The sequence below is a fragment of the Pogona vitticeps genome, chromosome 5, assembly GCF_051106095.1.
Source record: "Pogona vitticeps strain Pit_001003342236 chromosome 5, PviZW2.1, whole genome shotgun sequence".
Classification (NCBI taxonomy): domain Eukaryota; kingdom Metazoa; phylum Chordata; class Lepidosauria; order Squamata; family Agamidae; genus Pogona; species Pogona vitticeps.
Window position 1 is genome coordinate 105,307,728 of NC_135787.1, and position 104,474 is coordinate 105,412,201.

General features: G+C 40.9%; 1 protein-coding gene and 1 long non-coding RNA gene across 13 annotated transcripts; both read left to right on the forward strand.

The window, feature by feature from the left end:
- The first annotated feature begins 7,968 nt into the window (after positions 1 to 7,968).
- PACSIN2 (protein kinase C and casein kinase substrate in neurons 2) lies at positions 7,969 to 91,092 on the forward strand. Of its 12 annotated transcripts, XM_073000823.2 has the most exons (12): positions 8,077 to 8,120; positions 11,274 to 11,445; positions 44,979 to 45,090; positions 58,563 to 58,719; positions 62,233 to 62,468; positions 64,389 to 64,544; positions 66,047 to 66,222; positions 75,058 to 75,178; positions 82,945 to 83,066; positions 86,248 to 86,364; positions 86,885 to 87,075; positions 88,949 to 91,092. In XM_073000823.2, the coding sequence occupies exons 3-12, from the start codon at positions 45,031 to 45,033 to the stop codon at positions 89,059 to 89,061; spliced, it is 1,449 nt and encodes a 482-aa protein (XP_072856924.1). In that variant the 5' UTR covers positions 8,077 to 8,120; positions 11,274 to 11,445; positions 44,979 to 45,030; the 3' UTR covers positions 89,062 to 91,092. The 12 variants fall into 12 exon arrangements, with proteins under 12 accessions (XP_020664292.2, XP_078250343.1, XP_020664290.2 ...); XM_020808631.3 differs by lacking the exon at positions 11,274 to 11,445 and having other exon boundaries at positions 7,981 to 8,120; XM_073000822.2 differs by lacking the exon at positions 11,274 to 11,445 and having other exon boundaries at positions 7,985 to 8,120; positions 44,976 to 45,090.
- Positions 55,832 to 56,021, forward strand: LOC144589486 (uncharacterized). The gene is made up of 2 exons (XR_013545627.1): positions 55,832 to 55,950; positions 55,983 to 56,021. It is a non-coding gene; the product is annotated as an uncharacterized LOC144589486 (long non-coding RNA).
- Positions 91,093 to 104,474: the final 13,382 nt, after the last annotated feature.

Below are 104,474 nucleotides of genomic sequence, written 5' to 3' on the forward strand. Positions count from 1 at the left end.
GTCCACAGCTGAGCATCCTTTTGGCTTTGGCCCAACCACTTCATTAGCTCTGGAGTTACTTGTACTTGTCCTCCGCTCTTCCTCAGTAGCATGTTGGACGCCTTCCGACCTGAGGGGCCCATCTTCCAGCATCATATCTTTTGGCCTTTTGTTTCTGTTCATAGGGTTTTCTTGGCAAAGATACTGGAGTGGCTTGCCAATGCCTATTCTAGGTGTATTGCATTTAGTCAGAACCCTTCACTATGACCTGTCCGTCTTGGGTGTTCCTGCACGGCATAGCCCATAGCTTCCCTGAATTACTCAAGCCCCTTCGCCATGACAAGGCAGCAACCCATGACAAGGCAGAGATTCCTAAAGAGATGTGGTTTCATGATATAAGTGCATATCAATGAAGTCCACACTCCTTTGTGACCAAGCAGACTCATTTGGAAGAGGCATTTGTTTCTTGTTTTAGCATACAGGACCAATATTGGATTATCTTCTGTCTTCTGTACAACACACTTTTGGTACTGTGATACAGTGGCAGTGGTATGCCTCCTCTCAAGAAATGTTTATTTACCGATATGATAATTATATTCTGCCTTTCTCCAGTAAGAGCAGTACAACATTTATCTGTATTAAAATGTAGTGGTCATTTAAGAATTAAATTTGTTAAAGGAGGATACTGTTGCATTCCCATCCTGTATGTGGGCTCCCCGTAGTAAATTGATTGGTCGCTGTGTAAACAGAATGCTGGATTAGATAACCCTTTCAGACTGACCCAGCATGGCTTTTCCTATTTTTTATACTTTACTAAATTTGTGAGGCATTTTAAGTTGAAAAAATAGTTTAGCTTAAGGTCACAGGAATACTTCAGTATGCTGTGAGTTATTCCTAGCACTATTAAAAGGCATTCTATTCTGTTCTAAATAGGACAAAAACAATATATTTATTAGATTTAAATTCTGTATTTCTCAATAATGTCAGTAGTTTATCAAATCAAGGCAAGAAAAATACTCATTTGTATGAGCACCCCATATGCAAGAAAGAATGAGCCTTTGGTGGAAGAGTATACTAGACCCAGGTAAGTGGGTATAGGATCACAGCATTAATTTGTTCTAGCAAGTCTCATATTCAGCAAGCAATTTTGTAAAGATTGAAGCATTGGCATCAGCTAGATTTGATCCTCACTAGACGTTCTAGCCTTTCCAGTATTACAATCAGACACAGTTGCCAGAGTGCTGATTGTAATACTGATCACTCCCTGTTGTGTAGTAGAGTAAAACTGCGAACAAAGATTGTATCACACGAAAAAGGAAAGAAGACCACGCATTGACATCAACAAGACTTACGATCAAAGAAAAGTGGAGGAATTTGCCCAAGCGCTTGAGGAAACCCTTCCGGGCCCAGCTGATGCAAATGCACCTGAACGATGGGAACATTTCAAGAATGTTGTTTATAACACCACCTTGTCCAGATGGCAGACTGGTTCTAAGCCCATTTGGAGGAGTTCCTGCCAGCCATCGAGGATAGGAGGAGAGCTCTAGAAGCATACAAAGCCTGTCCTAGTGACTACAACTTGCACACTCTTCAAGTTGCTCATAGCAAAGTCCAACAGACTGCCAGGAGATGTTCTAACGATTATTGGCTGCAGCACGGGTCTCAGATACAGATAGCAGTGGACAGAGGTAACATCAAAGGAATGTATGACGGTATCAAGCAGGCTTTAAGTCCAATACAGAAGAAATCTGCTCCCTTGAAGTCTGCTACAGGCGTGATCATCCAGGACCGAGCACAGCAGATGGAACGCTGGGTGCAGCACTACTCTGAGCTATATTCCAGAGAGAATGTAGTAACTGAAGAGGCATTAAATAACATCAAGTGCCTGCCTGTCTTGGAAGAGCTGGGCAGTGAACCAGCTTTAGCAAAAATAAAAGCGGTCTTGGACTCCCTTGCCTCTGGCAAGGCCCCTGCGAAGGATAACATCCCAACTGAAGTGCTGAAGTGCTGTAAAGAGATAATCACCACTGAGCTGTATGAAGTCTTTCTTCTCCACTTTGGACTCTTCTCACATCATGACCAATTTAACCCTCACCTCGGCTCTACAAACTCTTAACAAATCTTTGACTACTGACATGGAACCACCTGTTTCTAAACTTACTCTCTCTTCCTTTCAAACCTCTCGAGAGGTGATCTCTATCGTCTCCTGGAATATAGCAGGATGGACCTCAAAACCTTTGGATTCTGACTTCATCAAATTTTGCTCTAGTTCTCTTCCAAGAGACATGGTCAATCAAACCCACACTCCCTTTTCTCCCTGGCTACACCTCTCTCACTAACCCAGCTACTAAAGTTTCAGCAAACGGACGTGCCAGGGGGAGCCTGGCTACTCTGATCTCAAACAATAAATTCCACAAATACGAGGTCTTAGATATCTCCAACAGTTCAAATCTTATGGTTTCATGTGTAACACACACATCTTCTTTTAAATTTCTCTTGCTTAATATATACTGTCCTCCTTCGGATCCTCTTCGTCTAGGATCGCCAATGTTCCTGGAATTAAATCAAGCCCTGTCAATTTTGTATGAGAAATATCCGGACACTAGAATACTGATTGCCGGCGATATGAATGCCAGACTGGGACCAAACAACACCAATATCGGAAACTCTCTGGGCCTGTCGTCTGAAGATCTTCTATTTCTCCCTAATAGAGTCTCTCCTGATTTGGTTGTGAATCCTGCGGGTAGAGCCCTTTTCAGCCTGATTTTTAAATTTCATTTATTTATTTGTAATGGATCAACCACTGACTTGGATGTCTCCTCATTTACATTTTACGGTCCAAGGGGCAACAGTGTCATAGATTTCATGCTTCTTTCTTTCCCCCTCTCGACCTATTTTCGATCCTTTAAAGTCTTATGCAGACCCGATAGCGACCACATGCCAATTTCTTTGACTCTTTGCTTACCTCCAGGCCACAACCCAATAGCTAATAAACAATGTGTTCCCACCCCACCCTACTGCCTAAGAAGACTTCCATGGAATGAGAAAATTCAAAACCAGGTTCTACTTCTACTTGACTCTCCTAATATGCTCGCCTTAAGAGATTCTGTTTCCGATACTTTAAACCCCTTGGATACCTTTAATGAAATTACAGCAGCAATTAAGCCTCTCCTTGTCTCTTCTAAACCCCCTAAATATGACTCTTCTACAGCAGGCGGCTGGTTTGACAAAGACTGTCTAATCCAGAAGCGCGTACTTTTAACAGCCCTCAGAAGACTCCACAAGTGGGGTTCTACTGCCAACTATTATGCCTTCACTCGATTGAGGAGGGACTACAAAAACCTGCTCAGAAGGAAGAAAGACGAACACACTTAAAAGACATGGCAGGCCTTATCCTCGGCCGCCCTACACAAGGAACCCGCCAAGTTCTGGGCCCTGGTCAACAGAGGTATGAAGTCTTCATTTGAGCCCTTGGACCATCAGATTTCTTCTTCCCAATGGCACCAGCACTTTTCCGCCATCTACCGGGAAAAGGATTATACCAACTCGCTCACTCACTTACTCGAGCTGAATGTCCCCTCACTTCACCTGCTACCTGAATGGGACCCAGTTTCTAAGGAAGAATTAAACGAACTTATTACCGCCATTGCTAACAACAAAGCTCCTGGACCTGACATGCTGCCAGGTGAACTCTTCAAATGTAACCCAGACTGGTGGTCTGATGTTTTATCCAAAGTGTTCTCCTTCATTAACCACTCAGGTGAATTTCCCCCGGTGTGGTTAGACAGTATCGTCTCCCCCATTCACAAAAAAGAATCCAAATTGGACCCAAAAAACTACCGTCCCATAAGTCTTCTTTGTGTGGTTTCCAAACTATACACGAAGTTCCTGCTCCTTAAGCTGGAGAAATTGGCATCAGAGAATTCTATTATTGCTAAAGAACAGGCTGGCTTTCAAAAAGGGAAATCAACGCTGGATCATTCCTTTGTTATCCACCATTTGGTCCGTAAATACACCCAGGTGGGGAGGAAAAAATTGTACGCTGCCTTTGTCGACCTATCCTCGGCCTTTGATACAATAAATAGATCCCGTCTATGGCGGAAACTTGCAGAAACCAACATTGACAAAAGACTCCTCCTTCTTCTTATAAAGCTTCACACAAACACCAATTTCAGAGTCAGACTCGGCTCACATGGTATGCTTTCAGAGGAAATTATTACCGAAAAGGGGGTCCGCCAAGGTTGCTTATTGGCTCCGTTTCTTTTCAACTTCTACATAAACAACATTGTACCTGAGCTCCAAGGCCTTGATTTCTTTCCGCCGACAATTGGGGACATAAAACTTTCAATATTATTATATGCCGATGACATTGCCCTTTTTTCACTCACCCCGGTTGGGCTACGTAGACTACTGGCCAAATTAAGTACCTACTGCAGCCATGAAAAACTAACAATAAATCACGCAAAAACCAAAGTGATGACTTTTGGGAACCATCGCAGAAAACATACCTGGAGGCTTGGGGACTCCCCAATCGAGCAAGTGTCAGCCTTTCGTTACTTGGGCATTATTTTTGGCCCTCATCTTTCCTGGTCAAAACACCTGGACTCAGCAAGGCTTAAAGCCGCCCATGCCATCCAAGCCCTCCTACACTTTACTAGGTCTAAAGGAGGCAACCTGGTTCCCCCTGCTACTGAAATTTTTGCCAAAAAACTGATTCCCCAAATGACCTTTGGGGCCGAAATCTGGGGATACACAAACATTTCGACCTTAGACGCTGCACAGAACACCTTCATTCGTTCCATCTTGTGTGTCCCACGGAGTACTCCAGCCTCCTTACTTAGGGCAGAAGTAGGCCTTATCTCTGTAGCTGCCACTTGCCATTCAGCACTAGTCCGGTACTGGCATAAATTGTCCCAAATGAATGATACCAGTTTACCTAAGATCTGCCTCAGAGAACAACTGGCCAACCCCTCTCTTAAATCCTGGGTGAGTGCTGTGAAACAAATAACTGACTCCTATGGCATCGACTTAGATTCTTTAACCGCTCTTCCGCTCAAATGTGTGAAAGCTAGTCTCAAGGACACAATTCGCCTTTTTCATATCAGAAGTGACCTTTGTACCATCTCTAGCTCGCCTTATTCCTCTTCACTCCCACTCTATAAGTCAACTTTTGTCATGGAAAACTATTTGACCTGGATAACTACATTTGCCCTTCGCAAGGCCTTTACCGCTCTACGTTTTCAATGTATGCCTTCAAGAGTGTTAGAGGGCAGACACGAGAATCTGCCCTATCATCTAAGAATTTGTCCTTGCCACCTGGGAGAAGTCGAAGACATCACTCACTACCTTTTGAGATGTCCATATTACCACTCCCCTAGATCAAGGTTTTTGGCAAGTTCTCTGACTTCCATCCAAGACAGACCTAATCTCGCCCAGGTCTGTTGGCTCCTGGCTGAGATTAACGCCAATAACACCTTAAACGTGGCAAACTTTGCCTTGGCTGCAATCAACATCCGAGCTCGCTCATTCCCTGTACATTTGTCTCTTTGATTCCTATTTACGCCTTATTGTATTTTCTTTTAATTAATTATCTCACCTGCTGCTTTTATTTTATTTTAACGTATTTTAATGACTTATAGTTGATAAATAAACTCTTCTCTCACATGAAGTCTTTTGTCTTTGCTGGAGGGAAGGTGAATACCACAGGACATGAAGGATGCAAACATCATCACATGGTATAAGAACAAAGGACACGGAACAACTGCAATAACTACCGTGGTATCTCTCTTCTCAGCATTGTAGGGAAGCTGCTTGCCCGTGTTGTGCTGAAGAGACTCCAGGTGCTTGCAGACAGAGTCTATCCAGAATCACAGTGTGGATTTCGAGCTAATAGATCTACCACCGACATGGTGTTTTCCCTTAGACAGTTGCAGGAGAAATAGGGGACTACAACAGCCACTCTTTGTGGCCTTCATAGATCTCACAAAGGCCTTTGATTTGGTTAGCAGGGATGGTCTTTTTAAAATCCTTCCCAAGATTGGAGGTCCACCTTGACTCGTTAACATCATCAGGTCCTTTAATGAGAGTAGTCCTAGAACGGGCTGGAATGTTTAGCATGTATACTTTACTGAAACAGTGTCATCCACGTTGGGTTGGGCATGTTGTGAGAATGCCTGATGGTTGGATTCCAAAAGATCTCCTGTATGGAGAATTAGTGCAGGGAAATCGCCTCAGAGGGAGACCACAGCTGCGATACAAGGATATCTGCAAGCGGGATCTGAAGGCCTTAGGAATGGACCTCAACAGATGAGAAACCTTGACGTCTGAGCATTCAGCCTGGAGGCAGGCAGTTCATCATGGCCTCTTCCAATTTGAAGAGACACTTGTACAGCAGGCTGAGGCAAAGAGGAAGTCCTGAAACTGGCAAAACCAGGGGACTGGACAGGGGACAGATCGTATTGCAGTGGTTAAACTGCTGTACTGCAGCCAAAACTGTGCTCACGACCTGGGGTTCAATCCCAGGTAGCTGGCTCAAGGTTGATTCAGCCTTCTATCCTTCCGAGGTCGGTAAAATAAGTACCCAGCTCACTGGGGGGGCAATGTGTAGCCTGCATAATTAACTTGTAAACCTCCCAGAGAGTGCTTGAAGCGCTATGGGGCGGTATATAAGCAGCACGCTTTGCTTTATTTGTCTTCAGTGTGGGAAGAGATTGTCACTTTCTAATTGGCCTTCTCAGCCACACTAGATGCTGTTCCAAGACCTCCATACAGAGTACATTACCCTAGTCTCTCGAGACTGAAGGATGCCTGCAAAAGGCAATTTTGAAAAGAAAGAAAAATAACTTGCAGGCTGAAATGCTGTGCAGCCCAGTGGTGTAAATGGCATTCTTCATTCCTAAAGGCGGCTAAGTACATTTTTCTGTCTGAGGCAGAATATTCAATTGGCATTTTCAAGTATTGTAAACAAAGGAGGTAATTCAATGGTATCAATACGCCAGTTTAAGTGGCTGCCTATGACGTGGCAAATCCTGTCTCCTTGCTCCGAAGTCTCTCAGCTGTCAGGGCTGTTTGGGACTTCAAAAGCTCTGAAGTCTTTTCAGTGGACCGATTTGTCTTCGTGACAATCCTCCGTTCTTCTCGTGACGACGACTAGTGACCTGCATCTCCTAACTCTTGCACTCAAGAAGGTGGTTAATAGTTGACAGAATGTGTGTGCAGTTAACACTTCGCCCTCAGTCCCACAGGGCAGGGAGCCTGTCCTTTGCAGCACTCCTAGGCACTGGAGGGATGCCAGTTACGAACGATCCTGTTCGGCAAATATTTGGTGGCAAATTATTTTAAGATTCTGGATGAGGTATCTCATGGCTATCACTGCCTTTTGGAATGACCGGTTGAACTTACATTAAAACGGCACTAATTTTACGATGTGATTTAAATTGCGTGTTGAGGAGTTTTCGTTAAAAAGGAAATGGAAATATTTACAAGAAATACTGAAATTAAAATGATCCTGCCACCTTCAGACCTAGAAGTCCTCATAAAAATCTTTCATGCATTAGGAAGAGTACACATGTCCGGACATTATTGATTCACATATTTCCAAGGTATGTTTCCTCTTTCCAATTCCGGGGTGGGTGCAAGCGGAAAAAGAACTACAGCGAAACACCTCCTCTCCCCCTTGCAGCTGCCAGCTTTCTCAATGTCACCCTCTTCATCTCAACACAAAACCGATCTCCCTCTTTTTTTCTTTTTTAAGCTTTCGTTATGTACCAGGAAGTTACGTTGATTGGCAGCCTAGAAAGAGCACGAGGGAAGCCAATAAGATTCAATCTTGGGTCAAAAAACCCTTAAAGACGGGGAAAGTGAAGCAGATGGGAAGTCCCGGCAATTTTGGGGTGGTCCAATCAGGAGGCACGTCCCAGAGGTGACCAATCAGGTCTCAGAAGAGGGACTGCGGGCGCAATCTCACGGGATGGAAGGAGGGAGGGGGGTGGGTCTGGCGAAGGGAGTGCCGCGGGTCTGAGGTTCGGCAGTCACTCCGACGCGGCGGGCAGGAGAAGGACGGGGAAGGGAGGGGCTGTGGTGGGAGTTGCCTGCCCGCTCGGTTTTTCCCGGAGAGGCTCGTCAGCGCAGGGACTCCTGAGGTGAGAGGGGCGCGCGAGGGAGCGCGCCAACAGGCGGAGACCCCACCCCCACCTCCTTGAGAGGGCGGGGGCTGGTGCTGAGGCGAGCGGGGTGAGACGGGGCTTGCGGGTGCCTCGCCTCTTCGCCCTCCGTTTGCGGGCGAGAGGGCGAAAAGTGGCGACTCTCCCCCACCCCGAGAAAGGGAGAAGCGGCCCCCGGGGAGGGGAGGGGAAGGGCGGGCGACGAGGGGCGCCTGAGGAGACTGGAGCCGCTTGGTTTTCGTTTTTCGTTTGGGTGGCCGCTGGGGAAGACGCGACCAGCCCCGCGGTAGACTCGGAAGTAGGGCTGGGTCCTTGTGGAGTTCAAGCGGCGGGAGGGGAGAGGATTCATTAATTCATTGATGGAAATCTACGTCGCGCCTTTTCTCCGGGGGTTGTCTGTATGTAGTGCCTCCTCCGTGAACAGAGTGAGTGCCCGCCGGTTTTCTCTGTGGCATTTGCTTTAGCTTAAAACACGACTTCGCCGAGTGCTTGCAAGGACTGTCAGTCGTGGCGAAAAGAACAACCCACGGCTGTCTGTTTCATCCTCCCAGTGCCTCTTGAGATAGTTCGAAGGAGAGAGTACAGTAATTGCCTCAAGGTCATCCCCCAGTGAGTCTAGGGAAAGGCTAGAGATAGTAGGCATTCCTTTGATCTCCATCCGGTACACGTCGCGGATGATGCCTGCATTTTTCCCCTCAGCTTCCTTCAGAAGGGGTTATAAGTGGGATGCCTCTTCTATGACACTTCCCCTCTCCTTGAAAACGTGGTTTCTCTAGATAAGGACGGGCTGCTTGTAAGGCAGAGAAAATTGCTTGGACGGATCAGTCTCAGAACAGTTATTATAGGTGACTGTTTAATCGTATGCAGTACGATTATCACGCACTGTGAAATTTTTCTTTCCATTTGGAATCTGTTCGCCTCAGACAGCTGACCTACCCTATGATGCAATCATCACCTGCCTTCTGGCACCATTTGCCACTTACTGCTGGTGCAGGACATATGAACCTGGAATGTCCTGTTGTTTTTGAAGGTGCTAGCTGGTGTATTCTTCTTTCTCAGAATTTTGTTTATATCTTGTTTCTGGACAAGTATCTTCACATCTGCTAAGCAAAGCTGTAGACATGGAAATGATTGAGAATTCTTTATCTGGGTGTGGGTGTTTGAGAAGCCTTTGAGCCATAACACAAACATTACAGGTGATTGTCTGGGTTCCAGAAGCAATACCTTACTTATTCCTTGGGTATGTTTTTCTTTAGTGGTATAACTATTAACAGTAGTGGATCTATTTGCCTTTGAAATGGGACTCATGTGCAGCCTAGCTGGTGTCCATTGTCTTTTCTTTTAAAAGCAGCAACATTCTGTTGGACTAAACCTAGCTGGTAGGCCCAGTTAGTGTAGAACAATGAAATCAATAGGACTTAGGTTAGTGTTCACAGACCAAATCCCATTCATTCAGTGTAGAGATGTAAAATTTCCAAAAAAGATTTTTCTGGGAAAAAAATAGAAAAACATTTTTTTCTGGAAAAAATGGAAATTTGGAGAAATCATATATCTCTAATTCAGTGGGGCTGCTCTGAGTGGGATGAATAATTTGCTTTAGTCCTATGTATAGTGTTACATCATTTGTATTGCATCCAGTATATTTATATTATGAACCTTTAAGCTATCTTGAGAACCTTGATATTTGTTGGAACAGGTAACTGAGACTTTCATCCACAAATGTGGGACTTGTCTTCCCTCCCTTTTCTTTTTTTGGGAAGCAAACTTAATATATAGGAAATAATGATTGTAATCTTCTCTTTGTCTTTTTCTGTTTTACTAATTAGCAAGACATTTGTATTTTCCCCCATAGTACTCATAACATGGGAATGGATACACTTTTTAAATTGGGAAGATCAGATATGGGGCCAAATTAGTCTCTGTATTACTACCATGGTCTTCAAAACAATCATGTTGGTATTTAAAATATATTTTAAAAGTTAATTTCCCCCGTTTAAAACTAATCCTTCCAATCACACATCATGTTTAGCTTGGCCTTAAAATACTATACTTTGAAGAAGTTTTCCATTTGGGCCATTTGAAACAGGAAGATGGCATTCAGCAGAGAGAAAGTAATGGAAAGGGGATGGTTAATCTGGGTTGTGACAAACGGATTGAAGGACAACGAAGGTGGATATTTGAAGCTGCAAAGCAAAGAGGGAATGGTTGCATTTTTAGTGATTCTGCTGAAATTAGTGGGTTCTATATTACTGGGATGTCGTGGCGCTGTGGATTAAACCGCAGAAGCCTCTGTGCTGCAAGGTCAGAAGACCAGCAGTCGTAAGTTTGAATCCACGTGATGGAGTGAGCTCCCGTTGCTTGTCCCACCTCCTGCCAACCTAGCAGTAGATAAATAGGTACCACCTCAGTGGGAAGGTAACAGCGTTCCATGTCTAGTCGTGCTGGCCACATGACCATGGAAACTGTTTTCAGACAAACGCTGGCTTTATGGCTTGGAAACAGGAATGAGCACGCGCCCTAGAGTCGGACAGGACTGGAATAAATGTCAAGGAAAACCTTTACCTTATCTATGTTACTGGACATTTTTCTACAGTTCTCTTATTGCTCAGGTGATTGAGAATAGTTAAGCATGGTTTTAATTACACTGCAACTCTGGAAAGAGTTTAATCTAATGTAAAATCGGTGGTAGTAGGTAGTTGTTTTGATCCTGAGAAATGTCTGTTATTTAACTGGTCGAAGGATAATAAATTAGGTTCTTGCTAATCCTCTTGTATCTCCTTGCTGCTTTTATGGGTTTGCAGTGAGATTTCATCTTAGAATAAATAAGAACTTTTGAGAAGCAATGGGAATACATTAATGATGTCCAGGAATATTCTGGTACTTTTTAGGGCAGTGTTTCCCAACCTGGGGGGTTGCAACCCCCAAGGAGGTTTCAGAGTGTTTTCTGGGGGTTGTGGTTGTTATATGCCTTGCAGCCAATGTTAAACAATTTCTTCCTTGACCTTTTGGAGCCGGATATTAAAGCTAACATGTTTGTATATGCATGAGAAACAGGCCTTTTGGGGAAGAAAGGAGAAGGGATTTTACTACATTAAAATGCCCTTTTATGGAAATGTGTGTATTGGTTTGCAGGTTACTTGGCTATTATAAAAGGAGCTCATGACTCAAAAAAGGTTGGGAACCATTTTCCTAAGGAATGCACAGTTATGTGATCCCAGGAGAGAAGTGTGGAAGAATGCTATCTTGGGGATGATTTACCTGAAAGTTGGATCAACAAATCAAACAGGACTTTTAAAACTTTACAGTGAGTGTAATAGTGTTTGCTGTGTCGGGCTACATCTCCTGAACTCTAGTTGGCTGCCTCACTTGTAATGTCAGATGCTTTTCTGGTAGGCTTATTCTTTCCATCCACCTCCGTAGAAGGGACCTGCTACAGAAGGCGATCACTTCATTTACTCATGTAACTAGCTGCATGATAATCAGTTTCCTTTGCGATTCTGACTGAAATCATAGTCTGTTAATTCTGGATGTTTACATTTTTCTGTAATCACATAAATCAGTTTGATTATTTTCATGTCATTCAACAAAAAAGCTCTGAAGTTAAATGTTGTTCCTTAGGAACCTTAGACTAACATGTCTTATGTGGTGTTAAGATTTTGTGGACTGCAGATACTGTACAGTACTACTTTAGATGCATCTGAAGAAGGCCATTGCTCACAAATATGTCCCCTCCCCAGTTTTGTTTATCTTTGAGATGCTATTAAACTATTTTACATTGCTTATTCATTTTATTGTATTTTAGCATAATCTTTGGTTTTCAGATTTAGATTAGACAGTTCTGCAATATTTGCTATTTTAGAGCAGGGGCTTGGCAATTTGCTAAATTTAGTCTAGCAATAGAAAACTAAGAAGCAATATAAAAGACTCCTTGATAAAAAGAATCTCAACAATTTCCAGACAGGAAATGTTAGGGGGCTGGTGGTAATGACTCACAATACATTGCTACAACTTAGTCTCCCCACCCATCGAATCTTGCCTGCTACTTTACACAGGAACACAGCGCCCTGGTTTAAGTAGCAACTGTGAGCTATGAAGCAGAATAGGAGAAAGCTAGAGTGCAAATGGAGATACTGTAGGTCCTGGCGGATCATAATCAGATAGCTGTCAGGATCATGACTAACCATTACCTTACTAAGGTGAGGGCTGCCAGTCAAGCTCACTTCATTGTCCAGATAAACAAAGTTTCTAATCAGCAGGCGGAACTTTTCCGTATAGTCCACGATCTATCCGGAGTTGGTCACAGTGATTGGCCTCCCACTAACATATCACCTGACCAATTTACGGCATTTTAAAAATCTAAAGTGGAGGTCATCCGCCGGGATCTCATCCTCTATTTGAAAACAGTAGAGACGTCCAGTGCTCCGCCTTGACCAATGAAATGTAATCATTTTCCGCCTATGATGTCAGATATGGTGGACAAGGTTGTTTATCACTGTCATGCCACCACCACATTGACCCTTGACTGGCCTGGCTAATCAAAGCAGCCAGGCCTGTAACAACTGAATGGGGCAGTGCAGTAATTAATGGATCTCTCCAGGGAAACCTTGCCCTCAAGGAGACACTCATTAGGCCCATAAGGAAGAAATCAAGTTTGGCGGCAGGCAACATTGGCAAATGTAACCCTGTTGCCAAGCCACCCAGAGACCTTTGGGTAGTGTGGGTGGCATATAAGTTAAATAAATAAATAAATAAATAAATAAATAAATAAATAAAATGAATGTTTCCTTCCTTAGCAAAGTGGTGGTAGAGAGGGTGGTGGCCGACCAGCTCCAGGCTACTTTTGGATGAAACCAATGTTCCAGTCAGGCTTCAAGCTGCACCACGGCACGGAAACGACATTGGTTGCCCTGTTGGATGACCTGTTGAGGGAGCCCGACAGGCAAAACATCTCTGTTGGTCCTCTTCGATATTTCAGCCGTCTTCGATACCATTGACCACGGTATCCTCCTGGGGAGGCTCTCCGAGTTGGGAATCGGTGGTCTGGCATTTGACTGGCTCCGATCCTTCTTGGAGGACCATCCTCAGAGAGTGCAGCTAGTGGAGAGTGTATTGGCCTCGTGGAGTCTCAATTGTGGGATTCTACAGGGCTTGATTATTTCCCCAATGCTGTTTAATATCTATATGAGGCCACTGGATGGGGTCACTAGGGATTGTGGGGCTTCAAGTCATCAGTACGCTGATGACACCCAGCTCTACATTTCCTCTTTTCCAACAACAGTGGATGCCGTTCTGTTCCTTCAGTGCTGTCTGGAGGCTGTACTGCAATGGATGCAGGAGAATAGACTGAGGCTTAACCAGGACAAAATGGAGGTCCTGAGGGTGGGTGGCCCTGCCATCGGTGGTTTGGGAAACTTCCTCTCTTTGAGGGGGAGTGACTCTCATGGCGAAGAGTGAGGTTCACAGCTTGGGGGGTTCATCTGGATCCGGCGCGCACCATGGAAATCCAGGCAGCGTCAGTGCTCCGTTCTGCCTATTTCCATCTGTGACGGATTGCCCAGCTGTCTCCTTTTCTTGATGTTGGGGCAGTCACCACTCTGGTCCATGCACTTGTAGTCTCGAGAGTAGACTTCTGTAATGCGCTCTATGTGGGGCTACCTTTCAGACTGATGCGGAAGCTTCAAATGGTGCAGAATGTGGCAGCCAGACTTCTCACTGGGGTGAGAAAATATCACATATTTCCCCCACTCTGGCTGCCCTGCATTGACTGCCTGTTCGTTTCCGCACTGATTTCAAATTGTTAATGATGACATATAAAACCTTAAATGGTTTAGGACCTAGAGACCTGGCAGAATGCCTCCTCCCACCTAGATCTACCCAAATCATTTGTTCTAGCCAAGATGGGTGGTTGAGGGGCCTAATGCCGAGGGAGGCCTGGAAGGAAGAACAAGAAACCAGGCCTTCTCGGCAGTGGCCCCTCGTCTGCCAGCAGATCCCTCGCTGGGTATTTTTAAAGAGCAAACTTAAGACCTGGCTCTTTAGGCAGGCTTTCCCTCCTGTCATCACCTAATTAGTTTTGCCATCTTGAATTACATTATTACAGTTTATTTTATTACATTGTTTTTACTTTTATGAATGATTGTTAGCTGCCCAGAATAGACTTCGGTCTAGATGGGCAGGGTATAAATAAAATAAATAAATAGTGGGCAGATTAGATTGACCTGAAACCCTCCTTACCTTCATCCAAGCAGGTTTTATTACACATTCTTCTTCTAAAGAATTCTAGAAAAGCTGAGAAACTAGAATTTATTTTAACAAGATGCAATGAAGAGTGTTAAAACCCTACTAGCCATGTCCTTTGCTGAATTACTTTAGGTGGTATTTTGAGACTGAGCATTCTTCTCTAGGTTTTCTCCTGTGGCATCCATTAGTCAGTATTTAATATTTAAGCTTCCACATTTGGGACACATACTTCATTGTGTTTTTGCTAGTTAGTATGAAGTTGATTTGTGAGGGGTTTAAAGAAAATGATCATGGATTGACAGATAACTACTGGTAAATTTTTGATGTGCTGGAACCTTTGTAAGGCTAAAGGAATTACTAATCTGTCTATTCAGATAATTGATTGAATTGATTAATTCAGTAATTGTTTTAATTGGTTAATGAAATCTTGAACCTTCTGGGACATTTTCTGTCCACTGGACCTGATAGTCATGTTAAAGACTCTCCCACTTGGGTCCAGCCTATTTGAAGGAATATATCACCACATATGAACCTTCTTGGGTTTTAAAATCTTCTGGGAAGGCCCTTCTCTCAGTTCCACCAGCTTCCCAAGCTCGTTTGGTGTTGACACGAGAGGGCCTTCTCAATGGCTGCCCCTGGTTGGCTCGCTCCCTTTCTGGCAAAGACTTTCCTTTTCAGGCAGGCTTTTTAGTTGATCCAATTTAGATATTTTTTGGTTTTATTAAATGCTTTTAAAATTATTGTTTATCTTGTTTTTAATCTTAATTAATGTTTAATTGTTTTATACAATTTTTGTACAAAGTCTATTTGAATCAATGGAGCTTATGGAGGAGTTGACTTGATAATTTCCTATTGATTCAGTGGGCCTACTCTGGTGCAATTTTCTGTCGTAAGCAACGGGATTTGGGCCTCTCAAGCATTAAGACTTTTTGGTTTTCTGAAGGATTTAGGGTAATAAAGCACTTTGGAAGGTATTCAGAGTGATGGTGGTAGAAAATTCAGGCTGAATCTGATTGAGCACAGATTGGAATTGTGGGACATATTTTGTGGTAGTCAGGAGAGTGACGTTGTCTGTCATCTCGGCCTCTGTTTTCTTAGCACAAAGTTTTCCAGTGGACTTAACTTTGTGTAATTGAATGGTTGTTACATTTTGACTGTGAGAGTAGTCTGCAAATACCTTCTGAAACTTACTATGAGCAGTCTGGCGGTTCACTCACGGTTTGGCTGCTGCTACGGGCGCAGCAGCAGCTTCCTATTGTGCTGTGCTCTGCAATGGATTAGCCACTCTGCGGCCTAGCAGAGAGACTTATCATCCCACCTCCAGGCGGGAGTGGCTAAACCATTGCAGAGCACATCGCGATAGAAAGGTGCGGATGTGCCCACGGCAGCTGCTGAACTGTGAGTGGACGTTTCGGCTCCATGGGGCCAGACCCTTGTTATTTCCACCTGCCGGGGGGGGGGAATATTCATATTCATCTACAAATACGAATACCCCCATCTCTAGTTCTAATCATCATCTGGGTGCAGTGAGTGACCAGATGTGAATAAACAAACTGAGGTTCACTGTAAATAACCTATCTGGTATAATAGGTAATCCACTCTGGCTCAGGTGGTACAGCATATCCTTTATGGCAATATTTCCTGCAAAGGAACTGATACACAGCTTTTGTTAGATCACTTGTCACTGGTGAACTGGAGTAAATTTGCTAAATGCTAGCAAATGTGTTATCTGCATCTCTTCCTGGGTAAGGAAACGTTGGCTATAGTGAGAAATGCTTTAATCACCTCATAGAGACAAGTAATCTAACCATGTTGTATTGCCATGGAAAGATATTTAGAAAACTATAGTCAGCACAACATACAATGGCTAAGCTGGTATTTGGCATGCATTTTACAGGCTGTATAAGCCTCACCTTGGAAGAGCAGTAGTAGGTTCTGAGCACAATTCGGAGTGCTAATTCATATTTATAAAGCCCTTTATGGTTTAGGCCAGAATATCTTGAATGGGGCTTCTCATGAGTCTATCTATAGTATCTGAAACTCTGTTAAGTTTCCCATAGGATGTCTTCTTGCACCTGGACTGTGCAATTGTAGTTCAAGGGAGGTAAAATTAAAAATCAGTTAAAACTATACAGTATTATTCTGCAAATAATTTAATGGTTAAAATGGTGAGCATAATAGAGTTCTCAGATTTTAGTACTGCTGTTTAATTTTATTCCTCGCAAGACAGGTACCAAAAATGGCCGCCCTATGTAGGATCTTCGCTGGACGGTGAGTTTCCAGCCCATTGGAACGCATTGAAGGGGTTTCAATGCATTTCAATGGGCTTTTTATTTTCGCATTATGACGTTTTCTTTCTACAGCAATTTTGCTGGAATGAATTAATGTCATAATGTGAGGCACCACTATACACTAAAGATACTTAATAAACTGAAGTCTTAGACTTGGCCCAAGATGTTATAGAAATGTCAGTTGTATTGGGGCTTAATGTCTGCTGAACTACAAAATAGGCTGCTAGTTCTAAGTGAGCTTCAAGTCATTCGTTCTTGATGTGGTCTGTGGGGAACATACATGCCACAATATCACTGAGTGGTTTGGTTCTTTGCTGTTCCTTACCTGTTGAATCTGACAATCTTGCAAAATATGCACATTGTCCAAATATGTGGATAATTTACATTTGAAAAGGATTGTGTCAAGACTGAGAATTTATTTATTTATTTATTTATTTATTTATTTATTTATTTATTTATTTATTTATTTATTTATTTATTTATTTAATAAATAAATACCAAAGTCTACTCTGGTCGGCTATTGAAAACTATTGAAACTTTTAGGTGCAATTGAGGAACAGCCAATGAAGACTATTTCTATTATGTCTATACCTGGAAAGAATTTCACTAGTACGTCAAGTTTGTCTGAATGCCCACTCAAATGTTACTTTGGGAATGTAAATATAATAAGAGAAATATAATACAGTTTTGCTTAAGGATGAAGGCATGTCGCTTTCCATTCGATATTGTGCAGCAAAATGCTTCAGAGTATAGCAGTGATGTCACAAACTGGACATAAGCTATGTATATTTTGGGGTTATGTTTCTGTGTATTCATGTTATGTGTAATGAAAGTGTGGCCCTTTGTCTTTCAGGTAAACACTTGCTATAGATCCAAGGTGAGCAACCTATGGTTCTCCAGATCTTGTTCTGCAGCTCCCATAGTCCTCACTATTGGCTGTTTTGATTAGAGCTGATGGGAGCTGTAGCCCAAAAATATTTGGAAGGACATAAGTTTCTCATCTCGCCTCTAGAGGCAATTGAATATGGAGCCTCATGCTAACTTCATAGTGCAGGACGGGCAGTTTAGTATACTGGCTGTTGCAAGAATTTGAGAAGTTAAGTAATGCTGAGTAAATGAACTTTGGGCGTTATTTTAATGATTTATCATCACTTCCTTTAACAGCAAAAATTGGTAGTGAGGATTGATAGAAATGGAACCAGAATGGAGAAAGGAGAAGAGTCATCTTGGTGTGTTTGGATTTTGCTGAGATGCACAGAAAAATGTTTTTATAATTTTGAAAGATGCAAAGGTAGTCTATCAAGGACTGCACAAGCTCTGTAGTCACTGGATGTGGAATGTCAGTTGAATAAGAGACCTGGGAGATAGGAATGTAATCAAGTATGCTGCACGAATGCATAGATGGTTGAAAACCTGAAATGAGGAAATGCTCTGGGGTATGCTCTGGCATCTTGTTCTTACTTAACAATGAACCATCAAATTGATTCTGATTTATGGTGACCCTTCTCAGAGTTCTTTCGGTATGAAGTACAGTACAGTACTGAGAAGTGCTTCTGGGGCACTCTGGGACTATGTAGCTTGCTCAGGGCTATACAGGCTTGCTTTTCCCCTGGGAGGTACATTGGGAAACCAAACTCCTAGTTCTTGTTTTCTTGCTCACTGAGCAGTCCAGACAGCTTCACTTGATTCCTCTGATAGTGAACATGGGTGGTCAAGACATTGTTGAGTTGAAAGTAAAATGGGTCCTTGTTCTTTGAGAAATGTGTTGTTACAGATTTCCTCTTTGAAGAAACAATATTGTAAACAGGGAATTTAGAAAATTAGGTAGGTAACAAAGAGAAGCTGAAAAAGCTATCAGTGTTCAATTTTTGGAAAAAAATATTGAGAAAAGTTTGATGACAGTTTGCAGGTGATTAGGATGCAGCCTTAACAATTTCAATTCCATTGGATAGTTTATGGCATTTTAAAAATTTCTTTTTTTTATCTCTCCATGACTTATTTAACATTTCTTCATTCATACAATTTTATACCAGCTAAAAATGTTCCTAAAACATCTCAAACGCAGAAATATAGATATTTTTGTTCATTTAAAAAGCACTATGGTAAAATGGAATGTATGGTAGAGGCTAACTTGGAGATGGCTTTTTGGCTGTTTAAAGTGCTAAAGATTAGAAGAATCTTATTTAAATATTTTCCATTATTTGCTTAGAACCATGGAATGTGAGATTTGACACCTTGCTTCATTACATGTTCAAATAAGATCAGTTTAGGATTGGAGATGGAGAAGGAGTTGAGATAGAAGATGATGACTCACTTACACGACAAGAATCTGTGTAGTTTTGTAGCTCTGCTTCCAGGAACATTTAATTTTTAAAAGCAGTCATGTAGGAATGAGTGTATATAGAAATATTGCTGTGAAATAGTCTTTGAAGATACAGCAAGTGCATCTCCTTCCTCAAGTGGACCTCAAGCTGTTAGGGTGGTGATTTTCACTTGTGTAATAGCAACCCAGAAATTACTACATTGGTGGAGCATTTGATTCTCCCCAGAGCTTAGTAAGATTCTGGCACCAGTAATTGTGGATAAGATCGTGCAGCAAAGCTGCTGTTATAGATGTTGATGCTATTACAGCCTGTATTTAATTTTTCCATTAGTGATGTGCTGTATAGAGAAGGGGGTTGCTAAGGAGATTATGAATGTGGTGTTTACTGTTTGCCTTATGACTTTTCCTCCCTGACCAAATTTTATTTGCACTTGCCAGTCAAAAAACTTCCAGTATTTTGAGGTTGTCTGTTTTTTGCTAGACATAAATTAGAGGAAATTAGAATTAGACGGCGTGGGGATATCCTATTATAGACTGAAAGCCTAGACATTGGTTAGTAAGGCTCATGTTCCTTGAGTACTCAGTAAACAAACTTAATCTAGGATGTTTATTAGAAATTGCTTGTTTTGAGACTCCTACAAGGTACTGTTCTCTTCTCGGTAAGCAATGCCCTTTCTTGCAGGATGTGTGATGGAATGTGTGCAGCAACAGGAATGGAGCGAATGGCCAGTCATAAATTGCAATAAAGAAATGCATACTGTTAAGTCATTCCAATTTACAACAACCCTTTCCAAGGTTTTCTAGGTGCAGAGTACTCAAACAGTTTACTGCTCCCTTCTGGGGATGCACTAGGACCATGTAGTTTGCCCAAGATCACATAGGTTGGTACTTGGGGGCACAGTGGAGAATTGAACCCCCAACCCACTGAGATATCCAGCTGGATGCAATTTTCAGCTGAAAAAGGAGTGAGGAAAATATATGGTTTTGGAAACACAGTTTGCAATTCAACTGGAAATACAGGTTAGGGGTTCTTCAATCTTGATAATGATGCAAAGTCCATGTCACTGAAGGTTAAACAAACAAGAGACTTAATTTCTACTGTTATAGCAGAACTGAAACGGAACTGTTGTGTTCCTTAGAATCTATGGTGTAAATCTGACAGTAATATTTAATTTATCTCAGAAGCAGCAAGAATTAAGAATTCTATTAGTATTTGCTGTTCAGTAGCAATAATATATAGTATTTTCTTCCTTCTGGAAAAGTATGCTGATTTCTAAATATGTCAGGAAAGAGTGCTGGATAGAAATGCTTAAATGAATCACTGCATCCTGTCATTTATACATGGGTCAGGTTATACTGGCAATCAATTCTGGCGCCTACTTGGTTTGCTGCTTCATTTTAAGGTAATCACTAATTTTTAGTTTAGCATACACTGGTTTAACATACTAACTATACAAACTAGACATTATTTATATAAAAAAGTTGAAAGCCTAGAGAAGTAGATGATATCAGTAGCAAACATGAATTTACAAATAAGTCATGTGAAACTAAGTTTTGGAAAGTACTGTAAAAAATAACTTTATAGAGCGAAGAAGTACAAAGGTACTGCTTTTATTAAGAATATTGAAGTAATTTCTTGTGATTTGGTGAAGTTAGTGGGATCTGCGGTGAAACCTTGTAGCATGGGCTGCTTCTTTTGATATTTCAACCACTACCCTGTATATCTAATTATTTTATGGTCACTAAGTATGCCATGCCCTTGCCTGTCTCTTTCAAAGTCTTTCTTGACCTTTTTTGTTTTTGCAGTTAAGCAGATATTGAGGCTCCTGTGAATGCTGATAACTCATTCTTTATAAGTACAGTGGTGCCTCGCATAGCGACGATAATCCATGCAGCAAAAATTGCTGCAAAGCGATTTTGTCGCTATGCGAAAATAAAAGCCCATAGGAATTCATTAAAACCCGTTTAATGCGTTCCTATGGGCAAAAAACTCACCTTTAAGCGAAAATCCTCCATATGGCGGCCATTTTCGCTGCCCGGTAAGCGAGGAATCCGGGCGAAAACACAGCGGGCAGCCATTTTTTTTACCCAGCGGCCATTTTGGAACCGCCGATCAGCTGTTGGGAAATCATCGCTATGTGAAAATCGGTAAGCGAAACAGCTTACCGATCATCAGAAAGCGATTTTTTCCCATTAAAAACATCACAATGCGATCGCTTTTGCGATTGCAAAATCTTCGTCACTGTGCGGATTCGTCATTAAATGAAGCGCTCGTTAAGCGAGGCACCACTGTAGATGATGGTGTTAATTTAGATTTTTAGTAACGTATTTGTATGAATATGAGTTGATACATTTAATTGTCAGTTTTGGATACCATATGTCAGCGATGGCGAACCTATGGCATGTGTGCCACAGCTGGCCCACTCTTTGTGGGCATGCAGACCACAAACTGCCATCGAGAAATACTTAACTCTCCTCTAATCCCGGATTTTGGCACTCCCCTATGCTGGTGCAGTGGTCCAGTGGAGAGGTCCAATGGCAGCCATTACCTGTGTAGCCCGACGGGGGATTGGAGGACCAGTAAGTATTTCTTTGTTAATGTTGCCCCTAGAAAAAATACAAGCATTTAACCCTTGCTGTGCAGGGACAGTTTTTTTTCTTAACTAAAACCTCAGTATCCAGATTTAATTGTAGTATTGGCACTTTGAAATAAATAAATTGGTTTTGTGTTGCAGTTTGGGCACTCAGTCTCAAAAAGGTTCGCCATCACTTCCCTAGGTACTGCTAGTAATTGATGCTTGCAGCTGAAAATCATGTGGAGATAGCTTGTTTGATGTTTTATGGGAGACATGAGATGCCACAGCTTGGGTTATGGTAGAGGGACTGATTCTCAACTCCTCTGGGTACCTTCAATCTCTTCATTGTGGTCTGCAACATGGTAGTATTTCTAGTCTGTATGTGGTCTGCTTACAATGCTAGTTTTCACTTTACTCAGGCAGACTGTTACATCATCAGACAAAGATGCTGGAAGAGAAATCTTATAGCTGATGTAAATTTTGGGAGGAAAATCCTGGAATATCTCTAAAAGAATTTAAAGAGTATCAGAGCTATCTAAATGTGTGTATGTACATGTGTGAAACACTTATCGCCCTTAGTTTAATGCACAAAAACTTTCAAGCTCTCAGAACAGGCAGTGGAATTGTACCCTCTCTTTAATAAATTAATTAATAAATTAAATAAAATTCTATTATAGCCATCCAAATATTAGCCAATACATTTGTATATTTTAAAATTATATTGTTTCTTATTGTAAGCCGCCTAGAGTGGGCTAATATGTCCAGATAGGCGGGATAGAAATAAAATAAATAAATAAATAAATAAATAAAATTTTGTTTTTTGTTTTTTAATTTACAGCATTCCTTTAAAAGTGTGCTGCTCTTAAACGTAAAACAATTTTGTTTTTTGCCATGGAGAACCTGATATAATGTGCTTCCTAAATGTGAATATTAGTATTTGTCAGTGTGATTTGTATTTCTGGCAAGTTTTCTAAACTGCTGAATAGATTAATAAAAATACAGGAGCCATATTTTTATTTTATTTTATTTATTTTTATTTATTTATTATTGGATTTTTATCCCGCCCTTCTAGACAGGAATAACATATATGTTAATTTTGTGAATTTTCAGATGTTGACTGCAGCTTAAGTAATTGATCTAGTTATGCTCAGTCAGTAATAACTGCTTCAAAACTGAGGCTCAATTGTTTATATGTAATATAAAAACAAAGGTGCGAGGGGGAAAAGGTGCATGGAGGAAGGATGCTAGATTTACACAGACTGCATCTGAAATAAAAATGTTAGGGAGGGCAGATGGAGGAAGACACTTTGAAAGTGAGTGTGAACACGAAGCTACCTCTTCTTACTTAAAAAAAATCAGACTACACTCCACTTTGTACCTGATAGAGACAGGCTTACATGTATCATATAGGTTCTACTACTATCATATAATAGCTTGAGCTCAAACCTGGGGTGAAAACCAAACTGCATTTTCAATGAATTACTAAAAGTAAAAGTGCTGCCTATTTGTTGAGATACTCTTCTAAATCCTAGGCCTGTCAAAGTTGTCCAGCCCCTGTTTTGAAATTCTGCTCTGAGGTGTTGCTACCATTTGAAGCCAAGATTTGTCCTTGGGTATTTACTTGGTGCTTTTTGTTGTTCAACTTGTTGTTTGGCTCCCAAATCAATCCTATCCTCTTAAGTAATTCATGATTGCTTTGTTGCTCTCCAGTTACTACTTCCAAGTGTCAGATTTATAAATAGACTGTATAGTTTATAATTATGAATGTCTTTGTTTTTATTATTTGAAAACTCTTTTTGATTTTGGTAATTAGAAAGGTGAGGTAAAATTTGAATAAATAAATCTATCAAGCCATCAACCAAAACAAAGGCAAATCTATTACAGCATGTTTAAGACTTAACACATATCTTTACTGTGAGTTTTTGTAGATTGCAACCCATTTCTTCACACATGTGTAATCTGTTAATCTTGAAGGTGGCATAATACGATTACAGTATTTTTGTTGTTGCCGAAACAGACTGACATGGCTGCCTTTTTGAAAATTACCTATCCAAGTGTTTAAATCTTTATTTAGTAGCAGTTAAACAAACTACTGTATATCAAATATATAAATATATGATCAGTGGGGAATACAGAGTGTAGTTGGTTGATATATGTTCAATATTAACGGTTGATCTACTTTTTAAAACCATTTTGCAAATATCAGTTTCACTTGCTGAATTGCAGTTTGGTTCTTAGAGAAAGTTAACACAAGAGTAATATTTCCTAACACAAACCAAGAGACCAACTCTCAAAATAGAGATCCAGTATCATTTGCTGAAAATCCTTTTAGAAAGAATAACGTCCGCTAATTAGAAGTCACTTACAGTCTTCAAAGCTTCGAAAATTGCCTACCTAAGGTTTATGTAACCTTGAACTGCTGCAGACTTTGTGTTCTTAAGGCAATATTGCATCATATTCATTTACATAAAATTTATAAAGCAGACATATGGCTTGAGCTCATTATTTATGGCATGTGTGTTACTGCATCTAAGGAATCTATCACAGCACAGGAAATAAGGCAAGCTCTGATCCCTCCTTAGCATTTTGTACAGGCAGATAATGGCTGAAATCCTATCGGTGTTAAGTTACACTGTACAAACTGGATGATGTCATCATCTGGTGAAGGGAATATTTAATTTAATATTTAATCGAAAGCTTCCTATTCCCTCCCTCCAGTTCCCAAGGCTTCCCAGGGCTCCCTTTTACCCTGGGAAAGCCTTTGTGACCCGTGGGATGGGGCAGCTGTTTTAAGAGCCAAAAATTGCTGTCATGCTGTTGCTGTCTGGATGAGAACTGCTGGTGGTGATCCAGTGGTGGTTTTTGGCTGTTGAAGGCTTCCCTGAGGCTCACAAAAGCTTCTGCGAGGCAAAAGGGAGCCCTAGAGAGCCTTGGAATCTGAAGTGGGGGATAGGAAACTATATAATTGTGATATAGTCTTGTAATGTTGTGGGGGCAGGGTGGATTTGATTTAAATCAGAATGTAAATTAAAAATTTATTTTTTGATGATTTGAATCAATTTGATTTTTTATTTTTAAAAATTTTTATCCATTCTGATTGGATATGTGTCTATTTTGGTGCTGTAGGCACTTGGGACATGATGATCAGGACTGGGTGAAAATGTCTTTCCCCTTATTGCCTTCTACTTTTTTTAATGTTTTAAAATTTTGTTACATATATGAGATTAGCACTAGATCACTGGGTCCTCATTAGACATGGAGACGAATATAAAAATGAATTCATCAGATATTCGTTGCTTGTCCAGAGACCCCAAGAAATATGAAGCAACGAGTATAACCCTTTTATATTCATTCCTTTGTTCCTTATCTGTTTATGTCCCTGCGGATCAGCTGTTCCTTGGGGGCATAAGCAGAGATGGGTTTTCCATTTGGGGGGTTAGCAAGAGGAGGTGAAAAGGGATCAAAGCAATCTCACAGCCACAGCTGTGCAATTGCTTTGATCCCTGCTTTCCCTCATAACAAGAGGAGGGACAGCAAAATAGTAATACTAATAATAACCCGACGAATGACGAATTGATTAGTTGTTCGTTAGGTCACTGGGGGGCAGTTTGTGGTTCATCAAGTTTGACAACCCATGGACCAAGATGAAGCCCCTTTTTGGTGCTTCTTCCCCATCTCTAGTCCTCGTTACTTTTATTTCTTGCATTTATGTTCCATAAAAGAGTTGGCAGAGTCAGGGCCAGAGAAGGAAGGAAGAAACAGACAAAGGAAGGAAAGAAGGGGGATGGCTAGGCTATAATGTGAATCACATCACATCCAATATGAAGAGTGAACTTCTGAGACAATCCAAACTTCCTGTATGAGCACTGAATTTTGTTTTACAGTATATGTAATACACACTGTGAATCAAATTGTATAGTTACATCCTAACTACAGTAGTTGTGAATAACTCAGCTGGTGCTTTGTCTTGCTTTCCAATTGACATAGTTTCTGTTAATGCTGACTGCCAGCAGTGGCTGTTTGTCCTCGTTTCTGTCAGACTCAACAGATTTTGACTTTAGGCTAGACAAATGACCTAGTTACTTTCACTAATTGGATGAAAATAAAGGCTCTACTTAATAATGATGATGTGTAGAGATCCACTAGAAAACCTAGGCCTGCCTTAATACTGTATGAAGCAGCAAATACAGTGTTACAGCACTGGGTGTGTCTGATTATTTTGTAAAAGAGTGGCAAGCAGATGGTGGGTGCTGTATCCTCCACCTCTTGTGGCTTATTTTCACCCACTCTAGCTTATTTGTTATCAGACCTTAAGAATATTAAAAGGACTTTCACTCTCTCCACATCTTGCCCTATGTATTTTCTGAGGCAGCTCTGCTGTGAGTTTCCATACCATCCGAAATATAGCAAATGACTCACTCCATGTACACAGTTGTATCGGGATGGTGCAGAGTTATTGATCAGGGCATTTGCCTGACCTTCCTTAGAGAGGGGTGAAAGTCTGTTTTCAGAAGGACTTTTCCTCCCTTGTAAACTGATTAAATGGATACTGCATGGATTTTTTAATGGGCTAATTGAATTTGTAAATGGTTTGGAAGCATTTGTTCTTTGGATTTTGTAATATGTTCAGTTGTTGAGTCTAGTTAAAATTTAAAAGTTTGTGAGTTGCCTGGGGATTAGATGCTGGGAAGTGGGATATAAATAAAAACATGCTTTTAAAGTACAGTATATATGTACATATAAATAGCATGAGATTGTTGGTTTCTGCCCAAGCTGATCTTAAGTCTTTGAAACATTTTAGCTAACCTTTTAGTCTCAGAGATAAAGCTTGGGGAAGGAAGGCTAGTGCAGAAGCAGCAGTACATAACATTTTTAAAAAAAATTGGGGAAGAAAAAAGATCTGAGTACAGTACTGCAGTATGAAATAATGACCTTCTCTAGAGCTACAAGGATTTTAGTAGCCACCAGGAAATGACAGAATGTGCTGAGTATACAGTATTCTATTTGTATAACACTGGAGGTGATACACAGTTGTGTTAAGAAAGGATACGTACCAGCACAGATCTGCATAGTTATGTAAGTATGCGTATGACATTTTGAAGAATGTGAGATGTGTAAGGTATGCATGAAAAGATGAAAAGATAAACTTTATTTGAAATTGTTATTCTAATATAAAATCATGGTAAGGATGATGGATAAGCACAAATTGGTTCTGGTGTGACTGGAAGTGGGTTGGCAGAGCCTTTAATATGGAAGGGTAAGAGGAAAAAATTGAGAAGTACACGTGTAGCGCTTTATGGATTGACTTACTCTGCTTGTGGTATGCTTATAAAGTTTTTATTGGAATATATTTTAAGTTTCAGGTATTGCCTGAATGTCTGTTGATGCCTTAGAAACAGTCTTGGTGCTGTTGTATGTTTAGCCACATCATGTTTTGAATCATTTGCATGACTGGATTTTTTTTCTCCAGCTAAGGAAGCAAATAGGATTTTCCAGGGTTACTGTGAATGCCTCCAGTATGGTATAGAGAGCAAATAATAATGGCTTTGGAAAGTAGTAACTTTTTAAAAAATGGCTGTCTACTGCAAAATTTTCACATTAGATTAGATTAGGCATCCATCAGTCTCGAGAGACTATGGTAACGTGCTCTGTATGGAGCAGTGTCTAGTGTGGCTGAGAAGGCCAATTCGAGAGTGACAGTCCCTTCCACACTGAAGACAAATACAATCTGTCCCCTATCCAGCTGTCTGATTTTGCTGCTTTCGGGACTGCCTCTTTGCCTTGGTCTGCTGGACAAATGCCTCTTCAAATTGGGAGAGGCCATGATGCACTGCCTGCCTCCAGGCTGAACAATCAGATGTCAAGGTTTCCCATTTGTTGAGGTCCATTCTTAAAGCCATCAGATCCTGCTTGCAGATATCCTTGCATTGCAGCTGTGGTCTCCCTCTGGGGCGATTTCCCTGCACTAATTCTCCATACAGGAGATCCTTTGGAATCCGACCATCACCCATTCTCACAACATGCCCAAGCCAACGTAGACATCGCTGTTTCAGTAATGTATAATGCTAAAAATTCCAGCTCGTTTTAGGACTACTCTGTCTGGGACTTTGTCCTGCCAGGTGATACCAAAGATGGGCCTGAGACAACGCATATGGAATGTGTTCAGCTTCCTCTCCTGCCGTGCACAAAGGGTCCAGGACTCACTGCAGTACAGGAGTGTGCTCAGGACAGAGGCTCTATAAGCCTAGATCTTGGTATATGCGGACAGCTTCTTATTGAGCCATACTCTGTTTGTGAGTCTAGAGAACATGGCAGCTGTTTTGCCAATGCGTTTATCCAGCAGCAGATTATCAGCACCTGCAGGTTCCCATATGTATTGGTGTGTTTAAAAAAGAGTTCTGAATTAAATTCACACTTTGCTTTCCTGGGCTGTGAGTAGAGAATAACACAGCTAGAAAAATACAGATAATTTTAACTGTGAAACAGAAATTTTGGATTAATAATGGATTAAGAAGTTTGTACATTTCTTTTTCTCAAGGATTGATAAGAAATTAAAAGATTTTACTTGGTTTATCAATATGTTGTGCTGGTGTTAGTGATAATTTCAGGGCAGAAGATTGTACATTTCAGCAGAATGCAGTCTCTTAAAAGACTTGTGACATACTGAAGCTCCTTTTATAGGATGTTGCTGTTAATGCAGAATGCGTAAGCTTTTTTCTTTCCATGAACTAGGAATTCAAGTGAGATTCTACTTGGCTACTGTTGAAGGACAATAAGCTGGAATGAAGGGACAGAATAGTTTTATAATAAGGTGTTCTCAGGACATTAATTGCTAGTTTAGCTGTACCAGCTAACACTTCAAGGAAGAAAGGGTGTGGTTCATTAAAGTACGTTGAAATAGGTAAGCTTTGGACTTGTATTAAATTAGAAAGCAAGGATTCTTTGTGAATAGCTGATGAGCAAATGATATTACAAGTGTAGTATTTGTGCAGTTTTGCGCTGTTTTAATATAGATTATTTTTACAGAGAATCACAACTGAGTCACAACTATTAATATTAACTGCAGAATGTTTATTTTTTGACGTTCAGTGGCCAAAATCCTATTTTGTAGTTGACACCTATTGAAGGCAAATCGCATGACATGCAGTGGCTTCTTGCTTTAATTAACAAGCCCTCATTTGGATTTTCTGACATACATCACTCCAGTGGGTTGACATGTGCCTGAAAGTCCAAGTGGGAACTCCTGGTGAGAAGCCACAGCAAGTAATGCCATTTCCAGTTCCAAATAGCTCTGTTGCAACAGCATCTCGTCCTGATTTCTAGATTGCAGTTTACTGATCTCTTCATTTGTAGCTTACAAGTTGTCTCAGAATTTCATGTTATGACATATGGCGTTGCCTAATAGTAGTAAGTCTTTCTGTTGTTTCCTTATCCCTTCTGACAGTTAGCACAACATAATTGTGTGGCACAATGTCTTGACATCTCAGTTTTTCCCTACCTGTCCTTGCTTCATTTGCTCCACTTGCAAAAAAAGGGGAAATTGTAGATGTAGTGACATATCACACATATTGTTTTGCTAAATTTTAATAACCAGGATTAAAAAGGACACAAGACTGTTACTTATGGTGGCAGTTTTAATGTGTAACTTGAGACAGGTTCGTTGATTTACAGAGACCTAATACACTTCTCTCAGTTTGTACTTTTCTGTATATGAGACTATACTTTTGTCTAAAATCTTCAGACAAAAATTTAAGGGTTGTCTTATACACAGAAGTAAGCTGAAGAGAGAACAAAAACAAGTGGAGGGGAAAGCAGGGATCAAAGTGATCCTGCAGAGCTTTGATCCCCGCTTTCCCCTCCACTTGCTAAATCTTAGCAAAAGGAAAGCAGGGATCAAAGTGCTGCAGGATTGCTTTGATCCCCTGCTTTCTCCTCTGCTTGCTAAGTCCCATGGGGCTTAGCAAAAAGATGGAGGAAAGGATCAAAGCAATCCCGTGACTGTATAAGGGGGAAAGGGATCAAAACTATTGTGCAGTCGTGGGATTGCTTTGATCCCTTTCCCTCTCCTTTTGGGGCTTAAAACAAAGGTAGAAAGCAGCAATCTTGCAGCACTTTGATCCTTTTCCCCTTACATTTGCTAAGCCGCACTTAGATTTCTTAATTTTGGGTTAGAAAAGGGGGGGGTCTTATACATGGGGGCATCTTATACATGGAAAAATGCAGGTATTTTAAATAAGGATCTTTTGCAAACTGCAGTTAACCCACTTTTTTTGGCTATTCTCTGTTGGGAGGGAGCTGTGCACTACCCAAATTCCAGTACTTTATTACATCTGCATCTAGCAGGCCAAATGACTAAAAAGTGCCTAGCCGTATTAGGGCCATATTAGAATGAACATATTCATATAAGTTATGCCCAAAATTTACTATGGAGAGTTTTGATGTTATCCTTGTAAAGAAGGGAAAAGGAAGTCAAATGGAAAATAAAGGCCCTGTAAAGAGCCTCATTGTCAAGTTATGATGGTGGTTTATAACTATACATTTTGGTTATACACAGTTTTCATGAACAAATAGTCCATGAAATAATGAATACACTTTTGTAAGTGGGAATCCATTTTTCTTTTTATGTCATGAGTTCATCAAATAACAGCAGTTAAACATTTTTCTACTAGAGCCTTCAAAAGTAAGGTTTCCAAACCTCATATAGAACCTTATTATACACCAATTTGGAAGGCTTCCCAGTTACAGTGGCGCCTTGACTTACAAACGTCCCTACTTATAACCATTTCGAGTTACGACCAGCTGTGGCTGCAAAATTTTGCTTCTACTTGCGACTGGAGCTTCGAGTTATGAACAGAAACAGGCAGGGAAAAAGGTGGGAAATTCAAATTGCTAAATGTAGGTAGCAATGAGGCTGCTTCTTTGTAGCCCTTTCGCACCAGCAGTTAGAGAGTGTGCAATTGGAGGAGGCTGCCTAGTAAGGTAAGGTGCTGTTTTCTGCTTTTTAAAAACTGTTCTGGGTGGTTTTGCAGCTTGGTTTTGGGCTGGGAGGGTTATGTTTCTGTGCTGTGATGGGTCTTGGGGGGTTTGTTTTTTTATTCCCTCCCATTTCCGATGGTTCTTGGGGAGTTTGGTTGCTTTTTGGAGTTCCCCCCCCCCATTTCCGATGGGTCTTGGGGGGTTTGTTTGTTGGTGCTTTGCTTATTCCCTATTACCGATCTGTGTTTCATGCGCCACTTGCTTTTTGCATTGCTTCCCCCCTTTCTGATCTGTCTTGCATGGTTTTTGCATTGCTTTTTCCCCATTTCCATCTGTCTTGCATGCTCTGCTTGCTTTTCTTTTCTCCCCCCCCCCCTTTTCGGCCGGAAGGGATTAATCGCGTTTCCGATGGGTGATTTTTTTTGGTGATTTTTTTCCTTTGGCCGAAATGGATTAATTGCATTTCAATGCATTTCAATGGGAAATAGTGCTTTGACTTACGGCCATTTCGACTTACGCCTATCTTCCGGAACGGATTAAGTTTATAAGTTGAGGCACCACTGTATATCTTTATCTAAGGCAGTGGTTCTTAACCTTTGTTACTTGGATGTTTTTGAACTGCAACTCCCAGAAACCCCAGCCAGCACAGTTGGTGGTGAAGGCTTCTGGGAGTTGCAGTCCAAAACTCCTGAGTAACCCAAGGTTAAGAACCAGTGATCTAAGGAACTCTCTTTCTCCCTGTTGCATGGCTACTGACTGAAATTGAGTTGCTTAGCATAAGAAAATGTGTTACATTCAGTAACTCCTAGCTAGCACAGAAATAGTCCTTGCTGCAATCCTCAGGTGCATTCTTTTCCCTCCAAATCATGGTGGGGCTAGGAACAGACTGAATTTTACTGATTTTGTTACGTCAGTCAGTCGGATTCCAGGCATTGTGTGGAGGGAGTAATTTGCGGAGAGTTGCTGAAAATATAGCATGGGAGGGGTAACATTATTTAAACTCAAGATGGACAAAAATCAGTGATTAAAAAAAAGATTTAAATCACAATTTAAGTGATTTTTTACAAATTTAAATTGTGATTTAAATCAATTAGATTTAAATCAAATCCACCCTGTTTAAAATGATGTCTGGAGTCAAGCCATTTGGCTTAACTGCCTTTACTTTCTGTTTTTTTTTTTTTAACTGGGGTGTATATACAAGATTAAAGAAGTAGACTCATACAAACAGTAACTACACTAGGTCACAACTGACCAGGACAACCACTTCCTAAATTGGTTTTGTTCGCAGGGACGAGGCACCTCCACATGATCCCTCTTGGTTGTCTGAAACGATCTGAGGGAGACTGGGTTCAGGAGAGACCAAATCTGAAATGAGTATGACTTGCTGTTCTAAGCCAAGTTAGTGCTTAGATACTGTATTTTAAAAATGTTTGATCAAGTGGTGTTTGTTTGTTTTTTTGGTCAGTCAGATGGTAATAATAGTTTAATAACTCTTAACTGCAATACTTCAGAGTAAACTGTATTAATTTTTAATGAGTTCTTTGATCATTGTGTAGTTTCATCATTCAAAGGAATAGTCAGAAGCTCAAAGCACTCAGTTAGCCCTAGTTCTGTAGATCATTTCAAAAAAGCAATGTTCTGTCAGTGTATCCAGTTATTCCTGTCAGTTTAACAAAGCTGAGATTCACTATACTCTGGCTAGCTCCATCTGACCACTTAAATGCATAATCTGTGGAGGAAAAAGTGCCTCATTGACAGGCAAGGGATACAGTGGACCCTCGACTTACAGACGGCTCGACTTACAGACTTTTCGAGTTACAGACTTCTCTGGCTGCAAAATTTAGATTCGACTTGCAGCCGGAGAATCGACTTACAGACCAGAAAAAAACCCAAAATGGAACAAAAATAGAATAAAAACCGCTGGTTATGGGATTAATCGGTTTTCAATGCATTGTAGGTCAATGGAGATTCGACCTACAGACTTTTCGACTTGCAGACACCATTCCAATATGGATTAATTCCGTAAGTAGAGGGTCCACTGTACCTTCTCTAATAGTGCAGCACTTGCTGCTGTTTTACCAAAATCAGTCTTTGAAATAAGCTTGCACCTTTGGGAAATAGTCATTAAGGCAGCTGCTCTGTTGCTGATGTTAATGTGCTATCGGGTAGTTTCTGACATACTGTCTCTTTGAATTAGAGATTTCCAAAGGTCTTGTTGGTAACCCCACTCAGTTCCTGCAAAATCAAAGTAGTGGCCTCATTATTGAGTAAAACCATTTCATGGTAGGATTTTGTCTTCAACTTTTCTTAGCATTAATGTCTTTTTCAGTGTGTCTTTATTCACATTATGAGTTAAAAATGCTATAGGCCCACTTTAGTAAATTTTTTACTCCTCGGGAGAGTTTAGGCTTTATTTGATCCAGAACCCACTTACAGTGGTTCCTCGCTTAGCGATGTTAATCTGTGCAGCAAAAATCACTGCTAAGTGATTTTGTCACTAAGCGGCCATTTTCGCTGCCTCTTAAGCGAGGAATCCGTGCAAAAACACAGCGGGTGGCCATTTTGTTTACCCAGCGGCCATTTTGGAATCGCTGATCAGCTGTTGAAAAATCATCACTTTGCGATGATCGGTAAGCGAAACAGGGAACTGATCATCGCAAAGCAAAAAAAAAAACCCTTAGGAAACATCGCAAAGCGATCGCAAAAAGTTCGTCGCTATGCAGTTTCATTGCTAAACGGAGCGTCCGTTAAGCGAGGCACCACTGTATTTGTATCTGTTATCCTCCAATGCTGCATTTCAGATAAATCACTTTTTTCCTGTCACTTTTCTTCACAGTCCACCTTTTGCATCTGTGTATAGTAGTGGTGGCAAACCTGTGGCACATGTGCTACAGCTGGCACACAGAGCCCTTTGTGGGCACGCGAACCATAAGTTGCCATTGAGAAATACTTACCGATCCTCCAGTCCCAGATTTCGGCACCTCCCTCTGCTGGTGCAGTGGTCCAGCGGAGGGGTGCAATGGGGGCCATTACCGGTCTAACCCGATGGGGGATTGCAGGACTGGTATTTCTCTGTTAATACTGCCCCTAGGGGAAAAAAAACACAAAGCATTTAAACGTTGCAGTCAGTGGCAGTTTTTTTTTTCTAAACTAAAAACTCAGTATTCAGGTTTAATTGCAGTGTTGGCACTTTGAAATAAATAAGTCAGTTTTATGTTACAGTTTGGGCACTCGGGCTCAAAATGGTTCACCATCACTGATATATAGTAATCAGGAATGCCATAGTGTAGATAATCTTCACCTTAGTCGCCTGTAATACATCCTTGCACTTGAGGATACTTTATATCCCCTTCATAACTGTTCTTATGGATTTTTTGCCTGTAGTCTCCATTTGGATTGGTGATTGAATTGAGATACAGAAAATCATTAACAATTTCCATTTTTTCGTTATCAAAATTGCAATTATGTAATACCACTGCAGACATGATTTTTGTCTTGCTAATACCCAACTGTAGACATGGGGGTTTCATATACAAATATGAAGCCTGCTGGCACAGGTGGTCGAACCAATTATCACCCCCCCAAGAACCCGCCAGACTACTTACATCAGCTGAGCGGGTTGACTCATCCTCCTCCCCCTTTTCTGGAGTGGCTGGGCAAACAGGAAGGCGGGGCTGCAGCAGGCTGGCTACTGCCACGATTGGGGAACAGGGGATGATGCCAGCCCCTCGCACTGCGCAGTAAGTGGTCTGGCGGGTTCTGCGGGTGGGTGGTAATCAGGCTGGCCACCTGTGCCAGTGGCCTTTATATTCATGTCTCTACTGTGCAAGTGTGGCCCTGATCTCTTCAGTCCTTTCTTGTCTCCTGCTGCGATGACACACGAAAGACTGCTCTGGAGCCTCGTCTTTACTTATCTGTGTTTTTTCTTTGATTAGTTTTATTGTCTCCAGTCTTTACCTAGAATAGACAAAATTTTCTTTATTTGGGTGTGAAAGGGGATTTCTTTACTTCATATATTTCCTCCCCCCTCCCTCTAGCTTTGGCTGCCTCCTTTTTTGGCAGTTTATGGTCTCCTCTGCCCTGATGAAAAACTGTGCGTCTTGTGGCAAGAAGATCCCACAATCTGATGGGCACAATACCTGCCTTTTTTGTCTAGGAGCAGGCCCATCTAGTGAAATCCTGTCAAATTTGTAAGAGTTTAATGATTCTTACTCTCAAGAACTGTCAGTCGTGTCTGCGCTCTTTCCTTTGGGAAAAATCCCTCAGGGCAGTCGGACCCTCTCCTAGCACTGTTTGCATTCCTTGGTGACAGAGCAAAGGGACCAGCGAGAACCTTTGGAAAAATCCTCAGTATTGGACCCTGAGGTCCCCTCCAAGCCTCTTTCAAAATCTACAATGGAATTGGACTGCTGAAAAGAACCATTACCCCGATACTGAAGCTGAAAAGTAGAAAAAGAAGTGGGAACCTGATAATGTGGTGCCTTCTGTTCTTCTGAATTCACAAGTGCCTGTCTGGGAACTGGATTCCACTTACATTACTGATAAACAACAATTTTGGCATTGAAGGGAGAATGCCTGAGTCCTTCTGTTCAGAGCAGCATCCTTATTTCTCTGTGGCAACAGTCACCTCACTCGTGACCGCTCCTTGCCTCTTGCTGTCGAGGATGACCAACAGTCAATACTGTAATCTACCTCCCTTTTCTCTCGCCTTTCTTGACCTCATGCCCCTTTGAGACAATGAAAAGTGGAGGGAAGGAGATCGAGATCTGACTCCACCACACGATCGCCAAGACACTGGCCTCCAAGACGCTGCCATTGACCTTGTTACTCACGGTCTCCATCCATGGGGTCCCGATATTGTGAAGACCAATATTATGCCCCCTTCTTCTGTCCTCCGCATTTTATGTGTGGTGCAGTTGGATAGCCCTCACCTCTACCCACAGGTTGCGCCAAGGCTCTCAAGATCAAAATAGACCCTGATCTCATACTCCTGCCTGCCCACATTCATGAGATTGACACAGCTCGGAATTGGCAAACAGATTCTCTCTATCGTGACACATGTGATGACTTGGAGCCAAATCACGGCACTTGATATTTTATTTATTTTATTTATTTATTATTAGATTTTTATCCCGCCCTTCTAGGCTGTATCTACTCAAGGCGGCTCACATCAGAATCATACATAAAACAGTTAAAACAATAATTCTAGACCAAAGTCTACTCTGGGCAGCTAATAATAATAGGTACAATAGAAACAATATAATAAAATAAAAAACAACAGTAGTAATATAGTTTAGGATGGGAAAAATATTCAGGTGATGACAAGAGGGAAAGCTTGCCTAAAGAGCCAGGTCTTACTTTTGCTCTTAAGAACACTCACTGAGGGAGCCAGACAGATCTCTGGGGCAGACTGTTCCAAACGCATGGGGCCACTGCCGAGAAGGTCTGGTTTCTTGTTCTTTCTTTCCAGGCCTCCCTCAGCGTTAGGCCCCTCAGCTGCCCTTCCCAGCTAGAACGAGTGATTCAGGTCTAGTTGGGAGGAGGCATTCCGCTAGATATTATTGTTGCTTGAGGTCTATTTGTTATGATGTTCCTGAAGGGAATTCGTCAGTACTTGCTGTAATAACTACTATGTATCTCCTCGAGACTGTGCCTCTTCATAATGACATATTCCAAGGTATTAAAACTGACTGTCTCTGCTTTCATCTTGAGGAGGTTTCTGGAACTAGTGACTTTAGTCATTTGAGGTATTCTACTCTGTATTGGAGCTCTTCTCTGACATAAAAGCATTAAAGGGGTCACTCTTATATTGCCTAAACATAACCACAGTTTATGATCTCAAAATTGCTGCCTAACCACTTCATCCATCTCCACATTTTCTTTACAGTATAATCTCACAGTATACAGTGGGGTCTTGACTTATGAACGGCCCGAGTTACGAACATTTTGACTTACGAACTGTTCTCATAGGAAAATATTGACTTGACTTACGTACTTAGATTTGAGTTACAAACTGAAAAAAACCCTGAAAAAAACCACGTGGGAGGCGGGGAAAGTGCAAAATTTGAACTTTCAGTTAACTGTTGGCCAGTGAAAAGGGTGCCTGTCTGCTTCCTCACTCCTCCCAGCGTTTAGAGAGTGGATTGGGAGACAGTCTTCAGACTGGCTGGTACTGCCTGGACTGTATTTTCCCTGCCTTCCCTGAACCTTTCTTGACCTAAGAAAAAAAGAAACAAAATGTCCCCCTCTAGTGGTCGAAGGCGGAATAGCAGCTTCCCATTAGTTTCTATGGACGGAAAAGAGCAGATACGGATCAAATGGTTTTCAGTGCATTCCTATGGGAAATGCAGATTTGACCTGCGAACTTTTTGACTTGAGAACCGCCTTCCAATACGGATTAAGTTCTCAAGTCAAGACCCACTGTAATCAGTGATTTGTTCTGTCAGGACAACTGCTGTACCTCTGCAGCCTTCAATGTCAATGTTACTTGTCTACCAGTTTGTGTTCCTATCAACACAAGCTTGTTGTGTTGCTTCCACTGTTGATATTGATTCTTTCAACATTGTTCCCTTTTGTCTTGGGCATCCATTCTCAGTATTGAAATGGATTGAACAAGTCTACACCAATGGCCTTACATAGACTGCAGAAAATTACTCTATTGCAGAAGATCTTGATTCATACTGCAAAACAGGATCACATCATCACCACTGGCATCTCCCTCACTGCTGGCCTGTTCACCGGAACAGTATCGCGGGTGCAACCCTTCTTTTTGATTAAACTCAGTCCTTTACTGAATTGATGCTCTTGAGTAGCCAAATCACTGCAGTCAGAAATGGGGGCATCATCACCTTCAACTGCAAATCTAGTTTTTAGCAGGGTTCTGTGCAGTTCAGCCCCCACTTCCACCAGCCCTGTCAGAACTTGTTTAGCAGTTTTTTGGAACATTTTCTGCTGTGCCTCCTATTTCCCATCACATAAAAAAATCTCTAAGGTGCAAGATGATGATGCAGGTTTCGTCTTCTGTCACCTAGCTCCTAATTCTAAACCATTGAAGCAACTGAAGCAAAAGGGGAAAATAAATAAACATTGGTTCTCTCCATCACAGCTTATGGATGCACCATTGAATTCACAATCCTTCTGCCTGTGTCATCAGTGCAAAAGATTGTATCATCCATCCAAATGGAATGTTGTTGGGACAGTTCAACTTTATTTGGAGCATGCTGGCTTCTTGTCCCAAAACTTCATATTTACAAAGAAGAATGGAGGTTTTCATTGTGTTTTGAACCACAGAGGAATATGCAGATATCATTGTGGAAATAGAATAGTAAGTTGCAACTAGAGTAGACCTGTTGAATCAGAGGGGATGTGGTGAGTCAACTCCTCTGTTGTTCAGTGGGCCTGCTCTAACTATGACTTGCTACCGGATTTTGGCCATTAATAGTGAAAGATTTTTCATGGTGTTGACAACGAATTTGATACTTCTCTGCTATGTGAAGGCACATAGTAGTCAATCTAATTATGAATACTGTACTTTCATATAACAGGCTACTTCATCATGTTTGTTTTGCATGCACTGCCATGCTCTTCTATTTCAAATCACTTGCGTTGGGAACAAACTGCTCCCAGAGTCTTTTCAAAGTGTTTGGCATTATTAGCCATTTACCAGTGAAGTAAAGGTGATCACATTTTTCTTCTGTGTCAGTGATTAGTAGTTGCTCATTATGACAGACTACCGGTAAACTTCAAAACAATCTGGCCTTCATCCACATGATCTCGGTCTAATATAATATTTAATACTCTAATAGTTAATATTTTAACAAGTTTGTGTGCTTTTAATATTTTAGCTTAAGGTATTACCCATTCTTGGACTGTAGTATATGTTAATGTTTTGGCATAGAGTCTATAAACCATTTCTGAACTTTCAGTTGCAGAAGAAAAAGATGGATTTATCGGTCTTAGCTTTCAGGCAATAATGATCCTACTATACCATTTTAAAAGAGCATTCATGAATATTATTCAGAAGAGCAACTGGCTTTGCTCGGTTTCAGCAGTTTAGAGGGTTATTTAATAATGGACTTTTTCTCCCCCTTCTTGAGATTTCTGCATTTGGATATAATCGAATGCTCTGGAAGTCTGTGCTTGGTCTCTTCTTGGCACTCAGGTGTATGATTAAGCAGGACCTGTGTTTACACATTGGAGCTCCTGGTAACAGAACATGCCTCAGAATTGGTCAGCTTGGCCAGGAACCAAGGAGTTCCTTTAGGTGTGGTGAATGGAATTTTTTATTCCTCTTTTAGCACAGGACACTGAAATTGGAAGCAGCCATTTTGAAGCAGCAAAATAAAGGTATGTGTGTGAGGTTGAAGATTTACATTGTGAAATTTGTAAATGTGGTTGTGATTGTTTGAGAAAAATAAGTTGAAAGTTAGTATTCAAAAGTAGTTAAATTGTGCTTTCTAATGTAGGTCACTATGGGTGGTGTAGTAAGTCCATGTGTAAGAAGAACACCTCTTAACGAGGCTCTTTATTATCATGGGTAGGTTTGGACAACAGGGATTTTTTTCATGATAGCTTATTATAGTATTCAGTTAGAATGCAATTCTAATGCTTTCAGAATGTCAGATGGAGCAAGTTGCATGACTTGCTCTTCTCAAACTTCATTCATTAAGGGGTGGAAAACCTCCAGAATTCTGAAAGCTGCATATGTGTATTCCTGGACTAGGAGGACCCTATTTGCTCCCAGGACCCCCATTGGTAAAGTGTGCCCTCTAGTGGCTTTTCTAATTAAAAGTTTGTTGATGGTATAGAGGTGCCAGGTGTCCTGAAAACATGGTAAGATTACTTCCTTACCCGAGAGGGCAGAGGGTTTTTTTAATAGAGAGATTTAGGGGCTACCTCTATTTAGAGGAATATATTAATACCAAACATTTTTCTCGTGCACGTTGTGAAGTGCCATAGACTAACAGCCTATGAAGCCGTTCTGTCTATTCTTGAAATGAGATAAATAAAATAAGATAAAGCTAAGGAGTAAAGGGTTTTGAATGTCTGCAGAAAAGCATTATCTCATATGAAGTTCTCCTAAGTGTTGAATTTTGCTTAAAAATTAACTAGAACATTTCAGATTATCTACAGTATAACCTCTGCTCAATTGTGTTATAAAATAGCACTAGATTTGCATGACAGATCACTATGTAATAAGGCCGTGTGAACTGTGAGGTAGAGAAATGCTTTCCTGAAAAGTAATTCTGTATTATGTAGTCCTCAGGGCCTTGCAGTCAGAGGGTGACTACTGGAATATTATAATTATGTGTGCACAGTAGATATGTTTAGAGATCAAGAGGGCTTAATCTTAACTGGCAGGTAACTTACCAACAGATTTTTGATAGCTTTAACTGGAATTAGGTGTGATCCAGATGACTGGTAATTTTTGTTCGCCAGCTTATCGTCTTTTGCAGCTAGCTGTTTAATACATTTATTTGGATAAAGATTTCCCCAGTTCTCCATTAGCATTATTTATGAAATAATTATTTCAAATAATGAGGATTTGTCATTTATTTATTGATATTCACTGTATAATATATCCTATGACATCAGATATTTTATTTCAAGCACTTATTCTTTCCTTGTTTTGACTCCTTCAGTGAGACTTTGTCCAGTCATCTACTCTCTTATTCCTATATTAATATGTCTAGCATCCTTTTGATACCGTTGGGGGGATATGTGTGTATTCATAAGTGAAGTGCGTTTTTCTTGACAGTAAATTTCTGCTGAATTATAGCCCTAATGAAAAAGTGTTATAAATTAATCTTTATTATTTGTTCATACTAACATTTTTATTCTGATCCTCAGTTGGAAAGCCTCCTAGAACAACTTGCATGCAACAGTAAAAACAAGACAGTCCTTTCCCACAGGCTTGTATTCTAAAAATACATGACAAAAATGGTACAAATGTGTGTTGGGGGGGAGGGAGAAAAGAGCAAACAAATATTTTAGCAGGACTGTGTGATCCTGTTTCTCATCATATCTTCCTCTCTTACATCCTATTGGAAGAGCTGATGATGATGACAGTTGGGGATCTTTCAGCAGCACAATAGAATAGCCTAGTTTCTCTTCTCATCCCATCTCCTTTGCTTAAACTCTTGTAAGAGAGGGTCACTGTAAGTGGTGGAGAATACAGTATGTAGGCATGAATATGGGATGTGGGAAGTTCTGTTATGTCTTTGACCTTTTGTGAGTTCTTTACTACAGTTCTTAGGAATGGCCATTTCATTAATGAGAGACAACTAGTGATGTTGCAATTTTATCTTTCTCACCACCCAAACTCCTTCGGGATAATGCTAAAAATCTATTGTCTACATCAGCCATTCTCAGTGGGGGGCATGTGGTCCCCTGGAGGTCCCTGGCACATTTGAAGGGGACTAGAAATGATTTCACACACCACTTTATAAGGTTCATTATAGGTCTTATACAATCCTGATTCAACCTGTTTTTCTTTTATATTGTGTTTATGACCGACCAAGAAAAGGTTAAGAATGGCTGGTATACATGATGAGCAGCATGATGTTCTGAAGGGAAAAGTGAAGTTAACTGAAAGAGAGAGCACTACCACTCCTAAAGCAAACCCCTGAAACTCTTGCCCATCTCCCCTGCCTCACTTTTTAGTTAGCTTTATTTCAATGCAGCCCTCCACCAGTCTGAAAGTCACACTACTTTCCAGCCCTTTTTCTTTGCCAGCTTCTTGCCCTGATAGCCTTTCATGGTTTGTGCATCCAACTGTATCACAGCAACTTCATAGTTTTGACTGAGATGGTAAGCCACTAGTTTTAAAGAGGAAGAAAATTTGCTTGTTGTTTGAAACATATAGCCTGGGATTTAAAAGGCAGAGGGCTTAGCTGCACTTTGTCATAAACACTCAGGGTCATGCTTTAAGTCTACATGTATTTCTTAAATATGGTTCTCTTTTGTGAAATAGAATCTGATGTTCTGTGGCTCTTACATCTTCAGAATAGTCAGACCTGATTGGATGAAATGCAAATTAGGATAGATGCCAAGGTAATCTTTCTGGAGCAAAATAGATGAAGTGAAATCTTGAAATCAGATGTGTATTCCTTTAATCATTTCACAGTACTATGAATCATTGCTAGATTAATTTTGGTATCTGGTTTATTTTTTCTAAGTCCTGTAGAAGTAGAGTTTCTTCTGGTGTATCTGTCTGTTGCTGTGACTTCACAGCATTTTCCTATGTCTGTTTGTACTTTTAAGCAGCATTGGTGCTGTGATTAAGACATAAGACATAAGAAATTTATTTCTCATTGCACTCACAAGTGGGTGCAACGAAATGAGGTGCTCTTCCCTAAGGTAAAACTGGACAACACCACTACAAAAAAAGTTAAAATATACACAACACTCACCATACAAATATAGATACCCCTTTTCTCCCAGCAATTAAAATTCCACCAAAAACTTATGACCCCGCATTTAAACTCAATACTGCACTTGGGTAGAAGCTGTTCTTGAATCTGCTTGTCCTTGCTTTCAATACCCTGAATCTCCTTCTCGATGGTAATAGTTTAAAGAGCTGATGTCCCAGATGAGAGGAGTCTTTCAGTATGTTAGATATCTTCCTCTTACATCTGTTCTTATACAATTCTTCCAAAGAGAGGAGTGAACAGCCAATGATGTTTTGGGCCGTCTTAATCACCCTTTGAATTGCCTTTTTCTCTGCCACTGTGCAGCTTGTGAACCATACACAGAGGCAGTAGGATAATATGCTCTCAGTCGAACTCCGATAGAAGGTGGTTAACAAACTCTCAGTCAATTGTTGTTTTCTAAGAATCCTTAGAAAATACAACCGTTGGTGCGCCTTCCTGATTAACGCAGTGGTGTTTGCACTCCAAGTCAGGTCATTTGTTGTGATGGTCCCAAGAAACTTACATTCAACCACCTGTTCCACACAAACTCCATCTATATACAGTGGCTGAATGTCTGCTCTTTTTTTCCTATAGTCCACTATAAATTCCTTGGTTTTTTGGATGTTAAATAAAAGATTGTTTTTTTTGCACTGACGGGATAGCTGTAATACCTCATCCCGATACGCAGACTCATCATCCCCGGAAATAAGTCCTACTAGTGTAGTGTCGTCTGCAAATTTGATAATCCTATTACTGGGATGGTTATTGGTGCAATCCGATGAATAAATGGAGAACAGTAGTGGACTGAGGACACAACCTTGTGGAGTGCCAGTGCTGAGTATCTTGTCAGTAGAGATGTAGTCATTCAGTTTAACCCTTTGTGGACGATTTGTTAAAAAATCCAAAATCCACAGACAGATAGAATCTGGAAAACTTAAAATTAATATTTTGAATAACCCTATATATCTATAACAAAGCAGTTTGTTAATAAAAATGCTTTGTATACATCACAGTCATAATTTACTTCGTAATGTAAATACTACATATTGAGACTTTTATATGGAGTTCATGTTTTCGCACTTTGGTGTATTAAACTTTAAAAGTATTAAATGAGTAGAGTGTGTGGAAGCTGAAATAACTATTTTTAACACAGATACAATTTTTCGGATATTAGAATTGTAAGAAGAGCTGATATATAACTGTAGCGTTCAGCCCTGCCCTCACCTGTCCGTCACAGCTGAGCAGTGGAAAAGCAGCCAATGAGGGGATGGAAGGTGGTGCTAAAGGAGGAGGAGCTGGAATATAAATAGGGGTGTGTGGAGTATGAGAGGGAGATTTTTGAGTGATTTGAGATTTGTGAGAGAGATTTAGTGAGTCTGTGGGCCTGTGAGCCAAAAAGTCAGTGAGAGTAGAGTTCTGTGTGTCAGTGAGTTCAGTGAGTGAGAGATATTGATTATCAACTTGTGATTTACCTATTTTATTTTGTTAATCGAATAAGCACGTTTTTAGTTTCAAAGCAACACTTGTCTCCTTAAATAATTGATACTGAACTGAAGTATTGGTGGCAGCAACTGAGTGAAAGAGTGAGCATCTCCTGGAGGCCTGAGATAATAGAGGCTTCATCGTGCTCGCAGCAATAACTTTGAGTTAAATGATAACTGATTGAATTGAGTGGAACAGTGCTTCCCAACCTTGAACCCTCGGATGTTCTTGGACTACAGGTTCCAGGAATTCTAGCCAGCCCAGCTTGTGGAGAAAGCTTCTGGGATTTTTACTCCAAGAGCATCTGGGGATCCAAGATTAGGAACCATTGAAATACAAAACTAGACTTCTTCACTGTCTTTTATTTTTTGTATTCCTCATCGCATTTAAACAAGTGAACAGTGGGCCTTCTGTTTTGAATGCTGTCACACAGGTCTATATTGCTGCTGAACTGTGGTTGTTTTTTTGTACTGTTTCGATAAACTTTATGATTTGTATTCCATTTTGAGTGATTTGTTGGGGAACAGAAGAATGTTACATATGTGAAAACGTATTGTCAAAATCTTGTTTATTTAATCCTTCTGTACTGTGATAATGGATGCTCTTTAGTTCCCTTGAACTCTTTTGGCTAATTTTTGCAGAATACGCTTGTTTGCTTCTTTAAATATGTCAGAAAATACTTCACCTTTGGCAGTAGGAACTTTTTGTCATACGAGCTTTCCCCAGGTGAAGTGCATCAGATGAATGGAGTATTAGGAGGGTATGGGATCCAGATTGCCACTCCTGAACCAGACTGAATCCCACTTGGGAGTAGGTGCCACTTTATATTCTTCCAGTGATATTATCTGGACCGTCTCTGACAGCCAATTTCTTCATGGCTTTCTTGTATATGATAAGGGGACAAGAAGTGACCTGCTCCTTACCTTTAATTGTTGGTTGTAAATAATGGGGAAATTTCTCCCAAATTTCTCTCAAGATGTCCCTATCTTGAGGTCACAGTATTAGTGACCTCAAGATAGGGACATAACTTGAGGTCACTAATACTCTTGATGCCTTCAATTTAAAAAGTTTTGTGTATGTGTGTGGTTGTGGGAATGGAGTTTAACCCATTATTTCATGTAAAGAAGAGGAAGAGAAACTACATCTGAAAAGACAAATAATTCGATCATATCCATGGTCAAATGTAGTATTTTCAAAAACAGATGGAAACTAACTCTTGCCAAACTAATTCAAATCATAGAAAACATACTTCTCTGAAAAAGCCCTGTTTTTCTGGCAGCCTAATATAACTGATACAACACAATTCCCCCAGGATATCACAGATTAAAGACATGTCCCTAACAAGTGATTGTGATACTAAATGTATCTTATGTATGTTTATCCTAAATATTTTATTACTTGATGACATTGGAGCTTTATCAATCTGTTTTTGTGCAATTTGAAGCCTAAAATAAACACTGTAAATATATGATTATCTTGATTTTTAAAGAGTTAAGTTCAGTTCTTGCTTCAACCAGTCTTTCTTTTTTCCTTAGCAGACATTGAAGAACCAGTATTTAGAAGACACTGGTTTGCAACTGGCGTCTTGAGATGTCTGGCTCGTACGATGATTCTGTTGGAGTAGAGGTTTCTAGTGATAGCTTCTGGGAGGTAATGTGAAAAAAAGAAGTCGATATGTTTTAATATACTTTGAATTTGATGACTGTGACATGCTCATTGGCTGTCCTGGCAGCCATGTGTTCTAGGTGTTTTGGATTTTAGCTCTTGGCACACCAGCTGATTAGCCATGCAAGTGGGATCTCATGTGCAAAACATCTGGATGGAATCAGGTTGAGGAGGCTTCTACATATATTTCAGTGGTTAAGACTGAAAAATTATAAAGTATGTCTTCTTATCTATTTTGGGAGATCTATTAATTCTACGCTTGAATTCTGAAATTTAAAGGGTATACTTTGTAGCAGTAACTTCCTCTGAAACTACTCCTTAAATATCTCACTTACCTTGAAAGCTCTATAAATTGGTTCCAACTTGATGGCACATAACAGAATTGTTTTGGCTGGTTGGGGTAGAAAAAGCTATCAAAATGACCCAGGGGCTTCAACATCGTTCTTACAATGAAAGACTGAACAATTGAGGGGCTTTCACTTTAAAACTAAGGCTGCTAATGGTGGGTACAAGATGTTCCACATACTGAGAAGTTCCACATACCCATCATGTTATTAAACACATTGCTTTTCCAGTGAAACTGAAAATGATATAGAAAAGATAAGTGGGAGTAATTATTTGCAGTGTATATTTTCTAGAATCAACCACACAATATTTAGTGTTGGCATGTGACTTAGATTACTTTAGATTACTTTAGAAAGTGGTTGCTATTCAGAATCACAATTTTTGTATTGTTTGCATCTGGCTGTCCTCTGGGGACCTACAATCTATTAGAGGTCTGGTTAAAGGTTCTTTGGAAGCATCTGGCTGGTCACCATGGAGAAATGGAGTGCTAGATTACATGGTTGTTTAGTCTGATCCAAGAGTGCTTCTCTTACTTTAGGCACTTACAGTGATAACCAAGTGTTGTGTACCTCAGGTAAGGGCATGAGACAGAAGAAAAGAAAACCTAAACAAGTACTTTTTAAAGTCACTTAAAAAGAAAGGAGGCGTAAAAATATTTTAAATACATAAATTAAATAATACTTGTGCTTATTAGTTCCTCTTCGTGGCCTCTGTGAATCACACCCTGGGTAAGCCGTGCCTGGGCGGACCCTCATCGGAAAGTTCAGGAGCTTCTGCAGTAGCAAAAAACACATTAGAATAAGGCACTTCCCCCCTCGTATCAATACCTTGGCATCAAGGCTCCCCTTTCAGTTTTTCTTTCAACTGCTGCGTTGAGAGCCTCATAGTTTCTGCTTCTGTGAGTAAAAGACAAAAAGAGCTTATTCTTGATTCCTTCTTCTTATCGATCTTTTTTCTTTTAAACTTTAGTTCAAATTCATTATCATCAAAGACTTTTTCCTTTTTGCTTTGCTCAGCCTCTGGCCTCAGCACCCCCCATCATCGTTTTTCTCCTTAAATTATTTTTCTCCTATTCATGGCCCCTTTGGGCCTGTTTAAATACTGTATAGTCTGTGATAACAAAATACCATTTTCCAATGGCGACGCCAAGTGTCTTTTTTGCTTGGAAGAGATACACACCAGACGTCCTCCTGCCAGCACTGCAAGAACTTTGAGCATGGAGTCATCCGATCTTGCTTATCCAGATTAAAACTCCGTCTTTGGGAGCAATCCCTTCAACCAACCAAAATGGCCCAACCTCCTTGTAAGGCCACTGTGACATTTACCACGTGGCCCCTGCTTGTTTCCCCAAACAAAGGGCTCACACTATGTCATCCCACCAGCAGATACCAATTATGACATTCCCTCTTTTTCTCACTGTCACCAATAGATTTCCTTTATCCACAATACAGTCGTGCCCCGCTGGACAATTACCCCGCTCTACGATGAATCCACATTATGTTGACGTTTTTGCAATTGCAAAAGCGATTGCAAAATGATGGTTTAAATGGGGGAATTTCCCTTAGCGATGATTGGTTCCCTGCTTCGGGAACCGATTTATTGCTTTACGACGATCAGGAAACAGCTGATCGTTGGGTTTCAAAATGGCCACCGGCTTTCAAAACGGCCCCCTGCTGTTTTCTAGGACGGATTCCTCGCTTTACAGGCACCGAAAATGGCTGCCGTATGTAGGATCTTCACTGGATGGTGAGTTTTTCAGCCCATTGGAACACATTGAACGGGTTTTCAATGCATTTCAATGGGATTTTTTCATTTTGTTTGACAATGTTTTCGCTCTACAGTGATTTCACTGGAATGAATTAACATTGTGAAGCGAGGCACCACTGTATATAAAGAACTTTAGTCAGACACTTGTCTGGTTACTTACTGCCAACAGAACTTATTTATTGAAGTGTATTAACTTTAATCAAATCACAGATGTTCTTTATTCAGTGCATACAACCAAATCAGTAAAATATCATATATCTTGCCACATACTTAATCACCACCTGCTGTATCTATTAATCTTGACCATCTTATCTCTATTAGTATCTCTTCTCATTATCTTCCTAACTATCTCTATATATCTCTCTGCAAATTTTATCTCTTCGAATTCTATATCTCCTCCTCCATCACTTCTGCCAAACCTTCTTATATCCGCTGGCTCCGCCCCTCCACTCCTCTCATAGGCTCATGCAAATGAGATCCTGAATCTGATTGACAGGAGTGACATGGGGCAATCGTCACAGCCACCTCACAAACCAAAGCAATGAAAAAGGCTCTTTCTGAAGCCTCAAAACAACGTCCATCTTTTATACTACACAATCATGTGTAATGCTTGGTGACATGACCATTTCTTTTTGGTGCACCATTTAAACCAACCTCTGATTGCAACAAAAAGTAAATACTAAAATGGACAAGCTACAATGGCCAAGCTAAAATGGCCAGTCCAACTGCTGAAGTGGTTTAGTTAACTTTTTCCGAACTGTAGATCTAAATCTTTATTCTTGAAATTTCTGTCTTTGTCATCCCTTATAAAGAAGCTGCCTTTTGTGAGCTTGGCAGCATGCCAGCAATCTTGAATAGTTTTTTAAAAGGGATTACTTGAAAATTGGGGGTCCTGGCAGATCAGTTAAATATTTTCCATTCTGCAAATCAAAGCATATAGTTCATATTTTGGTCATGCATATGGCTTTCTAATGTGAACTATGTGCCAAGATTATAAAGAGTGGGAGTCTCCAGTTAGGGTTTATCCTGTTCCTATAATACATTTATCTTCATATAGTTACAGATCCACAACTAAGAAATAACAGCTTTTAACAGTGGTTTACTATGGTTAAGGCACAGCATTCCTTTCCTAAGAGCAGTAGATTTTGGAAATGTTTATTTTTGGTTAGATAGAGATCTCTCTTTATTTCTGAAGTCCTGTAAGATTCCTTCTGTGTTGTTGTCTTTGTGTTTCTCACATTTGGGTTCTGTGCTTGCAGGAACACTTTCCATGGCTACCTTCCAGAGCTTTAGCCTAGAGTCTTTCCCTCCCTTGTTTTTATTGCACATGCTCTGCCCTCTTTCCTCAGTCCCTTTTCGTCTTCTGTAGCAAGAACATTCTCCAATGGCTCCAGAGCTCAAAAAGTGAAATTTCTTGTAAATAGCCTCTAAAATACTTCTTTATCCACCTTGTCCCTTTGTGCTGTCTTATTTACTTAAAAATTAAAAAAAAGATTTAGTTGTTACCTCCCTCTTCACCCCCTCCCCCTTCTCTCTTTTTCTAATGGTTAAATTTGGTAGTTTATGGCCTCCATAGCTTTAATTAAATACTGTTTCGGCCGTGGAACAAAAATACCTCAGACAAAGGGGCATGACCACTGTTTATTTTGCTTAAGAAAAGCTCATTTATTTAAATGTTTTACAATCTGCAGAGGATTTACTAAACCGACTCTGAAAAGTTGCCAGTTACATCTAAAATCATGAGAGAAATCTTAGGAAAAAAATTCAACTCAAAAAATTGTAGAAAACTGAAAGTACAGTGGTGCCCCGCATAGCGACGTTAATCCATTCCGGATTAATCATCGCTATGCAGAAACATCGCTAAACAGAACTTAAAAACCCATAGGAAAAGTTTAATGCGTTCCTATGGGGCCCAAACTCACCGTTCAGTGAAGATCCTCCATAGCGCCACCATTTTCACGCCCTCGATAAGCGAGGAAATCACGCAAAAATGGTTGCGGCGGCCATTTTGGGCACCTGGCGGCCATTTTGGAACCACCAATCAGCTGTTTTAGAAACATCGCAATGCGAAGATCGGTAAGCAAAATGCTTACCGATCATCGCAATGCGATGTTTTGCCCATTAAAACATCGCAATGCGATCGCATTAGCGATCTAAAAAAATAGATCACTATGCGGATTCGTCATTAAACGGTGCGCTCGTTATGCGAGGCACCACTGTAATGGAAACTACCTAAATTTTTACTAACTCAGAGGCAGACAACTATAGCAAAGGACACTGCTGGTTCTTGAGCCTAAAAGTGTTTTCAAAAATCATTGCAAAAAATCAGACCCACATAATAGAAAATGTAAAGGCTTATCTGATATTGACCCAGACAAATTGAAAAACGCTAAGTAAAAGTATAAGCCTTTAACACCTCAGGTGCAGACAGTGGTGGCACTGCAAACATTGGAACTTTCAGGTAACCAAGATGAAACCCAAAATATTGGCTCCATTTCAGAAGATGAGCTGCATAGCCTATCATTAGAAAGCTCCTAGAGCTTTGCCTGTGAGAGACTTCTCCAAAGACAGCAACAGGAGAGATTTGAAATTGAGGACAGGATTGCGGTCTCTTCAACAAGATCTCCTCCAAAAAATACATGATGGAGGAGAGACCTGAGATTGACATTGTGATCAATGTAGATATTGTGCTAACAGTTACTACGTACTCTCAACAGTCTTCACCAGTGGATTCTTGATATTATGCAGATTCTTATTTTGTACCTTTTTTATGTTCACCACCATATAAAAATATCAGTTGATCATCTCCAGTATTTTGTAAAGATACTAGATCACACTTCAAGGAGAAATCGTTATGGGAGGGTGATCAGAGAAGTCCATCTTGAAACAATCAATCAGGAAAATAGTTGAAATCATGGTTTCCTTCATTTTGCAAACAACACCAAGATACAAGAAAGTCAGGCAGTTCATTATCACTGCATTCAACTATTAGTTCTTTATTGGTGTCGAGATCCCTTCCAAAACCTACACTGTCTGAAAAGCAGGCTAGCATGATATTGACAACAGTCCTAGAAACAACAGCATTAAACACAGTTACCTTAACACTGCTGGATCAAAATTTTATACCAGTTCTGATGCAATGTCAAGACTTGGTGTCATAATAGCCGCCTAAAGTGGTCGAAATGACTAGATAGGTGGGGTATAAATAAATAAAATAAAATAAAATAAATAAATAAATAAATAAATAGATAGATAAATAGATAAATAGATAAATAGATAAATAGATAGATAATTGAGTACATTACCAATGTCAGGGGAATCACAACCATCAGAAACACCTGTAGAAAACAAAGAAACAGATAATTGGATTTCACATTCAGATAATGAACAGAATAATTCAGAATCACCTTTTGTGCCATTACCTGATTCAGAAGTACAAGGTAATGTACCACTCTCCCCATCTGAAGTTCTTACATCATACAGTGACTGGGCTGAAAGAATGGCAAAGTCATTACGGTTACAGATATCTAAACCTGCACAATCAGCAAAGGATTCTGTGTTTGCAAGAGTGCAGGAAGAAAAAAATCAAATATTCCTGTGATAATGGCAGTGTTGGAAACACTAATAAACCTAAGAACCCAATCATGGCAAAACAATCAACAATACCCCTGACTTCAAGACCCATTGACAACCTATATAAAGTACAAGAGGAAAGTATAAATTTTCTAAGCATCTGTTGTCAAATTCAGTTATAGTAGAGACCACTAAAGGAAAGAACAGAGGAAGATTGCAGACAACACCAAATAATACAGAAGGAAGAAAATGAGATCTCTTAGGCAGAACAATTTATTCATCAGCAGCTCTACTGATCAGAAGCTCAAACTGTCAAGCAGTTATGAGGGCATATCATAAATTTATTTGGGGGGGGGGAAATCAGCCAATAATAGCTAATTGACCTGAAGATTTTTTTTAAATGATGTCTTTTTTCAACAAGAGGCCTGCTCGTTAGTAGCACATCGTTTGGTGGATTGGCAGCAGCTGTGACGGAGACATACATGGCTCACATCAGCAGGAATGCTGGAGGAGTCTAGATGGTGCATAGAGGGGCTCTTTTCAATGGACAGTTTCATGGAGGATCTTCATAAAAAGAAGACAAGAGGGGGGAAAGCGGGCCTGAATACACAGCATCAGTCAACACAACAGGATAAGCTATATTGGAGAAGAAATTACCAATACCAAAGAAAGAAATCACCACGTGACAGATCAAAAAATGTGATCATTCAACACAATGGTATAATCCACAAAGCAAATACAAGTAGTCATCTTATACAAAGAAATTGATTTAATAACTCAGTAGCATCTTTGACTTAATAGACACTCAGACCGATAGCACTCACTCCCTAATCTGAACTATGTTAACACAATACATTATAACATTAGCACCATATATAAACATTTGACACTCCATTAACTCTGATAGACTATCATAACTCCTATAGTGACAGACACCCTCCTAGATGGCATATTTGTGTCACCAAGCCCAGATATTCTCAATGAAGAGGAAGCAACATTACTAGAAAAGGATGCTATAATGGCACAAAGAAGATACAAGGACAATGGAAATTGCTCCCAGTATTTTATGGCACCCAAAAAAAGAATGTTGGCCTGAAAGGAGTCAACAAGTATATACCACCAAAAAAAATTCAAATGGTTACCTTGCATACAATCCTACCATTGTTATAGCAATGGGATTGGTTTGCAACAACATACTTGAAGGATGCATATTTTCACACTTCAGTAAGATCAGAACATCATTGTTTCCTTTGTTTTGCCGTAAGTCAGACGATTTGTTCAGAACCTTTGTTGATGCAAAAGGCTGTAGCTCACTACCATTCATACTTGTTGAAAAACAGCCCTGACAGTTGTGTTTGGGTGAGAAGTGGTTAACTGATGAAAAAAAGAGCTGATTCTAGGATTTTCCCATGCATGGTGTCACTTTGTGAATGGTAATGAGCAGAAGAGGGTATCCTGTAGACCAGTGATGGTGAACCTATGGCACGCGTGCCACAGGTGGCACACAGAGCCCTTTTTGTAGGCACGTGAGCCATAAGTCGCCAGATCGCTATCCCCCCCCCCCCACATAGCCAAACCTGAGAAGATGGCTGCAGGCGTGGTGCTGGCGCTTCGACAGGCAGACCTGGAGCAGCCGGTGCTGGCAGCGGATCCAGAGTGGGGTCTCAAGGCACATCCATGCCCGGGATTTCCCCTTCCGCCGCCACTTCCGATTCTGCCGCAGCATGCCGCCTGCTGGGGTTTGTTTGTTTTCAGTTTGGGCACGCAAGGCCAAAAAGGTTCGCCGCCACTGCTATAGACCATTTTGACCACTGCCATTATTTGTTGTCAACATTCAGGCTGTCGTTTGCTATGTAAAACTTGGCATCCTTTTTCCTGCTGGCAACGCGGGCATGATACTGTGCAGCAGTATCGGGCCATTTCCCAGATTTTTGAATTGTGATTTCAGAACCACAATATCCCACATTCATAATTCAGACCTTTTTGAAGAATTGAATACTTATAAAGCTAAGAGTCCAGGTGTGGCATGGACAGGATTGTTTTATGTGCTTATGTAAGACTAACCTTGCAAACCAGTTATGGAGGGGCCTTACCATTAACTGATCATTTGTACATGTACTGTACTTCTTCTGCACTGTCACTTTTGCTGTCACTGTTGCTGAAATTATTTATTGGCCTTAAATTGAGAGAGGTATGTGGGATAGTGTAGGGTTGCACTTTGCAACCAGAGGAGAGCAGCACAGTGCTGTTATCTTGATTAACCAAAGAGAGATACGTAAAACTACAGTACAATATTGCTAGGTGCTCCTGATCATTTTTATTTTTGCAATTTGTGCTTGTGTTTAAAATACAGAGAAAGATAGCCAATGAAAAACTGATAATAAATGCATGAAATCACATATTTACTACATAAACAGTAAGATGGCATCCTGAAATTTAAAAATAATGGTAGTTAAGGAAGATTTTGCTGACAGAAATTCTAAAAAAGACAGATGGAAACTTGTAGGGAAAAATGATTTAAACTTGAGTTTTCATGAGCTGAGATGTGCTATAAAAATACAGAAAACCCTTTTGTGTGTGATACTTTTATTCATTATAAAATTCAGTATGAAAAAGAGTAGACCTTTGGTCTAGATGGGCGGGATAGAAATCCAAATAAATAAATAAAAGCTATTTGCTACTCCATTGTTTCACAGCAAAAAAAAATCTTAAATATATATTTTATTTATAAGGTTTATAAGGTTGAACAATTTTTTCTGCCTTGTGACAAATAAGTAGCAAGATGTGAAGTACTGCCTCAGATATTGGTAAATGGGGAAAAAATGAAAGGAAGACACCAGAACTATTAAATTTGCCGATTGAAGCATATTTTGTGTTTTGTTTGCAGCCAATTGTAGCTGGCAGACATGATCTCTCTGTTCTCAAAGAGGGATAAATCTGCTTTCCTCTTGCTAGTTAAGTATGGTTGACACTAATAGCTATTTGCCAAGAAGCTTGTAATCCTGATTTTTTTAAAAACTAAATTTGATTAGTGTAAGTGGAAAGTGTAATGCTTCACCATAGTTGATGTAGAGGGAGCAGAGGGCCTTAATGCTCCTTGATTACATTTTTATGGTTGGGAGATGGCTAACATTATGTCTCTTCTAGGCTGTAATTTCTACAGGAAGAATCTGAAAAACTACAAGTAATTCTACATGTTAAATGAACTTTGAGTTTGTGTTTCTTAACAGTAGATCTTTCTGTATGGTACCTTGTGTTTGAAATTAAAGAGACTTTTAAAAGGATTTTGTAGTTTGTAAACTCATTGTGTGAGTCTTAATTCCTTATCCATGCTAAAAATAACTCATTTGATCCTTGATCCTCCCTAAGCCAATCAACAGCCCTAATACTAATTATTTTACAAAATTCCTAAAAGGAGACATCTTATTGTTCAAACATGGTGTTATTTTGAATTTGAATTTCCTTTTTGTTGCATGGATGGATAATTTGGAAAGCCGAAGCTTCCACCTTTCTGCATTATTTATGGAGTTTTTTAAGGAAAATGCCATCCTTCCTTATACTCATATATATATTGCAGTTAAGTTCAGTTTAAACTTACATGATCTCCTGTCTGAGGAAAAATGTGAAAATGCTGAAGTATTGAAACATTAAATTAGCCAAAGCATTTGATGCCTGGATATAGAACGGGTTTTGAGAGTATGCCATCAGGTATCTTTTTTCATATCATGTTTGAAGCACAAGAAGCAAATTCTTTCTGTTTAGCAAATAGGAGGAATAACAAGATTTCCAGTCTAAGTGGTGTTTTGTTTCAGATGTGTTTGTTAAACAGTAAAAACTGCAAAACATTTATAAAAGTTCTTTTTTGTCTGAAATTTGCACTAAAAGCAAATGACAGATTATTTGCAGCAGCCAAGTAGAACAAATAACGGCAAATGACTAACCAATTCCTGTGCTCCAAATGGAACACACACTCAATTCACACATAATTGAGTGTTAAGAATTAACTAGAGCAGGGCAGAGGTGGGATTCAGCAGGTTCGCACCTATTCTGTAGAACCGATTCCTAAATGTACTATTGGTTCTTAGAACCGTTTGCTGGCCTGAGATGAATGAAGGAGGAGGGGCTAGGTGACCAGCTACAAGCGGGGGGGAGGGGGTGCAATTAGCTGCCTCCCTTCCTGCGCCACACTGAGCCGTCTGAGGTGGGATATGGGTGAGAGAGATAAAGCCCTGGAGAGAGCAGAGGCGTCAATGGGGGAAAGGGGGGAGGATGAGTCCTTTATGTCACTGGAGGAAAGCTCATGGCCTCGAGGCAGAGAGGGGGGGTGATTGACAAGGCATGAGGGCAGGACACAGAGGGAAAAAGTTTTGGGGTGAGACCGCTTCAGTCAAACACCCAACCGTCCTCATTTTACTATGATTTTTTTCAAGTTAAAGGTACCACATAAGTCTGTTGCTTATGTAGTACCTTTTTAAAAAATGTCCTGGGCATTCATTCATTCATTCATTCATTCATTCATTCATTCATTCATTTACTTACTTACTTACTTACTTACTTACTTACTTACTTACTTACTTACTTACTTACTTACTTACTTACTTACTTACTTACTTACTTACTTACTTATCATTAGGACATAGAACCTGTTGTTAATTTATTTGAATCCCACCACTGGAGCAGGGGTGTCAAACTCAAATTCATCGGGGGCCGCATCAGCAGTTTGGTCCCCATCAAAGGGCCGGTTGTATCTGTACTGATGGCCTTGCAAGGACCCCATCCGGCTTAGTGGGAAAAGGAAGGAAGAGAAAGTGTGTGTGTGTGTGTGTGTGTGTGTGTGTGTGTGTGTGTGTGAGAAAGAGAGATACAGGAAGATAACGTGTCTCTGTGTGTGTGTGTGTGTGTGTGTGTGTGTGTGTGTGTGTGTGTGTGTGTGTGTGTGTGTGTGTGTGTGTGAAGGAAGAGAAAGTGCCTGTGTGTGTCTGTGTGAGAAAGAGAGATACAGGAAGAGAATGTGTGTGTGTGTGTGTGTTTGTGTGTGTGTGTGAAGGAAGAGAAAGTGCCAGGGTCTGAGTGTGTGTGTGTGTTTCTGTGTGTGAGAGAGATACAGGAAGGAAGAGAACGTGTGTGTGTGTGTGTGTGTGTGTGTGTGTGTGTGTGTGTGTGTGTGTGTGTGTGTGTGTGTGTGTGTGAAGGAAGAGAAAGTGACGGGTTCTGTGTGTGTGAGAGAGAAAGAGAGAGAGACAGAGTTACAGGAAGGAAGAGAACGCGTATGTGTGTGTGAAGGAAGGGAAAGTGCCGGGGTCTCTGTGTGTGTGTGTGTGTGTGTGTGTGTGAGAGAGAGAGAGAGAGAGAGAGATTCCCACCCCACTTCCCTTCAACCTCCCTACAGGGGCGGAAAAGCTGCTGCCAAGGAATGTCGTCCGCTGGCCCCTCACAGAAATCAGGTCTTTTTCGAGCAAGAGAGAGAACGGAACGTCCGGGAAGGGAAGGGAAGGGAAGCGAGCAACCAGCCAGCCCTCCCTCCCTTCTCTCCGCGGCTGGGTCGAATGGCCGCCTCCGACGTTACCCAACCGGGCCGGCGCATCGCTCCGCGTTCCCTCTTCTCTCCCTCTCCTCAGGGCTGCGCTGGCCGCTGCCTCCCGCGTCCCTCCAGCATCTCCTCCCTCCGCCTCAGAGCCCGGCCAGGAACTCCCACCGCTCCCCTTCCCTTCCCTTCCCCTCGGGGGCGACAGAGGCGGCGCGGAGCCCCCTCCTCGCGCGGCCTTGGGAACGGCTCTCTCCTCAGGCCGAGAGCGAGCGAGGAACAGGCATGGGAGGGAGGGAGGGGGAGCGGGGGTCGGAGGGAGAGGAAAGGAGTGACAGCGCCACAGCCAATCGGAAGGAGGACGTAGCCTTGTTAACTTGAGCCATTTTTTCAATGAATTTACTCCGTGCAGGCACGGAGTAAATTCACTGAAAAAAAAGGGGGGGGAGGCTGCAAGGCTGGCGGCGGCTCCGCGGGCCATCAGACGAGGTCTGGCGGGCCGGATTTGGCCCGCGGGCCTTGTTTTTGACACCTGTGAACTAGAGAATCAGAACCAGATATCAGAAATAGTAACCTGAAATTGAGTTTCAGCCATGATTCACAAGCCTTATAAGGTTTAAATGACAGGTCATAGTTACCACTGTTCCTCTCCCTCCAGTAGCTACTTACTCATGATAACAGGAGTGGAAGTTGCAGAACCAAACATGAAGAGGAAAGAAGAAAAAAGCAGATTAAATGTATACTGCTTGTTACATACTTACAAGTTCAAACTAAGTCTTCATATGATGTATACATTGAGCAATAGACTTACCTAAGGGGAACCATTCCTCTTAAAAATTCAAGAGCTTTTGCCTTTACAGAGGAGACATAGTTTTAGAAGTGTGCCTTATGCCTTCCTCCAAAGCATCACTACTTTTTATCCTGGAGGACCAATTTGAACATTGTAGCTGTAATCATAGGAAAAAAAGGCAGATTGTAAGTCAAATATTAGCCCTTATCAAGAAGGAAGCCAAGCTAGCAGGGTCCTCATTTTTTCCTAAGAAGCTTCTATGTTCCTAATCAATCCTACTGATGAAAGCATAAAACTATAGTGTAGTTAGCTATTTATACAATGTTACAGTGTTAGTGCATAGTACCTATATATTAGCATTCCCCAAGCTCTGGAAATGGGCTTTCTACCACTTTTACTGTCAGATTTTGATGGATACACAATGACAGGGGTGCTTTAACAAGTGGTATGTCCCGGGTGGTGGCAGGTTCTCCCCCCTAACCAGTAAAAAGATCTTAGTTACGTGCTGTCAAGTTGGAACTGACTTATAGATATTGCGACAGGACTTTTCAAGGCAAGTGAGATAATTAAGAAATGATTTTATGCATTCCTCTCCCAGTGGGTTTCCATAGTGAAGTGGGAATTCAAGCCTGTCCTCCAGAGTCCTAGTCCAGTTCTCTATCCAATATGCCACATAGGCTATCCCTGAAAATGTAGATTATGATATGTTAGGAGTTCTAAATTTTGTTCTATTGATTTTATGCTTGCTTGGCTTCATAAAGAAATTTTATACAGTATATTTGAATTTCAGTAGAAGAAATAAAGCAGAATGTGATGGAAGAGATGATTGTGTTGTTTCCTATGTGAATTTCTTAAATGATGTTTGGGTACTGTTGATAAGATGACAAAGTTGTAATGTCTTAATATTAGCAAGAATGCTTATAGATGTAAATGTGAGTTATTTCAAAACTCTGTCTTTGGATGAATGGCATCAGAAAATTTAGTATATGATTCGAAGTAAGATTACTGATATCATGGAAGAAGTAAGGATAACGTTAAGGATAACTATGAATCAGGTATCAAATACTTGATTCATAGTATTTAAACAGCCCACATCCTGTTGGGTGAAGGCTGCCTTTGCAGTGGACAAGACATTATAGGGAGCGAGAGTACCCCTGATTAAAGGCTTTTTGCGACTTTGGACAGCATGTGACTTTGTTGCATGGTGTGCGAGTCATGTGCACCCTGAAATCGCAAAAGGAAGCCTCCAATCAACAGAATTCAGCCAGTAACGTCTAGCAGCCATCTGAAATCTTGTTAGAATAAAAGAAAGGTAATAGGTATATGCTATCCTTTTAAGATACGAATATAATTGGCACCTAATTTAAACGTATTTTGTTGACTGCTCCAAAAATGGAGTCCAATTTTATCACTCCTTTCTTCACTCTAATGATGTGTATATAAATGCTTGCTTTTTAGGTTGGAAACTATAAGCGGACTGTGAAACGCATTGATGATGGTCACAGACTTTGCGGTGATCTTATGAACTGTATTCATGAACGTGCAAGGATAGAGAAGGTCTATGCTCAGCAACTAACAGAATGGGCCAAAAGGTGGAGGCAAATGGTAGAAAAAGGTGAACAGAATTTCAGACTTTATCTTAAAGTACTGTTTAAAATATCCCAGTATTAATTGCAGAATTCAACTTCACTTAATTACTCAGGAGACCACAGCTACTAAGAAAACTGCCGTAACCATCTTTTTTCCCCGTTTCAGTTTGTGAATTGGTCTTTATTGAGAACTTCTTTTTTTTCAGAATGTCAGTGAATGCTGCATCTTTAGATTTCAAAAAGAAGACTATTTCTGTAAAAAGCAATTAGATAGTTGGTAGATAATTTTTTTAAGCTTTACTCAGTTAATTAATTGTCTAGGGAAATATGAGAAATAGTGCTCATATTAAATGTGAATGTATGTGAATGTTACTGAATATGAATGTTATTGAATGGTCTGGAGATGACGTGTCAGAGAGCTTAAGGAAATTATATGTGAATGTAAATCAAATGAAAATCATAGTTTGCACCCAGATCTATCTCTCTACTGGTTAGATTCTTGGAATAAGAGTCAATTGCTGCATTTAAAAATAGCCACAAATGACATGGAAATACAAGTAGTGTATTTGCATGACATAATATTTGAGAAAATTATTGCAGGAATGCATATTTCCTGGTCTAAAATAGGCACAGTTGAGAAACACACAATGGCAAATTGTGCTCCTTCTGAGATTTTTGGAAGTGTAGTTTGTCGTTATTTTTGGGAAACTGGAGATAGGGGGAGACTAGAGGCATGTTGCTTCCAAGGAGAGCTAATCTGATATGAACATTTGGTGTTATTCTAGGACCAAGCAGAGACACTTTTATTGCCCAGGCCATTAACAGATAAGCTGTCTGAATAGCTCAGTGAGTTAGGTATGATATATGGCTGTGGGGCCAAAGATTGGGCATCTAATTCCCCTCTGGGTTGCCATAAATTGGAATTGATTTGATGGAACACTATTATTATTATTATTATTATTATTATTATTATTATTATTATTATTATTATTATTATTATTATTATTATTATTATTATTATTATTATTATTATTATTATTATTATTAGTAGTAGTAGTAGTAGTAGTAGTAGTAGTAGTAGTAGTAGTAGTAGTAGTGTTAGTGTTAGTGTTAGTGTTAGTGTTAGTGTTAGTGTTAGTAGTGTTGTTGCAGATAGTAGCAACTATTGGGTGATGTTTCTTAACTGCTAAACATTTTATACTAATTTTATTTTAAGCAGTAATTGCAATTAAATTAAACATTAATTTAATTAAAATTTAAATTTAATAAATTTAATTAAAAATTCAATGGCTGAAATCTAATAGTAGAACTTATGCCATGTAAGGCTGATGATATCAGCCTTGGCTGTTATTTGTAATTAAAAGATTGCCATTCCCCCTGCCTCCAAAGGTCTTGAGGCTCTTTTGGGATCCCTTTTATTGGGTAAGGTAGTCTGAAGCCTAAACATACTCCATAAGAGCCTTATAGAACTTTATAGATCTTTAGGAAAAAATCAGAAGCCTATGTTCATCACAGCTGGGATTGTAAGGCAACTTAAAAATATATAACTATGAGAGCTTGTCACTGAAGCTACCAACATGAATTTGACGAAACTCCGGGAGGGAGTGAAAGACAGGAGGGCCTGGCGTGCTCTGGTCCATGGGGTCACAAAGAGTCGGACACGACTAAACGACTAAACAACAACAATGAGAGCTTCATAAGCAGAATGGAAAATATAAGTACTCTAACCAAGCTTAATATGATAATTCAGACTGTAATAATAATTAAAGTTTTGCAAAGAGTTGAAAAGTATTACAATAGTATATTAACTAAGTTAGAAAAGCTCTCCGTTAAGTCACATCTATCTTAACAAACTTTGTAGTTAATAGCCTAGAGCAGTGACAGCAAACCTTTTTGGACTCAAGTACCCAAACCGGGGGGGGAGGACACCCAGCAGGCGGCGGAAGCAGAAGTGGTGGCGGAAGGGGGAATCCCGGGCACGGAGGTGCCTCAAGACCCCACTCTGCATCCGCCTCCAGCTCCAGCTGCTCCGGATCCTGGCCCGCTGCCTGTTGGGCTGCCAGCACCACGGCTGCAGCTACCTTCTCAGGTTTGGCTGTTGGGGGAGTAGCGATCCGGTGACTTATGGCTCGCATGCCCGCAGAGAAGGCTCTGTGTCCCAGCTGTGGCACGTGCGCCATAGGTTTACCATTGCTGGCCTAGAGCATAAGCAATTACAAAAGCATATCAGCATATAGTAAAAAAATCCTCTCTCTGCTCCAAGCAGAGTTTTCTACCCTCTAGGTGCTCTCCTATCATCCTCTGCTCCTTTCCCTGGCTATCTTTTCTGGCCATCTTTTATACCCTTATCTCCCCCTTCTTAACGGTCAACATCCTCTCTTGCTGGACTTGTGACTATAAGGTCTTGATTCACAGAGAAACATTTTAAATAAAAATTTATTTTGTTTTTACAACTGTTAATACAGTACTTGTAATTTAGAATCTGTCAACCAGGAGCCATGCTGATGGGTATTATTATTTTGACTATTATGGGTTTCAATGAGTTGAAACGACAGGGGTAGTGAAATAGAGTAGGCCACAGGATCTGCAAATGGCATCCACTAGTCATGTCAACACACTGCAGTGTTCTACATATCAATGATTTCAGTACACTTTCAGTTCTCTCTCATGGATTGATTGTGAGTCATGAAAGAAATTCCTTTGCTGTGCAACATTACAGTGGATTCTGACCTTGCTTTAACACTATGCTGGAACAATTTTGTTGTTTTGCAGTGACTTTTAATATATTGCTGCACAAACCTCATTTTAAAAATACTGTATACATTTTGAGGGCTGTTTTTTCTATATCTCCCTTAATTGTTTTAGCACTGTATACATTCAGATTTTGACATATTAACACTTTTGTCCTGGGGAAAGCCCTTGGGGATGGTGGGGCTGGGTGGAAGACTTTTTAATTTCTGATAGTTGTTGCCACTGGATAAATTACATATGAAAAACACCCACAGCTGATGACATAATCAGCCTTATGCAGCATGGGTTTTGTTACTGGATCTCAGCTAATCGTTGTCTTAAACCGCCATGTTAATTGATGTTGGCTTAAAATCTTATAAGAATTTGGTTTTAATGTCAGAGTAGTGGCAAGCCTTAAAAGTAATCTTTGAGGAAAGAGCTACCAATATCACAAGGCCTGCAAAAATATATGAAGTTGTTATGTACTAGAATTGACCTATAATGACTCTAATAGGGCTTTCAAGGTAAGTGAGTTATTTAAGGAGCAGCTTTACTAGTTGCAACACCCCCAGTGAGTTTCCATGGCTGAGTTGGGATTTGAACTCACGCCTCCAGAATCCTAGTCTGTCACTCTATCCATTACACCACTCTGAAGTTAGACATTTTGATTATAGAGCTGATGTGATGCAAAATACAGGCAGGATAATTCTTATGTAATATACGAGATAAAATGACAATATGACTGTCTCTCCAAAACTAAGGATTTAGTGAGAAAAATGACAAAAAACAACATTTATTTTTCCATTCAGGGCCACAGTATGGGACTGTCGAAAAGGCTTGGCATGCCTTTATGTCTGAAGCTGAAAAAGTGAGTGAACTACATCTAGAAGTAAAATCTGCTCTAATGAATGAGGACTTTGAGAAGATAAAGAATTGGCAAAAGGATTCCTTTCACAAGCAAATGATAGGTGGATTTAAAGAAACTAAAGAAGCTGAAGATGGATTTAGGAAAGCTCAGAAACCATGGGCCAAAAAAATGAAAGAGGTAAAACACCTGTTCCCTATTTTGCACCTCCATTAGCCTTTCAGTGTAGCACCCTAATTTCACCCCGGCTTTTTCTTCTCTTCCCCAGCTCCCTTGCTTACTTTTACATGTACTTGTTTGCTTGCTGGTCTTGCGGTCAGGATGGCCTGGACTGACCCAACTCTAGAGATTAGTGGTTTGTATTTAGGTAGAATAAGATGAGATAGAATGTGTGAAGGGGCTGCCTCTATCTAATTTTCCCCTATAATACCTTAGTAAGACTCACTTCTTGATGGTGTTCTGCTTTCTCTTTCTGTGCCTAGAGGAGAGTCTATGGGAGAAGCATCCATGGGATTCTTTTTCTTAGTTAGGGAAATGCAGCAGAGTGCTGTGGCTGCCCCAAGTTGAGCTATGTGATAAACTCAGGGTATAGTGAAGTTGCATTAATTGTCCTTACTGCTGTTTTTTTCTGTCTAGGTAAGTGGTGTTGTTCATTGAGTGGAAGCAGAGTTTACTTTCTATAATTAGCCAAATAAAAGCTTTATTAGGAATCTTAACTGTGTCTGGAAATGAGCAGTAGGATCTGCTAAGGACCCCACAAATACTATATGTGTGGAGTTGCTGTATGTTGAACAGGAGCATGCTCTTGGACTAGCATCCTGAACATTCATGCGTTGCATGGACATCAGCAGGAAGGAAGCCTGCACGTGAGCAACTGCTTATACCTAGGCTTCTTCTCCTGCAGACATCTGTGCTAATCCACACTTGTCCAGGACTGAGGCCAATGATATACCTTGTGGCTCAGCTATAACTAATGCCATGGCACTGGTCATCCTGTGAGGATGTCTTTATATATTTTATGTGAAGGGGATATAGTGTACAGACTTCTTTAAGCTACTGCTCTTTATCATCCTGATGGCTTCCTTTGAAAAACAGCATTATTTGGAGGGTTGAGTTAAATGTAGCATTTGTTATAACTTTGGATGGGAGATTAATACTTTTTAATGGACTGGGAGCTGGTTAGCAAGCTTCTCGCAGTAGTGTGATCAAATATTTAGCTGGTAAATTCAGCGGACAGATTTTTAATAGGAGAAACTATGCAAGAATTCACTTTATTTTAGGCTATTTTAGGGTTGGAATTCTGGAATTTTTTTCTACCTGATTACTATAGTGGGTTCACAGTGTGGTGTATAGAGTGACAGACTAAGACTTTGGAGAACAGGGTTTGAATCCGCACTCAGCCATGAGAACTGATTGGGGGGCGGCAGAGTGGAACTGGTAAAATCACTCCTTAAATATCTCACTTACATTTAAAGCCTTGTTAGGTTGCTATAAGTCAGTTCCGACTTGACAGCACAGAACAAACTCATTATTGGTAGTATTTGCTTACTAATGTAGTAGATTGCAATCCAAAGCACACCTACTAGGGAGCTCAATGGAATTTAGTTAAGAGTAAACATATTCAGGATTGTCCTACTTATTTAGTTGTCAGTTACATGATAGCACTTCACTTTTTTAATATTCATAATATTGAAGAGATGTTAAGTAACCTACTTTAAATTTGAATAATCAACAAAATGCCAATTAGTCAACACATCTCGAGGTGCAGCCCCAGTTTGAATAGGCCTGGATTGTTTAGTAAGTATTGGTCCTCAAACCTGCTCCTGTAGTAATTCACTAGAGCATTATTCTCAGAATAATCCTTGGTGGTCTGTAGCAATCTACTCCACCTTTATATCCTTCAGATGTTTTGGCCTGAAACCCCCAGAAACCCCGGCTGGCATGTCTGATGTTTATGACTAATGGCCAGATAGTCTAAAATGTTTGGAGGGTACCAGCTTGGAAAAGGCTGATCTAAAAACACTCAGATTCATCCTTATACATCCTTGGGTAATGTTTTCCCTCAGACTGTCTCATCTCTGCTAAAACATGTCATCTTAGGTGGAAGCTTCTAAGAAAGCATATCATGCAGCCTGCAAAGAAGAAAAGCTTGCTGTGTCGAGAGAGGCCAATAGTAAAGCTGACCCAGCCCTGAATCCAGAACAGCTAAAGAAGCTGCAGGACAAAGTGGAGAAAAGTAAACAGGATGTACTCAAGGTAAACTGTATCCATTATTCTGAATGTAGTGCTTTGTAAGCTTCCATGGGAAAGAAACTGAGTATTTCCATAGGGTTAGATTACTAAATATAATATGGGCAGAAAGTAGAAAAGGGTAATTAATTGTATTTGTCATAATATCATTTTGGTATGTTTGTTCAATTAAAATTACACAAACAAAGAGAAAATTCTGTCTTTCCAGTTTGCTTTGTAAAAATTATGAGAAATACTTCTGAGAAGTTGCATTTCTTCTGCAAATAGAGTTCTCTGTAGTAGAGCTTTGTGTTTTAATTTTCTGATTGACAAACTACGTATGATGTTTTTTCTAAGTAACATTTTAGAAGTATACCTGAACTTCAATTTTATTCAGCATGGATTCTGTGAGATGTATTCCTGAACACTGGATGTACTGCAGTCCCTCAGATAACTCACTGAATGATTTTGTTTTCTTTGGCTAATTTAAAATGCTTAAAATACAGAGATCCTGCCTACATATAATGATGCATCATAGTTTATCAATATGGGCATAAACCACATAAAGCTTTGTATTCATTTTCTGTCCCTTCTTCTCTGGTATAGCCATAAAGAGGAGATTTATCACATTTAAGTGTTGCATCCAGGCCCTTAAATACAATTGATCTTAACAGTGGTTGGGGAAACAAGTCAGTTGCTGAATCTAGAGTTTCACACTGTTTTGTTTTCAATAGCTATCAATAAGATTAATCACAGCTTGTTGAGTTTGGATGACATCATAAACTATGATTAATAAATACATTTTAAAAAACACACATACTTCAAAACTGCTCTTTACAATCTATCCAGAGGAGGAGATGTGAGAGTTTACAACTCCAAGACTCAGCCTTTTAGTGGTAAATAATGGCATAATGTTTTGTCCAAACCGGGTCCAGATGTTTACTTCTAATTTTAGATTAGTGTTCTTGAGCTATCCGTGAGAAAGCTAGTACAACAAAGTTAGTCTTGCTTCTGCCATAGCTGATGTTTAGTCCTAATTTTTTTAGTGTGTGTTTTATTTGAAAGCAAATTAACATTCTTCCCTGTTCTGGTGGATAAGAATAACACAGCATTTCAATTTGCTGCCGCAAGAAAATACCCTAAAAAGTACCATCAAGGACTAGTATGTGTGGATTTGGATTAGGGGGGAAAATACATACCCTGCTTCCCCAAAAATAAGAGTCTTATATTAATTTTTGCTCCATAAAATGCATGAGGACTTATTTTCAGGGGATGTTTTATTTTTTAAAAAACGTACAGCAATCTACATTTATTCAAATACAGTCATGTCATCTTCTGGTTGCTGCACAATGGTGGAGGGCAGGGTTTCACTTAACTAGGGCTTATTTTGGGGGTAGGGCTTATATTACGAGCATCCTGAAAAATCCTACTAGGACTTATTTTCAGGTTAGGTCTTATTTTCAGGGAAACAGGGTAATAACTAATAATTATTTTTATAACTTTGTTCTGTGTGTCTGTTTTTTTTTAAGACAAAGGAAAAATATGAAAAGTCTCTTAAAGACCTTGACAGTGCTACACCTCAGTATATGGAAAACATGGAACAAGTTTTTGAACAGTGTCAGCAGTTTGAGGAAAAACGTCTCCGTTTTTTCCGAGAAGTGTTGTTGGAAGTTCAGAAACATCTCGACTTGTCTACTGTTGCAAGGTAAATACACAATACTTTTTGTCTTATTGTATGTGGAAGTTTTCTGTATGTAAAGCAGTGTAGAAATAAATTGTGTTTGTCCTTTCATTTGAAAGCTGCAGATCAATTTTCATTAGAACTGTCATCTGATGTAAAGAAATGTTTATAAATGTTAGTTAACTAGATCTGCAAAAATTTTTGTTCATTAGTAGTGCAGTCCTACTGAATAGAAGCCCATTTCTGTTCCAAAAAGTCTAGTGATTGCTTCCAGGGACTTCTTAAATCAGGGTGACAACCGTAGATTATATGTCTGTGCTTTAAAGATAGGTCTTCTCTCTATATAATGCAAAGCTGCTGGTGAAATGTCAGTGTTCAACTCCTGCTGCACTCAGTTTTTCACCTCTGGAAATAGATCTGGTGGTAGTGAAATACTGGCTTCAAAATTGAAAAATGCAATATAATTCAATATAGTATAGCATAGTATAGTATAGTATAATATAATATACAGTGGTGCCTTGCTTAGGGATGTTAATCCGTGCAGCAAAAATCGCTGCAAAGCGATAACATCGCTAAGCGATTTTAAAAAGTCCATAGAAATGCATTAAAACGCGTTTAATGCGTTCCTATGGGCTTAAAAACTAACCTTATGCGAAAATCCTCCATTGCGGCTGCCATTTTCGGTGCCTCTAAAGCGAGGCAAAACAGCGGGCGGCCATTTTTTCCCATCGGCCATTTTGGAACCGCCGATCAGCTGGCTGAAAATGGGGCCTTTACGATGATCGCTTCCCCGCGATCGTGGCAAAGCGAATTTTCCCCATAGGAAACATCGCAAAGCGATTGCTTTTGCGATTGCAAAAACAGCGTCGCTAAGCGATTTCGTCGCTCAACTGAGTGATCGCTAAGTGAGGCACCACTGTAATATAATATAATATAATATAATATAATATAATATAATATAATATAATATAATATAATATAATATAATTGTCGCGACTGCCACCTCCTCCTACGTCACCACAAGAGATGACAGGTCACGATCCTTCACACACACACACACAACTTCGCTGCCACCAACCACACATAAACCTGACACTTCAGACTTAGTATGGATTTCAAAATAAAAATGATGATTTATTGAATACAAAAATAAAATGGAAATCACTGAGTAAAAGAATCACTTGTCACACTATATTTCTCAGACCTTAACCCTGCATAGTTCTTTATTACTTAACACTCAATTACTTAATTACCTAACCTATATCTAACCCTGTCTACAGATCTTCTTTCAAGCCCTCTCTCAACCCTCTATCTCTCTCTCTCTCCTCTAACTAACTCTCCCCTCTTTGCACTCCCCCCTTATATACAAAAACTCCACCCCTTTAAGACCCACCTCCTGCCCTGCCATAGGCTAGGAAACTCCAGCCTCAGCCAAGACAGGCAGGTGACGTCATGGCACACGTCACATACCTTCCCCCTTTAATAAGTTGTTTTGTGGGGGAAAGCTAAGGTGCTTTTTCCCCAAAACAACTGCAACCAACATCAAGCATTACATTTATCAACACAGTTTAATATAACTACAGTATTCAAATATACTTACACTTCCGCCATACAGGTATATAAAAACATGCAATGCATAACATTTATCATAACACAACACATAACTGTCCAAACATTTTACATTGCCATATACCATGTACAGAGTCCATAAGTTCTTCAGATGTCGTCTTCCGGTCTTCTGGATAAGGCGTCAGCCGCACAGTTTATAGTCCCTCTGACCACCTTAACCTCAAAATCATAGTCCTGCAAAAGAAGCGCCCACCTCATCAGTTTACTGTTCTGTGATTTCATAGTCCGCAACCACGACAGAGGTGAGTGATCCGTGCACAAGGTAAAATGTCGACCCCAGACGTAAGCCTTTAACTTCCGGATCGCGAAGATGATCGCCAAACACTTTCTCGATGGTAGAAAGACTCTTCTCCCTGGGAAGCAACTTCTTGCTCAGGTACGCCACTGGATGTTGGTCTCCGCTGTCATCCTGTTGGCACAGTACCGCTCCCACACCGGCATTAGACGCATCCGTGTAGATGATGAACTCTCTGTTGAAGTCAGGAGCATGCAGCACTGGATGGTTGGTTAGAGCATCTAGATGTCCAAACGCCATCTCACACTTTTCCGACCAGGAAACGCTGTTGCTGCTCTGCTTCTTTGTCAGGTCTGATAAAGGTGCAGCAATCTCACTGAAACCGGGTATAAACTTTCTGTAATACCCTGCCAGACCTAAAAAGGACCTCACTTTCTTTTTAGTGGTAGGTCTGGGCCAATTCAGGATTGCTTCTACCTTGGCCTCTAAAGGTTTGATTAGGCCTCCTCCCACTATGTGACCTAGGTACTTCATCTCTGAGTTACCTAGCTGACACTTACTAGCTTTAACGGTTAAGCCAGCATCTTTCAATCTTTGTAGCACTAATTCTAGATGATGTAGGTGATCTTGCCAGGTGTTGCTAAAGACCCCTATGTCATCGATATAAGCTACCGTGAAGTCACTGAGCCCTTTCAGAGTATGATCCATGAGCCTTTGAAATGTTGCTGGTGAATTTCGCAAGCCAAAGCTAAGGACTCGAAATTCAAACAGGCCAAATGGACTACACAACGCGGTCTTCTCTTGGGCCCTAGGATCACTTCTTCCTTGCCAACACTCTTTGGTTAGACCTAAAAAGGATATGACTCTGCAACCTCCAATCGTCTCAATTAGGTCATCAAGCCTAGGCATAGGATAAGCATCAGGTTTGGTTACTGAATATAACTTGCTGTAGTACACACAGAACCTGACACTGCCATCCGGCTTGTCTACTAAAACTACAGGGGCTAACCAAGCGCTAGATGAGTGTACAATAATTTGATCGTTCAGCATTTCGTCTAGCTCTTTGCGAATATTGTCAAAGTAATAACCTGTTACTCTATATGGTGTTACAGACTGAGAAGCATTCCCTGTGTCAGTCCTGGGTAGCACTCCCTTGTCAACACCAGGTTTGTTTGAGAACACTTCTTGAGGTTTTGTAACCAGCGTTCTACGACTATTCTGCTGTTCTCTGGATAGAGCAGGGCTGATCTGCACTTCTTGTGGATTGAACTTTTGTGGGCCCCTCCCTTCCCCGAAGGGCAACTCATGTTCCTCCTTATCAGCCGCTTTTATTGCAAACTGCACATGGTTGGTCTCTCTATAATAAGGCTCAAGGGCATTGACGTGAACGACCCCCCTGCCTAACCTTTTCATAAGTTTGGATGTATGAGAGGTTCCTAAGTCTGTGATTATCTCAGAAGGAAAACCCATCCTACTCATGTAAATTACTAAGGCTTCTGCTATAGTCTGGGTCTCTATATTACGTAATGGGATCGCTTCCGGATATCTCGTTGCATGGTCTACTATAGTTAAAATAAATCTGTCCCCCCGCTTAGTGGCGTTGGGCAATGGACCTATGATATCCACCCCTAGACGTGTAAAAGGAGTTGAAATCACTGGTAATGGGCATAGCCTTGCTCTAGTTTTATCACAGTTAGAGCCCTGTCTCTGACAAATATGGCATCTTTGACAGAAACTCTTAATATGTTTACCCATATCAGGCCAGTAAAAGTTTTGGGCTATTCTTTGTTTGGTCTTGTTTATCCCCATATGAGCTGAGAAAATGTCTGCATGTCCCTTTTCCAGAATCATAGGGCGATATTTCTCAGGCACGACCAACTGTCTCTTAATTTCAGGCCCCCCTTTTGAAATATTATTCAGTTTTTCCTTATAAAGTAAACCACCCTTAATAATAAAACGTTCAGGGCACTCAGGTGATAAATCTTTATCAGTCACCTTTCCAAAACAGTCTTTTAAGGTGGGGTCTGCTGTTTGTTCCTTGACAAAGAGGCTTTTCTGAGGTATTTCAACTGAGAATGCCTCAGGTTGTGGTACAAATTTCTCTGGCTCTTGAGAGTCAGTCTCATTACTGGCTTCACTTTGTACTGATTGTGAACGTGTTACCACCAGGGCACTGTTGACATGCTTTGTTAAGTCATTACCAATAAGAAAAGGGGTAGGAATCTCAGAAGACACCCCCACTCTCCAAAATCCCTTCCAACCTTTATATTCGATTTTCAAATCAGCTACAGGTAATGAAACTAGTTCTGACCCAATCCCTTTCACAGATAGAGTCTGGTCAGCAGTCATACAACTTTGTGGTACTATGTCTGAGTGGCAAATAGAAATTTGAGAACAAGTGTCTCTCAAAGCAGTATAGTCATTTTCAAAAACTTTTATCCTGTCCCCAGCAGATTCCAATAACGCACAATTAGTCTCTATGTAATAACAGTGGACAACTTCAGCGAGAGGCAGCTCCTTCAATGTATCCAATTCAGAGCTCCTAACTGCCTCTGCCTGGTTTTCCATGGTAACAGAACTTTCACTAGAAGAAGCTTGAGGTTTACTCTGAACACAAAATACAGCCTTTGCTTCTTTTACATTAACTTTCTGAGGTGGAATTTCTTTATTTTGCCTTGTATTAAAACATTGTGCAGCAATGTGGCCTTTCTTTTTGCAAATGAAGCAGATTCTCTCCCCCCATGAGCTTTTCCCATCAAATCTTTCAAGTTTCTCTTTTCCCTCCAAAACTTGTTTACTGTGCTGGCCCTGTTCTGAGGGCTTTTCACTAAAATGGCCGCCTACTTTAGTCTGTCTCTGTGCTTGTTCCTTAGAGAACTTTGGGTCCCATGTTTTCCTCACACCTCTCCCCTCATAACAACTAGGACCCCTTATTTGAGAAATAAAATCAGCTATTTGAGCAGCGTTTCTAACGTCAGTTGGTTTTCGTTCTTGAACTAAAATTTTAAGTTCCCCATGGAGTAAGGAATAAAACTGCTCCAGGCCCACAACATTTTTCAATTCCTGAAAAGTTTTTACATTCTCCTGTTCAAGCCACCGATCTAAACACTTTTCTAAGTTAAAACCAAGTTGGGTATAAGATTCATCTGATCTTTTAGTAAGTTTTCTGAACTTCTGCCTAAGATGTTCTGAATTAATGCCAAATCGATTGAAAACCATTTTTTTTGAACTCTGAATAATCTTTACTGAGCTCAACTGGCATATCAGCATACACATCAGCCATTTTTCCTCTCAGGAGAGACCTCAAAATTATCATTTTCTCTGTTTCCCTCACAGAAAAATCAGCACAACTTCGTTCAAAGATTTTGAGGAAGTTTTCAGGACAATCCCCCTGTTTATATGTAGGAAATTTCTTCAAATCTGATTTTGATAACTGGCTTGGTTCAGTACCAGAATCTCTGTTGTTGTTATTGTTGTTTTGGTTCAGTAATTCCAATTTCCTAATTTCAAAAGCCATACGCTCCTCCTCCAGTTCAAATTGTCTTTCTCTCTCTCTCTTTCTTCATTTTCTAGGGCTATCCTTTCCCTTTCTATTCTTTCCTCCTTTTCTAGTTTTTTCATTTGAAATTCATGCGCCTGGGCTAACTGAATTTTCCTCAGTTCTGATAACTGTTCACCATTAGCTTCTTCCTGCACTGAGGCAACTCTTCCCTCACCATTTGACTCATCCCCAGACCAGTCTGACATTGCTTGGTCTCTTTGTTCACTCACTTCTGCCATTTGACTGCGTGTGAGAGGCATTTTACTAACTTAAAAAGGCTCCTGTCAATTTCCACGCCTCTGTTTAAAAATACTTTTCTTCTTGCTGTGTTTTAGGTCTGACACTCTTTAACAGGGTATACCAACAGATATGGCTAGGCTTGTTACTTTAATCTCTAATGGCTTCTGCCCCTTCACCGGGCCTCTTGCCAGATTTAGAGCTACTTTAATTTTCTGCCCTTGGCTCTACTTCCAAATCCACCACAGCTTCACCTTCTCTCAGGTTCTGTAGTTCACTAGAGAAATCCCAAATCTTCGCTGCCCTTGGTCTGTCTGTCCCTTCCGAGTTCTCCCAACTCCGGACTCTCAGACCAAGTCACAACAGCCTCCTACTTTGGGCCAATCTCCCTCACAAAATGGACCTTCTAGAGCTCATAAGTCAGTTCCTTCACTCTGAAGCTTAGGTGCCTCTCTGCTAGATCTGCTCCCCCCTGGAGACAAATCCTAGAGAGTTACCCACACCCCACTTCAGGTGCACCTAACTGAAATCCTTTTGCTCTGGTCACACTAGCCAAGGCTTTTCTGGGCAACTGGGCTACTGGACAACTCGTATCCCACACGCTGGCACCAGTTTTGTCGCGACTGCCACCTCCTCCTACGTCACCACAAGAGATGACAGGTCACGATCCTTCACACACACACACACACAACTTCGCTGCCACCAACCACACATAAACCTGACACTTTAGACTTAGTATGGATTTCAAAATAAAAATGATGATTTATTGAATACAAAAATAAAATGGAAATCACTGAGTAAAAGAATCACTTGTCACACTATATTTCTCAGACCTTAACCCTGCACAGTTCTTTATTACTTAACACTCAATTACTCAATTACCTAACCTATATCTAACCCTGTCTACAGATCTTCTTTCAAGCCCTCTCTCAACCCTCTATCTCTCTCTCTCTCCTCTAACTAACTCTCCCCTCTTTGCACTCCCCCCTTATATACAAAAACTCCACCCCTTTAAGACCCACCTCCTGCCCTGCCATAGGCTAGGAAACTCCAGCCTCAACCAAGACAGGCAGGTGACGTCGCTCAACTGAGTGATCGCTAAATGAGGCACCACTGTAATATAATATAATATAATATAATATAATATAATATAATATAATATAATATAATATAAAATTCCTATATAGTATCAGTGACATACTACTGACATTCCAGTGATGGAGAAACAATAATACTAAAGAACTGTTATGTTACACCTATTTTATTGCCAGTTTTTCAAGTGACCTAGTATTCTCTATATTAATTAATACACATGACTCCTCTGCTACTCTTCACCTTTTTGTTTTGTTTTGTTTCCTTGGATTTTTCAAATGAGTTAGAAATCTCAAAAATAAAACTCTGCAATACATACAAAAAGGGGAAAATGTCATTTGACAAGATTCATGCTTCTGCTAGGGTGCAAAATATTTGGCCAAATAACATGCAAAAATTATTTCTCAAATGATTTATTCTGTGTATCTTTGAAGTAACTATTTTGCGAAATAAAATGGGTGTGCAAAGAGCTTGAATTTAGGTCATTGTATAAAAAGTATGATGTTGTACTCTTCATGATGAACAAAAGAATGTGAGTGCAAAGTGGAAGGGATAATCTTGGGGAATAACTTTTTTTCCCTAAGAAGCAGCGAATTTGCCTGATACTTTATCCAAAAATAAAGCTAAACAAACATAACATTGCAATATTTGATGTATTTGAGCAAATAACTCAAAGTTGCATTATTTCATTGCATTTCCTTTTACATTGGAACTGTTTGCTTATCGGCATTATGAGACTAGTCTTAAAGAGGAGCCACTGTTTTCTTTTGACCACTTAGAATAAAATGTGTTTGGCATGTTTTATGTGCCCCACCTTTCTTACTCCTAAAAAACAAAACTATCTTGCTGCTGTTGTAAACTGCCCTTCATAAGTCAAAGTACTATCCAGAAATGGGTCCTTATTCAGTATTTGAGGACCAGAGAGTGTCAGCTTCCTCTTTGAAGCCACATTCTTGGGCTTGTTTCACATTCTTTCATTCATAACAATTAAAGCACACATACTAGTTGCTTTCCCCATGTACTACATGAGCAGGGTAATGGCTCATTATTAGTGTTAAATGCTCTATTTGTGCTCCCTCTATATTTTTAGGATTTTTCTTTTCTCTTAGTTTTCAGGCTAAAATGGATTGCAGGTATGTTACTAGATTTAGTGTCATTATTTTGAAGTCTTACAGTAGAAAATGTAAGGAGTTTCTTCATTTAATTACTTGTAATAATGTGATTTGTGCATTATGACTTCACTGAATTAATCACTGTGTGATTAATTTATTATTGACAAGACTGTGGATACTGCAATGGGATGTACAATAATTGTTGAGTTCTGCACATTGGATGACTATATTGTTCTTGCACTTTAACACTTCATTGTGCAAGAGAGTGCACAGCTTGCACAAACTACTGCTCATCTGTACTGTTAATTTGTGCACTTTGTATTTTGCACTATGATCTGTTTTGAAGCAATAGCATTCTTTCTTTAACTAATGATTGTACACTATCTATCTATTCAGCTTTTACCACATACCAGTGGTGCCTCACTAGACAATGCTAATCCGTTCCACTGAAATAGCTATTTAGCGAAATCATTGTCTAGCGAAAAGCATTTCCCCATTGGAATGCATTGAAACCTGTTTAATGCATTCCAATGGGGAAGAATCGTCGTCTAGCAAAGATTGGCCATAGGAAAGCCACCTTGCGAACTGCCGATAAGTTGTTTAAATAGCTGTCTTGCGAAGCTTAGATCCCGAAAACACCCGTTTTGCAAGTGCGGAGGGAGCTGTCAAAATTGTTGTCTAGCGAATATCGGTTTGCAAAGCAGGGACCAAACATCGTCCAGCGAAATCCCCCCATAGGAATCACTGTTTTGCGAATCGCCATAGCAATCACAAAAAGTCAATGTCTAGCGAAAAAACTGTCAGCGGGGTAACTGTCTAGCAAGGCGCCACTATATTTATATATAGGTTCAATATGGAGTTTGTGCCAAATGCCAAACTCAGTAGATCCACCAAGAGTTAATTTGATAAAATGTATTCAATTTTTAAACATATGTATAATACAGTACACTTGGTTTAAAATAACTTCCTAACAGATCTGTAATAACTTGTAAAACAGTATGTATTACTTACAGCTATAAAAATATTTATCGTGAAATGGAGCAAAACATTAAATCAGCAGATGCTGTTGAAGATCTAAGGTGGTTCAGATCTAATCACGGTCCAGGCATGTCAATGAACTGGCCACAGTTTGAGGTAAGGCCTTTACTTGTTTTCTGGTATTTCATTCTAATCTTCCTTGTTCTGGGAATATAACTGGTTACTAGTCTCCTTTAAGTACTGGTTATAACCTATAAAGGCCTGTTTGCCTTAGGAGTACTTAAATTGTTTTCACTCATATGAACCTGCTTAAATTTTGAGAAATTAGGAGAAGCCCTTTTCTCTGCCTTATCATTGTCTGAGGTGCATTTTATTTTTGTTTGTTTGTTTGTCTATCTGTCTATCTGTCTATTTATTTATTTATTTATTTATTTATTTATTTACGCCACCCACTCTACCGAAAGGTCTCTGGGCGGCTTACAACAATTAAAATACAATAAAAGATAAAATGATTAAAATACAATTACAGTGGTGCCTCGCATAGCGAGGTTAATCCGTTCCGGATTAACCTTCGCTATGGCAAAACATTGCTGAACGGGACAGAAAAGCCCATAGGAACGCATTAAACATCGTTTAATGCGTTCCAAATGGGCCGAAAACTCACCGTTCAGAGGCACCACTGTAAAATAGATACTCTAAAAATTGCCATCAGGACCCACAGTTGAAGTTATTTCAATTAAAAGCCTTCTGGAACAGGAAGGTTTTGACCTGATGCCGAAATGTCATCAGCATTGGCGCCAGACGAATCTCAGTCGGGAGGGCATTCCATAGTCAGGAGACAGTTGTCGAAAAGGCCCTTTGTCTAAAAGCCGTCCTTCTTACCTCCTTGAGGGACGGCTCTTTCAAAAGGGCCCCCTGGCTAGATCTTAACTACCGGGTAGGCTTATATGGAAGGAGGCGGTCCTTCAGGTATCCATGGCCCAAGCTGTATAGGGCTTTATATGTCAAAACAAGCACTTTGAATTGGGCCCGGGCAGCAACTGGTAACCAATGTAATTTAATCAGAATCAGCTTGATGTGCTCTCTAGCGGCCCCACTACTCACCAGCTGCGCAGCTCTATTCTGCACCAGTTGCAATCACCGGACCGTCTTCAAAGGCAGCCCAAGTAGAGTGCATTGCAATAATCTATACGAGATGTTACCAGTGCATGTGTAACTGTCATGAGATTCCGGTCGTCCAGGTAGGGTCGTAGCTGGTACAATTTCTGCAGCTGAAGGAAGGTGCCCCTGGCCACCAAGTCCACCTAGGCTTCCAGAGTTAGACTGGGGTCCAGGAGCACCCCCAGGCTGCGGACCTGTCCCTTAGGGGGAGTGTAACCCCATTCAGGGTAGGGGAATGGCCCTCCAACCTGTCCGGCGAAGCACCCACTAACAGCACTTCCATCTTGTCTGGATTGAGTTTCAATTTATTAACCCTCATCCAGTCCATTATCAGGTCCAGACACGAGTTCAGCACAGAAACTGCCTCACCTGTATTCGTGGAAAACGAGAGACAGAGTTGAGTGTTATCAGCATATTGCTGACTCCTCAGCCCAAACCTCCTGGGGACCTCTCCCAGCGGTTCCATGTAGAAGTTAAACAGCATGGGGGACAGTATCGAGCCCTGAGGAACCCCATGACATAAATGCCATGGGGCAGAGCAACTGTCCCCCAACACCACCCTCTGGACATGGTCAGCCAGGAAGGAGCGGAACCACCGTAAAACAGTGCTCCCAACTCCCAACCCAGCCAGCCTATCTGAAAGGACACCATGGTTGATAGTGTCAAAAGCCGCTGAGAGATCCATGAGTATCAACAGGGTCACACTCCTCCTGTCTCTCTCCCGGCAAAGGTCATCATGCAGGGCAACCAAGGCAGTCTCCGTACCAAAACCCAGCCTGAAACCCGGTTGAAATGGATCGAGAAAATCTGTCTCATCCAGCAGCGCCTGGAGTTGCCCGGCCACAACCCACTCCAACACTTTGCCCAAATAAGGGAGGTTCGCCACTGGTTGGTAGTTAACCACCAGCCTTGGTCTAGGTTAGGCGTTTTAGGGAGTGGTTGAATTACTGCCTCTTTCAAGGTAGGGACCACTCCCTCTCTCAAAGGCATTCGTGGCCTCCTGGACCCAAGTGCGGACACCCCTGGCAGATCTTCCAATTAGCCAAGATGGGCAAGGGTCAAGTGGAGTGGTGGTAGAATGGACAGATCCAAGCACCCTGTCCACATCCTCAGGTCTCAACAATTGAAACTCATCTATTAATATTTGACCTAAGCACGGTACACTGGACACATCCTCCGATTTTGCAGTAATGGTGGAGTCCAACCCACTGCGAATCTGAGCGATTTTTTCTTCAAAATGAATGGCAAACTCATCACAGCGAGCTGATGAGCAGTCCGGGACCTTCACTGGATTTCCCGGTTGAAGAAGATCCTGGGCCATCCAAAACAGCTCTGCTGGACGACATTCTGAGGAAGCAATACGGCCGCAGTTCAGAAGTATACCAAGGAGCTGTCTGGGCTCAGCGTGCAAGGAGAGGGCGCTTAGGCACAATCGTGTCAACCGCCCAGGTCACCTCCCTATTCCATATGGTGACCTGAGCTTTGACAAGAGCGCCGACCATATCAGACAGATAATCCCCCAGAGCATTCAGGAAACCATCCGGATCCATTATTCTTCAAGGGCAGATCATCTTAATAGGTCCCCCACCTTTGCAGAGGGAAGAAGAAGCTAATAGACTAAACTTGACCAGGAAGTGGTCTGACCGTCACAACCAGCCCCTCCACATCCAAACCACCATCTTCCAGTCCCGTTGAGAAAACCAGGTCCAAGGTATGACCCTTCTCATGAAGTCCTGAGCCACCCCGGTCAAGGCAGCCTCAACATGGATATTGAGGTCCCCCAGCACCAACAGCCTGGGAGTCCTCAACACCAGGTCCGAGACAACTTCCGTCAGCTCAGGCAGAGAGACTGTTGGTACACAGCAGGGTGGGCGGTACACCAACAGATTCCCCAATCTGTCTCGTAAGCCCAACAAACAATACAGGCCCTTAAGACCTCCTTTCAAAGGGATAGAAAGCCTTGTCAAGGAGATAGAACTCGTATAGACTACAGCAACTCCCCCTCCCCGTCCCTCCAAGTGTCATTGGTGCTGGACCGAGTACCCAGGTGGACACAGCTGGGAGAGGGGAACACCACCCTCCTCTCCCACCCAGGTCTCGGTAATGCACACCAGGTCAGCACCCTCATCCAGAATTACATCATGAATGAGGGCAGTCTTATTTTGTACTGACCTGGCGTTCATCAACAGCACCGTAATGGCTGTAATATAAGAGAGTCTTCTTTGTTGCTACTCTCAGGCTGAGGAATTGGCTGCCAGGGAAAGACGGCTGATCAACTCAGTCCTTAACTTGTGCAGGCAAAGATTTTTTTTTCACCTAGGCTTTGGGCATTTTAAGGAGAACAGGGATGAAATGTTCTGATTTTGTGGACTACAAATCCCATAATCTTCCATTCTGGAAATTCCACCTGACTTATACATCTTACAGATACAGTATCTAGATGTGTTCAACGGGACAAAATATAAACACTAGAAGGCTTGCAGTTCCCAAACTGTGTGCACCATGGGAGAAGGGATGGAACATAGAGCAATGAAGGTAGAAAAGCTGTGTGTCAAACAAGAACCAGAAGTGAAGTTTGTGTGCTTGCCTCTCCGTGCCCCATCTCTATGGTCCCTGGTGGAAGAGCTTGTTGGGGGATCTTGTAAGTTTTCTGAGTTGGGACCTGGAAGGTGGTGGGCCCTCGGGGATATTTGGGGAGTGGGTGGGGAGGAGATGGGACAGCTGGGGAGAGGTGTCAGGATCCTGCCCCTGGTGGCACTGAGATTCCTTGGTGGCCCCTCCAAGCAAGAGGAGCTGTGGCCAGTGGTCAGTAAATCAAGGGAGCCATAAGTCCAAAATGTTTGGGAACCACAGCTTAGGTAGGCCTGAATCTGTGTAGCTTCCCCTGTTCTGAAGAACATTGCCAGCTAGTGCTGGGGCACGAGCAGAATGTTTGGCTCAAATTAGGCCTAGCTAAGCCTCAAAGCCTTCCAGTTAAAGCCTGTTTTCTCATCTAAATATCTGTAAGCAGAGCGTAAGTCAGGTATTCATGGGGAACTATGGAATTTGTAGTCCAAGAAATCAAAAATTTCTATCCCTAAAATTTCTGATAAGGTGAGTTTAATCTAGTGAGAGCTTTTTCAAATGTCTATGATTTTATCCAGCATGTTTTTGTTTGATGCAGTTTTATTTGATGCTTAATGCCTCCATTATAATTTAATTTTATGTGTGTTTTACTATGTCATTTGCTGTAATCTCTATTTTTTGTGAAAAGGCGAAAGGTTAATTAATTAAAATGAAGTATTTTTGTATTGAAAATTAATAAGCAGACTCATTTTTCAGGTTGTGGCTTAATTCACGTGGCCACTTTCTGTTCTTACCCTTAGAAGTATTATGCTATAAGTCAAACACTTCTATTTCCTTTGCATGTTGCACTGTTGAATTTTACATAATATTTTAAAAAGTGGTTCTAAATCAGTGGTCCCCAACCTTTTCCCAACCGCAGACTGGTTGAGGTGTGGGGGGGCGTGTGCCCCCAGGGGGCATAGCCCGCTCGTGTGCATGCTCACATTGCACTTGCGCGCATGCACCCAGCATGCTCCACAGGGAGTGGATGCGGTTGTGCACATGTGTACATTGCACTCGCAGGGGCAGAACATGCTTGTGCACATACGTGCAACAGTGCTCGCGAGGGGGCGCTTTTGGGGGTAGGAGATCTGTGTCTGCGGCCCAGTCCCAGGGGTTAGGGATCTCTGCTCTAAATTATTTGCAATGGAACATTCAATACTGGATGAAATATTGATGGGCTTGTCTGTCTATATATATACATGTTTTAGATCTTAATAATTTTTGACAGTCTTCTGTCTGCTTTAAAATAAGACTACAGATCCAAGATGATGTAATTTACTGCACAAAATTAATGACAGGTTAATGTCAGTGAAATGTTGCTTTCTTGAGAGTTTAATTTTTTAAAATGAATTGGATATTGAGCAAAGAGTAATTAGGAAAAATTGTATTAAGTCATTTTTAGAGAGGGTCTGTGATTTCTGATAATCATGGTTAAATTCTGCTGACAAGGTATGCATGTATTTCACAGCAAGCCCTGGGCTGATAAAACACTCACAAGTTCAAGCTTTTTATGAAAAGGGTCAAGGAAATTAAGGCTGTACAGTGGTGTCCCGCATAGTGAGCTCCCTGTTTAACAACGAATCTGCATAGCGATGCGGATTTTGCGATCGCAAAAGTGATCGCATTGCGATGGTTTATATGGCTAAATATCGCATTGCAATGATCAGTAAGCGTTTCGCTTACTGATCTTCGCATTGCGATGTTTCAGAAACAGCTGATCGGCTGTTCCAAAATGGCTGCCGGAAGCAAAAAATGGCCACCCACAGCGTTTTCGCGCCCTTTCCCTCACATACTGAGTGGTTAAAATGGTGGCCGTATGGAGGATTTCCGCATAGCGGTGAGTTTATCCCCCATAGGAACGCATTAAATGGGGTTTAATGCGTTCCTATGGGGTTTTCCGTTCCATATAGCGACGATTCTGGATAGCGACAATTTGTCCGGAATGGATTATCGTTGCTATGCTCGGTTGGAATGATACATTAGGATTTACTTTGAAATAATTATGCCTAAAATTACATTGTAAATCCCGCTCACTAAATATATTATGTGCAAGGAATCCAACTATCCAACTATAAAGCTAAATTATATGAAGTCCAAATTGCATACATTACTGAGTGAATGTTATAACATGTTCCCTCCATTCTGCCACTTTAATGTCTTTGTATGCATCTATTCAAATACTTTACACTAGAACCTCATGTAAAAGTGAAGACAGGTTTTTAAATGTAATATGATCCCTCTCCTAATCTTTATTTTGTTTGCTTTTCATGCTACAAGGATGAAGTAAGTGTTAAAACAGTTTAAATGCTCTCTACTTAAAGTTAGTTTTGTTGTTCACACTTGTTAAATTATAATGAAAGTAAGCCAAGTGATGCCTGGGCTATTTGCACAACTTTTCAGCCGTGATTTCATATTTATTTTTCATACACATTTATAAATTTAGATTCAAGCCACTGGCCAGAAACCAATGGTGTACCTCTGCTGGGTCCTGATTCTTCCACCAGAAGCAGTGACTATAGGTTTGCAGTGCCCTAAACACCCTAAAAATCTGCTCTAAAGGGCTCAGAAGCCCAATGAAACAGGATTGTTGGGACAATGAATAGTAGTAGAAATGGGGGAAGGACAATAAAGTTATTTTGCTGGCACTGGATACCAAAATGCATTTTGTGTCTTGATCTCTGTGTACAAATTGAGCTTGTTACTAAGAAGCAAAGAATTGACTCCAAAGATTAATGTGTGGGACTAAGTGGCCACAGAGTTTCCCAGCCTTCCTTTCCTTGCCAAACACCCTAGTCTCTTGAAACTGTTTTCCTTTGGTTCAAGGTATTTTACAGGCTGTGGTGTGGTTCAGAGAGCTGAAGAAGAAAAGACTGAGGAAAAGAAACAATTTTAATATGCCAAAACTTCAGGTTCACCTTTAATGAAGTGTGGCTGCCATTCTTGTTCTTTGTTTTGGCATAAACATTTATATCAGAATAATGTGATGCTTTTGAGTTTGGCCCCAGGCAAGAAGAGAGAGATTAGAACAATGAGAGCTGCAAAGCGAGTGAGAGCGTTTCGCATTTCTTGAGCTCTGTCTGCAACCACTGGGAAGAGGGAGGAGCAGTTCATAACATATAGGGGTAAATACAAATCATGAAGGTTGAAAACTTAGACTTTCAACCAAAGTCTGAAGTTCAGGATCAATAAAATTTCACCTGTCTTAACAATACTTCTTCTGAAATTGCCTGAAATCGGGTTCAGGCATGCAAGAATGGCAAGAATGTATTCGAGCATAAAGGTCTTTGGAATTGCATAAATTTTCAGGATCTAAAACAAATTGTATCTTTAGAAAGCCAAGACTTACAGAAGAGTTGGGTTGTCCTAGAATGTCACTTTCCAGGTGAACAGAAAACAGATGGCAGTCTTCTCTTGCTGAGCAACAGGAGCAGGTCTGGGCTCCTGTAAGGTCACAGATTCTGGGCTTTCCTTGGATAGTGGAGCAATAATAAAAGTAGCACCTTGACTAAACCAGATAAAGAGGATTAAGCATTAGAAATTCCAGATGTTTTCAAGTTAATATACAGTGGTGCCTTGACTTACGAACACTCTAACAAACAAATGTTTTGAGTTACAAACAACTCCGGATGCAGAATATTGCTTTGAGTTACGAACCGTGTCTTGAATTAAGAATGGGAAAAAAAACCCTTTTCCTGCCCTTTTTTTAAATCTAAGTTCATCTTAGGTCAAAAGAAGAAAGAAAAAAAATCTCCCCCTAGTGGTAGAGTACTGATTAACCGGTTTTGCATTAGTTCCTATGGGAACTAATGCTTTGACTTAAGAACCATGCCTTGACATAAGGACAAAAAAACAGCCGGAATGGATTAATCAGTTTTCAGTGCATTCCTATGGGAAATGCTGCTTTGACTTAAGAATGTTTTGACTTATAGCCACCGTTCCAATACAGATTAAGTTGTTAAGTCAAGGCACCACTGTATATATAATACATGTCACCCAGTGTCATCTCAGTAGAGTGCCACTTGGGAAATCACGTAAATTATTTTGACCTGGCTTCTACATCTTGACCCATTATTTCCTGATAAGAGACCTCAAAACCAAAGGGAGTGAGTGTATGAATTGTGTTCTTCAAAGGTATCTCACTAATTTTTTTGTAGGAGTGGTCTGCTGATTTGAATCGCACTCTCAGTAGAAGAGAGAAGAAAAAGGCTGCAGACGGGGTGACTCTTACTGGTATTAACCAGACAGGAGATCAGGTTTCACAGCACAAAAACAGCAGGTATGTGTAATTTTTTACGAATTATATATCATAGCATCATTTGCTGACTGAAGTCTGAAATAGTACTATTTTGATATTTACTGGAAATGTGTGCTTTTTTGTTGTAGAAAAACTAGTATTCAAGGACCTATTTGTACATTGTCAGCCTATGAAGGAATAGGAATGGCCCTCAAGATTTAAATGCTTGTTCCACTTTTCCTTTAATGCTCCTTCACCTTGTGGAGAAGTGAATGGCTGACTGAGGTGCGAGATTATGTAGATACAGTATTGAATGTTAGGATCATTTCTGACCCTGGAGATTAAATCGTCAAAGGATTTTGGGATATTTGCATAGTATCACAGTCAGGGAAGAGGCTGCATTCTGAAAAAGATGGCATTGCCTTGGTTAGCTTAAGAGTGTAGGTTGAAGTATGAGAAACAAAGGTCTTCTCTCTTCCAGGAGTTAGGTTGGAAAATATATCTAGAGAGAATTATGCAAAAACAGAGCTACTGTAGTTTTTATTCTAAAAAGTAGGCAGTCATTTTCATCATTTTTCCTCAAATATTCACACTTGCTAATTAAATTCTGCTAGTTCCAAATACTATGATATTGGCAAGTTAATTTATCAGAATGAATTAATTCTGTATCATAAGTTAGAAACGGGGCATACTATTGCAATAGTTGTATGGAGACTATGCATTACATAGTAACAAAGATGCATGTTTTCTTGTGCTTGTAAATGGTATTAACTGTTTTCAACAACTTGCCTGTGTGGAAAGGAAATCACGAATAAAGCCCCAGAATGTTTCTGATGTCAAATACAGGAACTGCTGCCAGCAGCAGTGCAGTAACATATGAAGATATCCATTAGTGGTTGAGACTCCTTATATGTAAATGTAAAGTGTTTTGCATGAACTGGAGTGGTTATTAATTCTTTTGTGCAACTCATTAATGTTTAGCTATCCATTTGCCTACTACAGTGTTTCTGTGTTCTGGGTCATGCAGCATACATTTCTCCAGTCTGAAATGAGGGGTATTGAAGCTTTGTCAGTAGGTCTTAAACATAGTCATTGATCTAGTACTTCAACTATCCTGTTCTATTCTTTTCTATGTATCAGGGAAAGTTTGTGTACTACCAAAAAAGAGGCTGTTATGTGCATGCAGACCATACTTTAATATGAAACTTTTTGTACCCATGAACTATACGGGGGTTTGGTTTATTGGTCTATTGTGATCAACCTATTCTCTAATTTTAGCCCTGCTGGGCGGGACTCTGCCACCTGCGACTTTGCCCCCGCATTCGCATGTGACTCTGCCCCCTGTGCGCAGAATTCTGTCGCGACTGGAACCGAAGTGGTTGAATGAGATTGCTGTGCAAAGGAGGAAGAAAGCTGAGCAGAGGGAGGTGGAGTCACGCATGCGGGGCTTAGAGGGAACCTTGATTGTGATGAATTATTCCCCGGAGAGTAAGCTGTGTGAGAGTGAACTCTCACCTGGCAACTTTAGTCTACCTCTACAGTAACACTGATTTATATTTCAGTTGCTTTGCGGTGCAGATCAGTAAGTGACTTTACAATGTAAACTGCTCCCCATATTTAGGAAATGGTATTCAGAATCCTTTTTTAAAAAAATTCCTAGTATTATTTGTGAGCTGCTATCAGTCCCTGTGCTGGGAGAAAGGCAGTGTAAATGTGAAATGAAATAAATTGCTCTAGTTTTCAAAAGATCTGAAAAGTTGGCTCATTTTGCTGTACATAGTGATGGCCATGCCTAGTGTGATACTGATACTAATAGCTAATTCTAGCTATGTGTATTAAATGGCCCTTGCTTGGACATCATGGATGGCTATCTGGAGTGCCCTGTCAGCTTGTTCATGCCTTTTCATACATTTGTAATGGTAAGGGTAGCTTTCTAGAAAGTCTGTTTATACGTAACTACTGACAACGGTTTGTCTTCAAACCAGAGCTGGCAACTAGGAATTTAATTAGCTTCAATAGTGTCAGAGCCAGACTGCAGGCACTGTTTCGTATACGGTGTTTCCCCGAAAATAAGACAGGGTCTTAAATTACTTTTGCTCAAAAAACACAGTAGGGCTTATTTTTGGGGGATGTTTTATTTTTTTTAAGAACAACAATCTACATTTATTCAATTACCATCATTTATTTTATTTATTATTAATTTATTCCCGTTCTCCTTCCCCTTTTTTAAAATGTACCTGGTGCCACTTCCTCCAGAGGTGCCTCTGCCACTGCCAGGAGGTGCCACGGTGGTGGCTCAGGTTCCTTCAGTGGTGGTGCCTCGGCTGAGGCTCCTGTTGGGGCTGGCAGGCACTGGGTTTGTTTTGCAGGAAACAATGGCAGCAGTGAAGGGGGCAGCATTGGTGTGGAAGGGGGCGGGGTTCTGAAGCCGGTGAGCCCAGTTGAGGAAAGGGTGGCAGCTGCTTCAACACGACAGTGTCCCTACCAGCAGCACTAAAGAGGGAGCTGAACAAGAGGAGGGTTAAAAGACTTATGGTAGGAGAAAGAGGGGAGGGGGAACATGAAGGTAGGATGGGGGCTGGCTGGCTGGCTGGCTGGCAGGGGCCAGAGCTCCGAAATTGCCCCCCTCCAATCTTGTGCTTCATTAGCCTTGCCTGGGCACAGGCTGGAGGGGGGAAGTACACACACTGCAGAGGAGGAAGCCCCAAGAGTCATTGGGAACCTAGGAGCCAAGGAGCAACTTCCTGGTGGCATGGAGCTCCTTCCTCCCTGGCTGCCCAGCCCTTCCGTGAGCGAGGGAAGTGGGAGAGGAGGGGAAGAAGTTTTAAGTCTCTCTTGAGGGCTTGGGAGGATCCCAGTGAGTCCCTGGTGGAGGGCAGGGTTTCACTTAACTAGGGCTTATTTTTGGGTAGGGCTGACATTACAATCATCTTGAAAAATCATACTAGGGCTTATTTTCAGGGTAGGGCTTATTTTTGGGGAAACATGATATTTACATATAATAATCAGTTGAGCAGGCATTATTTCTGAAGAATAGTAAGATACAAATCATTGTTGTCAGAATAGAAATTGAAGTGTTAATGTAGAAGATGCAGTTTTAGTTTGAAATAAGTGTTTTGAAAAGGCAAGCCAGACAAAATAATTTGCATGCCTGGCTATGGTATCATATATGTTGGTTCCGTAAAATGGTAGGGTTACTTAATGCTTTTTTTCTCCCAAATAGCAACCTTAGTGTCCCGAGTAACACAGTGCAGTCAGTACAGTCAAGTTACAATCCTTTTGAAGATGAAGAAGATACTGGAAGTACTGTCAGTGAAAAGGAGGACAATAAAATCAAAAAGTTGGTGAAAGACTGTTCTCAAATTGTTTTTCATGCTTCTACTTTTCTATCCAGGGTTTCCAACTCCGGGTTTCTACAAAAACATTATGCTGCACAATGCATGAAGTCTTTGTTGACAGATTATGTACTTGTTACAAACTTGACTAACATACTGATACTCTGTCATGTTTTGTTTTTCTTCACTGGTTCCACAAGAGTTAACTGTGGTAGTGTGCTTTGAAACTGCTGCTGGAGCTTTGCTGTTGGTTGTGGTCATTTGATGTATCCCCTTCTGAGGCTTTCTCACCGCTTAACATTATTCTTCAAAAGGATGTTGTTTTTGGTTCTCAATATTGTTTGGATATTAATGTTCTATGTGTGCACTCTTTACATCCCTAAATGCACTACATGTTCAAATTCACTTTAGTTTTAAGCATCTTGATAACAAAAAAGAGCTTTGTTAAATAAATGCCCCTTATGTTGGTATATGTGTACCCCATTTGTTTTCCTCAGCAAACTAAAATACTTTCCTGTTGTTTAGTGTTAGCAGTTATGAGAAAAGTTATGGAACCGAATGGTCTGATGAAGAGACCAGCAATCCATTTTCATCCAATGATACCCAAGCAGAAACCAATCCTTTTGATGAGGATTCCTCCCCTACACTGGAAGTGAGAGTACGAGCATTGTACGATTACGAAGGTCAAGAGCATGATGAACTAAGCTTTAAGACCGGTAAGTACTCTTGAGTCATATTAACTTTAGATTGCCATAACAAATGCAGAAGTGAAACCTCTCCTTTGGAGAAAAGAATGTGTAGTGTATGAAGAATAAGTATCCTTAAAGTGGTGAAGAAAATATTTTGCAGTAGTGGAGAGTATATACAGATCCATGTACAGTAGTATGAAAATAAGGGTTCAGGTCTGTGTGTACAAACTGGCTCTGGATGGATGCATCATGATGACAGTACACCGTTTTTAACAGTGCTATATTGAAAAAAAGATAACTACAGTGTACTAAAAAATACTATTCTGCTATAATAATTATGCAGCATCACCTCACATCTTTCCAGATACACATGCAGTCCTGTTTCCAAAGCAGGTAAGAGCCATAGTGCTGGCTAATTTCAGCTGAGGATATTTTATTTTAATCTTGCTTGCTTGCACAGCCAAAGGTATTTTAAAATACACATTTAAAATACACAATAAATGAAACCACAATAACTGACAATATTAAAATAGGATCTGATAAATTATCATATTAAAACAAATACACAGTGACTAGAAGCCTGTTGCCCAATTTGAGGTTGTGCCCCAAAGTACTTCTGCTGGTGCACTGTGCAGTGGTCATGCTGAGGATGTGCAACTGACTGCTTAACTGCATAGTAGCAGTTCCTTGTTGCCAGGCTTTATGCCAGTGTAACTTTACATTATGCCAAAATGAACTGGATTTTGTCCATTTAATACTGGTTAAATCATTTAGAAACAACATAGTAGTAGAATATTGTGATCAGTGACCAAAGGCCTGCTTAAATAACATTTAATTTTAACTAGTTAAAAAGACAACAAAATCAAGTATGGCAGACCATAAAAAGGCTTTATGTACTTTATTTTCTCTCATCAGCCCTCACTATGCAAAAATCCATCCTTCTGTGCTGGGGAGAGCTCCCCACCCCCTGAAAAATTTGTAAACAGCATTGGATTTCTCTGGCCAGACTGTTTCAGCTCAGTCCTGTTTTCCAGCTGAAACACTGTAGCATTAGAGTGAGAACAGAAGTATATTAAGAATTTATATCTTTGGTACTTCAAAAAGCTTACATCAGAAGCAGTGGACATTTTATTATGTTTAGTCTGATCTGAGTAGGGTAAGGTTTTCTTACTGCATCCTCAGTAGTAAATAAGGTGCATATAAAATACACTGTTGCTCTGTGCATTGTCTTTTAACTATCTATTCATTTTTATCCTCCCAAACAAATGGTCTCTGAGTTTTAAAACTTGAAATATACAACCCTGGGGTTATATTTGCAAGGTCAGTGTAGGTTTGTCTTGTCCTGTTTGACATTAGATATGCTTTCATTGTATCAAAGAATACTGAATGTCAGTATCCACTGATTTGCCTAATAGACTGTAAACCAATCAACCTGACACTTTAAGAAATGGTTTAGATCCATATAGGAAGTTGGAAGCAGAGTGATAGAAAGGTATCTAATATTCCAAAGATACATACCATTTCCCTGAAAATAAGCCCTTGTATGATTTTTCAGGATGCTCATAATATAAGCCCTACCCCAAAAATAAGACCCAGTGAAGTGAAACTCTGCCCTTCACCATTATGCAGCAACCAAAAAGAAAATGACATGACTGTATTTGAATAAATGTAGATTGCTGTACATGAAAAAAATAAAACATCCCCCGAAAATAAGCCCAAATGCATTTTTGGAGCAAAAATTAATATAAGACCCTATCTTATTTTCAGGGAAACATGGTATATATTTCAAGACTTTATGTACAGGGGAAACACTGTAATTATTACGGGAAGAAATAATAATATTCAAAACATTTCTGGGAATTATTTTTGTAGGTTATCATACAATTACTTTTGTCCACAGGGGAAGAGCTAACTAAAATAGAAGATGAAGATGAACAAGGCTGGTGCAAAGGACGCCTAGACAATGGACAAGTTGGCCTTTATCCTGCAAACTATGTGGAACCAATCCAGTGACATATAATTTTAGCAGTGCTGTAGTAACTGTTAGCCAGTATGATGCTCGTGGCTTACAGTGAGGGGAACTGGCAGGAATGTATATATAGATATAGATATATATTTCAATGCAGTTGAATGATAGATTGATACCTTATTCTCTGGGAAATCATCTAACAATGCAAATTGGAACTAGGAAAAGGTGGGCAACTTATATACAGCACAGAACAACCGGGACAGAATTTAAAAGATAGTATAGCAAGAAAATGTTATTTTAAACAACTATTGCCAATTTACTGTTTTATCATTACATGCGTATAGTTTCAGAATTTGCTCTGTTTACACCTCAGCCCCAGTATTCTGGGTGGTGGCTTGTTTAACCAGTTATTTTAAGTGCCCTTCAGTAATTTGCAACTTGATGATTTTTTAAATGCAGTTTTGTACTGGTTCTTAGCAATATTTCAAAGATTTTATTTTTAAATTTAAGGGCTATGGTGTTTTTTTGTTTGTTTGAGCAACTAGTAATTAAATTATGAATCAGATGTATCCCCCATTCTACATTGTACTGTTAATGTTTTCATGCTCTCAGCATGGTTTAATTGTGTAAAATGCAATATTATGTCTGTTACAGAACATTGTAGCAGAATTGTCTGCAAATGTTAAGGTTTGAGTTTTCTTGTGACTGCTGTTTATGTATTTTTGACTCCTGAAATATGAATTTCCCGAATGATGACCAGCAAGAACTCTAAAAAGTTTATTTTAAACTATCCATTGCCATATTATTGCTATAACAGACTTAAACTTTGCAAGTTAGAATGATTTGGTGTGATTCCACAAGTTAAATATAGATTATTTTTTCAAGCAAAAGTGACTGTAAAGTAAGTGCTTTTTATTGATGTGCTCTTTAAGTTAAATATGTGTATATAGAATTTGATATTCAAAAATTTGAAGAGCATGTCCTAATTAGCACGCCTATTGCCTATGCATTGGATTTTGGGTAAAGTATAGAACCAGTAAATCAATGTGAGCTTGTTGTTGACTTCAGCGGGAGGTAGATTGCAGCTTTTAGCATAAGCTAAGCAATTTAAATCACAAGTATACTTAAATCTGCTTTTCGATGCATACTTGTTTAGATGTGAAGTAGATCAGCTGCTCAATCCAGTCCATTGCGGGTATAGCATTCAGAGGGATTCTCATAGAACACCAGAGACCCATCTCTTTTCTCTATAAAGTTATTAGAGGGACTGGGAGGCCTGCATGCATTACTAATGTCTCCTGTTGAGCCCTCACACTTCCACTTGGTCAAAGAATAGAGATCTGAGTTAATTTTTCCTTGACTCAGTGGACCATGAGTATTGGATGACAATTTGGGAAGTATGCACAAGCTTCCCATCATCATGATATCCTAGTACAAACACTTTGTAATAGCCTGGAAGAGAATTGGGATGTGTTACATGTCCTTAGGATCCTTCTGTTGACATTGCATCCATAGCACACTGGAATGAAGCCTGTATATTCTGTGATTCAGATTCTTAAACGTGGTGAAAAATAATTATATTCTAGGATTTCTATTTGCTAGTTTAATTGTTACTCCAAATACACATTAGCATTAACCCCACTGTGGATTATTGTAGCAGAACACTGTAAAATCTTCTACTTGTTCGCATTAGGAAATCAGCTGTGTAAGTGTCATGTTCTATACCTTTGTAGGAAACTTAAAATAGCTGGATTGTGAACATGTTAGAACAAGTTGCTTTATAGGAAACTTTATCAGGTAAGTAGATGTGCTAATTTAGGGAGTAATGCTATAATTGAAATAATATTTTCATAGTTAAAATGCTGTAAATGCTCCCTGATTCCATTTGAATTTGGAGACTGAAGTATTTATTAACATCAGAAGTTCAATTGTATAAAGTTGATTACTGGATCTCTTTGTCATGATAATATTCCTGAAATGGAAGATTTGCCATGAATGGCCAGCAACAAATCTGGAATAATTTTCTGTATAGTATACTATTTTAAAAATAAAACCTTAAACATATTGAAGACAAATTTATTAGTGATGACAGTATTTGTTTTTGATTGTATTTTCCAAGAATTTTTCAATTTGATTTAAGGACTTTTGTGGAGGTTGGAATATGTTTGATTCATTTTCAGTGGCTGAAATCTTGTTATTTAATATAGTAAGTTTCACTAGAGTAGACCCATTGAATGAGTGGTGATTTGGTGAGTCAGGTCCTCTGTTAGTTCCATTTATTCAAATAGATGTACTTTAGTTGTAATTTACTATGCTAAAGCAGTGGCTTTTGAAGGCAGCTGCTTTCTGATACGGATTTTAACAGTAGCCTGCTGTTTCAGACATTTTTCAATTTAGCACTGTGCCATTTAAATACGACCAAAACCAGAAATCCAGTAGGAGATCATTTCCAGGATTTCATCCAAGTTTTTAAAACAGCAGGTTCTGAAGATTTACAGGGTGGATTAACAGTGGGTGTCTGCTGCCATTGCAACCTTACAGTTCAGCTCTGATTTAGTGAACCAAAGGAAAAAAGAACCAGCAGATGATATCATTTTAAAGGGTTATGAAGAGTTTCTTCAATCTTTTTGAAATACTCCAGTTTTGTAGAATAGATGCTAATTTTCTAAAGAGAACCAAAGTGGAGTAGTGTGCACAGAAATAATAAAAAAATCTTTACTTAGTGGCAATGAACAAGTGCTCAATTTGGACAAGCTCTGAATTAGTTCTTAATTATGAAAGCCAGAAAGATGTCTACAAATCATAAAAGGAAGAAGTGATTTCCAAATAGATTTAGATTTTCAAAATTTGAGAAACAATGGCCATTACAGTGGTGCCTTGACTTACGAACGCACCTACCTGCAAAAATTTTGAGTTACAAAAAGCTCCAGCTGCAAAATTTTGCTTCAACTTGCGACCAGAGCTTCGACCTACAAACAGAAAAAGGCAGGGGAAAAGGGTGGGAAATTCAAACCATTGGTTAGAGCAGGGGGTCAGGGAACTTTTTTACTCCTGTGGAGCAGGAGGAGGAAGGAGAGGTGGGGGCGGCTCCGGATTGCTGCCGGGCACAGGAAACCGGTGTGCTTCCTGCCCATCCCTGGTGCGGGTCTACTCGCCGCCCAGAGTAGTCAGTTGACTAAATGGGCGGGGTACAAATTCAATAAATAAATACTCAAGATTAAGGCCCAGAGAAGGTCTGGGTCTACTCATGAGTAAGGGCAGCCAAAGGCACTGGGTTGGGCTGAGGCATGCAGTTGGAAGGGGCTCCTCCATGGACGGGGTGTGCAGCGGCAGCGGCACAGGAGGAGGCTCCCCGCCAGGAGTGAGTGCCATCGAAGGAGGCTTCAGTCTGCCTGATAAGGTGCTGCTTTTTCCTTTTTAGAAACTTCTGGGTGGGTTTTGCAGGATAGGTTTTGGCTGAGGGGGGTTATGTTTCTGTGCTATGTTGTTTTTTGCAGTCCCAGCGTGGGGAATTGCTGGATGTTTATTTTGGGTTTGTTTGCTTTTTTGCAGCCTTTAGGGCTTGCTCTGTTTATTTTTGTTTTTTTTAGGCCCCAGTGCCTTCCTATGGGGCTTTCTGTGTGCTTTAATTTTTTTTATATTTTTTTGAAATGCTGGAACAGATTAATCCCATCCCCATGTATTTCAATGGGAAATGGTGCTTCGACTTATGAAAAATTTTGAGTTAAGGCCACTGTTCCAATATGGATTAATTTTGTAAGTTGAGGCACCACTGTATCTTTTGCAAAGCTCCACAATGCACCAGGAATGACATCACTGTCAGATGGATGCTAATATAGGGCTCATTTTGGGGGGGTGCATATATTTGTCATGTGCACATTAAACACTGAAATCAAAAAAGCAACTCTTCCATTCCTTGTGATGTCATTTCTGCTACACTGGTAGAGCTCTGCAAGAGGGTACTGGCCATTCAGATGCTGGAAAACAAAGATTAAGTGGCTTGTAAAATTCAGACTTATTTTAAGTAAGCAAGAGTAGAGGGCCCTAATTCAACTTAACATGACAGAACACTCAATTTCTTGGAACAAGTGTGGCATTTATAGTGAAATTGATTTGTATTTTCCACATTTTGTTCACATTAATTGTACAAAATCTGGCTAGTTAAGAAGAGCATGTATGACCTGATTAAGTATTATTCCATGAATACTGACTGCTAATAATGCCAGATCCAGTTTCCACCTACCTTTTGTAATGATAATGGAAGGGGAAAAAGCATTCACTGCTCTAGTGTAACTAGACAAACCTGTTCCTGCATCTATCTCTGCTTGTACAACATTTGAAAATGATCTTACTGGATATGACCGAAACCTTTTTTGGCATACTGTACAAAATTAAAACACATTAAAATGCAGATAAAACATTCAACAGCTAACATGTGGCAAGGAACGGCCAAATGCATATTTAGGTCTTGGCATTCTGCGACAGCATGCTGTATCACCTCCGCATGATAGAGTAGATGTATCTGGCTATTATCAGGGTAAGTTCCTTAATAGTGCCACCTAAGAGGTGTCGAAGTTTTCTCAGGTCATCCCATCCAGAATGGGAGGAAAGTGCTCAGATAAGACAGGTGGATATACCTAGACAAGATACAGTAGAACAACATATGCTGCAAGGATTCAACCACTCCCTGACCATAAGGGCAGACTCTCAGTTCTGTGGGTAAACCATATATTTGCCCTGTGCTAAGTTCAAAAGTACAATACAGTATTGCACTTAGCAAGGGTAAATGCCCCACCCTTGTGGACACTCTAAGTGATAGAAGTAATTTGGTCGTCTCTGTGAATGCACAATGGGTTAATCTGCGCAGAGCAGCCTCAGCATCTTTTAGAGCTCAGGCAATGGTGCTGGGACCTCCCACATGCTGGCTATAATCCCACCCTCGGCACTGAGTGCCTCAGTTCCATTTCTGCCACCGCTATTGCAACTACTCGGATCAGAACTTCACATTTGTTTTTCCCTTTGAGCTCACTAAATCAATTTTCTGGACCTCCCGGCTTTTTCGACTTCACTCCTTGGATGTCGAAAGGGCACTTTCATATTATGTCTCCCATTCTCTGTCCTTTCATTCCTCACAGAGGCTATTTGTATCCTTCCAAGGACAGTCAAAGGGTCTCCCAGTGTCAGTACAAACAATTGCCGGTGGATAATTACTACAATCCACCTGGCATATGAACTGGCTGATGGACCATTGCTGACCACAGTTTGGGCCCATTCTACTAGGGCAGTGATGGCTAACCTCGTGGCGCAGTGGTTAAAACGCTGTACTGCAGCTAAAACTGTGCTCACGACCTGGGGTTCAAATCCCAGGTAGCCGGCTCAAGGTTGACTCAGCCTTCCATCCTTCCGAGGTCGGTAAAATGAGTACCCAGCTTGCTGGGGGGGCAATGTGTAGCCTGTATAATTAAAATTGTAAACCGCTCGGAGAGTGCTTGTAGCGCTATGGGGCGGTATATAAGTCCAATAAATAAATAAATATAAATATAAATAACCTTTTTGAGCCCGAGTGCCCAAACGGTGACACAAAACCAAATTATTTCTTTCGAAGTGCCAACACTGCAATTAAATCTGATGTTTTAGTTTAGAAAAAAAAACTCATACAGTTGTCTGAATTAATCATGTCTTCAAAACATAACAGAATTTTCAATGATACACTTTTTATTGACAAATAACCATTAACTCTAGTAAATGGAAACAAATACTAAAGTAATACAAGCCAGGTAATTTATACAAACTTTTAAAATAATTATATGCATGTATTTTTGATAAGGGATACTCAACTTGGCATGCTTTCGCACAAGCAGGCAGGCTGGCTGGCAGGCTGCAGTTCCAGATGGAAGGTGCAAGAGGCGCTGTCTTGGGAGACAGTGAGTGAGGCAAGGCGCTTTTTTTACTCTTGACAGCAGAGGACGCGTGGGCGCTTCGAGGGGCAGGCAAAGCAGGGGCAACAAACTATCGTCCGGTGGGCCGCAAATGGACCCCAGGCCGCATGTTTGAGACCCCTGCTCTAGACAGAGCAAAGACCAAAGTCCAACTGAAATGCATGCGGGACTTCCTCTTCGCCGATGATGCAGCCATTGTTGCCCACTCTGCTGAAGATCAACAACAACTCATGAATTGTTTTAGCAAGCCTGCCAAGACTTTGGACTAACAATCAGCCTGAAAAAAACACAAGTCATGGACCTGGGTGTGGACTCACCTCTCTCTATAACCATCTCCACGCAAGAATTGGAGGTTGTTCATGACTTTGTGTACCTTGGCTCAACAATCTCTGACACTCTCTTCCTAGATGTTGAGCTGGATAAACACATTGGCAAAGCAGCTACCATGTTCTCAAGACTCACAAAGAGAGTATGGCTGAATAAGAAGTTGATGGCATATACCAAGATCCAGGTCTATAGAGCCTGTGTCCTGACCACACTCCTGTACTGGAGTGAGTCCTGGACCCTTTGTGCATGGCAGGAGAGGAAGCTGAACATGTTCCATATGCATTGTCTCTGACACATTGTTGGTATCATCTGGCAGGACAAAGTTCCAAATAGAGTAGTCCTAGATCGAGCTGGAATTTTCAGCATGTATAAATTACTGAAACAGCAACGTCTATGTTGGCTTGGGCATGTTGTAAGAATGGCTGATGGTCGGATTCCAAAAGATCTCCTGTATGGAGAATTAGTGCAGGGAAATCATCCCAGAGGGAGACCACAGCTGTAATAAAAGGATATCTGCAAGTGGGATCTGAAGGCCTTAGGAATGGACCTCAACAGATGGGAAACCCTGACATCAGAGCATTCTGCCTGGAGGCAGACGGTGCATCACGGCCTCTCCCAATTTGAAGAGACCCTTGTCCAGCAGGCCGAGGCAAAGAGCCAATCCCGAAAGCAGCAAAATCAAGGGAGCTGGACATGGTACAGATTGTATTTGTCCTCAGTGTGGAAAGGATTGTCACTCTCGAATTGGCCTTTTCAGCCACACTAGACACTGTTCCAAGTCCCCGATACAGAGCACGTTACCATAGTCTCTTGAAACTGAAGGATGCCTAAGAAGCTTAGAGAATTTGTTTTTGCATAAAATTCTGCTTTGCTCACCCCCATGACATATTAGCAAGTCTAATAATAATTTCTAAATGATCAAGCAGAGTAAAAAAAAGTATATTTGAGAAGTAACCCATAACCTAAATTAAATCAAAAGCTACGGTATGGTATTCTCCATAAGCATGAGCAGTACCATGATATGAAAACTATGCTGAGCACAGATATTGTGGTGGTCATTATCTTTTTATATTATATTTAAGGATGTGTCACTGGAGACCAAGAACAATATCATTCGTCCTCTTGTATTTCTGATATTCATGTATGGGCAGAAAGCTGCCTGAAAAAAACTAAGTTGTTTAAAATGTGGTGCTGACCCACCAAGGTGGCCCATGCTTTGGGCATGGTTATGTGGACGAATTAAATTGGGAGATGATTTGAGCTTTCAGGAATCAAGAGAACATCACGTCGTTTTTGTCCTTGTGTGTGTGTATGTGTGTGTCCTAAGGGTCACCTCCAGTGAGGGCAGCAGCAACATCAAGACCTGTATTTGAGCTCAAGCATCAAGAAGGGCCGGTCGGCTGGGAAGGAGCAAAATGGCTGCTTTTGTTTGGCCTGCCGAAGGGAGGGCCTTGCCTCGCTGCCTTCTCCAGCAGCAGCAGGCTGCATGGACGAGGAAATTAGGGCAGGAGGCTGGGGCTGGAGGTGCCCCCCAACCAACCAACCAGCTTCCGCTAATGGCAACAGTAACAGGCACAGAGACAGGCGTGGGGCGGTTGGTATAACAGCAATGCCAGGCTGCCCTTCCCCGTCAGGCATGCTCTTTAGGCCTTCCTCTTCCTCACTTGTCTGGCACGCACGCACACACATACACATGTGCCTGCCTCCACAGTGCCACTTCCTGGATTCCCACCTTCCCCTTTCCTTCCTTTGTTTCGCTCTTGAAACTGCTTTCTCCATGACCCTCTGCTCTTCCTCCACTCTGTTGAGTTCCAGATTGCATTCTTGTCTGGCACAAAAAGAGGGCTGTAGAGGAGAGGGAAAGCGACTCATTTCCCCCACCTCTCTGGACCTGACACCCATTTCGGCAGAACACCCCACCCCAAGACTCTGTTTACTCCAGCACAGATGTGCACACATGTCAGAATGATTCCATATAAATCTGATTCACTATTGAGTTAAAATAAGCAACCTTCTCGTGGCTGTTTAAAATAACTCATTTTCCATCCAAAACAAAAATGTATGCTTAGCTGTCTGTTGTATAAGTGGAAATGTTAAAATTGATTTCAAACATGCTAAACCTGATGCAAGTGCAAGACCACACCCTTAGTTTTAGGGCACATCAGAACTGAGGCAAACCAGTGGACTAGAATTCTGAAGTAGAAAATTGTATTAGATCTTCCAGATGATGTTTTTAAACATGTTTTGGCTTTGGGATTTACTTCTCTCTTTTAACCTCTTGGCAGTTCCTCTCATACTTTACAAAAGAGATGCAAAATAAGGGTGGAGGGAAAGAATGACAAAAACTTACATATATTTCCCAGCTAGCAAATAAAGGTTACTGATAGATTTACAGCTGCATTTAAATCAGTTTCTCTTCTGGGGGTATAACTTGCTGAACGTGAAGGAGATGGGTGTTTGGATACAGGACGCTTTTGCAGAATAGTTTTAGAACGACTTCCTTTATTCTTTAAGATCAGTCCTTTAGTGAGAACATGCAAAAAGCCCTGGCAGAGCAGATCAAACCTTTATTCACTCCTCTTTCCTAAAAAGGTCAAAGAGATGCCTTTGGAAGACCATGAAATCAAAAGCCTTCATCCATGGTTTGAACCAAGCTTCTGCTCGTCATATAGATGGCTTTTGAACATGGAGGTTTCATTCAACTATAACAGCTAGTAGATGTCGGCATGTCTATCTTGAATTACTCATTCATTAGCACATTTTGGTGTCTGCAAATACCATACATTACATAAAGTAGTACCTCTCTCTCTCTCTCTCTCGGTTCTCAGTCTATATTCCATTGGGTTTAGGATTATTCCAGACAAGTAGTGGAATACACACGTCTTCTTCACTAGACAGGAGAAAATTTTGTTGGACTATGTCGGACTATGACACCTTGATTTTGGAGAAATAATATGCAAACAAAAGTATGTGCACTCCTCAAACTGAGAATGGTTCAAATGTGTGTACAACTAAAAATATACATACAAGACAAAGGAAAGTAGTGTGAAAAAATGAACACAATAGATCAAATCAGCTGGCTGGATAGCTCAGAGCATTATGTACCTAACTGCAGAGCCAGAGGTCAGAAGTTTGATTCCCCTCTGTTCCTCCTGGAAGAAGACCAGCTGTCCTGGAGTGGCCCCTGAAAACAGAAACGGCAAACCACTTCATTTATTTAGTTAGTTAGTTAGTTAGTTAATTTATATTCCGGTCAGTTATGACCACTCTTCTGAATACTTTATATCTAGAAAACTCTGGAAAGGATCACTGCAAGTTGGAGTAGACACAAAAGAGAGAAAGAGGTAAAATTTGTCAGTATATCCACACTCTTTCTTTCTTTCTTTCTTTCTTTCTTTCTTTCTTTCTTTCTTTCTTTCTTTCTTTCTTTCTTTCTTTCTTTCTTTCTTTCTTTCTAGCAGGTAAAATACGTAATATTAAAATAGTATAAATAAACAATATTCATAAATTCACATACAGTGTAAGGTAAAATACATCAAGAAATGCACCTGTTAGGTGAAATGCATCAGTAAACACACATATTAGAAACCAAGTGCATGACATTTGTACAGATTTCCATGTGAATGAGGGACATCTCACGTAACCTGAAATAAAACAAAGGAATACAGTGCAGGTAGGACTGAGGGAAATGCATCAAAGCTGACAGAGAAGGATTTTCCCATCCCTTCCTATAATGAAAGGTGTATGAATTGGGGTGATGAGGTGCAGCAGCCTCTTTTAGTGAGAAGAGTGTATCTGAAATGCCTCACCCTCAAGGCTCAATTGGAAGAGTTCTGTCTGTTGTCTTTCCTTACAACAAGAGGAGCATCCATTTTAGGAAGCCCTTAGCCTGATGGAGAACAGATAGATTACCATTCCATTAGGAGTTGAAATGGGCACAGACCGAACAGTGGAAAAACAACGAACCAGGTTGGTTTGTGGTTTGGCTCATGACCCAGTTTGCGGATCCTGTTTTGCCAAAGCAAAACAGAACACCGAGTCTTTTTCCTTTTGGTATTTTGTTTGCTTCAGCAAACTGGGATAGCCCGCCTGCTCCTTTCCCGCTGCCTGGCTGTTGCCACTGCCACCATCTCCTCCTCTTCCTCCCCAGGTGCCTCGGTGCCATGCTCCAAGGCAGCCACCGAACTCCTTGCAAAGAAGCTGGTCACTACTGCTGGGCATGGCACCCAAGGAGGTGGCAATGGTGGTACAACAGGAGCAGGTAGCCCCACCAGCACCAATCATGAACCAAAAACCGAACCCTGAATGGCTTCAGTTTTCCAGTTGATTCATGGTGGTTCGTGGCTAACCAAGAATTAGGGACATCATGAACCACCATTTTTCAGGTTTGTGCCCATCTCTAGTTAGGAGCCTTACTTGAAAACAAGAGTTAATCCCAAGCTTGGGGGCTACCCACAAGATGACCAATAATTCTGAATCTATATTCAGATGTGCCAACTACATGTTTATGTTTTACAACATGCTCTTGGATCCTTTTTTAACAGGATTGGGGCTTGTGGGTGTCATTAACAACTCTCTTTTAAATGTTGAAGGGCGTAACACCTCAAAAGCCCAATGGGTCCAGTCCACACTGTCTCAGTATCTTCTAGGTTTGTACAGACTTGTTAGTCAACTGCAGGTCCATCAGTGTGCAACTGCCCAAATCTAACCACTCACTTGTCTTCCCCACACCGAAATGGAGGATCTGAGGGAAAGGGTCTTTTCCAGAAACGAAGGACAAACAATATATCTAACACCCCTCCTATTTCTTCTCCACCTGGCCCCATATAAACTTGAGACCTCTGGTTGAAATGGCTTCACGGGCAGTCACCCTTGGAGCAGGAGGATCCCTGGAACTTCTTAGCCTGGAACTGCAAACCTTTCCCATGCTTGGAGGAAAAATATGCCCAGAAAGTTAATTTTAAGATGCATTGCTCTCAGGACGTGCTGAAGCCATCCATGACAGGGCAGAGGTAGACTGTTGTCTCAGGATCCAAAAAGACGGTCAGAGATTAATTTCAGAATCTACATCTGGTGAGATCTTGCAAGTCCATTCCTGAGTTGGTGTGGGTTGCTTTGTTTATGAAAGGGTTGATGGCAGATGTACTACATTTTTCCCCTTAAGCTGCAGAGTAAGATTCTTCCTCAGAATTTTGTCTCATGCAGGTTGATTGCTATTAGTGCTCATTACCAGCAGCCTCTCTCTTCTCTCCTCCCACCTCCGTATGTGCACTCACAAAGATTTTGGGCTACCTGTGCTCAGAGAAAATCACACAGGTATGTACTTGGTTGCTAGTGTCCGTACACGAAGCAGCTGCTAATTTGTCACACCTTAGATGGGGCAACAGACACTGCTTTGGGAAGGCAGCCAGAATATCATGTATCACTCCTTGCTGTGTAAGATTTCTGGGTTAAAGTGAAACAGGTTGATCTTTCCAGTGGAAGAAATAATCTGTCACAAGGAGAAAACAGGAAAATCTAAGACTAATCATCTGAGACACATTGTACCTCCATATAGGTATGGCACGCTGTTTCGGGAATTACAGAGCCAAGGTCCTGTGGTTGCAGGAAGAAGGGAGAAGCAGCTCCCTATCTAGCATTTAGTTTGCTTTGTTTTGTGATTGGTCTCTGGCAGATAAACATGAGCTTAATTTGCATAACTGACTTATATGCTGAGGGCTTAATTGAGACCAGGCTGTAAGTGTTGGAGGGAATCAGCCAGGAAGTGCAGCTGGAAGCGATGACTAATCACCCATACAGTTGACCCTCGACTTACGAACTTAATCCGTTCTGGAAGGACTTTGTACGTTGAAAAGTTTGTAAGTCGAAGTACCATTTCACATTGAAATTCATGGGAACGGAATTAATCCGTTCCAGCATTTCAAAAAAACAACAAACAAACAAACAAACACACACAAAACAACAACCCCAAAATAAAAATAAAAAGAGCAAGTCCCACACTGGGACTGCAAAACACACACACACAAAACCCACAGAAACATAACCCCCCCAGTCCAAACCCACCCTCCAAAACCCACACAGAAAAGTTTTTTAAAAAGGGCTTATCAATCTGAAGCCTCCTGCTGCCTACGCCGCAGCCAGGGGTGAGCGGCCAGGTGCCCGGCCAGCTCTAGCCTCCCAGCGCTGGGTTAGCGCTGCCCCCAAGCACGGTGGCTCCGAAGCCAAAAAGGCAGGGAGAAAGGGCGTGAAATTCGAATTTCCTACCCTTCCTCCGTGCCTTTGGAGCTTTCAAAGGGCTTCTTCCGATGTCAGAGGAAAGCTCTTTGAAACCTCTGAAGGCACAGATCGTGGTGGCAAGGACCCTCAGGGAGGTCTCCCATGGTGGTGGGCAAGCCCTGGGAGACCTCCCTGGGGGTCCCTGCCGCCACAATAGGTGGCTTCGGAGCTCTCAAAGGGCTTCCTCTGATGTCAGGCGGAAAGCCGTTTGAGAGCTCCGAAGGCAAAATGTCAGGGAGAAAGGGCGGGAAATTCGAATTTCCTCCCCTTCCTCCCTGCCTTTTTGCCTTCGGAACTCTCAAACAGCTTTTTCTGTGTGGTTTGTTTTTTGTTTGTAACTTGATTCCGCTTTCGCAAGTAGGGTCGCAAGTTTCCTATGAGATTGGGCTGTTCGTAAGTCGAGGGCCCACTGTATAGGTTTGGCTCCTGTGCTAAATCAGTGCAGGAAGCCACTGTTGTTTTTGGATGCTATTGTTTGGGGACTGCTTCGTGAAATCTTCTGGGTGTCATCTTGACTGTCGGACTGGACCTTGATGGGTGTGATTCATGACATAAGGCATATACCTTTCAGGAAAACCCAGTAAGGAATGGAAAACAGCCGCCTAGAGTGGTCTTATAGGTCAGATGGGTGGGGAATGAATGAATGAATGAATGAATGAATGAATGAATGAATGAATGAATGAATGAATGAATGAATGAATAAATAAATAAATAAATAAATAAATAAATAAATAAATTTATGAAAAAAACATATTCCCCTTAAGATGGAGTTTGACCCTCAGTGTCCCTTTCTGTAACCCATCACAAGGGGAATTTATTTATTTATTTATTTATTGGACTTATATACCGCCCCATAGCGCTACAAGCACTCTCCGGGCGGTTTACAATTTTAATTATACAGGCTACACATTGCCCCCCCAGCAAGCTGGGTACTCATTTTACCGACCTCGGAAGGATGGAAGGCTGAGTCAACCTTGAGCTGGCTACCTGGGATTTGAACCCCAGGTCGTGAGCACAGTTTTAGCTGCAGTACAGCGTTTTAACCACTGTGCCACGAATGAGACAATTTCTTTAGAAAGTATTGAGAGGTCCCTCAATTCTGTCCAAATCTCCCAATATTATATGACAGCCTAAATCCTTAGGTATCAAGTGTGTGCAAGAGAATGTCCAATACATCCCAGAACAGCCTCCTTGTGGTGAATGGAGAGCCTGGAAACCAAGTTCTATGAGGACAGATGGGAAAAAAAAAACTGGGCATGTTTAGCCTTGAGAAAAGAAGGGGATATATGATAGCACTTTTCAAAAGGCTGTCATTCAGAGGAGAGGCAGGGTCTGTTCTCAAGCATCCCAGAATGCAGGACATGCAACAATGGGCTCAAATTACAGGAAGCCAGATTCCAATTGAATATCAGGAAAAACTTTCTAACTGTTAGAGCAGCACAACAGTGGAACCAATGACCCCAAGAGGTGGTGAGAGTGCTCCAACACTGGAGACATTCAACACTTAGACAACTACCTGGCAGATGTCCTTTGATTTGTATTCCTACATTGAGCAGGGTGTTGGACTCGATGGCCTTATACGCTTCCTCCCTTATTCTATGATTCTATGGTACATATTTGTAGCAATCCAGAGATATTATATGTGCATCCAATCTGTAGTGGACACTCTAGAGAAGGTATTGGCATGGGTCAAGCATGAACAAGGCTGTTTTTCCACACACTGTCCCCCTGCCCTGAAATTCCAGTGCCTCTCCGACTGAAAAAAATGGGGCTGTGAAAATCATCATCATATTGGAATTGCAGAGTTAGAAGGGGCCATATGGATCTTCATCCAGCCCCCGTTAAGGAGGCATAGTGGGGAATTAAACTCCCAACCCCTGAATTTGCAGCCAGATACCTAAAGCACTGAGCTATCCAGAGTTCCTGTTCCTAGAAAACTCCAAAACTGGTGGCTTTGCCTAATTTTTTGTGATTTTGCTGTGGAGCTCCCAAAACTCCCCAGAAGCCCTCAGGTTTAAAACAGTAGAGGTGAAATTAGAAGCAGCTATTTATTTTTTCAAAATCATATTTGCTGACCTCTAAGAGCAAAGAAGAACCTTCCTCCCCTTGCTTAGCTGAAACCGAGTGAGAAGTTTCACTTTCTTTTGAGAATAAAATGGAATATCTCCCCTCTAGTTCTTTAGCCCCTCTGTTGGCCTTTCTACTTGGTGGCAAAAAGAGTAGCTGGTGGGAAGCAAAAGTGGCTTCCTTGAATTGCCAATGGTTCTTGACACCAGCCCTCACTTCTCCTGGGGGATAGATTAGGGTCTGGTGTGTTCTGCTCTTGCTCTGTTTCCCCTCTACAGGTTGGATCTTCTTGCAGTGGGCCTTTGGGGTCACCATCTTCCCTCTGCCAATGACGTGAAAGCACGCAGAAGGATTTCCTTTGGGAAGGAAGCCATGGGTATGTTTGTTCCAACTGTACACTGGAAGGAGTTCTGGGAGGCAGAAACACGGTGGAGGACTGCAGAACCCATTTGAGAAGTCCCCATTTACACTGGGAAGTTCTCTTCCACTTTGGAAGGAGCTCCTGGAGGCAGAAGGGCCCTCAAGGACTGAAGAACCCATTTGGGAAGTCCCCATCTATGCTGGGCTGTTCTTTTCCTCAAGTGAGCTTCCAGGTCTTCTTTTCTGGGGAGGTTCAGGAATAGGAGATGCCAGACCTCAATGGGGGTGGAGAAACTTGTCCTCTGTTCTTTTCTCCCAATCCTTGTTCCCACAGGCACTTGCCCCTTTGCTGGTCTTTGCTGATAGAGAAAATGTAGAGAAAGGTTCAGCATTAATAAGAGTGAAGAAAAACTAATTTCCCCATATTTTTTCTGGAGAATGAACACCAGATACGCTTCCTGTCTCTATGCATTTTGTTTACTAATGGA

What these genes read in the sequence shown, in the direction of transcription:
- PACSIN2 (XM_020808631.3), top strand. Translation starts at nt 45,031, where the DNA reads ATGTCTGGCTCGTACGATGATTCTGTTGGAGTAGAGGTTTCTAGTGAT. An exon ending in CTAGTGATAGCTTCTGGGAG is followed by an intron (nt 45,091 to 58,562) that starts GTAATGTGAAAA and finishes CTTGCTTTTTAG; the next exon opens with GTTGGAAACTATAAGCGGAC. An exon ending in GAGGCAAATGGTAGAAAAAG is followed by an intron (nt 58,720 to 62,232) that starts GTGAACAGAATT and finishes TTTTCCATTCAG; the next exon opens with GGCCACAGTATGGGACTGTC.